The sequence below is a fragment of the Myotis daubentonii genome, chromosome 5 (genome assembly GCF_963259705.1).
Source record: "Myotis daubentonii chromosome 5, mMyoDau2.1, whole genome shotgun sequence".
In the NCBI taxonomy this organism is placed as follows: Eukaryota; Metazoa; Chordata; class Mammalia; order Chiroptera; family Vespertilionidae; genus Myotis; species Myotis daubentonii.
The window spans coordinates 2,525,605-2,661,945 of NC_081844.1; the positions used below are offsets into that span (position 1 = coordinate 2,525,605).

At 56.8% G+C, this 136,341-nt stretch overlaps 2 protein-coding genes, 2 long non-coding RNA genes, 1 other non-coding gene and 1 pseudogene across 5 annotated transcripts; 3 read left to right on the plus strand and 3 right to left on the minus strand.

The window, feature by feature from the left end:
• Nucleotides 1–12,273: 12,273 nt before the first annotated feature.
• On the plus strand, nucleotides 12,274–16,482 carry LOC132234451 (uncharacterized). The gene is made up of 2 exons (XM_059695426.1): nucleotides 12,274–12,591; nucleotides 12,775–16,482. Exons 1-2 carry the CDS (start codon nucleotides 12,274–12,276, stop codon nucleotides 16,366–16,368), a joined length of 3,912 nt encoding a protein of 1,303 aa, XP_059551409.1. The 3' UTR covers nucleotides 16,369–16,482.
• A 21,283-nt stretch (nucleotides 16,483–37,765) lies between these two features.
• On the plus strand, nucleotides 37,766–39,788 carry LOC132234558 (uncharacterized). Its single transcript, XR_009452898.1, has 2 exons — nucleotides 37,766–39,099; nucleotides 39,601–39,788. It is a non-coding gene; the product is annotated as an uncharacterized LOC132234558 (long non-coding RNA).
• Nucleotides 39,137–39,266, plus strand: LOC132236313 (small nucleolar RNA SNORA24). The gene has a single exon (XR_009453255.1). It is a non-coding gene; the product is annotated as a small nucleolar RNA SNORA24 (small nucleolar RNA).
• Nucleotides 39,789–40,549: 761 nt separating the features above from the next.
• Nucleotides 40,550–101,200, minus strand: PRSS12 (serine protease 12). The gene is made up of 13 exons (XM_059695564.1): nucleotides 100,610–101,200; nucleotides 89,177–89,315; nucleotides 84,513–84,685; nucleotides 80,811–80,967; nucleotides 71,545–71,723; nucleotides 69,531–69,672; nucleotides 64,922–65,118; nucleotides 63,401–63,542; nucleotides 55,593–55,798; nucleotides 52,648–52,726; nucleotides 51,957–52,079; nucleotides 43,006–43,286; nucleotides 40,550–42,407 (listed from the first exon to the last, which is right to left on the minus strand). The coding sequence occupies exons 1-13, from the start codon at nucleotides 101,076–101,078 to the stop codon at nucleotides 42,100–42,102; spliced, it is 2,595 nt and encodes an 864-aa protein (XP_059551547.1). The 5' UTR covers nucleotides 101,079–101,200; the 3' UTR covers nucleotides 40,550–42,099.
• Nucleotides 44,210–47,479, minus strand: LOC132234556 (uncharacterized). Its single transcript, XR_009452897.1, has 3 exons — nucleotides 47,386–47,479; nucleotides 44,345–44,427; nucleotides 44,210–44,311 (listed from the first exon to the last, which is right to left on the minus strand). It is a non-coding gene; the product is annotated as an uncharacterized LOC132234556 (long non-coding RNA).
• LOC132236280 (U7 small nuclear RNA) lies at nucleotides 53,164–53,230 on the minus strand (annotated as a pseudogene).
• Nucleotides 101,201–136,341: the final 35,141 nt, after the last annotated feature.

A 136,341-nucleotide genomic window follows, 5' to 3' on the forward strand; every position in this document is an offset into this window, starting at 1 on the left:
CCTCACACAGTAACCGGCCTCCACACACAGTAACCGGCCTCCTCACACAGTAACCGGCCTCCTCGCACAGTAACCGGCCTCCTCACACAGTAACCGCCCTCCTCACACAGTAACTGAACTCCTCACACAGTAACCGGCCTCCTCGCACAGTAACCGGCCTCCTCACACAGTAACCGCCCTCCTCACACAGTAACCGGCCTCCTCACACAGTAACCGGCCTCCACACACAGTAACCGGCCTCCTCACACAGTAACCGGCCTCCACACACAGTAACCGGCCTCCACACACAGTAACCGGCCTCCTCGCACAGTAACCGCCCTCCTCACACAGTAACCAACCTCCTCACACAGTAACCGGCCTCCACACACAGTAACCGGCCTCCACACACAGTAACCGGCCTGCACACACAGTAACCGGCCTCCTCGCACAGTAACCGGCCTCCTCACACAGTAACCGCCCTCCTCGCACAGTAACCTGCCTCCTCGCACAGTAACCGGCCTCCTCACACAGTAACCACCCTCCTCACACAGTAACCGGCCTCCTCACACAGTAACCGGCCTCCTCGCACAGTAACCAACCTCCTTGCACAGTAACCGGCCTCCTCACACAGTAACCTGCCTCCTCGCACAGTAACCGGCCTCCTCCAACAGTAACCGCCCTCCTCACACAGTAACCGGCCTCCTCACACAGTAACCGGCCACGTCACACAGTAACCGACCTACTTGCACAGTAACCGGCCTCCTCACACAGTAACCGGCCTCCTCACACAGTAACCAACCTCCTCACACAGTAACCAGCCTCCTCACACAGTAACCGGCCTCCACACACAGTAACCGGCCTCCACACACAGTAACCGGCCTCCACACACAGTAACCGCCTCCTCACACAGTAACCGGCCTCCACACACAGTAACCGGCCTCCTCACACAGTAACCGGCCTCCTCGCACAGTAACCGACCTCCTCACACAGTAACCGCCCTCCTCACACAGTAACCGGCCTCCTCACACAGTAACCGGCCTCCACACACAGTAACCGGCCTCCTCACACAGTAACCGGCCTCCACACACAGTAACCGGCCTCCAAACACAGTAACCGGCCTCCTCGCACTCTAACAGGCCTCCTCACACAGTAACCGCTCTCCTCACACAGTAACCGGCCTCCAAACACAGTAACCGGCCTCCTCGCACTCTAACAGGCCTCCTCACACAGTAACCACCCTCCTCACACAGTAACCGGCCTCCTCACACAGTAACCGGCCTCCTCGCACAGTAACCAACCTCCTTGCACAGTAACCGGCCTCCTCACACAGTAACCTGCCTCCTCGCACAGTAACCGGCCTCCTCCAACAGTAACCGCCCTCCTCACACAGTAACCGGCCTCCTCACACAGTAACCGGCCACGTCACACAGTAACCGACCTACTTGCACAGTAACCGGCCTCCTCACACAGTAACCGGCCTCCTCACACAGTAACCAACCTCCTCACACAGTAACCAGCCTCCTCACACAGTAACCGGCCTCCACACACAGTAACCGGCCTCCACACACAGTAACCGGCCTCCACACACAGTAACCGCCTCCTCACACAGTAACCGGCCTCCACACACAGTAACCGGCCTCCTCACACAGTAACCGGCCTCCTCGCACAGTAACCGACCTCCTCACACAGTAACCGCCCTCCTCACACAGTAACCGGCCTCCTCACACAGTAACCGGCCTCCACACACAGTAACCGGCCTCCTCACACAGTAACCGGCCTCCACACACAGTAACCGGCCTCCACACACAGTAACCGGCCTCCTCACGGAGTAACCGGCCTCCACACACAGTAACCGGCCTCCACACACAGTAACCGCCTCCTCACACAGTAACCGGCCTCCACACACAGTAACCGGCCTCCTCACACAGTAACCGGCCTCCTCGCACAGTAACCGGCCTCCTCACACAGTAACCGCCCTCCTCACACAGTAACCGGCCTCCTCACACAGTAACCGGCCTCCACACACAGTAACCGGCCTCCTCACACAGTAACCGGCCTCCACACACAGTAACCGGCCTCCACACACAGTAACCGGCCTCCTCGCACAGTAACCGCCCTCCTCACACAGTAACCAACCTCCTCACACAGTAACCGGCCTCCTCACACAGTAACCAGCCTCCTCATGGAGTAACCGGCCTCCTCAAACAGTAACCGCCCTCCTCACACAGTAACCGGTCTCCTCACACAGTAACCTGCCTCCTCGCACAGTAACCGGCCTCCTCACACATTAACCGGCCTCCTCGCACAGTAAGCGGCCTCCTCGCACATTAACCGGCCTCCTCGCACAGTAACCGGCCTCCTCGCACAGTAACCGGCCTCCTCACACATTAACCTGCCTCCTCGCACAGTAACCGGCCTCCTCACACATTAACCGGCCTCCTCGCAAAGTAACCGGCCTCCTCACACATTAACCGGCCTCCTCGCACAGTAAGCGGCCTCCTCGCACATTAACCGGCCTCCTCGCACAGTAACCGGCCTCCTCGCACAGTAACCTGCCTCCTCGCACAGTAACCGCCCTCCTCACACAGTAACCGGTCTCCTCACACAGTAACCTGCCTCCTCGCACAGTAACCGGCCTCCTCGCACAGTAACCGGCCTCCTCACACATTAACCGGCCTCCTCGCTAAGTAACCGGCCTCTTCACACATTAACCGGCCTCCTCGCACAGTAAGCGGCCTCCTCACACATTAACCGGCCTCCTCGCAAAGTAACCGGCCTCCTAACACATTAACCGGCCTCCTCGCACAGTAAGCGGCCTCCTCGCACATTAACCGGCCTCCTCGCACAGTAACCGGCCTCCTCGCACAGTAACCTGCCTCCTCGCACAGTAACCGGCCTCCTCACACATTAACCGGCCTCCTCGCACAGTAAGCGGCCTCCTCGCACATTAACCGGCCTCCTCGCACAGTAACCGGCCTCCACACACAGTAACCGGCCTCCTCGCACAGTAACCGGCCTCCTCGCACAGTAACCGTCCTCCTCACACAGTAACCGGCCTCCTCACGGAGTAACCGGCCTCCTCACGGAGTAACCGGCCTCCACACACAGTAACCGGCCTCCTCACACAGTAACCGGCCTCCTCACACAGTAACCGGCCTCCTCACACAGTAACCGGCCTCCTCACACAGTAACCAACCTCCTCACACAGTAACCGGCCTCCTCACACAGTAACCAACCTCCTCACACAGTAACCGGCCTCCTCACACAGTAACCAGCCTCCTCATGGAGTAACCGGCCTCCTCAAACAGTAACCGCCCTCCTCACACAGTAACCGGTCTCCTCACACAGTAACCTGCCTCCTCGCACAGTAACCGGCCTCCTCGCACAGTAACCGGCCTCCTCACACATTAACCGGCCTCCTCGCTAAGTAACCGGCCTCTTCACACATTAACCGGCCTCCTCGCACAGTAAGCGGCCTCCTCGCACATTAACCGGCCTCCTCGCACAGTAAGCGGCCTCCTCGCACAGTAACCTGCCTCCTCACACAGTAACCGGCCTCCTCGCACATTAACCGGCCTCCTCACACAGTAACCGGCCTCCTCACGGAGTAACCGGCCTCCTCACATAGTAACCGGCCTCCTCACACAGTAACCGGCCTCCTCACACAGTAACCTGCCTCCTCACACAGTAACCTGCCTCCTCACACAGTAACCTGCCTCCTCGCACAGTAACCTGCCTCCTCGCACAGTAACCGGCCTCCTCACACAGTAACCGCCCTCCTCGCACATTAACCGGCCTCCTCGCACAGTAACCGGCCTCCTCACACAGTAACCGGCCTCCTCACACAGTAACCGCCCTCCTCGCACATTAACCGGCCTCCTCGCACAGTAACCGGCCTCCTCACACAGTAACCGGCCTCCTCACGGAGTAACCGGCCTCCTCACACAGTAACCGGCCTCCTCACGGAGTAGCTCTGCAGCCTGAAATGCTCTCCGTTAACCACAGCGTTTCTCACCACCAGAGAAGACAGGGCCGACCCAGCTAGTGTCCCTCAGTGAAGAGGGACCAGGATGGAGGCCAGCCTCCCAGAATCGGGGGCACCTGCTCCGTGTGGAGCTGGGATGTTGCAGTCCTGGCCCCTCGGGTGGACGCAGGGTTTGTTTATTTCAAATATATTTTTATTGATTTCAGAGAGGAAGGGGGAGGGAGAGAGAGAGAGACATCCATGATGAGAGAGAATATTGATCGGCTGCCTCCTGCACGCCCCACACTGGGGATGGAGCCCGCAACCCGGGCCTGTGTCCTGACCGGGAATGGAACCCTGACCTCCTGGTTCCTACGTCGATGCTCAACCGCTGAGCCCCGCCGGCCGGGATGTTCGCAGGGGTTTTGGTTCTGGACTCAGGTTCGGGTGCAATCTGCTCCGAGCCCGAGACGTGTGGCACGGGGGCTGTGTCAGCCACGAGGGTGGGTGCGGCCTGCCTCGACCCGGAAACCCCCAGAGGCGAGAGTGGGCTGGGATGTACAGTCCTCCCCCCCAGGTGAAGGAGGGAGGCTCATTAATTTCTATTAATAGGAGGCCTTCTGCTGACCACCCCTCCAGCAGGGATCTGGCCAGCTCACGGATATGACAGATGGACTGGGAATTCTGCCAAAAGACTGGGTGCCAAGGGATGCCATCAAAATGGTGCCAGTTTCCCTGGTTACAGATTAACACCCAAATAAAAATCTTCACGTGGGGGGTCATTACAGAGACATGGTTCTTGGAAAATGCTTTTTTTTGCGCGATGGGGGGGGATCTTTTTTTAGGTTTGATTCTCATAAAGGACTCTGGTGCCAGCTACTGGAAGAAGGAAAAACAGAAGGGACAGAGCGAGGGCAGGCAGTACCCCTGCCCCCCCCATGGGTGAGTAGGGGGTGCTGTGCCACTCAGTGAGCAAGACCCCCGATGAGGACGCGGCGGCTGCTTAGACGGGCGGCTCTAAGAGCTACCGGACGCCCGCGCTGCGCGCACCAGGCGGCTTGCTGTGGTTTCCCAGCGGTGGCCCCTGTCTGGGCAGGAATAGAGGACAACAGGACTCCCTCCCGTTCTGAATCAGAACAAAGAAGTCAGCACCTCGTCAGGAAAGAAATGTCAGCGCGAAGACTGTGACCTGAATCCCAGGCGGGAACCGTACCAGCGGGGCATGGAAAACAGGGCCAGAGGTCCTTCTCTCACTGAGTCGCTCTGCAGCCGGGCGCGTGGCTGCGTAACAGCGGTCACCAGGGCATGAGGCTCTGAAGGGTTACGAGGCCACGGCCCCAGGCCACAGGCCAGTCCACGGCTGGCCGACCGACCCTTCTTCTTACTCTGCGAGCCTGTCTTCTGGGCCGCCTTTATAGTGCCAACGAAGACACGCCAGCAATAGCCCTGTGCGTAACTCGGCATTAGAGCACCAGGTCTGCCTGGTGGTGGTGGTGGCAGGCACTGTTATTATATCCAGGTAAATATAGACCCATTTTTTAAAATGCCAATTTGATATACAAAACTAAAGGTACAACATACTCAGAACTAAGTTTGAGCTATCTGGTATTCCAAATGATTTGAAAATTTTCAGAAACTGGTGGTTCAAGCCACGCTCCCCGGGGATGGAGAGGAGAGACGGAGCCCGGAGTCTCCCTGCTGACGGGCCAGGCGGTGGGGCCAGGGTTCCCACGGGGGTAGCAGCAGCCGCTGGCACGCAGGGCTCCAGGCGCAGAGGGCAGAATGCGGAGGGAGCCATCTCGAGAGAACACGTGGGACCCTCGGAAACTCACTGTCCCCGAGCCCCGCTGCTCCCTGGACTCCAGGTCTGGCTGGGGCAGCGGGCAGACCGCAGGCTCCCAGGGGGGCACAGCTCTCTCCGTGTTGGCCTGAGCGAGCCGGCAGACCGATGGGCGGGGACAGGCCGGAACCAGGCCGAGGAGACAGACGGACACGCAGCCACACCAGGTCAGGTCTCGCTCACCACCGGGAGCTCAGCATGGGCACCGCTCAGCCCAGTGCCAGGGACCACGCTTCGTGCAACGCCCCCCCCGCCCCTCCCCCCGCAGCCCATGAAATTACCAGCACGGGGCGCGGCTTCCGTCCGGGGCATTAAAGCACCACGTGGGCATTTAAAGGCAAGCTCGTGGCGGATGCAATCGAACCGTTTAAAGGTTGAGCCCACTAGACGCTCAGCACAGTGTCAGGTGCAGACGCAGATGCGGGACCCCTCGCAGCAGCGCTGCCGGCCCTGGGGCAGCGGATCCCCCTCCCCGCCCTCCCCCCATGAAGGCCAGGGTGCGCGCCCATTTCTGACCGTTTCCACGAGGAAGACGTCCTGCGTGAAGCCGGGAGCGTGCGAGGCTTCCTGTCCGTCCTGTCCGTCCTATCCGTCCTGTCCGTCCTGTCTGTCCTTGTCCGTCCTGTCTGTCCTGTCCGTCCTGTCCGTCCTCGGCGACCGTCCACACACCAGGTCCCGGCGTTGTTCCCGGCTCAGCACGCGCTGACCGGGCTGGTCGGTGTTTGTAGGAGCCTCACCAGGCCTCTCAGTGCCCCCCTCCCCCGAGATGTCAAAGTAAAGGATGCCCACAAGGAGGCTTCCGGAGCACAGACTGGCCGAGCGAGCTCTCTCCGAGCTTGGGGTGACTTCACAGAGCAGAACAGTAAACCGCCAGTGGTTTCCAGCCACCAGGCTGGTGATTCTAACATTTAATTCTGCGCCGTCACACACACACCACGCTTCCTAGGAAAACTCTTCCCGCGTGGGAGGTGTGTGCGTGGGGGGGGGGGGGTGGTGCTGAAGAGCGGCCCCTGGTCGATCTCGTGCTAAATGCATGTGCATTGTGCAGGTGGCAGGTGCTCGCTGAGGGCCGGCAGCGGGGCGCAGGGGTGCGCCTCAGAGTGGGTGACGTTTGCTGTAATAAACTGTAAAACAGAATGCGCTTCTCCCCCCCACCCCCACCCCCGCACCCCCCTACCCCTACCCCTGGGGAGCAGAGCCTTCCTGTCCAGCTACTGCCGAGACCACAACGCGGAGCTGTCCCGCTGCTGCACCGGCTCGGGCTGCCCCTGCCGGCCTGGCTGCGCCAAGAGCTGCGAAGGCCAGGTAGTGCCCGCGGGCACCGGGCCGGGCACCTTCCCAAAGCTTCCAGGAGCCACGGAAAGGCTGTTTAAGCGTGTGCCTCTCCACGGAGAGGATGGAACCCAGTCCGCTCCCTGTGCTGGCAGGTGGGTGATGAGAGAGAAGCAGCACCCGTCACCTGGGCCCGGCCTTCCTCCTCGCCGAGCCCTGAGCCCGCGGGGCCCACAGGAGGCCCACCCGGTCCCCACTTCCCCTTCCTGCATCAGCCAGGACTGAGTGTGTCTGTAGGTGCCAGACGCTGTTGGCCTGGACAATGTCTCCTTACTCTGATTCTAGAAAGCGTCCTACAGCCCAAGCAAGACAAGCCTCGCACTGTAGCATCAAATGCCAGAGGCCGGACCCCGTGAGAGATGCCGCCGGGATGCAAACCCACCAAAGTGCTTAGAAGGAGTCGTAAGTGACGGCGTGCGCGAGAGCAGGGTGGGAAAATGGTGAGCGAGCTTCGCCTGCGCCCGAGAACGGTAACTGCTACGGAAAAAAGGCTAATTTTCAAACAGAGTCTAGTGCGTTCACGTAAAAACTAGCTCCTCTGCAGGGCGGCGGTGGGTGCACTGAATTCTCTAGACCCGCGGGCAGCAAGGCCTGACCGAGTCCTCCCCGGGGAAGCGCTGGTCTGAGGGTGGAGGCGGACACTGGTTCTGCGGAAACCTGGGCCCGGAATGGGAGGGAAGGGTCGGCTCCGGACACACACGGGCATTTCAATGGGAACCACTTTTAAAAAACGTTCCTCAGCACGAAAGCTAGTCCATGAAACCTGGATGCCACCTGAGGTCATTTACACTTAAACTAGAGAAACGACATGTGATTAGACAGTTCGGAAGGAACCTGCAGAGTGGAGAGATGTACAACACAAAGCAAGCTAACATGTGGTTGGTACCCGATACTTGTGGCGATAGGTTCAACACAAGGCCGGGAAAACAAGCGGGCGGAGCCACGTCTATGGGATATTCCCGGCGTTGCTCTGGGGAGGGCATTTATGGGTCATAAACCAAATTAGATGAAGTACAAAGATGAGCCAGGCGCAGTTCCTAAAACACATGAACACTTACATTTCAAATGATCGTATGAGTAGCCAAGTATTCAAGAAAGAAAAGGATGCCATACGTATCGTCCTGGGCTTATATTTACTTAATTTTTAAAATGCGCACTCCCCATAAAAAATTCAGGTAGTAAGTAAATTCCCTGCCGCGGTTACGAAAGCTTTTATAAAATGTTATCAAAAGTATGATTAGGAAAAACATGTATGTGCAAGGCAAATCTATAGCCCGCACATTTTTATTGTTGTGTGTGAAACTGTTATCAATTACTCACTAATTAGAAAATAATTTTTAAGCTCCTTCTACTTATTATAAATTTTTCAAATTACATGATAGTTATGAATGAACTAGAGACCTGGTGCACGAAATTCGTGCTTGGGTAGGTCCCTAGGCCTGGCCAGAGATCAGGGCCGATCTGTGGGGTGACTGGCGGGGCTATGGGGGGCCCCCCACTGGCACCCACCTTGGCTGTCCTGACACCACCCACTCGCCGGCCCCGCCCCCCACCACCACCACCCCCAGTCACCTCCCTCTGCAGGGCCACTGGCAGAGCAATCAGAGGGACCCCTGCTGGCACCTGCCTTGGCTGGCCTGGGGCCTGAGAGCTGGGGCAGCTCCTGCATTGAGCGTCTGCCCCCTGGTGGTCAGGGTGCGTCATAGCGACTGGTCATTCTGCCATTGGGTCAATTTGCATATTAGGCTTTTATTATATAGGAATGTCTCTTAAAGTTGTATGTCCCCCAATAATGCACGAATTTTTAAACGAACAAGCTATTAGCAGACAGAATTGGCAGAAGGGTCAGCTTTGAAGACCCTTGGCTGTAAGAGTGAAATCAGAGGCATTTGGACAACAGGTGTGGGGTTGGGGGGGGGGGGGGAGACTGGGCCACCAGGCCTCCTCTGCCTTCCTTGCTGGAGGGAGGATGATGCCGGCCACCTAGGAGGCCTGGCCAGGGACCAACATGGTGAGGCCGGCCAGCAGTCACATACACCCGCATGTTTCCACCCGGGCATTTCTACTGACCAAAGAAAGACGACAAGAACAGAACACGGATACACTGATGTTTTAATGATGAGAGGTGCACTGAAGCTTCTGGAAGAGCTGCTCCGGGCATGGCTTTGCCCAGGAACACGGGGTCAGCCGACCAGCTCGGCCTTTCAGGTAAAGGCTGAGCACCGGCCTGTGTCAGAGAAGGAGAAGGAGGAGGAGCGCAGGCCGCCATGTCCTCGCTCACAGCGCCGGGCCGCCACCGGGAGCGGGAAGCCCGGGGAGGACGCCGGCCGCTCGTGTCCCGGCCGCGTGGAGGTTCTAGGACACGCACACTCGCCTGTCCTGTGCCCCCGCTGGCCGCGCGGCCTCTGAGTGACATCAGCACAGGAGAGGGGGAGACCGGTGATGTGGACCTGGCTGTGGATGGACTCCCTTCGCTGCTGGGCCCCTCGGGAGGAAGCGAGGGGCGTCCCCGTTCACCCCGTCCTGTTCCTGTCCTTCCCGCTGAACGGAAGCGGCTGGAAGCGTGGTTTTCCCTCTGAGTCTTTTGAAATTAAAAACACACCAACCTGGCGATGATTCCGACAGGAGCGCGGCCGTCACGGGTGCAGCAATTGAAAGGCGCACCGCCCGCCTCTCCGGGCGGTGCGGGGGGAGGAGTCTGACCGCCTGGCTCTGAAATCCCTCCGCGCCCGCCGTAGGGCCTGGCCTCCCCGGAGCTGTCGAGTCTCCGGACCGGCTGCGCGGTGGCCGGCGGCCGGCCGAGGGGTGGGGGCCTGGCGGCGACCGACCACAGGGGAGGTCATGGGGGCGGAAGGCCTCACCGCCTCGCTCTTTCCTCCCTTCCCCCGTGGTCAGCTCCCCGCTTGCCCGCGCTGAGGCCGAGGGTCCATGCGGCCCTCGGGGCCCAGTCGGGGGGGACCGAGGCCTGCGTGGGCCGACCGCCGGGCCCCATGTGGGGGGCCATCCTGCCTTGTGGCGAGTTCGAGCGGCAGCAGCAGGAGCCAGACAAGGACTGCGCCCTCCATCTTGCCTTGGGGTCTCCATCTTGGGACAGGACCATGTGCACCCTCCATCTTGCCTTGGGTCCTCCATTTTGGGATGGGGCCATGTGCTTCCTCACGGGAAGAAGCCGCTGCTAGCCACACCCAGGATTTCTCTGGATTAACCAATGGTGATCAAGGGAAGTGCACGCCATCACTATGACCACATCCTGTACCGACTCGCGCCTGGCCAATCAGCCGGGCCCACAGTGCCCTCTCCTGCCCCCACTCCACCCCCCTTTAAAACCCCCTGTCCCATCAGGCCTCGCTCTCTCTGCCACTGGACTTTCCGCTGTGTCGGTGGGTCTGGTGAACGGGGAGCGCAGGCCGGCTTGCATAATAAAGGACTCTTTGCTTTTGCATCGGACTGACTGGCTCCCTGGGGGTCTTGGGAACTTTGAAATCTGGGCACAACATTTTGGGGGCTCGTCCGGGATTCCCAGGACCATCGAGGGACCCGCAATCCGGAGAGTCTGACTGACCGCGGCAGGGGTAGGTGTGTTGTTTGTTTTGTTTGTTGTGTGTTTTGTTCAGTGTGAGCTCATTTCTGGAATCTGTAATTGCCTGAGAGGGTCTAGGTGGACGCACCCCAAAAGACCACAGGCGGGGGGGAGTTGGAAGACGTTCCGCCCCCCCAGGAGGGATGGATATGCCCCTCAGAGGGATGGATATGCCCCTCGCGGAAAGCAGGTCGCTCCTGCTAGCTAGTTTGGTATAAGGCCATTGTCTAGCGTTCGGGTTTGGCTTCCATGGAATTGGAAGCCTGTTTTGGTTCTGCTTCCATGGCGTTGGAAGACTGTATTTTCGGGCCCGTTTGTTGTTTGTGTTTGTGTCTTTTTGGTTTTATTTTGTGGACTCACTGGACGGACATTATGGGACAGACTCAAACTACCCCTTTAAGCATTATGGTCGATCATTTCAGAGAGGTAAGGGAAAGAGCCAGGGACCTCAGTGCAGAGGTTCGGAAAGACCGGTGGCAGACTTTTTGTTCCAGGGAGTGGCCAACTTTGGACGTTGGGTGGCCGCCGGAGGGGACTTTTGACCTCCCCACCATCCGCCGAGTCAGGGATGTCGTCTCCCGACTTAGGGGGGGACGTCCTGGTCAGCTTTCTTACATTGTTACTTGGCAGGACCTCGTGGAAGACCCGCCATCTTGGCTCAGGCCCTTCCTACCTCCACGTCCTCCCGGGCCGAAGCCCATTCTTGCTTTGCAGAGAACGGAAAAGGAGGAGAAAAGGAAGACTCTCACCCAGCCTTCGGCCCCTCCCCTCCCTATCCTGCAGGGGGGGACTGAAGAAGAACTAATCTTTCCTCCCCCATATAGCCCATGGAGGGACGATCCTTCCACGCCGGGAGTGGCTGGGGGCGGAGTTCCGGGAGTGGCTGGGGGCGGAGTTCCGGGAGTGGCTGGGGGCGGGGTTCTGGGAGTGGCTGGGGGCGGGGTTCTGGGAGTGGCTGGGGGCGGGGTTCTGGGAGTGGCTGGGGGCGGGGTTCCGGGAGTGGCCTCGGTAGGAGGCCCGCCTCTCACCCGGCAAAGGGCTCAGCGGGAACTGTCTGCTGCAGCACCTGACTCCACTATCAAGACCCTGCCCTTACGGGCCGCTGGACCCCCGGATGCGGATGGCAACCAACCGTATCATTATTGGCCTTTTTCAACATCCGATCTCTATAACTGGAAGGCACAAAACCCCAAGTTTTCTGAGAAACCAGGGGGACTTATTGACTTGCTAGATTCTGTTCTTTTCACCCATCAGCCCACATGGGACGACTGTCAGCAGCTTTTACAGGTTCTGTTCACGACGGAAGAGAGAGAAAGGATCCTCAATGAGGCCCGGAAAGTGGTTCCAGGCGTGGATGGAAACCCAACTGCCAACCAGGTCCAGATAGATGTCTCTTTTCCCTTAACTAGGCCTGAATGGGATTTCAACACGGCAGAAGGTAAGGAGAGGCTTTCGGTCTATCGTCAGACCCTAATGAGAGGTCTCAGAATGGCTGCTAGAAAGCCAACTAATTTGGCCAAGGTGGGGAATGTTCAGCAGGAAAGGGATGAGTCTCCAGCTGCCTTTTTAGAACGGATCATGGAGGCTTACCGTACCTACACCCCCATGAATCCAGAAGCTCCTGAAAACAAGGCAGCTGTGATCATAAGCTTTGTAAACCAGTCGGCCGCGGATATTAAAAGGAAACTACAAAAAGTAGATAGGTTGGGAGAGAAGAGTTTACAGGATTTACTGGCAGTGGCAGAGAAGGTGTACAATAACCGAGAGTCTCCAGAAGACAGGCAAGCTCGCGTCGTGGCTGCCTCTAGCAGTAGGCAAGCTCGGGACCTGGCTAGGGTCCTGCTGGCTACGACCATGGACTTCCCCAAGGAGCGAGACCGTCGCTTCCGACAGCTTGCAAGCAATAAAGGAAGAGGTAAGCAGACCACCCAAGAGGGGAGGCGGGGGCTACGGAAGAATCAATGTAAGTTTTGCATGGACATAGGGCACTGGGCTCGAGAGTGTCCGAAGAAGGCCGGTGAGAAGGGAGACAGGACTGACCGAGTCAAGGTCTTAGAGCTGGGTGAACTGAGTGATTAGGGGAGTCAGGGTTCGGACCCCCTCCCCGAGCCCAGGATAACTCTCAGAGTGGAGGGGACTCCTGTTAACTTCCTTGTTGACACCGGGGCACAACATTCGGTCCTCCGTACCCCGCAAGGAAAACTGGCGAATAAAAAGTCCTGGGTGCAAGGAGCAACTGGTATGAGCCAGTATTCATGGACTACCCGAAGGACAGTAGATTTAGGAACAGGCCAGGTATCCCACTCTTTCATGGTAATACCGGAATGCCCCTACCCACTATTAGGACGGGACCTACTGACCAAAATTGGAGCTCAAATAACTTTCAGACAAGGGGGGCCTCAGGTCACCGATGAGGAGGGCCGCCCCATTCAGGTCCTGACCATGAGGCTAGAGGATGAATATCGCCTCTACCAGAAGACTTCCCTGGTGGAGGGCAGTATGGACAAATGGCTACAAGAATTCCCAACAGCATGGGCAGAGACAGGAGGGGTGGGGCTGGCCGCCCACAGGGCCCCAGTCCTAGTAGAACTAAAACCAGGAGAAGGTCCGGTAAGAATCAAGCAGTACCCTATGCCTCAGGAGGCACGGAAGGGGATTCAGCCTCATATCAGGAGACTGAAGAGCTTGGGGGTGTTAGTTCCCTGCCAGTCTGCATGGAACACTCCCCTACTGCCGGTTAAAAAGCCCCAGACAAACGACTACAGGCCAGTACAGGACCTCCGAGAAGTAAATAAAAGAGTTATGGACATACACCCAACAGTCCCAAACCCGTACACTCTCTTGAGCTCCTTGGCACCCTCTAAAGTCTGGTACACGGTATTAGATCTGAAAGATGCCTTCTTCAGTCTACCCCTAGCACCTCAAAGTCAGTCCCTGTTCGCCTTTGAGTGGCATGACCCAGAGGAGGGCTTCAGTGGACAGCTGACTTGGACACGCCTACCCCAGGGGTTCAAAAACTCGCCCACCATCTTCGACGAGGCGCTGCACGAGGACCTGGGTGAGTACAGAAGGGAACGCCCCAACCTCACCCTCCTCCAGTACGTAGATGACATCTTGATTGCTGCAGACACAGCCAAGGACTGTGAGCGGGGGACCCAAGATCTATTGGCCACCCTGGGGGCCTTAGGGTACCGGGCATCCGCGAGGAAGGCTCAGTTATGTCGAGAAAGGGTGAGTTACCTGGGATACATCCTGGAGGGCGGGCAGCGGCGGTTATCGGATGCCAGGAAAGAGACTGTTTTGAAAATCCCTACTCCCACCTCCCGAAGAGAAGTAAGGGAATTCCTAGGATCGGCCGGCTACTGCTGCCTCTGGATACCGGGTTTTGCCGAAATCGCCAGGCCCCTATATGAAGCTACCAAAGAGGGAAAGGCGTTTGACTGGACTGAGAAAGATGAAGCTGCCTTTAGGCAGTTAAAGAAGGCCCTTCTAGGTGCCCCAGCCCTGGGCCTGCCAGATATTACAAAGCCCTTTCACCTCTTTGTGGATGAACACAAAGGGATAGCGAAAGGGGTCTTGACTCAAGCTTTAGGCCCCTGGAGCCGCCCAGTGGCTTATTTGTCCAAGAAGTTAGATCCTGTAGCTGCCGGCTGGCCACCATGCCTGAGAATTATCGCGGCAACAGCGCTCTTAGTCAAAGACGCTGACAAACTGACCCTGGGGCAGGAAATCTGGATTACAACCCCACATGCCATTGAGGGAGTCCTGAAGCAGCCTCCTGACAGATGGATGAGTAACGCTCGTATAACCCATTACCAGAGCCTCCTACTCAACCCTCCAAGAGTACGGTTCCACCCCAGTGCGGCCCTCAATCCCGCTACTTTGCTGCCCGACCCTGACTTAGATGCCCCACTACACGACTGTGCGGGAATCCTAGAGCAGGTGCATGGACTCCGGAAGGACTTGACCGACCAGCCCCTCCCTGATGCAGAGGCCACCTGGTTCACGGATGGGAGCAGCTTCGTGCGGGACGGGTGCAGGTACGCGGGTGCAGCGGTGGTCACTGAAACGGACACTGTGTGGGCGGAGGCCCTGCCCTCCGGGACGTCAGCCCAGCGAGCAGAACTCATCGCCCTTACTAAGGCACTGACGCTGGGGGCTGGAAAGCGGCTTAACGTTTACACAGACAGCCGTTATGCATTTGCTACAGCTCATGTCCACGGAGCAATCTATCAGGAGAGAGGGCTGCTGACGGCAGAGGGACGGACAATAAAAAATAAGCAAGAGATTCTCGATCTGCTTGCAGCCTTATGGCTTCCTGCCAAGTTAGCCATAATCCACTGCCAAGGGCACCAGAAAGCTGATGACCCGGTGGCAAGAGGTAACCAAAAGGCTGACCAGGCTGCGAAGGCAGTAGCCCTTACCTCGGTCCCTACCATGGCCTTACAACTCCCAGACCCAGGGGACCCAGTCTTACCAGACCAGCCCAAGTACTCCCAGGAAGAATTGCAACGCATCAGAAAGCTCCCCAGAGCCCATGAAATAAAGGGATGGTGGCATACACCAGAAGGGGAACTCATACTACCAGACCGGCTCGGGGACACGGTATTAGAACATATGCACCGGTCTACTCACCTGGGGACCCGGAAAATGAAGGACTTAATTCGACATGCTGGGATCAAGATTCACCAGCAGGATACCAAGATAGATCAGGTTGTATCTGCCTGCAAGACCTGTCAACTCACAAACACAAGAGCTGGATCAAATGAAAGAGGGACCAGGCTCAGAGGCACCAAACCGGGAGCACAATGGGAAGTCGACTTCACTGAAATTAAACCAGGGAAGTATGGTTATAAATATCTTTTAGTATTTGTAGATACCTTCTCTGGCTGGGTAGAGGCATACCCAACCAAGCATGAAACAGCTCAGACGGTGGCCAAGAAGCTGCTCGAAGACATCTTACCCAGGTATGGTTTTCCTGCTATGATAGGGTCCGACAACGGGCCAGCCTTTATTTCACAGGTAACACAGGTAGTAACCAGGGCTATTGGGGCAAATTGGAAATTACATTGTGCTTATAGACCCCAGAGTTCAGGTCAGGTAGAAAGAATGAACAGAACTCTAAAAGAGACCCTTACCAAATTAACCATGGAGACTGGTGGGGACTGGGTGGCTCTCCTACCATATGCCCTTTACCGGGTAAGGAACTCCCCTTACACCCTGGGCTTTACTCCCTATGAAATCATGTTTGGCAGGCCACCCCCTATCATTCCTAACCTTAAAGCTGACCTTCTCGCTGAATTTGAAAATCAAGAACTATCTCTTTCTTTGAGAGGGCTCCAGAAGGCACATGAGGACATTTGGCCACGCCTCCGCGCCATCTACGAAGCCAGCCCAACCCCAACTCCTCATCAGCACAGACCAGGAGATTGGGTCTACGTCAGAAGGCACCGCCGGGAGACCCTAGAACCACGTTGGAAAGGTCCCTACACTGTGGTGCTGACCACCCCCACCGCTCTCAAGGTAGATGGCATCGCGACCTGGGTCCACCACACTCACGTGCGGTCAGCGGATCCATCCATGACCCGGAAAGACTTCATCACCAAATGGAGCATCGATCGAGATCAATGCAACCCGCTCAAGCTCAAGCTACGGCGTGCTCGACCTGCCTGATGCCGGTAACATGACTTGCGATCACTCCTGTCACCAGGAGCCCCCACAATACTGTGTAATACACGTAGATAATGCCTGCATCTTCATGGACAAGGCTCCAAAGAGACAAGGACAATTTATGGGGTCACATGTTTAGTAGCAGAAGATTTGGCTGCCTAAAGCAGCCATGATGTTTCATTGTATTGATATGTTATATTAACCTTTGATTCTTTTGCAGGTTTCGAATGTATGTTGGCTGTCCTGGAAGGGAGCTGTGTGGGGTGGCCCCCAAAAGTAAAGGGTGTCTAGCTGGCAAGGGGGCAGGTGCCCAACTGGGCAGGAAAGGGTGCCCATCAGGTTTTGGACTCTGTTGAGAGACAGCTAACAGCTGGCAGCCTATATACTGCCTTGCAGGCCTGAGTCACCATGCCCATGTCAGGGGTAGTAAAGCTAAAAAAAAAAAAAAAAAAAAAAAAAAGAAGCCTGTTTAGAATAGAAGGTTAGGGGGATAGTTATGCATAGGTAGAAGGTTTTATGCCAACAGTTACTGTTTTGTTTTAAATCTATGAAAAGGAAGTAGCAAGGAAAGTCAGAAAATCTTAGAGTAGATCAGTATGTTCTTCTCCTTATGTAATTCCTCCAGAATCTGGCGATATGTGAAGGGATTTATTCCCTCCTGAGAAGGCACTTAAGCATTCTGTATTGCCAAAAGGATCCCAATTGTCTACAGCTGTTGTCTGAGCTCTCCGTTCAAGCTGGGTTTATGAAAAGCTGGTACCGTGGATCTGTCTCTTGCCCAGTGGCGTAAGCTGGGGCCTCTCTGTAGACGAAACCTGGACTCCCCAAGAGATGTGATCAATGCCGGGACCCCGCCAGCAGGCGAGGGGAACCCAAGGCAGTTGCTGGGCATGGAGGCCAGAGGGACATAGGCTATCAAGGAGACAGAACTGAACCTCACATCACCCTACTTGGCCCAGAGATAGCTGGTAGTCAACGACGGGTAAGATCCCACAGGGTGGGACGACCTAAGACAGGCACAGCTGGGGGCCAGTAGGAGAAAACTTGGGGTGCAACAAAGGTGGGGCACAGATCCTCACCCCCCCCAATGGTGCAGGGGCTTGAACACTCGCCCCTTCTGAGGAAGGTCTCCTGTCCCCGTGGCTGCTTCTTGCTTCCCATGCCCAGCCCAGACCAGGAACCAAATAACAGAAGAGACTTGGTCCAGCTGAAAATGGTGCCCAGAAAAACGGAGGTTTAGTTCAACAGACTCTAAATTTAAACCTAGCCTAACAAACAGGAATGCTTGAGCCTCTTCAAGGCAAATAATACTAAATCTTGATTTGTTTTTTTTATGATAACCATGGAGGAATTCTAAGAAGAAAGATCCTATTTCAATAGAAGTTATTAAATCTAAAATGGTTTCTTTCACTTCCACCGGACCATTTGTTAGCCTTATAGGGATAGTTCAGTTGATAGTTTTGGTGGAATAGAATTGCAGCCCGTCTCATGATTGAGCCGGAAGTTCCAAGACAAGGGGGGAATGAAAGGCGCACCGCCCGCCTCTCCGGGCGGTGCGGGGGGAGGAGTCTGACCGCCTGGCTCTGAAATCCCTCCGCGCCCGCCGTAGGGCCTGGCCTCCCCGGAGCTGTCGAGTCTCCGGACCGGCTGCGCGGTGGCCGGCGGCCGGCCGAGGGGTGGGGGCCTGGCGGCGACCGACCACAGGGGAGGTCATGGGGGCGGAAGGCCTCACCGCCTCGCTCTTTCCTCCCTTCCCCCGTGGTCAGCTCCCCGCTTGCCCGCGCTGAGGCCGAGGGTCCATGCGGCCCTCGGGGCCCAGTCGGGGGGGACCGGGGCCTGCGTGGGCCGACCGCCGGGCCCCATGTGGGGGGCCATCCTGCCTTGTGGCGAGTTCGAGCGGCAGCAGCAGGAGCCAGACAAGGACTGCGCCCTCCATCTTGCCTTGGGGTCTCCATCTTGGGACAGGACCATGTGCACCCTCCATCTTGCCTTGGGTCCTCCATTTTGGGATGGGGCCACGTGCTTCCTCACGGGAAGAAGCCGCTGCTAGCCACACCCAGGATTTCTCTGAATTAACCAATGGTGATCAAGGGAAGTGCACGCCATCACTATGACCACATCCTGTACCGACTCGCGCCTGGCCAATCAGCCGGGCCCACAGTGCCCTCTCCTGCCCCCACTCCACCCCCCTTTAAAACCCCCTGTCCCATCAGGCCTCGCTCTCTCTGCCACTGGACTTTCCGCTGTGTCGGTGGGTCTGGTGAACGGGGAGCGCAGGCCGGCTTGCATAATAAAGGACTCTTTGCTTTTGCATCGGACTGACTGGCTCCCTGGGGGTCTTGGGAACTTTGAAATCTGGGCACAACACAATAAGCTGTGATGGGAGGAGGGGCGTCTGGGCCCCGGGGTCGGGTGGGGGGGGGGCCTCGCCCAGGCGCTGTGTCGCGGGGGGGGGGGGGGGGGGCGGTCCGGGAGGCGGGAGGTGGCCACGCGGATCGGAAACGGACAGACGTGCGGGGGTCCCCAGGGAGACGTAGGGCGTTTGCCTTTCACGCTAACACTCGGTGAGACCAGGGGCTTCGGGTCCAGCAGCCGCAGGCGGCTCCGCGGGGCCCTGGGGGGAGAGACCCGCAGCGGGGCGCCCAGACCCGGAGGTGAGGCGCTTCCTCCCCAGACGCCGCGCTGCCCCACGGGCTCCGAGCTCTCCACGCGCTCGCTGGTCTCTTGTTAAAACTCTGGGAAAGGGGGTGGGAGTGAGACATTCAGCACGTTTCCCACCAACCTCTCTCCTCCGCCCCCTGCCCCCCCAGACATCAGACACTCCGCCCCCCCCCCCCTGGGTGCCCCCCGAGTTCTCCATCTGGAACACGTCTCCCCGACTTCAGTGGGTGCTGTTCAACACGCCAGCCGGCCAGGCCCTGGCTTTGATGACGCCATCGCGCCCTTTCCCAAGAGGGCGGCCCTGCCTGTTCCTGGAGGCGGTTCAGCCGAAGGCTCACCAGTGAGAGGCACCAGCTGCTCAGTTGTTCATGGGGAGGGGGTCCCTCATTTCAAACTGCACCCCACAGCTGAGCTCTGGCCCTCAGAGCTGAGTCCACTCGGCTCCCGCCTGCAACACTGCCGCTGCCTTCTTCCAGCCCACCCCAGGCTTCCCACAAGCACCCCCACGCATGCACCCCCACACACACTCCCATGCACACATGCATCCTCCACACATGCACTCCCCCCCACACACACCCATACACACATGCATCCCCCATGCACTCACTCCCCACGCATGCCCCACACACACCTACCTCCCATGCATGCACACAGCCCCATGCATGCACCCCCCACGCACACACATACTCCCATGCAAGCACACCCCACACACGCACACACACACACCCCAAATAGCCGGCAGGCGTGGGGAGGGCAGCGGATGCTAGTGGGGGATAGTCCTAGGAAAGGACTGTGTTGGTTTGAAATGTTTCCCTCCTCTCACTCACTACCTACGAGCAGACTCTAGCTCCTATGGCCCAGCCATGGGTCCCAGCGGTGAGGATGGAAACGCAAGACAGTGTGACACGACCCCTCCCCCCAAAGCCTGGGCCCCGCGGGAGCAAGCTCTGCCCTGCTGCCACTTCCCCACCCGGCGCTGCTGCTGGTTCTTGCCTTTCATGGTCCCCGGTTGGGCGTGTGTACGAGTTCTCTGGCCAGGCCTGTGTGGCTCAGTGGCTGACGTGGACCAGCCTGCCCAGGCCCAGGTTGCAGGCTGCATCCCCAGTGGGGAGTACAGGAGGCAGCCAATTGATGATTTTCATTATTGATATTTTTATTTTTTTAAATATGTTTTTATTGATTTCAGAGAGGAAGGGAGGGGGGAGAGAGAGAGAAACATCAATGATGAGAGAGAATCACTGATCGGCTGCCTCCTGCAGGCCCCACACTGGGGACCGAGACCACAACCTGGGCCTGTGCCCTCACCGGGAATTAAACCATGACCTCCTGGTTCCTAAGTCGACACTCAGCCCCGGAGCCACTGCGGCTGGGCTATCATCATTGATGCTTCTATATCTCTCTCTCTCTCTCCCTTCTTCTGTCTGAAATCAATAAAAACGTTTTTTTAAGGAGTTATTTGTATGGTCAGTGCTCTTAACAAAAGCCACAAAAGATTACTCACTTAGTCTTTAGTGCATGAAATTCTGTAACCTCCCCTTGCACCTTCTATCAGCCCTGCAGCTCTCTTAATCGTTGAGGTTTTATCGTTCCTCAGTCTCATCCCCAAACGTTACAAATACAAAGTGAACACACGCCTGAGGCTGGAACCAGCCGTATCGTCACCACCGACCACTGACTTTCGAGCGTCCTTAGAGGAAGAGGAATGAACTGAAAAGTGTAAGAATTTAGGAAAGACATTCGCTCCCCAGATCCAGGTCAGATACTCCATCTGCTCAGCGATCCCTTTCGGGGACGTCCGAGCAAACCTCACAGACTCCGCACTCGCAGCACAGGCCTCCGAGACCCTGTCAGGAGGAGTTTGTCCGCCCCGGCGCGTCGCACAGAAAACCGCGTTGGAATGAGGGGAACGGGAAACAGTCCCAAAGCTCGTGGGCCTGCGACGAGCCTCCCGGGAGTCCGGCTCCGCGGGCGGGCGGGTTATGCGGGATAAAGCGGGTGCGGGAGACGCTCTCTTTCCTTCGGTGCCTGGGGCGGGGGCCAGAGCTTGCTCTGACATGGCATGCGTGATGCACACAGCGGGCAGAGAGGAATGGCTTTCTTTCCTCCATTCGGTAAACCATCTTCTGGGCCTGAATGTTTCCCGCGTCGCCCGCTTTGCACAGAAGTGCCAGCTCGCCCGGCCATGCACGCGCAGGGTGTTGGCGTATCTTTTCAGAACTTAATTTGTGTCCCTCAAAGCGCAAAACAAGCAAACCAACGCAACTGCTAAAGGCACACAAAACACGCACGCACGGTCAAAACATGAAGTTTACTTCACTTTCAGATGAATAAACTGACAAACTTGAAGATTGCCATTTTAAAAAAACAATGAAAAGCCGTGAAAATACAATATTAACAAATCCCCACTCCCCCCTGTGATCAGCCTGATGCACATGTTGCTTCTCCGCAGTCAGTGGCAGGGTGTCCCCGGGACAGCTGGGGTGACCACGGGCACAGGGTGGCCCGCGGCCCAGGATCGGCCCCCTGATCCCCTCCGCGTAGCTCGCTCTTTCTCTGGGGGCTCAAAGCCCCGTCTGTCGATGGAAGAAGCCAAACGTAACCCTTGGTAACTGCCTTTCCCCTTTTATCAGCAGTTATTGCGACACTGGACTCTCCCGCCCCCCATGGTCTGCCCAGGGCAAGCTGCCCCCCCCTCCACTGGCTGGACCCCTCCTCCCTCCCTTCTCTCCGGGGACCACCCTGGCCTGCTTTGGGCCCTGGTAGAGTCAGCAGAAACCTGCGTTCAAGGACAGTGTGTGGCGCCACAGGCATAACCAACAGAGCTAGACACGAACCTGGAAATACAAGCGCCTGCTCCAACACGAGGAGGATGAGCAAGCGTGGGCATGAGGAAGGTGATGGAAACGCCTCATCCTTCGTGTGGGAGCCAAGGGCTCTGCTTCAAGCCGACAGGCCCAGGAACCCGGTGAGAGAAGCTGGGCTGTGGAAGTCACCCTCGCACCCGAACAGAAGTGGTGAGCGATAAACGGGACTCGAGCGCGGGACCAGAGAGAAACATTTGCATTTGTATTTCCAAGCGCATGTACTACTTTTTAATTTTTTTATTTTTATTGCTCTTAGGGAAGGACGAGAGGGAGAGAGAAACATTAATGGGAAAGAGAAGCACTGATGGTTGCTTCCTGTAGGCACCCTGACCAGGAATCAAACCTGAATCCTAGCCCTAGCCGGTGTGGCTCATGGATAGAGCGATGGCCTGAGGACTGAAGGGTCCCTGGTTCGATTCCGGTCAAGGACACATGCCTGGGTTGTGGACTCGATCCCCAGTAGGGGGCATGCAGGAGGCAGCCGATCCATGATTCTCTCTCATCGTTGATGTTTCTATCCCTCCCTCTCTGAAATCAATAAAAATATATTTTAAAAAAGCAAAACCCTAGGTATGTGCCCTGACCAGAAACTGAGCCCGCTGTCTTGTGGTGTTCGGGACGATGCTCCAACCCACTGAGCCACACCGACCAGGGTCATGTACCTACCACTCTTACAACCAACGCACCAACGGTAACCTATCCCTTACAACATATACGTCTGATGTTCATGACCGCCCGTGTCCAGCCTGGGGGGGGAGGTCACAGACAGAGATCTCAGCACCAGGTGACCTTAGCATCAGCAGCTGGACGTCAGCCGTGAGAGGAGCCGTGAGAGGACCCACCTGTTGCCGTGGGCAGCCTCCCCCAGAGCCTTCGTGCGCACTGCAGGGCGCTGGTGCTCCAAGTGTCGTCTGTGGGCCCTGGCGGCCCACGTCCCCTTCAGGGGGCTGCGAGGTCAAAACTATTTTGCATCCCTTTGTCACTGCGTTGACTTCCACTGACTTTGCAACAGCAATGAGGGGCCCACAGGAGCCTGAGTCAGCACTGCAGCCACGGGTTCCTCTCCAGCACGCTCAGGACCCAGTCAGCTCACCGGGGACACTGGTATTGAATTAAAGGCCTCGAGCACCGGGCCTGCTCACGTCCCCTGGCAGGCGTGGCGGACGGGACGCCCGCGCACTTCTGCACCTGCTGCCGTGGGCAGTCGCCTCGAGAAAAAGCCCTCAAGCAACTGTGTGGGTTGCAAATTGAACACGAGCAAGTGGCTTTATAGCTTTACAATTTGTACCCAATCGACTTAAACTAGAGCAAACCTGGCTGCTCCATGCGTGGGCCATCGTTTCTCCATGGAAGAGTGACTGGCAGAGAACCCTGGTCATTCGGACTTGAGCAACTGCCAGACATTTTTGGAAAATGAACCAAGTGCGCGTGTCACGTCGAGACAAACGTTTGGCAGTACTTGCTGCCAAAGGTAAAATGTGAGCGTTCGAGGGAAGATGAGAATCCTGCAGGACTCGCACCCGCTCCCGGCAGCCTAGCGCGGCCTCAGAGACACTGGGACACTGTCTCTGAGGAGATGGATCGACGGTGACACGTAGGACCCACTGGCACAGGATGAAATGTGTCAGCAGGGGGCACATCTGCATGGCCCAGTGGCCCGCATTCTCCGAAGGACCAGTGCAGGAGGCCACAAAATAACTGCACCGAGTACAGTCGCTCTAATGGGGAACGATCCACTCTTAGGGCGAGAGGAACTCACGGCTTTTAATAGAGCTGAGTATGAAAACGCCATTGCCACGGTTTCAGATTCCACGTGACAGACGCCCTCTAGGGAAATGCCACGTGTCACGGTTTCCTGTCGTATCCAAGGGAAACAGCCACGGCTTCCCAAAGGGCCACAGATAGACGCGTCCCTTCCCCAAATACGTATCTGTGTGCGGTCACATTTCCTTTATATACTTCAACAAAGACAACGCTTCGAAACAGACCGAGTGAAAAGTAGCTATCAGACGCCAGCTGTCTTCTGCTGAGCCACACGTTAATGAGACTGGCAAAAGGCAGCACGATGGCACTCTCCTCACTAATTTTGGTTTTGGAAAACATAGTTATTTTTCATTAAAAGTGCAGTATTATGCTGAGTTTGCTCCTATTACTTTTAAATCTCTTAATCTTTTTAATGCCTCGATTTGAATGTCTAATGCAGTGAGCACCGCACACGCCTGTAGGGCCCACATAACCCTTTAGTTTTTTGTGTGTTTTTTTAATATATTTTATTGATTTCTTACAGAGAGGAAGGGAGAGGGATAGAGAGTCAGAAACATCGATGAGAGAGAAACATCGACCAGCTGCCTGCTGCACACTCCACACCAGGGATGTGCCCACAACCAAGGTACATGCCCTTGACCAGAATTGAACCTGGGACCCTTGAGTCCGCAGGCCGACGCTCTATCCACTGAGCCAAACTGGTTAGGGCCCTCTCGTAACCCTTTTAAATGGAGGGCTCCTGGGATGGAGAGAGTGAGAGCCACGGCTCAGGAGATGCCAGTGACTTAAGTTCCAAGAGCCACGCTCCCACCGCAGGCAGCGGCACAGAACACAGGAAAGGGGCCTCTGGGGCCGCAGGGGTGTGGGTCTCTGACCTCACGGACTCTGACCATCGGGAGGAGGAGCCCAGAGGCCGCTCGGTTCGTCCGGTGGGGCGAGGATAGACCACGGCTGAGGCCCAGGTGCCTCCGTCTCCGTGACCAATCCTTCCCTCAGAGCCTTGAGCTGCACTTGAGGCCCTGGCCCCGCCCCCTCTGTCTGCAGCAGGTGGACTGGCACCCTTTTTTTTTTTTTTTTTTTTTTTTTTTTTTTTTTTACATATGTATCCATTTTATCCCCCCGCCCTAGACAGTCCCCTAGCCTCCCCTATCACGGACTGGCACCCTTGCCAACTCTCTCTGAGCCCCAGCTCCCACAGATGTGCACAGCGCTCACTCCTGCAATCTATTTGGCTCTTTGCTCAAATGTCATCTTCTTAAAAGTCCAACACCAACAACCTGACATGAAAATGCAGCCTTTCCCCCTGCCCTGCACTCCGGGTTCCTGTCGCCTGACCCATTTTTCACTGTATCCTATAACCTTATAACTAACTCCATAATCCGCTGATTCGTTACCTCTGTGGTCTCCTACGCAAATAAGCTCCTTCTGTTTTTAGTTTTTATTATTATTCTTTTTGTTGTTAATCCTCACCCGAGGATATTTTTTCCATTGATTTTTAGAGAGAGTGGAAGGGAGAGAAGGAGGGAGGGAAGGAGGGACAAAAGAGACACAGAGAGAGACAGACAGACAGACAGAAACATCAACAAGAGAAAGACACATCAATTGGTTGCTTCCGAACTCGACCAAGGCCAGGGATCAAACCCGAAACCCTTTAGTGCAGCGGTTCTCAACCTGTGGGTCGCGACCCCTTTGGCCGTCAAACGACCCTTTCACAGGGGTCGCCTAAGACCATCCTGCATATCAGATATTTACATGACGATTCATAACAGTAGCAACATTGCAGTTACAAAGTAGCAACGAAAATAATTGTATGGTTGGGCCACAACATGAGGAACTGTGTTTAAAGGGCCAGAAGGTTGAGAACCACTGCTTTAGTGTAAGAAACGACACTCTGGCCGAGCTAAAATTTGTGTTTTGTGTTTGTTTGCTTTTTGTCTTTCAACTTTAATAGATCATTTTGAAAGCTTTGGGAGAAGTAATTTTTAATTGAATTTATTGGGTTGAAATCGGTTAATAAAATTGCACAGGTTCCGGGTATACAAATCTTACATCATCTGTATATTGTATTGTGTGTTTGTCCGCCAAGTCGAGTCTCCTCCTCAAATACGCTTCTTGAACGCAGGTGTACTTGTCTGTTTCTCTCATCGATGTCCCCTCACATCGATGTGCCTCGTCTCTGACACATAACAGGTGCTCAGTAAATACTTGTGGAATGAGTGAACTGATTTAGCAATAAATAATGGGGAAGGAAAAAGGGCAAAGGATAAAAGTGTTAACATTGCATATTTTCTACACTTAAGTATCAGAAAAAGTGTAATTTTTTTAAATCAATAGATTTAATTAACAAAGATATATATTTCCTCAATCATGCAAAGACTTATAACTCTATCTTTCTTCTAAGTAACAAGAAACAAATGCAGACTTCAAATAATCATGAACTCTTAATAAAGAACTAAAATTAGTAAAATAATTGTAAATGTAAGACAAAACAATACACACACACAAAACCCCACCTGGCCTTTACTGAGAGCTCTCTACTTACGAGGAGATTCTTAGGAATTACCTAACAACAGCAGAGGGAGACATGCCAGCCTCCTTCCCAGACGGAGAAGCGGGCTGGGAAGACGGACGCCGCTCACCAGGCTCACAGGAAGCAAAGTCAAGTCTGAGATCAGAGCCCGAGTTCCATTCACCTTTTCCCCAAAACCCTCCTTCCTTCCAGGCGAGAAGGTGACTGAGCCAGTGGGCCTGTCCGCATGTTAATCACAGAATTTCTCGGGGCTTCGATTTGCTCCTCAGGCCAATGGAGATCATGACAGGGATCCTCACACAGCTGCCGGGAGGAGGAATGTGCCATGAATGCCCAGAGAGGTGCCCACTAAGCCCCAGCTGTTGTCATTATCATCACGTCCTTGCGGCATCGGACCTCCTTGTCCGTCGCTGCTCAGGGCCCTAAGGAACGACGAGTGTCCGCATTTCCTAGTTGCTTTCATCAAACTGACTGAATTTCAGGGATTTCTTTCAGGACTGTTGGGATTTCTTAAGGCACACTCTCCATTTACATAAATTACCATACAGATGGGAGCGTTTTAAATCAGAAGAATGTAAGAGTCACTTCTCTGGTCCTGCTGTAACAGGACAAACCATGGGTCCGGCCGCCTGTCACCACCTGAGCCAATTCGGCAGAGACAGGGTTGGATCCTATGTGAGCGTTTATTCCAGTCCTGCTGGCAGCAGGGGGAGCAGCAGGTCGCCCACAGACATCTGCTCTGCCCCCCCATATGCCAGCTGCTTATATTGGGAGAAGCACAAAAGACAGTAGGCAAAAGGGCAAAAGGGCAGTTTGCAGCTATGCAAAGGGGCTGGGTGGGCTGGGGAAATAGTCAGGGTGGGCCAGATGAGCAGCTACCAGGTGAGCAGGTGGAGATTTGCAAAGGCCTGTGGGTATGCAAAAGGGCTGGCGATTCTGGTTTCTGCAGCAAAGTTGGTCATCTTCCCACGATAACAGCTCCAAATGGGGAGGGTGGCTGCACCTCCAGGTGAGCCCCCAGGCCCAGAGGGCACCTCCCAGCCAGGTTAGAATGTGCCTCTTTAATCAGAACAATGCAGTCACGGCTAACAGGGCACGGTCCATATTTCTTACAATTCTAGCTGGTCCCCAGCATTCTATTTCTGCCCCCTTTTACCAATTCTACTTGGTTTTCTATGCATTTACGTGGGTAGAATTAAGAAATAACTACTCAGACACCTTACATACTAAATTGAAGTATTCTCATCTGCCATTCGAAGTCTTCTATTTTCGTTTTAAAGTAAGAGAATGTTATTTCTAGATGCAGCTCAAGCGTGTTTTTCAGAGAGGATCAAATAGAAATTGATCACTACAGTCCTTACTGTCTCATGGAGAATATAAACCTCTGAGCCCGAGATTCAAGGCACTGAAAATCTATTCCAATTATAAATATCGACTAACAGGAATCAGCTCCGAAGTTGGCCGTTAAATTTTCTCTGTGAAATGATTTCCATCATAAAATTTGAAATGTTTTCTCACAGGAGGGGAAAAACAAAAAACTCAATTTAAAACTTTGGCAAAGACAGAGGTAAAGATGTGCCCAAGGTCAAAAAGCATTCGTCATGCCCTAACCGGTTTGGCTCAGTGGATGGAGGGTCGGCCTGCGGACTCAAGGGTCCCAAGTTCGATTCCGGTCAAGGGCATGTACCTTGGTTGTGGGCACATCCCCAGTGGGGGGTGTGCAGGAGGCAGCTGATCGATGTTCCTCTCTCAGCGATGTTTCTAACTCTCTATCCCACTCCCTTCCTCTCTGTAAAAAATCAATAAAATATGTTTTAAAAAAAACACATTCATCATGTTTGCTTTAATCTACTCCCTTGCAGTTCATTTTTCCTTTTCAACAAAGAGTGTGATTTCCCAGAATTCTTTTTGACTTTCATCAGCCCACTTCCCCGCTGGGCAAGGCAACCCCTCACTGAGCTCGCACCGCACAGCCAGCACTGCGCCGGGGGAGATGCGGGCACTGACGCCCTTGTCCTGGGGTGGACTGGGCAGAAGTGTCACATTCCCCAGCAGAACCCGTGGACTGTGGCACACCCCACCTCAAAAGCAGCGACTCAGGGAGGACTAGGTAATACTTTCAACAATCAAGATTTAAAATAAAAGAAGTCGAAAGTATCAACCTAAATACCTCAGATCAGGGGGCGCGTTAAACCTCTAATTGGCTACTTCAGTGTTTTAAAAACCTACATGTCAAGTTCGCATGCGACAAAGGTGTGTGGTGTCCCGATTTTATTAGATTCCTTTCCAGGAGCCGAAGGTTTTCAATACTCAGGATGAATACTGGTCAGATGAAACCGGAGCCGAGATGTAGGCTGCTAGAACCATTATATATGCTGACCTTTTCAGGTTATTACCCACATGTTCATTTACAAAACATTCATGCACAATAATTAGTGAGTGTATTTAATTTTAAAACTTTAAGGTTTTAAACAGACCTAAATAATAGGGTAACATCGCCACCTAATGGCTTCATGAAAATTAGATGCTTCTAATTTTCATTCCATTTTTCTATATAAATATAAGCTTATATAATATAGATATTTATGCCCTAGCCGGTTTGGCTCAGTGGATAGAGCGTCGCCCTGCAGACTGAAGGGTCCCAGGTTTGATTCTGGTCAGGGCACATACCGGGGTTGTGGCTCCATCCCCAGTAGGGGGGCATGCAGGAGGCAGCCAATCCATGATTCTCTCTCATCATGGATGTTTCTATCTCTCTCTCCCTCTCCCTTCCTCTCTGAAATCAATAAAAATATAAAATAAATAAGTAACTTCATTTTTTAAAAATTAAAAATATATAGATATTTATAATCCTTATAGATGGTGGATCAGAGAAATTTTGGATCTGAGTATTAGAGTAAATCATAAAACATTTATATATTACACTGAGTGGCCAGATTATTATGACCACCCCATCAGTACAATGAAGTGAATTAGTTATGCAAATAATCCTATCTAATAAAAGAGAAACATGGTAATTGGTGTACGACCGCTACCCTTCCCATTGGCTAATCAGGGCGATATGCAAATTAACTGGCAGCCAAGATGGCGGTCGGCAGCCAGGCAGCTTGAAACTAACATGAGGCTTGCTTGCTTCAGTGACGGAGGAAACCAACGTTCCCCGCCTGCCTTGCCGGCCTCTGAGCCTGCAGTTTGAAACATTTTAACAAATATAGAAGCTAAAAAAAACCCAGAAACCAGCTTTCAGCGAGCTGGGATCTCAGAGCTGGAGTCAGAGCTGGAGTTATACATTGTTTCGATTACCTACTTTCAGCAGCGGAGGCCTAAGAGCTGGAGCCTCAGAGCTAAAGCTGGCCCAGAATTTTTAAAAAAAAGAAAGAAAGGAGTGGTTGGGAGCTTCCGTCACCCGCCAGCCTGAAAACAGCCCTCAGCCCCTCACCCAGGCTGGCCAGGCACCCCAGTGGGGACCCCCACCCTGAAGGGTGTGTGACCAGCTGCAAACAGCCATCATCCCCTCACCCAGGCTGGCCAGGCACCCCAGTGGGGACCCCCACCCTGATCCAGGACACCCTTCAGGGCAAACCAGCCAGCCCCACCCATGCACCAGGCCTCTACCCTATATAGCAAAAGGGTAATATGCCTCCCGGCACCGGGATCAGCATGACAGGGGGCAGCGCCCAAACCCCCTGATCGCCCTGCAGCTCTGTGTGTGACAGGGGGCGGGGCCACAACATCCCTATCCGCCCTGCTCTGTTTGTGACAGGGGAAGGTGCCCCAACCTCCTGATCAGCCCTGCTCTGTGCCTGATACGGGGAGCTCCCCAACCTCTGATCGCCCTGCGGCTCTGTGTGTGACAGGGTGTGGCGCCCCAACCCCCTGATCGGCCCTGCTCTGTGTGTGACAGGGTGCGGCGCCACAACCCCCCTCCCCCCCCCACGGGCCCTGCTCTGTGTGTGATGGGGTAGGGCCATAACCTCTCCATCGGTCCTGCCCTGAGTGTGACAGTGGCAGCGTCCCAACCCCCTGATCCGCCCTGCTCTGTGTGTGACAGGGGGCGGCGCCCCAACTCCTCTATCGGCCCTACTCTCTGAGTGACAGGGGGGAGCTCCTCAACCCCCTAATGGGCCCTGCTCTGTACATGACGGGGGGAGTGCCCCAACCCCCTGATCGACCCTGCTCCGTGCGTGACAGGGGGGAGCTCCCCAACCCCACTGATGGGCCCTGCTCTGTACGTGACGGGGCGGGGGGAGCTCCCCAACCCCTTGATCGACCCTGCTCCGTGCGTGGCAGGGGGTGGCGCCGCAACCTCCCCATCGACCCTGCCTTGAGTGTGACAGGGGGCGGTGCCCCAACCTCCCAATGGGCTCTACCCTGAGCGTGACTGGGGGTGGCATCACAACCTCCCGATCCGCCCTGCTCTGTGCATGACAGGGGGCGGCGCCCCAACACCCCAGTCGGCCCTGCTCTGAGCCCGACCAGGAGCTGCACCTAGGGATTGGGCCTGCCCTCTGCCACCCGGGAGCAGGCCTAAGCCAGCAGGGCATTATCTCCCGAGGGGTCCCAGACTGTGAGAGGGCACAGGCCGGGCTGAGGAACCTCCCCCTTCCCCCCGAGTGCACAAATTTTTGTGCACCGGGCCTCTAGTAATGATAATAAAACCTTGAGAGTATTTGCTTAGGAATTTTTCAATATTCAGTATTTTTGGAAGTGTCAATGAAGTACTGATGGGGTGGTCATAATAATCTGGCCAGTCAGTGTCTATTACAGAGGAAAACAAAGAAACACAAGTAAAGAGAATTTTAGCAAGTGATGATTAAATTTTCAAATTATTTTAATGTCTAGCATAAAAACATTAAATAATTTACAAATATCAGTTTGTAAATACTCTAAAACAGTAATAAGACATGCTGTTTTAATGTAATATATTGCTATATTAAGTATTAAATAAACAATCTTTTACATAAAGGTGTGCAAACCAAAACAAACAAAAAGGCCTCCATAGTAAATAGATTAAACCAAAGGTTCAGGATCACAAATCCTCTGAGAAGAAATAGAAAGTCAAGCTTTTGCCCAGCCAGTGTGGCTCAGTGGTTGAGCATCAACCTATGAACCAGGAGATCACAGTTCAATTCCCAGTCAGGGTACATGCCAGGTTGCTGGCTCTATCCCCAGTGGGGGGCGTGCAGGAGGCATCCAGTCAAGGATTCTCTCATATCATTGATGTTTCTCTCTCCCTTCTTCTCTGAAATCAATAAAAAAATATTTTTTAAAAAGTCAAGCTTTTGAGATGTTAAATATGTTTTAATATATATATCATATTATTGATAGTATTACAGATGTCTCTCATTTCTGCCCCCTTCACTCCTCTTCTCCCAGCCCCTACCCAACACCCCCAGGTCTTCACCACACTATTGCCTGTGTCCATGGGTTATGCGTATCTATAATAATAAAAGTGTAATATGCTAATTAGACCAGACAGCTGAATGACCTTGTGATGTCCTTCCAGATGAAGCTGGGGCTGTGAGAGCCGACCACCTTGCAGGAATTTCATGCATCGGGCCTCTAGTTGGTATGTAAGCTCTTTGGTTTATCTCTTCTCGCCCCCAACCCCACATCGAGGTGTGTCAGTCTGGTCCATGCCTCTGCTTCGGGTCTTATTTGGTTGGTCAGTTCATTTTGTTCATTAGATTCCACAGATAAGTGAGATCATGTGACATGTGTCTTGCTCAGTTTGGCTTATTTCACTCAGCGTGATATCTAATGAACTGAGAGGCCACCTCCCACCAACAAGCGCATTTTTCAGCCAAGCTGGGCCAACCCGGCCAGGTGACACGGAGAAGCCGGGCCAACCCTGTGCAGGTGACACGGAGAAGCTGGCCAACCCCCTTCAGGTGACACGGAGAAGCTGGCCAACCCCCCTCCAGGTGACACGGAGAAGGTGGCCAGCCCCGTCCAGGTGACACGGAGAAGGTGGCCAACCCCGTCCAGGTGACACGGAGAAGCCGGGCCAACCCCCTCCAGGTGACACGGAGAAGCCTGGCTAACCCCGTCCAGGTGACACGGAGAAGCCGGCCAACCCCGTCCAGGTGACACGGAGAAGCCGGCCAACCCCCTCCAGGTGACACGGAGAAGCTGGGCCAACCCCGTCCAGGTGACACGGAGAAGCCGGCCAACCCCGTCCAGGTGACACGGAGAAGCTGGGCCAACCCCCTCCAGGTGACACGGAGAAGCCGGGCCAACCCCGTCCAGGTGACACGGAGAAGCTTGGCCAACCCCGTCCAGGTGACACGGAGAAGCCTGGCTAACCCCGTCCAGGTGACACGGAGAAGCCTGGCTAACCCCCTCCAGGTGACACGGAGAAGCCTGGCTAACCCCGTCCAGGTGACACGGAGAAGCTGGCCAACCCCGTCCAGGTGACATGGAGAAGCTGGGCCAACCCCCTCCAGGTGACACGGAGAAGCCTGGCCAACCCCGTCCAGGTGACATGGAGAAGCCTGGCCAACCCCCTCCAGGTGACACGGAGAAGCCTGGCCAACCCCGTCCAGGTGACATGGAGAAGCCTGGCCAACCCTGTCCAGGTGACACGGAGAAGCTGGCCAACCCCATCCAGGTGACATGGAGAAGCTGGGCCAACCCCCTCCAGGTGACACGGAGAAGCCTGGCTAACCCCGTCCAGGTGACACGGAGAAGCCGGCCAACCCCGTCCAGGTGACATGGAGAAGCCTGGTCAACCCCCTCCAGGTGACACGGAGAAGCTGGCCAACGCCCTCCAGGTGACACGGAGAAGCTGGCCAACGCCCTCCAGGTGACACGGAGAAGGTGGCCAGCCCCCTCCAGGTGACACGGAGAAGCCGGCCAACCCCCTCCAGGTGACACGGAGAAGCCGGGCCAACCCCGTCCAGGTGACACGGAGAAGCTGGCCAACCCCCTCCAGGTGACACGGAGAAGCCGCCCAACCCCGTCCAGGTGACACGGAGCCATGGTAGAACAACCAAACAACCGGTCGCTATGATGTGCACTGACCACCAGGGGATCACAGGACGCCTGGGCAGCTCCACTCTATGCTAAACCACACAAGGCTCAGCATGACTCTGGCTAAACTGCTCAATGAACGTATCCGTTACGCGTGTTTAATGGAGGCACTGACTGTAGAGCCCCAGCTCCACATTTCCTCTGACCCTCTGTGACCTCGAATCCACGGATCTTACATTTCCACGTCCCCTGCTCCTCTCAGGAGTTACCACCCTCCTCACTGGGTTAGATTCCATGGCCGCTCCTCGGACCTCGTCCCTGCCCACAGCCCTTTCCCCGCTCACGCTGCTCACTCTCCTGGCAAACCCCAGCCTTCGTTCATTCCGCCTCTTCGCCGCCTGCACCCCGGCACCTGTGCGGCTGGGCTGGGTGTGCAGACAAGGCACAGTCCTGCTCCTTTTCAAACGGAAATGAATTCAAATTCATTACAAGACCCCACGCAGGCCCTGGCGTGGCCCAGGGACCCTACTGCCCTTCAATGCCCTCACATGCTCTCCTAACGCCACCCCCTGTTCTCTTCTTGGCATCCAGCACTCCCTCCGCCCTCACTTTGTCCATGAACTTGCTTTCTACTGCTCAGGCGGGGGGGGGGGGGGGGGGGGGCGGGGGGGGGGAGGCAGATTAATGGATGAGAGGACGAAAAAGGTCCCAGAACACAGCCTCCCCCGCCAGCATCTGGGCCCTAGACTGCCGCTTCGCAGGTAAACTGCTCACGGGTCCCAGGCCACTCCCACTGTGCGCCCAAGACCCGCCTCCCCAGCCCAGCCGGTCTCCCCACACCCACTCCACTGGGTCTCTCCCATCAGGACACAGATGTGCCTCATGTTCTCCGCTCATAAACAATCCATTCTTGATCCCACACCCCTCTCTGGAGACCGCCCCATCTCCAGTTCTCCCCGCCCCCATTCTCTCTGAAACGGCTCTTAAGACGCCCTACAAGCCCTGCCCTGCTGAACCCCAGGTCACGTCTCCACCCCCCTCACTGGCACCACGCACAGCGGTCACTCCCTCGGGTTTGAAACACGTCCTCCTGGCTTTCAGGACACACTCCCCTGCTTTCCTCCTGATCGCACTTAACCTCCTGTGCGGGTCCTGCTGGGTTTCCTCGCAGGTCAATGTCGACACCCCGAGGGCTCAGTCTTCAGTCCCATGTTCCGTCTCCAGGGGGCCCCTCGGTACGAGCGCGCCAAGTCATGGCTTTGCGTGCCGTGCAGTCGACAGCTCCATGTTTGTTTCTCCAGCCCAGAGCCCTCCCTCGTAGACAGGCTCACAGGCTGGACTCCCCGCCCAACGATCCCACGCGCACTGTTGTCTCAGCAGCGTCTCCAGCTCAGTGACCGGCCCTGTGCTCCGTGCCTGGGCCCAGCTGCGGCTCCACCAGCCAATGAGCAGAGGCCTTGCGGCCACCTTCCCATATCGCACCCCTGTCCTCATGTCCTACAGCCAATGCACCAGCAAATGCGTCAGCTCCATCCGAAACACACCCAGAACGGATCATGAGTTTCCTCCCCGGTACCGGTGAGCCCACCCATTCTCTTATCTGTGTTCTTTTTAAAAAAAATATTTTTATTGATTTCAGAGGGGAAGGGGGAGAGAGGGAGAAACATCAATGATGAGAGAGAATCATGGATCGGCTGCCTCCTGCACACACACCCCGCCCCCCCCCCCCCCCGCTGGGGACCGAGCCCACAACCCAGGCATGTGCCCTTGACTGGAATCGAACTTGGGACCCTTCAGTCCCCAGTGCAATACTCTACCCACTGAGCCACACCAGCCAGGGCTCTTACCTGCGTTCCTGCTCTAACCCCAGCCCACCCCTGCACTGGGGCTCCTCCCCACAGAGCTGTGGGACATGGAACCTCAGGTCCCACCTTGTCACTCCTCTACTCAAACTCCCCAGCGGCTGCCACGCTCGCTCCTAAAACCCTAAAGACCCTAAAAACCACACAAGGACCAAAGGCCTCAGTAGCCATTTCCTTTCTCGCGTCACTTCCTGCCTGCGCACTGCACTCCAGCCACCCTGGCCGCCTTTGCTCCTTGAGCGTGCCCAGCGTAGGAGTTACAGATGTGGGTAACAAGTCATCGCATTCACTGGCTTTAACAATACTCCTTGCGCTCTCCGCGGGTCCCAGAGCCGGCGGCTGAGCAGCCTCTCAGGCGCAGGTCTCCCCGGGCTGCCGCCAACGGGGGGCCCTGGTCCTCTCGGCCCCACGCCCAAGCTCACTTCCTGGGTGCTGCCGGGATGCAGTTCCCGTGGGCTGCTGGTCTGGCGGCCTCGGCTCCTCCCCGGCTGTCGGGAGAGGCCTCCCCAATAGAGCACCTGGCTTCATCAGAGCAATTCAATCCAGGAGGGAGGCGAGGATGGCTGCAGACACAAGTCAGAGTCCTTAGCAATGGCCCCCAGAGCGAGGGCTCATCCTGAGGCCCCTGGAGGGAAGGGGGAGGGCGGGGACGGGGCGGGACCACTGAGAGCCTTGGCAGCGGCAGGTGCGGCCCCTCGGGTACCAGCTGCTCAGAATATTCTCCCTCCAGGTCTCCTCGTTTCTCCCTCACCTTCTCCAAACTGCGATCTGATGGCAGCTCCTCGTGGCCTGGAACATTCCTAAAATCTCAACCCCTACCCCCAAACTTCCCGTCCCCCCTCCTCGCTCTTTTCCTCTGTGTCCTAGATGGCTGCACCATGTAGCTGACAATTCCTGGGCTGGGGCTCCGTTCCCATCCCCTTCCCTGGTCAGGGGCAGGTTAGCGTGGGCCAGAGACGTTCTGCATGAGACGGGCGGGGGAAGCCAGCGAGGGTGGGGGTGGGGGGCTCTGAGAGGGTGTGAGGTGCACCTGCAGGCCAAGCGCCTGTCCCTTCTGTGCCTGCCCGGCCGGCCGGCGGGTGTGGGGCCCCAGCCAGGTCTGCGCCTGCTTCAGCCGCGGCCTCTCCCCGGCCCACTTCAGAGCCTCTGGTCTGACGGGGACCAGCTCCGCCTGGTGCCTCCTCTGCTGTCAGGTGGGGCCTGGGGCCCAGGGAGAGATGAGAGCAGGTGCCAGGCCCCTGAGTATTCGGGTCACGCACAGCCGACCTATCACAGATCTCCTCTCCCAGGGGTTCTCCTCTCGCGGGATCCCAGTCCTGGTTCCATCTACTCCCGCCACTAAGAGACAAGCCCTGGCACAGACGATGTGGCTGTTCTGTGCACTGCTCTCGCCCTCGCTCCCAGAACAGGGCCTGTGTATAGCAGGAACGCATTAATCACGTATGGATGAGCCATTTTTTAAAACACAAGGCACGCGTGAGAAAAAGCCCTCAGGCCACTTCCTGCCTGTTTCCTCCTGAGAGATGTGCAGTTAATTCTGTTCCTCTGATCATCACCAGCGTCTCTATCCAAAAACACGGAAGGCCAGGGTGGGGCGGAGCAGGGTAGCTGAAGAGCAAGCATTCTGCACCGCGCTGCTCCAGTCCCGTGTCAAACGCAGAGCTGAACCCTGCCCGGTCTCACTATACCAGGTCTACAGCTCGCCTGGCGCGCGACATGTAAAATCCTTGAGCCAACCTTTATTTACAGTCAATTATTTTCCTGTTTATTTTACCACATTCTCTCTCCTGAGTATCCCAAGTCTCAAAGGCGGGGCTTCACAGTGGGAAAATCCATTAGCTTTGTTCCCAAACCCCACAAATTTATTGCTAGCTAAGCCACAAATTTCACACTCACCGTAGACAGGATCGGTCCCTAAAGCATGGCTCAACCTGAATCTAGAATTGGCTGCAAAGTTATGAATGCTTTTTTATTAGCTTTATTTTCAAAGTTTTACATTTACAGAAAAGTTGAAAAGCAAGCTCACAGAGGGAGACAGATCAGGGGTGGCGGGCGGGGGTGCGGGAGTCAAAAGGTACGAACTTCCGAGACCGTTGTAATTAACTAGTTATTAATGACAGGAAAGGCGCAAAGGGAAGGCCAAAGACGTGTTTCCCGGTCACGCGACCAGTTCAAAAACCAGTCGGTCCAGGGCTGGGATGTGCGCATGGCGACTACAGTTAACGCTACTGCATTCTGCGGATTTCAAAGTTGCTGAGAGAGTAGGTTTTAAAAGTCCTCTTCAAAGAAAAATATTGCAACTATGTGTGGGGCTGAGTTGAACTAGATTTGGTGTGATCATCTCACAACATATAAGATATCCATCACTACGTCTACACCTAAAACTAATAGAATGTCCCATGTCAAGTCTATCTCACCTGTTAGAAAGGAAGAAAACAGATGGAGGACCCGCAGGGTGGAGAAACGGGCACACGGAATACGGGGCCGACTCGCTCTCTGTGGTCGTGTTTCAGCTCCTTCACCCAGTGGATACGCCCATGAAAACACCTCCGGTCGTGTGTATGGCTTAGTGTGCAGGTAGTGCCATGGCTGCCTTTTCCTCCCCGACCCCCTAATCCATTTGTTGCCCTGACCCAGAGTCTCAGGTCATGACTAATTTGGAGAGGAGGGCTTTGGGGGTTAAGGTTGAAGGAGGTCATTGGGATGGACCCAATCCCATAGGGCTGCGGCCTTTACAGCGCAGGGAGCCCGGGTGCAGGGAGCACAGGTGCAGGGAGCCCGGGTGCAGGGAGCCCGGGTGCAGGGAGCCCGGGTGCGGGGAAGACGCGTGGAGACGCAGGGAGGGGCGCTATCTGCTGGCCGGAGAGAGGAAAGGGCGCCGGGGACACCATGACGTCAGACCCCGGAGTCCCGACAGGGGAAGAGGCATTCCCGCTCAAGCCCCGGTCCCGGGCAGTTCAGGCGGCCCGGCTAGAGGCTGGAGATAAAGCCCCGCTCGCCGGCGGCCCAGCTCAGGGCCGGGCCTCTGCGCTCACTCCTGACGGGGGCAGGGGGAGCCGGGGAGCGCTTTGTCCGCCAAAGGGACCCGACTTCCCGGAAACGGGTCCGCCGAGGCCCGGCCCACGGCAGCAGGGCTGCCCGAGAGGGTGCAGGGCAGCAGGAAGCGCACGTGCCCAGCGCCCGACCTGTCCCTGCGCGCCCGCAGCCCCGGAGATGCACCTGCACCGCCAACGCCGGGCGGCGGGGAGGGGGCCGCGGGGAGGCGCGGCGACGCCACGGGACGCACCTGCGGGACCGTCTGACCCCGCCCCCCCTACGCTGGTGACGTCAGGCCGAGCCGCCTGCAAACCCAAGAGCCCGGCCCCGCCCCCGAGCACCGCGCCCCTCTGTGGCCTAACCCACCCGAAGGTGAACTCGCGGGGACTCGCCAACCGGCCGCTTCTACGGTAACTACCCGGAAGGGGCTGGACTCAATCTCTCCACCCGTCAGCCGAGCGCCCCCCCGCGTCGGGATCTCCAGTTCTCGCGAGAACTTTTGGGCTGTCCCTGTGTGCGCATGCGTCCGACTCGGAAGCCTCGGGAGCTGCCCCGCTGCCAGGGGCGAGGGAAAAAGGCGAAGGGGGAGGAGCTTGGGCGGGACCTGCGCGCTCTCTCCCTCCCAGCCCCGCCCCTCGCGGCGTGTCCCGGAAGGGCGTCATCCGCCGTATAAGAGCGCGTGCGCAGGAGCGTGCGGCCTTTCCCCGCTGGGCAGCGCTGCGATTGGGTCCGTGAGCGGTCGTGATTCGTTCGCGGCCGTGTTCTGTGCGCTAAAGCGATGATTGGGACGGAGCCCCCGGGCCTCGCCAACATGCAGCCGACGCGAGGGCCTTGCGGCGGCAGGTCGAGGCCGGCAGCGGCAGCCCGCGGGCTGGGAGGCCCGGGCGGACTCTGGGCGCCTTAGGCCGCGCGGCCGCCACGTGCTGCTCTAGGTACCGAGGCCCAGGCGGCGCGCATGCGCCCTGCGCCCGGGCGAGTCCCGGACGGTCGGGTCCACGCGGCGCCCAGTGGCCGAGCGGGACGCCTGCGCCGGCGGGTGAGTAGCGTCGCTCGCGGCCCTGTCGCGGGCGGGCGGGCGGGGTCTCCATGTGTCTTTGGGACCTGTCTCTGTGGCAGTCTCCCTTCCTAGCCATGGAAGAGCATCCTCTTGTTTATTGGCAAAGCTGTCACCATTTAATTGGTATCAGATTCTGACTTGCACAAGTGACATTCTTCACGTCTGCAGCCCGGGGGGTGCGGGGTGACTGCGCGGAGATGTATTTTTCAAATGTTTCTGCGAGGTTGAACTAATGGGTGATGGAGAACGTCCGATACGGTACGTTCCTTTCCGTCCGTATTTCAGAGCTGGTCTTCCTGCGAAGGACCCGGGAGGCCGGAACTGGCCGTCCTGCGGGCGGTTTGTAACTCGGGAGGGTAATGAGCCGGCTGAGCGGGGGGGTGACCGAGCGCCCTGCTGCGGCCTCCGCCCTGTGAGTTGGGGGCGCAGACGGGATTTTTTAAAGCTGCTCTTCCCTTGCAGGGACGAGAAGGCCCTGACGCGGGTGAGGTCTCCGGGAGCCGCCTGCATGCCCAGGACAACGGGATTCGAGTCATCAGCTCCAGGATGGCTGGGAAATGATGTGATGGGAACAAAACGATGTTCTGGGAACTACAGGAAGTATTTTGCGTTCTGCCTGGAGGTTGGCAGATGAGTGCGTGTTTGTAAAGATTAAATAAAGTCCTGGTTCGTCTGGCTGGTCACTAGGTGGGAAGGTGCTTGCTGGTGCTGGTGCTGTCGGGAGAGCATTTGGGGAAGCGGATACAGGAGAACCGGGTCACCCCGGAGAGGTTCAAGTCCGAGGTGTTTGGGCAAGCGAGACAGCCATCTCCGGCAGTGATTAAAGAACACTGAACTTATTTAAGGAGAACGGGGATATTCAAAGGGAAGGGCTACACAGAAAGGGGGCCTTGGTGACGGGCTCAGGGGGTTAGCCCGGGTCGAGCTGCTGCTGCCCATTGCTCCCCTGGGTGGAGTCTCATGGGACCCATAGAATATTCATCAGCTTTCCAGGTGTGATCGCTGATGGGTAGGTGCCAGGGGGTCCTGAGGCAGCCGTGTACCACTTGTCAGGTTTTGCTTTTCTGGGCCTGGAGCTGAAACAACTGAGGCCTGGGTGTTATCTTCAGGGAGAAAAAGGTCAGGGTCCAAACCGTGTGACCAGTGATTTGCTAGGGGAGGGGAGGTTACCCTGAGGGCGAGTTTCTTGTTTTCCCAAGGTTTTTTAAAATAAATTTTCATTGATTGGCTGCCTCCTGCCCCAGGGATTGAGGGAACTGGCACGGGCCCTGGCGAAATTGAACCCTGACCTGGTTCATAGGACTAGGCTCAGCCACTGAGCACGCTGGCCAGGCACCTGGAGCTTTGTGCCCTGGTGAGTCTACTGGCCGTCATCCGTGCTCTGTTCATGTCTAACCGCCTCTAGGGGAGGAGTCACCACACAAATTAGGCAACTACACAAGGTGAAAGGCTGCACTTTATTTACACATTTGTATCGTAACAGAAGTCACAGTCAACAAATGAGAAAAGTGTATTTTGAACCAAAAGTTTGGGAGGTTGAAGGGAACTTTTTGCCACTTTTAAGTAAAAGTTCCCTTTAACCCCTAAAAGCTCAGGCTTTTGATAATGTTGCTCTACTTGATACAGCATTGCAGCTCTGCAATAAAGCAAAGCACCGTGAGGTTAGCACCAGTTACCGAGCTCAGGATTTGCAGACCAGGACACAGTCTGGCACAGGAGGGAGCGGTCCCTCCTCAGGGTCACTTAACCATTCTTGAGCCTAAAGTTTGCACTGACCTCTGCCTGTTTCTATGACTCTACTCCTGGGAGAGAGGAGAACGAGACGACCTGGGGTTTGGGAAGGACACGAGTATCCTGGGGGCATGCCTCCCGTCCTTGGGCAGAGACCCCACTGCCAGCAGGAATGTCCTGAAAGGTTACAGGGGCAGCTAGTCCTTAGCACTTCGGGAAATGAGCCCGAGGGAACTCCCCTTTGGGCAGGAGAACATGGGGGCACAACACCACTGTCTGGATTCCAGGCCCACCAGCTGTCTCGCTCCCAGGCCTGTTTCCTGACCAGCTTTTTGTAAGCAGTGCGGTGCCCCGGGCACACCGGTGGATGCGTTACATCGGATAAATAGCTTTAGAGCTCTCCCCACGCAGGCAGGGAGAGCACTGTTAGTGTTTATTAAACAGGGCCGTCAGGCTATCTACAGGTAAAGCTGCAGCAGACGGCCCTCAGGTCGTGGTGCAGGAAACAGAATGCTAAGGAAGAAACATGTTCACCAGTTATGTGACGTGGTTAAAGGTAACCAGAGTAGATGTGCTAACAAATCGGGTGGGTAAATTAGGGTGTGCATCCAACAACTTGACATTCTTTCCCGTGTTAGCGGGAATTCTTCCACATTTTCCTAGCTACATACAAGGTGGCTAGAACACTGGTGACTGCCATGTGCCTGGTACAGAGGCCTCGTTCATGAACGTGCCACAACAGCCTATCCAGCAGGTCCCTTCTCTCACCTGACAGAGATCACACGCATGAAGCTTTGTCAGCCTTTAGCTTAAACGTATGTAAACAGGAAACAAGGGTGCTCTTAGTGAGGTAATGAGTATTTTTTCCATCAAACATGGGCACTTAATATGAATCCATACGTCACTGGTTCAGTTATAAGTTCTCCAAATACAGGTAAAAACAGCGTATTGCATAGTCAGTATACACAGTAACACTCAGGATTCTGAGAAAAGGGTTCAATAAGGTTCAAATGAGAATACAGTCAGTCCCCAGTGGAACTAGCTTGGGACGCGACAATGCCAATTCAGGATAATCAGTACCACCTGGAGGTTCTACAGAAACGTTCACGCCACAGTCCTCCCGGGCAGCGGAGGGGACGCAGCCCTATCGGCACACCCGGGACCTCAGGCCCCATTGGTGGGACTCTGGCTGAGGACAACGCTGAGGTTGAAAGTTGCCAACACATTTTTTAAGTATTTCCTTGAGGGTTCCACCAATTACAGTTTGGTGACACTTTTTATCCAAGGTACAAAGGCTGAAACTTTGGTATAAACGCCGGGCGAACCCTTGGCCCCACAGCCATAGCCCCAGGAGGTCACCCCGTACACGGCCCAGCCGGCTCCCGGCCGCTCGCACACGAGGGGCCCGCCGCTGTCCCCCTGGCAGCTGTCCACGCGGCTGTGTCCATGGAGGCTCCCGGCGCAGAGCATCCTCCCCGTGAAGCGGCCCTGGTAGCGCTCCGCGCACCGCCTCCGGGGCAGCAAGGGCACGGCGGCCTGCTGCAGCGTCCTGGCGTAGGCTCGCCCTGCAAACCAGACGGCGGTTAGCCTCCCGCGCCCGTCCTGCAGGAGCTGCCCTGGGCCGTTTCAGGAACATGACCATCTTTCAAATAAAAGCCCTCCTGTGACGCGAGTGCTGTTTAAACGGCACCCGGGCCACCACCTGCCTTGTCATGCTGCCACTCGCACCTTCCTACCCTCCACTAACCCGCTTCTCAGCACCGAGTCTGGACGCCGAACTAGCAACACTGGGCTCGCTACAGACAGTGCCCCGAGAGCAGGTGTGCAGGCGTCGGCGCTGAACTGCGCATAGAAGGTGGGGGCCGCTCGGGCTGGTTTGGTGAGCACGTCCACTCTAAGGCCCATCTGCTGCACTGACGTGAGGACTGGTTACAAGCGACAATTACCCGTCAGCACGGGAGGTGACAATAACTCCTACACAGAAGCCGTATCCCATGTGGGACGGGCTTTAGTTCCACACCCAGGATGCGAACCCAAGGTCATGACCTCACCCAGCAGGACTTCCTAACAACTCGCCCGAATCGCTAAGATTTTACAACCGACCGCACGAGCAGCCACGGCCTGGTGACCCGGCCCACCGCCCGACCTGTCACTTCCCGTTACCTGTGTCTCCCCAGCCTGTGATGTGGCAGCCGGCGGCCGTCCGCTGTGGCCTCTCTCTCCAGAGCGGCAGGCAGGCGGGCAGGACGTGGCTGCTGAGCCTGGCGCACTGCCCGTCCGGCCCCTGCAGCCTGACCAGGGCGATGTCGTGGTCACTGCTGTCCGGCCGGTACGCCCCGTGGACGACAATCTGTTGGACTGCGATTTCTTCTTCAAACTCCTCGGGCACCAGCGTGTGGTAATCCCCGACCCGGACGGCGTAGCTCCGCGAGCTGTTCCCGTACCTGAGAGGCGGCGCTAGTCAGCGCGTCAGATGCTGAAAGGCGTCCTCGCCCGGGTGACGGCCCCTAGAGCTGCTGCGAGCCCGTGTCCCACGTCGCCCGCTCCCCTAGGTCCCCCCTTTCCTTCCATTGCTATGCCCCCACCGCTGTGGGACGCGAAAGCCATCCTTCCACCCCACGGGACCTCAGTCCCTTGACCCTGACCTCCCTCTCCCCAGGCTGCATCCCGTAATCCCTCCGTCCTTTTATCCACCAAACTCCAGCTCCACGGGCACCACGTGCTGGGCTGCGGAAGGGGAATGACACTGAGCAGCTCTCGGCTTCACTTCTTCCCGGAACAGGAAAGCGTCCGCTGGGTACCAGACCCGTCCGCGGGTGTGGACGTAGAGAAGCTGGCGTTCTCAGTGACCGCCTACCTGCACAGCAGACCCTCCCACTCGCTCCCGTCTACTCCTGGGAGCTAGACGCTGCCAAACATTCGAACAGGCTATGCAGGGCCCTGACCACCCCCCCGTGTGGGAAGCAATTTAACTGCCCAGCTGAAAACACTAGGCAACGCTACAGAGACGATGTAGCTATCAGCCACCTACCACAGACCTGTAACACCATTTCCTGTGCCTCCCTGAGGGTCTCCATCTCCAACCTTAATTCAGGGCCATCTTTAACACCCAGAGGCCTTTCACATGGTGCACCTGCAGAATATCACCTGCTGGGCTCCACTTCAAAGTGGAGGCAACATGGAGGGCTACTTCACATCCTGAGACTGTAAAAAGCCATCGTGGACAAGAATCGGATATCCAGATAATTCTCACTTAGCTCCCACTTTCTGTGTACTGATATTACTATTATAAAGATTCAGTATGCCTACTTAATGTACTCGGGTTTTAAAGTAATACCCCAAGTGATTTATTACTTTTCTAAGGAGAAAAACTGGGGTTGCACCCTTGAAAGTACTGCTCAAATGTTTCATGTATCTTTGGAATAGAATTTAAAAGCCATCACTGGCCAGTACAGCAGCCAGCAGCCACCTGTGTCTGTTGAGTCCAGTAGCCAGCAGCCACCTGTGTCTGTTGAGTAGCCAGAAGCCACATGTCTGTTAAGTACAGTAGCCACGTGTCTATTGAGTAGAGTAGCCAGTAGCCACCTGTGTCTGTTGAGTAGAGTAGCCAGCAGCCACCTGTGTCTGTTGAGTCCAGTAGCCATTAGCCACCTGTGTGTGTTGAGTCCAGTAGCCATCTGTGTGTGTGGAGTCCAGTAGCCACCTGTGTGTGTGGAGTCCAGTAGCCAGTAGCCACCTGTGTGTGTGGAGTCCAGTAGCCACCTGTGTGTGTTGAGTCCAGTAGCCAGTAGCCACCTGTGTGTGTTGAGTCCAGTAGCCAGTAGCCACCTGTGTGTGTTGAGTCCAGCAGCCACCTGTGTGTGTTGAGTCCAGTAGCCAGTAGCCACCTGTGTGTGTTGAGTCCAGTAGCCACCTGTGTGTGTGGAGTCCAGTAGCCAGTAGCCACCTGTGTGTGTTGAGTCCAGTAGCCACCTGTGTGTGTTGAGTCCAGTAGCCAGTAGCCACCTGTGTGTGTTGAGTCCAGTAGCCACCTGTGTGTGTTGAGTCCAGTAGCCAGTAGCCACCTGTGTGTGTTGAGTCCAGTAGCCAGTAGCCACCTGTGTGTGTTGAGTCCAGTAGCCACCTGTGTGTGTTGACTCCAGTAGCCAGCAGCCACCTGTGTGTGTTGAGTCCAGCAGCCACCTGTGTGTGTTGAGTCCAGTAGCCAGTAGCCACCTGTGTGTGTTGAGTCCAGTAGCCACCTGTGTGTGTTGAGTCCAGCAGCCACCTGTGTCTGTTGAGCACAGTAGCCAGCAGCCACCTGTGTCTGTTGAGCACAGCAGCCAGCAGCCACCTGTGTCTGTTGAGTCCAGCAGCCACCTATGTCTGTTGAGCACAGTAGCCAGCAGCCACCTGTGTCTGTTGAGCACAGCAGCCAGCAGCCACCTGTGTGTGTTGAGTCCAGCAGCCACTTGTGTGTGTTGAGCACAGTAGTCAGCAGCCACCTGTGTCTGTTGAGCACAGTAGCCAGCAGCCACCTGTGTGTGTTGAGTCCAGTAGCCACCTGTGTGTGTGGAGTCCAGTAGCCAGTAGCCACCTGTGTGTGTTGAGTCCAGTAGCCAGTAGCCACCTGTGTGTGTTGAGTCCAGCAGCCACCTGTGTGTGTTGAGTCCAGTAGCCAGTAGCCACCTGTGTGTGTTGAGTCCAGTAGCCAGTAGCCACCTGTGTGTGTTGAGTCCAGTAGCCAGTAGCCACCTGTGTGTGTTGAGTCCAGTAGCCAGTAGCCACCTGTGTGTGTTGAGTCCAGTAGCCACCTGTGTGTGTTGAGTCCAGTAGCCAGTAGCCAGCTGTGTGTGTTGAGTCCAGTAGCCACCTGTGTGTGTTGAGTCCAGCAGCCACCTGTGTGTGTTGAGCACAGTAGTCAGCAGCCACCTGTGTCTGTTGAGCACAGCAGCCAGCAGCCACCTGTGTGTGTTGAGCACAGTAGTCAGCAGCCACCTGTGTCTGTTGAGCACAGTAGCCAGCAGCCACCTGTGTGTGTTGAGTCCAGTAGCCACCTGTGTGTGTGGAGTCCAGTAGCCAGTAGCCACCTGTGTGTGTTGAGTCCAGTAGCCACCTGTGTGTGTTGAGTCCAGTAGCCAGTAGCCACCTGTGTGTGTTGAGTCCAGCAGCCACCTGTGTGTGTTGAGTCCAGTAGCCAGTAGCCACCTGTGTGTGTTGAGTCCAGTAGCCAGTAGCCACCTGTGTGTGTTGAGTCCAGTAGCCAGTAGCCACCTGTGTGTGTTGAGTCCAGTAGCCAGTAGCCACCTGTGTGTGTTGAGTCCAGTAGCCAGTAGCCACCTGTGTGTGTTGAGTCCAGTAGCCAATAGCCACCTGTGTGTGTTGAGTCCAGTAGCCACCTGTGTGTGTTGAGTCCAGTAGCCAGCAGCCACCTGTGTGTGTTGAGTCCAGCAGCCACCTGTGTGTGTTGAGTCCAGTAGCCACCTGTGTGTGTTGAGTCCAGTAGCCAGCAGCCACCTGTGTGTGTTGAGTCCAGCAGCCACCTGTGTGTGTTGAGTCCAGTAGCCACCTGTGTGTGTTGAGTCCAGTAGCCAGTAGCCACCTGTGTGTGTTGAGTCCAGTAGCCAGTAGCCACCTGTGTGTGTTGAGTCCAGTAGCCAGCAGCCACCTGTGTGTGTTGAGTCCAGCAGCCACCTGTGTGTGTTGAGTCCAGCAGCCACCTGTGTGTGTTGAGTCCAGTAGCCAGCAGCCACCTGTGTGTGTTGAGCACAGTAGCCAGCAGCCACCTGTGTGTGTTGAGTCCAGCAGCCACCTGTGTGTGTTGAGCACAGTAGCCAGCAGCCACCTGTGTGTGTTGAGTCCAGCAGCCACCTGTGTCTGTTGAGCACAGCAGCCAGCAGCCACCTGTGTGTGTTGAGCACAGTAGCCAGCAGCCACCTGTGTCTGTTGAGCACAGTAGCCAGCAGCCACCTGTGTCTGTTGAGCACAGCAGCCAGCAGCCACCTGTGTCTGTTGAGTCCAGTAGCCAGCAGCCACCTGTGTGTGTTGAGTCCAGTAGCCAGTAGCCACCTGTGTCTGTTGAGTCCAGTAGCCAGTAGCCACCTGTGTGTGTTGAGCACAGTAGCCAGCAGCCACCTGTGTGTGTTGAGTCCAGTAGCCAGTAGCCACCTGTGTGTGTTGAGTCCAGCAGCCAGCAGCCACCTGTGTGTGTTGAGTCCAGTAGCCAGCAGCCACCTGTGTGTGTTGAGTCCAGTATCCAGTAGCCACCTGTGTGTGTTGAGTCCAGTAGCCAGCAGCCACCTGTGTGTGTTAAGTCCAGTAGCCAGTAGCCACCTGTGTGTGTTGAGTCCAGTAGCCAGCAGCCACCTGTGTGTGTTGAGTCCAGTATCCAGTAGCCACCTGTGTGTGTTGAGTCCAGCAGCCAGCAGCCACCTGTGTCTGTTGAGTCCAGTAGCCAGTAGCCACCTGTGTGTGTTGAGTCCAGTAGCCAGCAGCCACCTGTGTGTGTTAAGTCCAGTAGCCAGTAGCCACCTGTGTGTGTTGAGTACAGTAGCCAGTAGCCACCTGTGTCTGCGGGAGAACTTGAGATGTGGTTAGCCTGAATGGATACATGCTAAAAATATAAAGAGACTCAGGACTTTAAATATTTAGTAGAGAAAAGGGGTGCTATATATAATGTTTCTATGGATAATAGGAAAATTAAATATCTCAATTTGTATATTATATTTTGCAATGGTAATGTTTGGATATACTGAGTTAAAGTGTATTATTAACATTAATTTCACCTATTTTTTTATCTTTTAATGTGGCTACTAGAAAATAAATGTAACGCTACATGTATGACTTGTATTTGTGGCTCATTATATTCCTAGTAGACAGCACTGGCCTAGAGAAAGAAGTTGGCATAAACTAGGCATCCATTTATGATATATCTTTACCGCAGTCTCCTAGGGTGCTTATAACTTAAGCTGGACTCACAAGACATTCCCTTCACATGTCAACACTTTCTGTCCTTTAAGATCATTACATCTGTCCCAGCCAGTCCGTGGAAGGCGCTGATGCGTAGCTGCACTAGGCCTTGCATCTGAACTGGCCGCAGAAGTCAGTCCCCACGATCTGGACATGGGCCGCAGCAGGACCCCGCTGCTCAGGGGGGGTCATGACTGGAATGCGGTGAAGCCCTCACCTCACGCCTGGACCGCGGCAACAGCCCCCCACACGCCGTCCTCTTCGTGCTCTGACCTGAGCGTCATCGCAAGTGTAACCTGAAATGCACCCTCCACGCTGCGGCCCGAGCGACGTCTCCCGCAGACAGAGCAACTGCCCTTCTGACGACCCTTCGCGGGGTCCCCGCGGCCGACCTGCTGCAGGTCAGGCCCTTAAATGATCACCCACCGCCCCAGAAAGGCCTGCCCACCCCTCATCCAGCCGGGACCTGTGCCGGCTCAGCTGCTTACACAGGAGCCTCACTGCTCAGTGGGTGGGGCGTGGTGCGTGCATGGAGAGGAGAGGTCGCAGGCTCCATCCCCAGCGGGGGGCGTGCAGGAGGCAGCCGTCCATGATTCTCTCATTGATGTTTCTCTCCCTTCCTCCATCTCTAACATCAATAAAAACATTTTAAAAAATTTTTAAAAAGGGCCTCACAGCCTCCTCTTCATCCAAACCATTTGCAATAGCAACCCCCCCCCCCCCCCCCCCCGCCATCCTCCTGAGGCCAACACAGACTTGGTCGCTCAGGTCTCACGTCAAGAACACACAGCAGCCCAGCCGCCCGGGACGGCCAGGCCTCTGCGCACTCCCGGCAGCAGGCCCTTCGCCTTTAGCCCGGCTTCTCGGACTTGCTAAGAGGTGACAGGCCCTCGGGTCAGGGCCAGGCCTGCTCGCTCGCTGTGCTGACCACTCGAGGGACCCGTGGCCGAGGGCCCCGTGCGACTGGACGTGCACAGCTCACTGTGGGCCCAGGCTTTGCAAGGAAACAGACCGAGGGACCCTCAGCGATGGCCGTTGCTGGAAGGCCTTCAACTGCCCCTCAAATGAAACGGAGGGAACCCCCAAACATGCGGCAGGAGAAGCCGGCAGCTCAGCAAACCCAGCCCCACCCGCTCTGAGAGCCCAGGTGACCCCCAACAGCAGCAGGGGCGAGAGGGAGCAGAGCCGGTCACGCCGGGGCGGCCACATCTGTGCTCGCCCCTCCGTCTCCTCCAAGGCCAGGCTTCCAGCGGCCCATGCGCGGCCACGACGGGCTCTGCTGTCCGATGGACCCAAAGGCTGACACGCGGCTGTGTGAGCGGCTCCGTGGCTTAGAGCAGCGGTTCTCAACCTTCTGGCCCTTTAAATACAGTTCCTCATGTGGTGACCCAACCATAACATTATTTTCATTGCTGCTTCATCACTGTCATGTTGCTGCTGTTATGAATCGTCATGTAAATATCTGATAGGCAGGTTGGTCTTAGGCGACCCCTGCAAAAGGGTCGTTCGACCGCCAAAGGGGTCGCGACCCACAGGTTGAGAACCGCTGGTTTAGAGAGAAGTGGCCTGTGTAGCGGGACCCATCACACCCGTGGAGTGAGGACCCACCACCCACGTGAGCGAGGACTGCCGCCCGTGCCGAGCGGGGACCCATCACACAGGCCGAGCGGGGACCCACTGCACACTGGGGACCCGCCGCACACGCAGAGGCCAGTTCAGCCAGGGAGACGCCGCTGACTGACGAGGGGGCAGAGCTAACGTCTAAAGAACCCGAATTAAATCACCTCTAAAGAGCCCAAAAGGCCACCCTTGGAACCGAGTGCTCGGTCCCCCCTGCAGTCTCTGCAATCCCAGGGGGAACCTGTCCCCTCGGGCCTCTTTCAGAGCTTCTGATGGTTAAAGGGGGGCTGTGTCACCCCAAGTCCCCGAGCCCAGGAGGACGCCATCTGCAGCTCGTTCTGGTCCCTGGACGCTGTCCCGTGCCTTTAGGAAGCTCACTGCACTGGAGATGTGAGTCTCAGCCTCCGTGGCGGGGAAGGCCAGGGACCGAGGCCCACGGATAAGGCGGTCCATTTGCAAAACAGCCCCTCCCTGCTCGCAGTCAGGGCGGCACAGTGTCGGCAGCCACCAGCGGCCCCGCCCGCATCCGCCCCTGCTCCCTCAGCGGTGCACCCTCCGGGCACGCGGGGGAGACACTCGAGTGACCGGAGGCAGCGGGTCCGGGTGTGACGTGCACTGCCCGCTGCCCGCCAAGAGCGCAGCATCTCAGACGGACCCACCGCCTGGCAGCCGAGCCCCGTCGCCACGCAGCAGCCATGTAGGAGCCTCCACGCCACGCCGAGTAATAGACAAACACAGGAGAGATCACTGGTTTCAGCAACAATAGGAGTGGGCAGGCCTGGGGCCGTCCTGCCGTGCAAACAGACAAACCCGGACGCGTGCTACAGAGACCTCCCAGGAACCCGAGTCAGATCAAAGTCTTCAACCTCGAGGGGAACTTGGGGGCGATGTCCCCACTTTTGTGCTTCAGCCTTGAACCCCAAGTCTGTCACTCCTCGCAGAGACTCAGCGGGAGGGTCAGAGTGAAGCGCTGAAGCGTTTGCTGACTCCGCCCTCAGCTTCTCTGATCCCCAGCGCCACCCCCTCCTCCACTCAGAGCAAGACCGCCGGATCCCCCATCCACTAATGATCTTCTCCGAGTCCTCTTCTCGAACCCGACCCCAGCCAGCCAGCGCCGTCTGAGCTGCTCAGCGTATGAAAGCCTCCCACGTGCAGTCACTGCTCCTAGCCGTGACCCGTCCGGCCCTCACTGCGCGGCTGAGGACCAGGCTCCGCGAGGCAAACCCCCACCCAGTTCAGCAGTGACAAGAGAGCACCCAACAGAAGAGCAGGCAAAGGACAGAAACAAAGAGTCATCAGGCAAACGGGTGTTTTAAAATCCCAAACCCCGGGGAAGGCGGAATTAGAATCCCAAACCCCGGGGAAGGCGGAATTAGAATCCCAAACCCCGGGGAAGGCGGAATTAGAAATGTTGATGGCGTCACGTGGAGGCGGGTGAGGAGCGGCCACGTCCCTGTGCCATCACCGGCACCGGCACCTCCAGCCTTGACTCCACGGAGCCGGGGCGCAGCAGGAGACCTCTCGAGGGAAAGACGCCCCGGCCCAGGACCGGCCAGCCTGCCGCGTGTCCCGGTGAAACGGGCAGGGCGTCCACCGCAGCCCCGCGTGCCCACGGAAGCCACCCCGCCAGCCACAGCAGGGTGACACGGCAACTGCGTTTGTCTCACGCAGGAGCTGAATCCGCTGCAGCAAGCAGTCCCCACGGATGGATGTGGGCCCAGAGGAGGCCACAGCACAGCTCGTGGGAACACAGACATCGAAGGTTTGCTTGGGGGAACTTCTTCACATGGCGCCCAGTTTAAAGGGTGGTTAGGGGCACTTTCAAACGCACAGGATGAGGAGCGCATAGTGGGACTCCACCCCCATCACCTGCTTCAGTCATTCCCAGCACGTGCCAAGTTCAGGCTGGGAAATGGCCATGAGCGGGACCCGAAGCCGGGACAGGGGGGTCGGGCTGGGACCCCGAGCAGGGAAGGGGGTCGGACTGGGACCCCGAGCAGGGACGGGGGGGAAGGGGGGCGGGCTGGGACCCCGAGCAGGGACGGGGGGGGGAGGCCAACGGGCTGCAGAGCAGACCCCCCTGAGCACTGGGACCCCACTCCCTGACTTCCTGTGTGTCTGGGGGGGGGGGGGTGCCTCTGAACTGGGAGACCTCAGCCGGAACGGAAATGTGTGACAGGAGGAAGTGATCAGGATGCCACCTGACTCTCCAGAAGGTACAAACAGAGAAACTAAAACACACACCGGACCCAAAGGACCAGAACCGAGCCGGCCCCTCCCCCGCCTTCCTCACCACATATCCAGGGGTCTCCGACCGCTCTCAGGCAGCCTGTCACCTCCGCCATGTTCTCGGGAAGCTCTGCCGTGGCTGCCTCCCCGACACCATCTTCTGTCCCCGGAGTCTAGGCTTCGCTCTAACCCCAGGGCAGCAGGGGGCTCCCCGCGGGCCCTCGCTCCTGTGCCCCTCCCTCGCTCCATGGAGCCGCGGTGCTGGGGGAGGAGGGGCGGAGGGCGGGAGCCACGCTGGGCCGTCTGGGGGGACGTACCTCTTGAAGCAGTGTGCGGCCGTCAGCACCCAGCAGCTGCTCAGCAGGGTGGCCCCGCAGAGGAGCCGGCCGTCCCCGCGGGGGGACCTGAGGCGCAGCGACACCTGCCAGGGCCAGCCGCCCCTGCAAGAAAGCAGGCGGCCATCACGGTCCGGAGAGGCAGGGGCGCGTCCTTAGGACAGAGGGCGGGCTTGGGGGCATCGAAGGGCCCCATGAAAAATCCCCCTGCCGTGGGAACGGCGCCCCCCGCCCTGCCGACGGGCACCTTGGCACCCCCTTCCAGAAGCTGGCCCCTCCTCTGGGCCTTGGGATGAGACGTGCTCCCCTCCTCACACCCACCGCCCCCAAGCAGCCTGAAGAGCATCCGCTGGGCACAGAGCTGGTTTTCCCTTAGCAAATCCAGCAGCGAAGTAATGGGTGGACAGGAGGCAATTCCAGAGGAGCAGGCGCTGAGCTCCGTGAATTCTGCATCCGCAGCGGCGCCCCCAGGTCTGGGGGGGGGGGGGGGGGGAGCCGGTTTCTGCCGCGAGCGCTCAGCAGCCCAGAAGCAGGACTGCGACGTGAGAACCCGCACAGGCCCGGAGGCTGGGCGTGGCCGGGGGGATGGGAAAACACCACGAGGCCATCACGCCCCCAGTTTGTACCCGAGTGCATCCCAGCCCTCTGCCCTGGAGTCCGCCCGAGCCTGTACCTTAGAGAGTTCTTCCCGCCAACGATGCGCTTCTGCCGACGGTGCAGCGGTCGGAGCCCACAGCCGGACGGGACGGGCGCTGGTTGGAAAGGGGAGGAATTACTCTCAGGCCGAGGCGGGAACAGCCACACAGCCCCGCTGCTCCTGCCGATTCAAATGCCTCCTTCCTCCTCAAACCACAGGCTGCTTTCCCACGGGAGCCAGCTGCCTGTCACCCCTGAGGCAGCGCCACTCACAGCAGGCGGGGCACTGGGCTTCCCTGTCCAGATGTGACCCGTCAGCACCCACACCTCCTCCTCCGCTGGCCAGAGGCTGTTAGGGCTTCGGGAACGTTAACCAAAGGCCGCAGTGGTCTCGTCACTTGCTTCTCACACACAGCCCTCTGCCAACCCCCTGTGCACATGCCACCCTCAGAGGGCATCTGGCCCAAAGGCACACCGACTCCCACATTCACATATCAAAAGGGCTTACTGCGCCCCTTCAGGTGGCAAACTCTATTTACTTATTTTATTTTATTAGGGCCTTCCAATAAAAACCAGAAGACCTGCTAGACAAATTCAAGAAGAGCTAGCTGTAAGCACTTTTTAAATGATTTTAAAAAAATATTTTTATTGATTTCAGAGAAGAAGGGAGAGGGAGAGAGAGATAGACACATCAATGATGAGAGAGAATCATTGATTGGCTGCCTCCTGCACGCCCCCCCCCACCCCCCTCTGGGGATGGAGCCTACAACCCAGGCACGTGCCCTGACTGGGAATTGAACTGCGACCTCCTGGTTCCTAGGTTGACGCTCAACTACTGAGCCACTCTGGCTGGGCTGGCAAACTGTATGTCATCACACTTCCAAGATAACAACCTTTACAGCAAGAGCATGAACAAAAGAGCCAAATTAAAAATATATAAGTGGTGTGCAAAAGCAGATGGAATCTCAGGTGTGGCTAATGTTTCCATGTTTCAGAAGGTAGAACTGATAGGCGAGCATTCTGCTCTCTGGGGAAGGGCATGTGTAGAAAGGGTAGGAGAGACTGACTGTCTATCTGGGTGAGGACCTGGAGCCCTGGCAGCACCAATGGCTGCCTGGTGACCAGCAGAGGGCGGCCCAGCAGGAAGTCAGCACTAGCCTGTCCTATGGAGGAGGTCCCGCCAGGTCCCCAGAGGGCTGAGTGCCCCGTGAGCTCCTGAGCACGCCAGGTCCTCACCGCAGGGCGCCAGGCCGCTCACTGGCTCTGCCCACTGTGAGGCCGGGGAGAACAGACGTTGCAGGAACCCCCGAGCCAGGCCTGTGGGGTGCTGCCAAGCGGGGACGAGGTAATGCTGAGCCGGTGGGGCTGGCGTTGACCTCGTTCTGGGCGGAGCACCAGCTTGCAAGGAAGGAAAGTCTATCGAGGGCCACAAAGTCCACCGTTACAACGATTAACAGGCAAAACGAAGCTCATTTATAAAAGGATCCCCTCGGATGACCAACGGCTGAAGTCTGAATCACCTTCTAGCAGTCGGTCACCAGGTCTCGAGCCTCAACACGGAAGCAACAGGTGAGTGAGCCAGACTCTACAATCTGGGGATCTGAGATAAAAACCTTTTTATCTGACGGACAGTAGCACTGGGACCTTGGAAATGTATCGAAATAAACGTTGCCGCAACCCTAGCAAGGCCTGTCCTGGCTGGTATGGCTCAGTAGTTAGAGCATCAGCCCATGGACCACGGGCCCAGGTTCAATTCCAGCCAAGGGCACGTACCTGGATCGCAGGCTCAATCCTGGCCCCAGGTCTGGGCACGTGCGGGAGGCAACCAATCAATGTCTCTCTCTCCCTTCCACTCTCTCTAAAAATCAATGGGGAAATATCCTTGGGTGAAGATTAACTCTAAGAAGCATTAAATAAATTTAATGATTTATTGAATCATTAAATAATTCAATGCATAAATCATGGAGAAATCTGTCATACTTTAAAATTGGTTTACGTAGGAATATAGTAAAACATTTTACAATTACTGGGTTTTTGTGTTTGTCTTTTGCTTAAGGAATAACTGAAAGGATGTTCTATTAGTTATATTCGACTTGTGACTGGAGGTTGGATTACTGAAGGGAGTTTAATAAAATGAGCTGTAACCAATACCTAGGAAGAACTGGCTTGCCGGCTCGTATTTGTCACGGACATAAATGCATGTGTCCCCGAGCACAGAGGGTTGTAAATGTTTCTCTACTTTCGAAAGCCCCTCAGAGAGCGACGAACCACACGAACAGGACCCAGCGCGTTCACTGTCTGCTCCCGGGGCGCTATGAAAAGACGTTAGCGGAGAACGTCCAGGTGTTGATGCACCCGCTTTGCAGAAAATCCAACAGGTCACGACCGTGACCTTAGTCCACGCCAATAAAGGGTGACTGTTCTTTCCATGAAACAGGGCCAGTTTCCTCCGAAACAGCTGGTGCCCCGCTCGCTCCCTCACCCCGTGTGCGCCGTAAGGGTGGCCTCCGTTCGGAAGCGTGGCAGTGAACGGGCTGACGCAGTACTTGTTTCATAGTTATACTCCGAGCTTTCAAGAACCCTTCGATTTAAGCACAACACACGGTGCCTGTCCCCTATGAAAAGACTCCTTTTCCTGACATTTTTAATTTCACAAATAAAACCTACAAAAAATAATGTCTTCCTCTATTTAAGAAACGATCCCTGTTGTTTTAAATATCAGGGTGCGTAGCAGTGCCTTCCTGGCGTTCCTCTTCGGATTTTCATTTCCTTTTAGGAAGTGAAGGTCAGCTCGGGCTTTGGGACACCACCGACTGGGAGGGTCGCTGCCTGCGGCTGGGGCAGGAGCGGCCCCTGGCTCCCCGATGGCCCCCACGTCCCCAGCAGCACGGGGCGGCGGGCATTCCCGGGTGTGGGGTTCGGCTATGGGGGTACTGCTCCCAGGCACGGCTGGGGAGGTGCAGGGGCCAGAAGGGGCCTTACCTTTATCTCCGCCACCCGGCGCTTTCTTGCCAAAATAATCACAAATGACGCCCGCGTCTTCGCCGTGGCGGCAGTTGTGCCGGCCGATCTCCTGCTTGAGGCAGTCGGCCAGGGCCCGCTCGCCGCCCGTGCACGCCACGTTGTCCAGGTGGATGGGCCCCTGTCCTTCCCCGAAGTACGCCATGGCCCGCGCCCTGGCGGGGCCCCTGCAAGACAGCACCGGGCCTGAGGGCTCCCGCCCGGGGCCCGTGCACCGCTGGCCGGCCGTCCCTGTGGATGGCCGCGGTGGACGAGCCGAGGGAACAGCCCCTCTCGCTGTGTCACCGGGTCCCTCCGCCCGAAGGTGTCCTGCTTAGTGGGGCACGGGGTCGGCGCCACTCTAGTCCGGAAGTGACCGTCCGGGAGCTGACTGCTGCCGTGCCCTTCCTCATCCCCTTGCTTATCCGCTCCCGGCACCGAAGCCACTGCCTGTCTTCGGAGCTCAGTGACGCCCCCGTGGCAGCCCTTACAGTGACCTTCGGGGGCTTTTAAAATGCAGCCAAACCCATCACCGGCCTGGGCCGGGCTGGCTATGAAGTGGAGGGCTGTCTCACCCCCACGCTGTGCACGCGGAACTAACACAAAATCACACTGAATGCAAACTGTAAATGAAAAAAACTAAAATTAGCAAAACCCGAGCCACACCTGACCGCACGGAAGGAGAGCCGTGGCTGGGGCCAGGCCTGGGGAGGGTCTCTACGTCCCCGTGACTTAGGGGGATGACCGAGGCCAGTGCCGCTGCTGCCGGGGTGTCGCTGGCTCCGTGCCTGTGCCCGCGGCCCACGGCTTCCCGCCCAGCTGAATCTGGAAATCAAGCCCCTCCCTGCTCCCCACACCAAGAAACAAGATTATATGAGGACAGCTTTCATGTACAGATGCGTCTCTCCTGTGTCTTCCCATTAGGGTTGTCATGGATCATTGATTAGGTCTTCTACCTGCAGTACAGACCTAGTTTTTTTTTTCACATTGGTCTCAATGATTGCCACGTGTATTCCTGGATTTTTGTTTGTTTTTGTACCTTCTATAAAGGAGATTTTTTTCTTTTTCTTTTCTACCTAGCCTATAGGAACACTAATGCTTTTGAAAATATTTATAATTTATAATTTACATTAATGAACATGAGTTCTACTGTCTTTCCAGTTGATTCTCTTGGGTTTTCTAGGTGGACAATCATCCTATATAATAAAAGCCTAATACACGAAGTGTCCAATCATTCAGTCGTCCGTTCAACCAATCGAAGTGTAATATGCTAATGATATGCTAAGGCTGCTCAACTGCTCGCTATGATGTGCACTGACCACCAGGGGGCAGATGCTCCAACTGGCAGGTTAGCTTGCTGCTGGGGTCCAGCCAATCGGGACTGAGTTAGATGGGCCGGACACACCCTGGAGTCTTCCCACAGTCCCTCTCTGGCCCTGATCATGCACCTGTGGGGTCCCTCAGCCTGGTCTGTGCCCTCTTGCAATCCGGGACCCCCTCGGGGGATGTTGGAAAGCTGTTTTCGGCCTAATCCCGCAGGCCAGGCCAAGGGACCCCACTGGTGCACGAATTTGTGCACCAGGCCTCTAGCATCCTATATAATAAAAGGGTAATATGCAAATAGAATGGCAGAACAACTGAACAACCAATAAAGCATAATATGCTAATGATATGCTAAGGCTACCCAACTGCTCGCTATGTATGATGTGCACTGACCACCAGGGGGCAGATGCTCCGACTGGTAGGTTAGCTTGCTGCTGGGGTCCAGCCAATTGGGACGGAGCGAGATGGGCTGGACACACGCTAGAGCCCTCCCACGGTCCCTCCCCGGCCTGATCGTGCACCGGTGGGGTCCCTCAGCCTGGCCTGTGCCCTCTCGCAGTCTGGGACCCCTTGGGGAATGTTGGATAGTTTCAGCTCAATCCCGCAGGCCACTCCCCTTGGGAGGGTGCCAGATGCAGGGCTCATGGCTGGTGAGCGCTGCTGCAGCGTGAGCCTCTCCTGATCAGGACTAATTGGACGTGAGCCCGCAGCAGGCACAGTGGGGCCATGATGAGCGAGGACAGCAGGTAGGAGCTGCAGGCGGTGTTGGACTGGGTTTTGGCCCGATCCCTGCAGGCCACCCAGAGGGACCCCACCTGGGCACAAATTCATGCACCGGGCCTCTAGTTATTTATATTACAGTTCTGAAGTCCTTTTCAGTTCTGATACTTCAATTCTACTTTTAAAAATATGAACAAGAGAGAGGAGTGGGGGGAGATAAAAATATCAATGAGAGCCCTAGCTGATTTGACTTGGTGGATAGAGCGTTGGCCTGGAGACTGAAGGGTCCCAGGCTCGATTTGGATCAAAAGCATATATCTCCGTTGCAGGCTCCATCCCTGGTCCTGGTCACAGAGCTGTGCAGGAGGCAACCAATCAATGTCTCTCTCACATTGATGTGTCTCTCTCTTGTCTCTCCCTCTCCCTTCCCCTCACTAAAAATCAGTGGAAAAATACCCTTGGGTGAGGATTTAAAAAAAAGAAAATATCAATGAGAGAAACACTGATTGGCTGCCTCCTGCATCCCCCTATTGGGGATTGAGCCTGCAACCTGGGCATGTGCCCTGACCCAGAATCGAACTGCGACCTCCTGATGCATGGTGGACGCTCAGCCACTGAGCCACGCCGGCTGGGCCGGTACCTCACTTACTGGTGATGAGCGGGACTTCCTGAGTCATGGCCACTGTAGCAGGCACCCTTGTTTTGTTCCTATTTGATGCGTGTTCATGACATAAAATTAAGGTGGTTTTACTTTATTCTCAGGTTCCTAAGAAATATAATTATTACTGATTTTTAATAACTTTTCAACATTAAGATGATTAGATTTATTTTTATTTATAGACAACTCAAGCACATTAACTGAACACCTCAGCTCTAAGCACTCGTATTTTTCAGAAGATTCCAGCTGTTTGTGCTAAGTTGCTCTTTTACGCTGTTGGGTTGAACTTGCTAATATTTTGTGTAGAATTTCTTATGCAAATCCATGAGACTGGGTTATGGTTTCTTTTATCTATGTGCACTTTGTCTTGAAAGCAAGTCATAGTAGCCTTATAAACTGGATGGAAATATTTGTCTGTTTCTGTTCATTTTTTTCATTTTTATTTCTTGGTCTGCAACCATTTCCGGGACTCAGGCACCCTCTGTCTTGAAGACAGTCAACTCTCCAGTAGCGGATCAGAGTCATGTCTCCCAGGGAAAGTCATCCATGTGGTTCCTATCTGCTGCTTCAACTTTGATAATTATATTTTTGTTGAAAATGTAGCTTCCGAGGTAACTGTCCATATCGTGTACATTTCCAGATGTCTTCGCTAAAAGTAGTTCACAGTACCTGTGATTGTTAGTCTTTCTGTGTATCTGGGTTTATTTCCCTTTTCTCATCTCCACTGTTTACTGTGTCTCCTCCCTTCTCAGTCAGAATCGTGAGAAACTATTGCTTAGTAACCTTTTTTAAAAATTAAACTAAAAAAGAGAGAAAAAAAACTAATTGTTGATGTGGATGAGTAATGTGCAGCAATTTGAAATTCCAATAGGCATAACTTGAAATTGAACAATTAACAGCAGGCAGAAACTAGTATCAAAGATGATTCTCAAGCTTTTGAGGAGTGAGGATGAGTGGAGGTAGAAAGTATATAACAGGGTGCTAAACGTCTTGATATTTTTCAGGAAGCAGAAGGTACAGATAATAATTTTTGAAATGGGTAAGAAAACATGGCAGTATGTTTGCTAAAAATTTAGAGAACTTCTAGTATAACAGTAAGAATGCTGAACTTCGGTACATTAGAGAAAAAAAAATAGGAAATTGGATTGCCTGCAAATAAAAAGGCAGAAGGGTACAGAGATACAGTAATGCATGGCATTAGCATAAATGTGGCAAGTAAAACTAAATAGGTAGCAAATGAAGTTAGGACTCACTCAATAAAACAAAAGGGTAATTGGTTAATAATTTATCAATCAACTTACAGACTAAAAAGAATGCAGCAGCCCTAACCAGTTTGGCTCAGTGGATAGAGCGTTGGCCTGAGGACTGAAGGGTCCCAGGTTCAATTCCAGTCAAGGGCATGTACCTTGGTTGTGGGCACATCCCCAGTTGGGGGTGTGCTGGAGGCAGCTGATCGATGTTTCTCTCTCATCGATGTTTCTAACTCTCTATCCCTCTCCCTTCCTCTCTGTAAAAAATCAATAAAATATATTTTGAAAAAAAGAATGCAGCATTCAATAAGCAGGAATTAGAGAACATTTTTACTAATAAAAGTGCATGATTAAATGAAGACATTCTCAATGATACAGTGAAATCGAATACATTTTTCTTTGACTTTTTATTTATTTTAAATATATTTTTATTGATTTCAGAGAGGAAGAGAGAGGGGGAGATGGAAACATCAATGATGAGAGAACCATGGATCGGCTGTCTCCTGCACGCCCCACACAGGGATCGAGCTCACAACCCGGGCATGTGCCCTGCCCGGCTGACGTCTGTTTAATAAGTAAGGACTGTGTCATCTGTAGCAAAGAGAGGAGAGACTCCACCCCCCACACCCCCAGTCGGGGTGGCAGTGACGCATAGAGGGAACTTCAAGGAGACAGGAGGCTCTAACATTCACCCTTAACCTGGGTGTCAGGGCTTAGCGGGAATCGATATTCAGATCCTCAAATTCATGCTCAGTCTCCCTAAAAGCTGGTCTTGCTGAAATCAAGACGAACTTCTCTTTCAAAAAGTCCCTTCTCCCCCTCACAAGAGAAAGGCATACCTTTCACCGTCCAGAATCCTACCGTAGCACGTTCCTCCAAGACTTGAGCCTCTAACGTGGCCAAACAGTTCAGAATAGATGATGCAATGGTCCCTTCCTTACTACAAGCACCACAAAGCCAATCCACAGGTCTAATTAAGTGGGGGCTTGAGTCAACTCTTACCTCCTATGTTTAATAATTATTTGTTGTTTTAATCAGTTGTGCACTAGAAATTTAAAAATCCAGAGAGGAACCTGTTAGAAGAATTTGATTTCTCTTTCGTGCACTGTGTGTGTGTGTGTGTGTGTGTGTGTGTGTGTAAGTACACACACATTTTTTAAAGCATAATGAATTCTGTGGGGAAAGCAATTTAAATGACAATTTCAAGGAGAAAAACAAGCTATGTAAAATTTGTGAAGGGCAAAGAAGAGCTCGCTCGTGTATTTTTAAACTCAGTGACAGAATGTCACTCCCTGTGATATTTATATTTCATTGGATGTGATTAAAGAGGGATGTGACCGCTCTATTTTTAAATGTCATGCACAAATACGCCAGGCCTGACACCCTTTGCAGCTACTGAGGTGTGAGATGCAATTAGATATACTTTTTTTCTTTTTGCAAGACAAACAGCTCTCCTCCTGCAGGAAGACATGCACGCACACGGCCTGGGAGCACGCACACGGCCTGGGAGCACGCACACGGCCTGGGAGCACGCACACGGTCTGGGAGCACGCACACGGCCTGGGAGCATACACACGGTCTGGGAGCACACACACGGCCTGGGAACACGCACCTACACTGGATGCACTTGATGTTAGGTCTCTGCCTCAACAGCAAAGGCCCACAGATTCTAAGTTGTGTGAAGGGAGACGGCGCGAATAATCGTGCAGTTCCGGAAGAATGCTGCATGGAGGCCTGTGCTAAGGGCCTGGCAGGAAGTTCAAAGGGGATGGTCGTCCTTCTGCCTCGGGCTGTTTAGTCCACCTTGGCGCGTGAGCGGACGTCAGCACCTCCCTCTCAGCCTCGAGACCGTGTGCCCTGTGCTGGGCCTCCAGACATCACGTGACCCCTCAGGGAATAAGGCGCTGGCTTGCTGGTGACTGTCAGCGCGTCGAGGTGAGGTACCACCACCTTTCCTGGTCCATCACTTCGGTTCTGTCTCTCCCATGAAGGAAGTGCATTTTAATGCTATTTGGACTCTCAGTGCTTCCCAGGACCCACCCTCCACTAGCACAGAGCTGGCTCGGGACCGGCCTCGGGACTTCTTACCAAGAAGGCCCACGCCTTGGAAGCTGTAAGGCTTTCTTGATTGGTGTCTACAAACGGAGACTTTTAACAATTCAAACACAGGGAGACGACCCCTGCTCTGGTCACAACCCGGTCACCATTCTGTGCGTGTTCTCCCAGGAAACCCCACTTCCTAGTGGGAAGGCATTAAAACGCTCAAGTGCATTCACAGAGCAAATACCTAAATGATTCTCATTTAAATACTATTTGATGGGAAAGTGTGGATTATGCACTAGAAGGTGATTATTCAATTTGTTATATAGGAACATTAAATTACTCTTTTACTTACTAAGGGACTTTATTAAAAAAACAATTACAAAGTAAAATATTCTTTCAATGCTTTTCCTGATCATTGTTACAGGAACACTATGGGAAATTGCTGCAGACGTTCACTAGTGTTCATTAATCTGGACTATTTCTCACTTCAGTTCACCATTAGCGTTGAACGTAGAATGGACTAAGTCAGTGGTTCTCAATCTTGGCTGCACATTAGAAACACCTGGGAATCTTTTTAAAACCCTGATTTCTGGGCCTCATCCTCCGGAAATTCTGTTTCTTTGTTACTAATGTTGTGGCTCCACCCCATCACAAAGAAACAGAATTTCCGGAGGGTGAGGCCCAGAAATCAGGATTTTAAGAAGATTCCCAGGTGATTCTGATGTGCAGCCCAGGGTGAGAACCACTGGACTAAGTGATGGTAAGTAAAAAGCAATGACAAACGGAGATGGACGTGAAAATGCATGATGGGTGTGCACGGGGACTTCTTCCTTCCTTAACTGTGACTCCAACACATGTGAGGATCAAACCTGGCCTTTCCCTGCATAGTTCAAACGTACTATGAGATTTCCTGGATCGTGTCTACAGAAAAACTGAAGTATGGCCCTAGCCAGTGTGGCTCAGTGGTTGGGCATCATCCTGCCGGCTGGTGAGGGCCGTGTGATCACTGGGGCTGGGGCTGAGCGGATCCTGGGAGCCTGGGAGCCCGTGGACGCTCCCGCACACGCACACAGCCCCTGCGCTCAGGAGAGCTGGGCGCCAGCGTGGGCCATCGAGGCAGTGAACGTGTGCACAGAGACAGCACAGGGAAGGCAAAGACAAAGGCAGCTGGAGACGGCCCAGGCTGGCCACCTGCAAGCCCAGGAGCCGGACGAAGGCCTTAGTCCAGAAGCACAGGGCTCGCTGTCCATGCGTTTACAGAGCGTCACTGCCCCGTACACTGAGAGCCACTCACTGTCACTAACTCCACAGCCTCTCACAGCGACCGCACGAGACAGACACCACGCAGGATGGGCTGCTTAGCCCCTGCTGGCAGAGCAGTATATGGAGTCGAGTTATTACACAACTAGAGGCCCAGTGCACGAAATTTGTGCACAGGTAGGGCCTCTAGTGGCTGCCGGCTGCCAGCTGGGGCCTCCCTTCGTTCTGCGCTGCCCCCTGGTGGTCAGCACACATTGAACTCCCAGCCGGTTGGTTGAACTCCCAAGGAGACACTTTGCATATTAGGCTTTTATATATAGAAAGAGATTTGTTATTAAATAAAAGCTACATGTGTATGTGACATATTGTATGTCTCTTGTGAGAAGACAGAAAATTTTAAACACTCTACTTAGTATTCTTTACAATTCGGAATGAGATCATGTAAATTAATTTTCAAGAAATAACTCGCTGGAACGAGGCTTTAAAGACTCAGAAGTGTCCCTGAAGTACCCAGCCGAGTAACCAGGCTCCCTTACCTGTAGCCGAGCTGCCGGCAGGTCACAGCCGCGTCCCGGTCAGTCCAGCCATCGTCACAGATGGTTCCCCACTGGCCCTGGAGGAAAACCTCCACGCGCCCCTCTCTCTCATTTTCTCCGTCCACCAGCCTGATGGGAAAACCTAGGGCATGACCCGAAAGTATTAGGAAACCAAACATGCAATGGAACAGACGCAGGAGACTTCCCCAAACGTAACTTGTTCTCTTTTTTAAAAAAAATGTATTTCTGTATTGATTTCAGAGAGGGAGAGAGAAGGAGAGAGAGACAGAAACATCAATGATGAGAGAGAATCATTGATCGGCTGCCTCCTGCACACCCCCCACTGGGGAGCAAGCCGCAACCCAGGCATGTGCCCTTGGCCGGAATCGAACCTGGGACCCTTCAGTCTGCAGGCTGATGCCCTATCCACTGAGCCGCTGGGCAATGGAGAGAGAGAAGGGACAACAAAAACTCTCCCCTTCGGCCTGATCTTTTGAAGCTGGGAGGCCACTGCTCAGTGCTGCAGTCCCAGCACCTGGAACGGCCAGCAGGGGGAGGGCAGGCACCAGCTGCTGGGGAAGGAGGGAGGGAGGGGGGGGAGACTGTAAAGGTGAGGCTCAGTGGTTGAGTGCCAACCTAGGAACCAGGAGGTCACGGTTTGATTCCTGGTCTGGGTACACGCCCGGGTTGCGGGCTCGATCCCCAGTGTGAGGAGGCAGCTGAACCAGGCTTCTCTCTCATCATTGATGCTTCTATCTAACCCTTCCTCTCTGAAATCAATATAAATATATATATATTTAAAAAATAAAATAATAAAATAAAGTCGCGCCTGATTTTATTGCCACTGACTCCCACTAGTGAATAGCAGGACACTCACTTGGAGCTGTGTTATTTCGTTCCTGTTCTCTCTCTCACCTGGAACAGCCACGCTAAGACCTTCCGGGCATAAACAGACACGCGGGCGGGCGGCTGAGAGAGTGCCCAGCCTGGGAGACAGCAGCCCCCGTGCGCAGGAGGGAGCGAGCGGGGAACAGAGGAAAGAGACACCTGGAGCATGGGCTCTGAGGGCGCAGGAGGGCGCCGCGCCGCCCCTGCCAGACCGGAGGGGCAGGGGGCCCAGGATGGCACCGTCAGGTCCAACGAGGCAAAGCCGTGCACCTTGACCACCTACGTGCCCAGCACGGTGAGCCGGGGAGCACAGTCCTGCGTTTTACAGCATGAAGCTCCAGCTCCCCGTCTCAGGGCAGGAGGACGCCCCGGGGCCGGCGCAGCCACGGGTAAGAGTGAGCAGCGCTGGTCATCAGCGCTCTGTGACCCGGCAGGAGAGGGCGCGTTTAGGAGGAGACTTGGCCCTGGGCAAAGGAACGTAACTGAGGAGCGGACATTTACAGTGTTGGTGGGAAGACTCAGAAGACTGAAATGGAAATGACTGACCGTGAGACATGCAGGAGACAGTGAAAGGCTCAGACGAGGACCGTCCCCTGCGCCTGGGACAGACAGCGGCAGCGGCTGTGTCCTCACCCAGAGACGGCCGGTGTCCCTCGCCGCGCGGGGCACAGGCCACGCCCACGTCCTCGCGGTGGCTGCAGTCGTGGCGCCCCCACGGGGGCCGGGAGCACTGCAGGAGGCTGGTCTCCTGCCCGGAGCAGCTGACCTCGTCCAGCCAGATGGGCCCGGTGCTCTCCCCGAAGGGGCTGGCGGGGGCCTGCTTGCCGTACCTGCACAGCGAGACAGACACACGTGGGGGGCTTCGCCTGTCCCCGCCCCCCCCCACGGGAAGCCAGCAGCCGGCCAGGTGTCCTGACCAGAGGACACGGCTCCTGACAACTCCGCACAGAGCACTGTCCGCGCCTCACACGTGCCACCCTCGTGCGGGCGCTGGCTGGCGCGGTGCAGCTAACGGGCCACCACCTTTCCCCCTGCCCGTTCTTGGGTTTGGTCTGCCCTTTAACCCGCCAGCTGAGAGAACGCGGACCAAGAGCTAACCCTCGGGTTCCTGGCCAGGCAGAGCACTGGGCCCGGAGCCGAGACCGCCGGCCCCACGTGGGCCTCTGACCAGCCTCTGAGCTCCTGGGTCCCACCAGCTTTGCCGGCCCCTCTGGTCTCCTCTCCCCGAGAAGGAAAAGTGGGAGCAGCTCAGCGACTCCCCAGCTCCGTGCCCATCAACATCAGGGCACTGGCCACGTTCCCTGAGGGCACAGGAACTTGATCTTTTAAGCTTTTATGGAGGACACTTGCGTCCCAGCTGACTGTACCTGCGACCCTGCACCGCTGAGACCTGACGCTCCAATAGCCGCTCCGGCACTGGCACCGGCAACTAGCTCCGCCTGCGCTCAGGCGCCTCCCGCAGCGCTTCCTCTCGCTCTGCAAAGCGCCAGCCGCCGGAAGTCACCCGCTGAAGCTGGCCAAGTGCTCCCGGCCCCGAGTCCATGTGATTAAACTCCCTCGCACAGGGACGGCCCTGAGTCCGTGTGATTAAACTCACTCGCACAGGGACGGCCCTGAGTCCGTGTGATTAAACTCACTCGCACAGGCACGGCCCTGAGTCCGTGTGATTAAACTCACTCGCACAGGGACGGCCCTGAGCCCGTGTGATTGAACTCACTCGCACAGGCACGGCCCTGAGTCCGTGTGATTAAACTCACTCGCACAGGCACGGCCCTGAGTCTGTGTGATTAAACTCACTCGCACAGGCACGGCCCTGAGTCCGTGTGATTAAACTCCCTCGCACAGGCACGGCCCTGAGTCCATGTGATTGAACTCACTCGCACAGGGACGGCCCTGAGTCCGTGTGATTAAACTCCCTCGCACAGGCACGGCCCTGAGTCCATGTGATTAAACTCACTCGGACAGGGACGGCCCTGAGTCCGTGTGATTAAACTCACTCGCACAGGGACGGCCCTGAGTCCGTGTGATTAAACTCACTCGCACAGGGACGGCCCCGAGTCCGTGTGATTAAACTCACTCGGACAGGGACGGCCCCGAGTCCGTGTGATTAAACTCACTCGGACAGGGACGGCCCTGAGTCCGTGTGATTAAACTCACTCGGACAGGGACGGCCCTGAGTCCGTGTGATTAAACTCACTCGGACAGGGACGGCCCTGAGTCCGTGTGATTGAACTCACTCGCACGGGCACGGCCCTGAGTCCGTGTGATTAAACTCACTCTCACAGGCACGGCCCTGAGTCCGTGTGATTAAACTCACTCGCACAGGGACGGCCCTGAGTCCGTGTGATTAAACTCACTCGCACAGGCACGGCCCTGAGTCCGTGTGATTAAACTCACTCGCACAGGCACGGCCCTGAGTCCATGTGATTAAACTCACTCGCACAGGGACGGCCCTGAGTCCGTGTGATTAAACTCACTCGGACAGGGACGGCCCTGAGTCCGTGTGATTAAACTCAACTCGCACAGGCACGGCCCTGAGTCCATGTGATTAAACTCACTCGCACAGGCACGGCCCTGAGTCCATGTGATTAAACTCACTTGCACAGGCACGGCCCTGAGTCCGTGTGATTAAACTCCCTCGCACAGGGACGGCCCTGAGTCCGTGTGATTAAACTCACTCGCACAGGCACGGCCCTGAGTCCATGTGATTAAACTCACTCGCACAGGGACGGCCCTGAGTCCGTGTGATTAAACTCACTCGGACAGGGACGGCCCTGAGTCCGTGTGATTAAACTCACTCGGACAGGGACGGCCCTGAGTCCGTGTGATTAAACTCACTCGCACAGGGACGGCCCTGAGTCCGTGTGATTAAACTCACTCGCACAGGCACGGCCCTGAGTCCGTGTGATTAAACTCACTCGCACAGGGACGGCCCTGAGTCCGTGTGATTAAACTCACTCGCACAGGCACGGCCCTGAGTCCGTGTGATTAAACTCACTCGGACAGGGACGGCCCTGAGTCCGTGTGATTGAACTCACTCGCACGGGCACGGCCCTGAGTCCGTGTGATTAAACTCACTCGCACAGGCACGGCCCTGAGTCCGTGTGATTAAACTCACTCGCACAGGGATGGCCCTGAGTCCGTGTGATTAAACTCACTCGCACAGGGACGGCCCTGAGTCCGTGTGATTAAACTCACTCGCACAGGGACGGCCCTGAGTCCGTGTGATTGAACTCACTCGCACGGGCACGTGGGCATTCTGTACCGAGAACACGAAGACACTTCTCCGTGTGGCACGAGTCGCCCTCAGCCTCTCCCTGTGCACTCAGCCATCGCATGTGCTTAACAGGAACAGCAACGAACAAACTAAAAAATGAAACTCTCAGTGACTCATCTAAGACCTCCTAATGGGCCGACTCGTCAAGGCTGGGCTAGGAAAGAAATGGGCCTAAGTCTCGTCTCACTGTCACTGCCCACAGACACCGCCCTCCCACCAGGTGCGCCCACCCGATCACCCGGTCCACAGCAGCCACACCACAGGCCCGTGTACACAGAGAAGCCCGGCCCAACGCTGCTCAGACCCTGACCAGTATTTCCTTCCAACGATTCCCAGGCAAACTGCAGGACGCAGAGCACACACGCCAATTCCAACAGTCATCCAGAACTTTCACAAATGCCAGTGAGAACATTTTAGAACGCTGTAGGTGCAAAACCCAAAAACCAAAACAACCTAAATGGATTTGTGAAACAAAATAAATAAAGTAAGGGGAGCCCCAGCTGGTTTTGCCCCATGGATAGAGTGTCGGCCTGCAGACTAAAAGGTCTGGGGTTTGATTCCGGTCAAGGGCACACGCCCATGTTGTGGGCTCGATCCCCAGTGGGGGGGGGGGGGGTGCAGGAGGCAGCGGATCAATGATTCTCATCATTGATGTTTCTACCTCTTCCTCTCTCCCTCTCTGAAATCAATAAGAATATATTTTTTAAGGAAATATGGAGAAAAAAATCAGTGTCACTTGTTTACCCTAATAAAGAAAAATATAAAATAGCAAATAGAAGTTTTTATGAATCTTTCTAAATCTATGAAAATGACAGATAGCCCTCAGTCTAACAAATCACCCTGGAGATGAAATGACATTTATTAAGTACTCTCATTCGTTAAATATGATTATTTATTTGGCTGGTATGTCATGCCTCTTGACCTAATAACTACAGCCATCATGCCCACAAAAATATTGGGCAACAACATGTATTGATAGTATGATGGCAGTATTTATAACAGAAAAGACTAACCTAAATGTTAAACAAATCATGGCATACGCATGCAGTGGAAACTATGCTGTCACTAAAAATTATGACTATGTAGTAAAATAATGGTGAAAACGTGGATGGAAAAAGCCCATGCCCGCTGCTAGGACGATTATAAAGTTACACATGCAAGTTATGCTGATGACTTGTAGCTGCACTGATATAGGAGTGGGAACATTATGGGCACTTTTGATTTTCTTCTTCAAACTTGCTAGTATTTTACATTACTTTCACAAATTAAAAAAATACGTATCCACCGTGGCCATGCCTGGCCTGAATGAAAGTATATTTTAAGTTTAATGCTTATTTGCAGTTAGCTCTGTCCTGAGCTGCAGTGAAACGATTTCGCCAGATTTCAGCACGACCGACGGGAACCTGGACAAGAGGACAGACGGGCCCATGAGCCCAGTGAGGCGCCGTCTGCGGGACTCCCGCCTCCTGCCCTGGAGTGCATTGTGGCGGGGGCACCAAGCATGTCGCCCAAGTGTGACACCAGCTTTCACAGGGAGGTCGAGGGTCAGCTCCCAAGGCCACCTCATGACAAGGAGGCTGTTTTCTCGATGAACGTGGGCCCTGTCCTCGCATTCTGAGAAAGGGAGGCAGTGACGTCAGAGCTGGCGGCATCCGCGCAGGGGGCGCAGGTGACACCGGGCACCCACAGCGCACGGCCGACTCGAACAGACACCACGGGACAGGAAGCCACCGCCTCTAAGCCACCATCCCAGGAAAGGCCGCGCAGGGAGGTGGGGGAGACCAACAGCAAGACACGGCTATTTGTCAGCAGGGAAAATGTCCCTGTCTCTATTTCCTGCTGCAGGGACAGGCCCGGGGGGCAGGCCGGGGGGAGAACGTGCATTCCTGGGGCGGGAGTCACGAGCAAGGACTTCAATCGGCTTACACAGACGCGGCCGCGGGGACACGCGTCACCGGGCCTCACCTGAACCCCAGCTGCCGGCACGCCACGTGCGTGTTCAGCTCCGTCCAGCCGTCGTCACAGACCGTCCCCCACTGGCCCCTGTGGTACACCTCCAGGCGGCCCTCGTGGCTGTCCTTCCCCCCTGCGAGTCTGAGGACGCCGTCTGTGAGGAGAAGGAGACACACACATGAGCAAACAATTCTCAGAAAAGAGCAAAACGACGTCTCATGTCACTAGAAGCATCGCCAGGGGCAGGTCTCCCTGACTCCAGGCCCCGAGGCCGCTGGGTGTCTCCAAGCACGACACACGCATCCCTGTCGTCCCTGCTCATCTGCGCTCTCGCTCTGAGCAGGAAACATGCTGATGTAATTCCGTGGTAGCTGTTCAGGTTTCTCTGAATTAAATATTTGGGAAATGCCTGAGGCTTCAACTGCCTGAGGTCTGAGCAGTATTTGTCACGTAAACTTCAAAAGTAAGAAAACTAGTAACTTGGAAATAGTTCACAACTTTAGCTGCAAGGGGAGAAATTAAAACATGGAGCCCGGACATGACTGCGGCCGGAGAGGAGGCTCCCGGTGGTGCACTGGCTGCCGCAGGCGCCGGGGGCCTCAGGCCTGGCACAGGGCGCGCCTCCGGGCGCCTCCTCATCACCCAGATTTGAATTTGAACCTTATAAACTCAACGAGTGTTAATTCCCAGAGAACCCTGCAACTACGTTCTAAGCAGATTCACAACACGATAAATGTATCCCCAGAAAGTAGACTGAAAAGCCATTGCCACCCAAAATAATCCAAATACTGTCCCAAATGGAACATACAAATAATCTTGGGCAAAAGTCACACTTTTCATGAATCTCGGATCTTTTAAAGCACAAGCATGTCTCTTAGAAGGACCTAGTGTAACACTACAGTCCGCCCAGCGCTGCGGCCTCGCGGCCACACCACAGGCTGGCCGCGCGGACAGGCAGGCGCCCCGGCTCGGCCTCGGCCGAATGCTGTGCTCCTACTGTGCTCAGTAAACGTGTTGTTCTGCTGATGAAAACAACAGTGTGCACAGACCTTGGTAATGAAAAACTGTAACTTCAGCACTTCGTAGGCCCTAAGGTTTTTTTAAAGTTTCTTTTAAACACAGTTTAAAACCCCACATTTTCGAACTTTTTACTATAGACACAGTGGCTCTGTGATGACCTGCCTTCCCTTGGTGTGCACATCCCTCTTCTGCCCCCAGACGTGTAAGTGCGTGTGTGCGTGCGTGTGTGTGTGCATGTGTGTGTGTGCGTGTATACACGCCTCAGCCCTCCAGCACGCCCTTCTCTGGCACGTGGTGTGGCGGACGCAGCGCTGTGGTCTGGCGCGGTCTGACAGTGGAGCACACCACGGTGGCCCTGGTTGCTTTGACGGTGCTGGCTCAGGACCCCACCATGCAGTTCCACCAGCTGCAAGCACATTCTGAGAGTCGATACAGGTTCAGAGAGGAATGGACTAGAGGTCTGATACCCAAAATGCGACGTTCACCACTGCACGCGACTTTCATTATTGGGGACAACTAGTATATAAGGAAACAAAGTCATATTTTGCAACAAAATCATATATTCTGACCTAGCTTTACAGGACTGAATACCCTTTATTTTTTAAATATGTTTTTATTGATTTTTAGAGAGAGAGGAAGGAATTGGGAGAGATAAAAACATCGATGAGAAACATCATCGATCGGCTGCCTCCCGCACGCCCCCCACTGGGGATCAAGCCCACAACCCAGGCCTGTGCCCTGACTGGGAATCGAACTGGTGACCTCTGGGTTCATGGGTTGATACTCAGCCACTGAGCCACGCCAGCCGGGCAGCACTGTATACTCTCCCAGTGAAAACTCAGCAATGTCTATAGGTAAGGGGATAGCGTTTTAGCAGACCATTTCTGTTAGGTTTTGTTGGGCGTGTTTACTTTTATGCTCAGTTAGTAAGACTACCTACACTGAGACAAAGCAAGGAGCAGCCCACAGGAGCTGGGCCGGAGCTGCCGGGGCCGGGGAAGCCTACCCGTCAGAGGGGTGCAGGACACCCCGGCGTCCTCTCCGTGGCCACAGTTGTGCTCGCCCCAGGAGCCCTTCGGACACTCCTCGATGGCCAGCTCGTTGCCGGTGCAGCGCACCTCGTCCAGCAGCACCGGGCCGGACCCCGCCCCGAAGTAGGCCCGCGTCCAGGCTCTGGCGACGCCACTGGCAGGACAAGAAGTGCGTTAGACACGGAGGGTCTGACGTCCTGCGGCTCCTGGTGGAAGTTTAACGGGATGAGCCCACACTCCCTCGTCAGCGCTCCGCAGTCGCCCACGCCCTTCCGCACCGTGGTCGCTGCGCTTTACGTTCTTGGCCGTGACAAGTGCTCCCAAGGCCCTGGCCGTGCACAACAGCCTCTCCTTTCAGAGGACGGCACCTGGGTGTTGGCGCGCAGGCCGTCCTCCCGGAGGACGACGCCCGCTTGCTTATTTGTTGTAAAATACACGTAACATAAACCTACCATTTCGAGCGTTTTTAAGTGTGCACTTCAGTGGCATTAACACATGCACACTGTGCAAGGTCACACCATTGTCTGCAGACCCTGCCAGCATCCCGCGCGGACTCCCACCATCTCCGAGCAGCAGGGCTGGCCAGCGGCCCTGGGGGAAGTGCCATGGCCCCTCCTCCCGCTGACCCAGGCTGGGCGCGGCTGCAGTCCTGACACTATCGGGGCCCTCAGCGGCCAAAGGAGAGGGAACTGCGAGGAGGAGGAGGAGGAGCCTGGGCCCAGGACTGCGGATTTGGACCCGGACCCGCCCTAGCGGTGCCCCTGGTCCCTTCCTGAGAGAGAAAGAAGCTGGTTGCAGCCACTGCTGCTTTCAGCTCTTACAGCCAAACGCCTTTCTAAGGGAAACACCGCCTCACGCGGATCACTGTGCTAACTGTGCGTCTCCCCGGAGTGCCGCGGCACCGGGACCGCTCCGCGCCGGCCAGGCCTGCCGTCAGCACCAGGTGCGGCCAGGACACTGCACGCCCAGCTCCCCTCGGCCTCTCACTCCCAGACCAGAGCATCTCACTGCTGTTTACTGTTTAATGACGCTGCACCCACCCCATTATTTTAGCTGCCCTTTTCCCATAACATTACAACTACCTTGAGAATTTACAACCAAATAGATTGAAAAAAAGCGCGCTAGTTACAATACCCCAGGAATGGTGAAGTCTCGCAGAGTAAATTTATGGTTAAAGAGGAACCTGTTTGACTCATTGCACTAGATACTATGGAAGTTTCTCGTAAGAGAACACGTCTGAAGTAATGTGAAAGTAAACCCTTTAGATGCCAGGAAAGCCAATTACTGCTTCCGCCCACCCGGCCTGGGTGCCCTGCAGATGGCGCCGCAGGGGAAGGAAGGAATTCACAGGAGGCGACGGAGGAAACCCTGACAAAAGGAGCAGCAGGTGGAGGAGGGTGTTTGGGCGGAGGTAACATTTTACAGCTTAGAGTCCGACACTGACCGCTAGCTGACATCTGTCACACAGTGAACACCGAGAGTCCGACACTGACCGCAGGCTGACCTCTGTCACACAGTGAACACCGAGAGTCCGACACTGACCGCAGGCTGACGTCTGTCACACAGTGAACACCGAGAGTCCACCCCAGCAAAGGTTAAAGGTGAGCATCTACCGCTAACTGGGCAGATTTCCAAGAGAAAAAGGGCATTTTCCTAACACAAGTGATACTGTCAAAGCAACCGGATGTGGTGAGCAGATGTGTCTGCTTTGCTAAGGGACAGTGACAGACGGGACGCCATCTCTAGTCTCCTGGACAGAAGCCACGAGCGCTCGGTTAACGGGGCTTTGAAAGCCATGTGTTTGGTGGCTGCGATGTGGGTCTGAGTGCCACAGAAGAGAGCCACGGACAACACAGGGCCACGCTCACCGACCGGCCGAAGCCGACGCTCCGGGCTGAGGCTGCAGAGCAAAGGCCGATGTGGGGACGGGCCTTCCGGTGCAAGGCTGGGCTCTGCTGGGCTCCCCCCGCCACTTACAAAACTTTCCAGGCCCAAGAGGCTTCTTTTAAACACAGGGTGAGTAAACAAATAACTAAATAAATAAACACGGAGGAGGCCCGCTCCTTCGCACGACTGTGAGGATGACCTGAAGCAGGGCCTCAGCCGCCTGGTCCCGCCCGACGGGCACGTGAGCAGCGCCCCCTGCAGTTGGTGAGGGACACGCCTCCGGCTGAGCAAAGCGCCCACAATCCACTGGGCACCGCGCTCAGCAAACATCACAGTTTCCCTTCTCCCCGCTCCGCCAAGGCTGCGCTGGGCAAGTGGCAAGGAGGGAGAATCCACCAAAACCCCAGCACGTCCGGGTTCACGTGGTAAATGCTTTTCCTCATCTGTGTGGTTTAAAGCGACTTTACAACAGCACGTCTGTGCAGTCACTGCAGCCTCTGAGGCGCGGGACAGGGCGGCGTTTTATTCTCATCAGACGGGGCGGGGCCTGGGTGACCAGGGCGGACACGCCAGCTGCTCCCGCACGCACAGTGTTTCACAGAAGCCGCTGCCGTGGACACACAAAACTCAGGAAGCATGCATGTCCCCAGGAAGGTGCTTCTATACCAAAATGCCCTGCAATAGTGTCCATAAGGCTGTGGGGGAGTTACAGGGTTTTAAGAGTCAGAGTGGAAGAGCTCTCCCTTCCACAAGGAAACCTGCTCACGGCCACCACGCTACAGGGGCAGCGGGCCTGTGACCCCCGCTGAACACCACCCCCTCGCCTCCTCCCCTGGTTGTGAGCTGCTCCCAGAACCCGGGGCGCGAGTAATTGGACGGCGTGGTTTCCATGTGCCGTGCCCATGCGAGGCTGGGTCGGAGGACGGGGCGCCTGAGGCCCGCTCCTTCCTGCGGGAGGGCCCAGGGGGCAGAGAGGGCGAAAGGCGGCCGGGGAGCAGCGCACAGCCCGCTGCTCTGTGCTGGAGCGAGTGCTCGTCCACCTTCTATCAATGGCTGGGGAAACTCAAACAGAGACCTGATTCGTGGTGTGTGAAAATCACGTGAAATCCACACTCCACCGCGGGGACGCAAAGCTTTGCTGGAACAAGCCCAGGCACAGCTCCTGGGCTCTGGGAGCTTGCACCCACAGAGGCACGGCGCCGGCGGCAAAGCCCAGGACTATGTGGCCCTTTCCAGGCCAGCCTGCTGCCTGTCCCCAGGGAAAGGACTAACGCTGCAGACCTGCAGCCGGCTCAGAGCACACTGAAGGCAGGGGCGGGGCAGGGGCGGGGCAGGGCGGAGGGGCGAGGCTGATGGAGGCCGATGGGCCAGGGGAGGCCAGACAGGAGAGCTCGGGAAAGGAGGTGAGCAGCCTGTGGGCCCCGGCCCTGGGACGGTGCTAGGAGAGGGAAGGATGCATGAAAACATTTTCAATGGGCACAGTCCACCGAGCCAGGATTCGGAGCTCTAAGAACACCAGGGGCCAATCTGGGAGGATATAGCATCTGATCCCAACCTCAACAGCAACAACAATAAATTCCAGAAGGTTCACAGACCCACGTGTGGGAAGAAAGAAAGGAGGAGGGGAGGAGCAGGGAGGGAGGACAAAGAGAAGGCAGCAGGCAGGTTAAGAAGTGCCTAGAATAAAAACACTTCCCATAACCTTGGGAGTAAGACCTCCTGAACAATATTAGAAACCCAGAAGTCGGAAAACTAAAAGTAAAACTAAGAGTTAAATTGAACCGCATACAGATTTAAACTTCTGTAGAGCAGACTGTTGAAACACAGTGTATGTGGGGTACTCTGTCCTAATCAGAATCAAAAGGCAAACTGACCATCTGGAAGAAATATTTCAACTATGTAACAGCAACCAAAGGGGAAAAAAACAAACTCCTAGAAATTAATGTTGTGATGAAAGACAAAATAACTGATACACCCCAAAAATGGGGCAATGGGGAAGATCAAGCTGTTCCCACAAAAAGCAATGTCCATGGCCACTGGCCATGTGGGGAAACGCACAACCTTACAGTGGCCAGATTAAAGCAATAGTAATGCACTCTTCCCTCTTCCATTTTTAGAGTTTAAAGACTCATATCATCTTCACACAAGATATGGCTAAAAGGTTACAAACTCAATTCTTTTTATCATCAAGCAAAAATAACAAACCCAACCCAGAATCACCCATTGGCTGAGAGTGACTCAAGCCAGGCTGGGCAGAGCACAACGACTGGGCAGAGCACCTGGGATACACTGTGTTCAACAGGCGGGCAGGGCACCTGGGATACACTATATTCAACAGGCGGGCAGAGCACCGGGATACAGTGTATTCAACAGGCGGGCAGAGGACCTGGGATACACTGTATTCAACAGGCAGGCAGAGCACCGGGATACACTGTGTTCAACAGTCTGCACAGAGGACCTGGGATACACTGTGTTCAACAGGCGGGCAGGGCACCTGGGATACACTATATTCAACAGGCGGGCAGAGCACCGGGATACAGTGTATTCAACAGGCGGGCAGAGCACCTGGGATACACTGTATTCAACAGGCGGGCAGGGCACCTGGGATACACTATATTCAACAGGCGGGCAGAGCACCGGGATACAGTGTATTCAACAGGCGGGCAGAGCACCTGGGATACACTGTATTCAACAGGCGGGCAGAGCACCTGGGATACACTGTGTTCAACAGGTGGGCAGAGCACCTGGGATACACTGTGTTCAACAGTCCTGAGCTGTGCTGTTCAGGGTTCTGAAAGGCATAGAAAGGCCTTCATGTTCCTGCACGAAAGGAGCTCTAGGGAAGGTTCCCCTGGAGCTTCCCGTGCGCAGATGCTTTCCCAGGTTCCGTCTGCTAACATCTGGCTGCCTCCCTTCCTCTCCCTCCTTGTTCTCCGAGCGCGGGGTTAATCAGACCTCAGTATCTTGAGCGCACAGTAATTCCTCTGGTATCCAGGAAGCTTGCCAGCCAGCAAACTCCACAGACACCATGGGAAGAGCAGGGTCCACAAAGGCAGCATCTCGCAGGGAAACCGCAGCCCCCTCCGCGGCAGGCATGGCGTCGTCTCCCTCGGGGCGGCAACAGACCCACCAGGACTGAGATGCAATTTGCTCACGAACAAACCATAAATGTGGACAAGCATCTGCTGCCTGCTTACCACCAAGTGCCATTGAAAACAACTCACCTGAGGAAAGCACTGAGCCGTTAGAGGAGCAAACACGTTCTAGACAAGGGCGGTTGCAGGCGCTGTTTCAATGCAAGTTTGTGAGAGGAACTGTAAACGGCAGCTCAGGCTGGTGGGTGCCGCCAGGCCCGCGGGCGACCTTTGCTGCCGTGTATATTTGGAGACATTTTCCCTTTGAATCATCTCCCGGACACGAGTCCTCACACAGAAGACAGCAATGAGCTAATGCTTAGGCTGTAAGCACGTGCCGACACGTGAGAAAGAACCCCCACACGTGCTCAGCATGAAGAGAGTTGTCTTGTGGTTCTGTCTGTATGTTCTTTCTATGTGCAGGCTGCTGGCAACATGGTCTTTGTATAAGAGCTGTTGATGTGAGTGAAAAAAATCTTTGCCCTTTTAGAATCACTTCTATAACTGTAAATACAATTAATATTCACAGTGTGTCATTTAAATTTTCTATTCATTTTTCTGAGCAAAAAAAAAAAGGCCTGCCTTTTTCTCCACAGAAATATATTAGTGATTTTTAAAAATGCCTTATAGCTTAAATTTAGATTAATCCATACTGTAACTGGTAATGCTAAATATGCTATTACTTACTATACCCTCGAAATCCTTACCACTTTTGACAAAGACAGGTTTCTCAGTAACTCACGTGAAAACCAATTAGCACGCCACTGGCCACGTGACTGATAGCAGTGACTACACACATTAACCAGAGTGTTTTAAAATGGCAACTTCATAGACACCTAACTAAATAGAAGTTCTGGATAAAGGAATGGTGGCGGATAAGCTCACCACCAAAAGGTCAGTCTGCTTTGAATGTTTAATAACATCCTCCAACGATAACAGTCCCTAGACTGCCCTCCACTGCCAAAGCGTGTCGCGTGCTTGCTACGTGCGCTAACGCGTCAGGCACTGAACCCCCCACGTGAGATGCGTCACAGAGGGGCCGCTGCCGCTGAGCGGTATCCTGCAACCCCCCGTCCCCGGCGGGCCCACCGCAGCCCACACCCAGCCCGCGCTACCCTGACTCCACGCCTACAATGTGAGGGAAACTGGTCCTGAAACTGACACCCACTCAGAGCAGTTCCAAAACCTAGTGTGAAGCCCGGCCCGTGCGGCTCAGTGATGGAGCGTCTACCTATGAACCAGGAGGCCATGGCTCGACTCCCAGGCAGCGCACATGCCCGGGCTGCGGGCTCGATCCCTGGGTCCCCAGTGCGGGGCGCGCAGGAGGCCGCCGTTCAGTGATTCTCATCTGCCGGGAGCCGGTCCATCCTTGCTGTTTCAAGGGACCTGGCATATATGGCATACTGTTCTTAATATGTTTGCTCACCTTCTTGGCACTATGTGTTTTAACCAAGGTCACCTCTCCGAGAAAGGTTGAATCCCCAGGTAGGGATTTTCCCCTGAAGTTAGGGAGGGAATAAGACCCCTCAACTAAGTGCCAGGCGGGTAATTAATCACTTTAACTACGAACAATCATGCTTAAGCTACATAATCTTTACTCCCTGGAATGGAGATAAGAAACGCCCTAACCTTTGTAATAGAGATTGATAGGATTGAATCAACTGGTATAAATACAGATGTAACAAGACAGCGAGAGACAGAATTTAGATGAAGATCCGAGAGACAGAATTCAGAAGACAGAACCTACGCGGAACCTGGAGATGGAGGAGCTTCACTGGAGAGAACATGGCAAGGGATCCTGGACTGAACCTGACTGCAGAGGTTGGCAAGAGAGCCTGACTAGAACCTGGTGATTGAACCTGGCTGGAGAACCTAGCAAGAGAACATGGAAGCAGAACCTCTCTGGAGATCCAGACCAGAACTTGGCTGGAGATCCGGGCTAGAGATCCTGGCTAGGCTGCTGATCAACTGAACGCTGTCTCCGTGTCATTCCTTCTTCGCCGACTCTGTCCACACCTTTGGGGACCCCTGGACCTGCTGGGGCCAGACCCCGGCACTCATCACTGATGTTTCTATTTCTCCCTCTCCCTTCCTCTCGGAAATCAATGGAAATACATTTTTTAAGGCTAGTCTTAAACATGTAAGGATGAGTAAGTTTTCTCAGGAAGAGCTAGTTGGCCTCACTCCTGACCCATCCAAAGACAGTGACCACAACGACCTCACGGTGCCCACCACATGCGACCGTCAGTCCTGCAGACACAGGCTTGGTCTCGCCTGTGCCAGTCCACACGTGGACTGGGGAACGGCACCGAGGCCCCGGGTCAGCGGGTCAGCGGGGCGGGGACGGTGGGGAAGTGTCGTTCCAGGCGGCCCGAGCTGCGCCTGCGTCCTGGCGGGAGGCGGGAGGCGGGAGGTGAGCATGTCACCTGGGGGACGATCCTTCAGCCAGAGGCTCCGTTTAGGGGACTGACACTGACCCAGGAGGTGGGCGCTCTGCAGCACACGAGGCTGGTCCCTCCCACAGTCCCTGTCACTGTCACAGAGGGCTCTGCCTGGGAGAGAGACCTCAGGGACCGTGCAGCGGGACGAGGGGGCTGCCGACCTGCCACGGTGTCAGGCACCGCCAGGAATGGTCACTTGCGATAAGGGTCAGCTGGCCACGCAGCACAATGTCCTCATTCTAAGAGATGCACAGGGGAGTATTTAGAGGTAAACTGTCTATATTTTACTTTAAAATACTTCAATATAAACATAGAGTTTTTCAAAGGAGGCGGGTGATTTACAAAAACAACTGCCAAAGACAAACGAGTGGAGACAGTTCACATTCCAAAGACGACCACCGCCAGGGACGGTCCCTGACAGCCGTGCGGACAGAGATGCCCCCACAGGGCTCAGTGACAAGCCCCAAGGTCAGGGAAAATGCCAAATATTAAAAGCCCCCTAACAGAATGTCAGAGACACCTCGGCTCGCTGTGCCTACATCCAGAACCACTGGAGGGGGGCTGGCGGACCTGGGGCGCAGCACCGTGTCCCGGGCAGTCCCCCCACTCCACGCCATGCGGCAGGGAGCACGGACTGCCACGCTCTCCACGGCACACCTGCACTGCCCGCCCATGGGGGCCATCTCCTTGGCACACCAAGCAACACTGTTTGTTCTACACACCCCAACAAATAAGGAAGCAGAGGTCAAAAGTGGGGAGAAGCTGGATGCTGCGGTGTCATCATGTGACTGACAGGTCTCTATGACTGACAGGTCTCTGTGATTGACAGGTCTCTGTGACTGACAGGTCTCTGTGGCTGCCAGGTCTCTGTGGCTGCCAGGTCTCTGTGGCTGACAGGTCTCTGTGACTGCCAGGTCTCTGTGACTGACAGGTCTCTGTGACTGCCAGGTCTCTGTGGCTGACAGGTCTCTGTGACTGCCAGGTCTCTGTGACTGACAGGTCTCTGTGGCTGACAGGTCTCTGTGGCTGACAGGTCTCTGTGACTGACAGGTCTCTGTGGCTGACAGGTCTCTGTGACTGCCAGGTCTCTGTGGCTGACAGGTCTCTGTGACTGACAGGTCTCTGTGGCTGCCAGGTCTCTGTGGCTGCCAGGTCTCTGTGGCTGGCAGGTCTCTGTGACTGACAGGTCTCTGTGGCTGACAGGTCTCTGTGACTGACAGGTCTCTGTGGCTGCCAGGTCTCTGTGGCTGACAGGTCTCTGTGGCTGACAGGTCTCTGTGGCTGACAGGTCTCTGTGACTGACAGGTCTCTGTGGCTGACAGGTCTCTGTGACTGCCAGGTCTCTGTGGCTGACAGGTCTCTGTGACTGACAGGTCTCTGGCTGACAGGTCTCTGTGACTGACAGGTCTCTGTGGCTGACAGGTCTCTGTGGCTGACAGGTCTCTGTGGCTGACAGGTCTCTGTGGCTGACAGGTCTCTGTGACTGACAGGTCTCTGTGGCTGACAGGTCTCTGTGGCTGCCAGGAGCAACGCAAAGCTGCTATGAGAAGCAGTGCAAGGCTCAGCTTCCCTGGGTATAAAATCCTCGGAGCTCCGACAGGACAGAGGGGACCGCGGGGCACACGTCCCCGCTGGGGAGCCGCAGGCTTCAGGAAGCGCAAAGCTGGCATTTCCCACTCACTAAGGACGCGCAGTTTGAACGCACAGCACCTGGCGACGGGCAGGAAATCCCAGGTTCAAACGGTAAAGCGAAAGGGAACAAGGACGAGGAGAACCAACCTGAGGCCCAGCTGCCTGCAGATGACTTCCGCGTCGGCGTCGTCCCACTGGTCGTCGCAGACGGTCCCCCACTGGCCGGCGTGGTAGAGCTCCACGCGGCCCTCGTGCGCGCTGCTCCCGCCTGCGAGGCGCAGGACGGGGGAGGCGGGGCCTGCGCCTGGGAAATCAGAGACAGTGACACCCCATGACACAGGGCGGCGGATGAGGGCTCCCCAGTTCTTCCCCAGCCCCCACAGGGAAGGGGTGTTCACTCAGGCACGTCCGTGATGCGGCTCTCACTCATCCACTTCGCGCTCATCTCAGCCAGTGGGCGCGCTCCACACTGAATTCGCTCACACAAGCCGCTCCTAAGAGGAAGCCGTCCGTCCCCACGCATCTGTCCCAGCGGCCTGGCCTCGGGAACCAGGGGGACCCGCCCGCCCCTGCGGGGAGCACGCTGGGTGTGCCTGGCAGTGCCGTGGGGACAGACTGTTCTCCCAACGCCTGGGCATTCCCGACCTGTAACCACCATGAAGGGCACTCAGTCTGCAGCAGCCTGTTTGAGCACAGACGTACATGAACATCCGCAGAAACCAAGGCCAAGTGGGCGCCTGACACTCATGCCACGGTGGTGGGTGTCTCGGGCAGGAGCCGGTTCAGAGTCCCATCCTGTGCCTGGAAGCACGGTCCTCCCTCCGATTCCTCGGTAGCCCGTGCCCCGAGCTGGCCCCTCGCTCTCAAGTTCCCTCCGCTCCTGCCTCTGTCAGGATGGCCACCCTGCCCTCCTCCCATCCCCGAACTCCTGACGCTAGCCCGGCCTCGGGCCTGCACGCCGGCGGCTCCTTCTGTGGGAGTGATGGCCCCACAGGCCGTCACAGGTGCCCCCTCTCCGCCGTCCTCCACTCCGAACGTCCTCCTGGGAGCCTCCCTGGGACCTCCCCACTGGCTGCCCCCGTCTCCCTCGGGCCGCCTTCCCCTAAGTGCGTGATGGGATGGTCACACGCCACGTGGGGTGCAGCACAGAGTGCCTCTCTGTCCCGGCGCCCAGGCACCCAGCACCCAGGGGCCGGAGCACAGGTGCGCGCAGGCCGGAGAGGCGCCTGCTTGTGCCAGGGGGTGCCCGGGTGCCCTGGTCCTGGGCAGCCCTCACCTCCAGGCGCTTCCTGCCAAGGTCGTCAGGAAGGCTGTACTGGGGGGGGGGGGGAGAAGCCTGGCTGAGGGCAGCGGGGGGGGGGGGGGGCGGTTGGGGGGGGGCAGAGTGGGGAGAGTGCTGGACTTCCGAGCCGCAGAACGCGCCTGGGACACAGCAGGCGGCTGCCGTTTCTGGAATGAAGGCTGTGATGTGGTAAAAGGGTCAGAACAGCTGGGTCCCTATTAGGGGGCTTAGTGGCACCTCCTGCTGAATGCTACCCCTTGAGCCACAGGAGACACGCTGGCTGGCCCGGAGGCTCTCAGCCGGCACCTGGACGTGTGTGCGCGTTTGCAGCACCAGCCCAGCTCGGGGCAGGCTCGGCCCACGCGCTCGGCACACACTCGTGTCCGCTGCATGCGCGTATGCAGGTCGCGGGCTCGTATTTGCAAAAGAATAAAGACAGGCTGAGTAAGCATGGCTGTTCCCAGCATCGTGTATTGCTCCCATCATTAACTGATGGCCCAATTATGGTAGGAAACAAATTTGCATAAGTCATGTGTATTTTGCCTTTCCAGGGCTTGGAAAATACAGAAAAATAATTTTAAAATGTGTAAGTTTCGCCATAACCAGTTTGGCTCAGTGGATAGAGCGTCGAACTGCGGACTCAAGGGTCCCAGGTTCGATTCTGGTCAAGGGCATGTACCTTGGTTGCGGGCACGTCCCCAGTGGCCGGTGTGCAGGAGGCAGCTGATCAATGTTTCTCTCTCATCGATGTTTCTAACTCTCTATGCCTCTCCCTTCCTCTGTAAAAAATCAATAAAATATATATATATATTTTTTTAAAGTGTAAGTTTCTTAAGTTATTGCATTCTCCCCTGCCTCCCCTCCCCTTTGCACATAGGTAAGCTTAGAGAATAGAGAAAAACAAAATATTCTCAGAGGAAATTTAAAATCTCCTACAGCCCAGGACCATTATGGCACACTACCTTGCATTTTTAATGCCGTGTTTTATTTGAAAGCATGTGGTTTTTCTGGTTGTATGAGTAACTGTAAAACAGAGAAAAGCTGGAGGACAAAAGGAAGTCAACATCCCACATCCTCCCCACAAACACACAACATCGCTGGAGAGAGAACTTCCGGGAGGCAGCTGGGTCCTGCTGGACTTGCGGACAAGTAACTCCCAGAGGCTCTCACGGAGGCGGCTGCTCCCGGGCCAGTGCCCGCACAGCGGCCCCCACACGCGCTGGGACAGCGGCAGGTCCCAGAGGACGAGGCCCAAATGTCACCTCCCAACTGCAAACGCGCACGGAAAGTCTGCCGCGGGCGCGGAGGCGAAGTCCGTGTTCACGGGTCCGAGCGATTTGCTTTCGTACTCCCGTGTCCTTTACCATAAGAGCCTCTTTTTCTCATTCTCACTTCCAATTTGTCTCAACTTCCTGTGCCATATGTGGTGATAAGTGACCTCAACTCTGTCTTTGCAACCAGGGTTTAAACAAGCGGACTGCTTACAGAGAGCAGAGAGAACTTTTTTAAGAAGTAGAGAAATATCCTGAAAGAGAGATTGTTTCTCTCTTTATTGTTTCTAAGACTTCACTTCCTCTCTACTTGAAAATGTAACATCGTATCCGTCCCGGTGAGCACAGAACACAAGCAATAATGCAGGAAAGCGCAGTGCTCCGTGGAGCCCCATCCGCCCGTGCTCGAGGCAGCCGTGCAAACACATGCTCGGCCAAGGGCAGCCTCCCCACAGGTGGGGACGGGAAGGGAAGGGAAATACCAGACAGCCGCTGGGCAGACCAGACCCTGCACCGTTCGCCCGCAGGAAAGGGCTGCAGGGCGGACAGCGCACCGCCTGGCCCCCGCCCCAGCTTCGGGCCTCCGGCCAGCTCACCGGGAGGCCCCTAACCCGGGCCTCTGTCATTCTGGGGTGGGAGCTTGCCTTCCCCCTGACACCTGCACTCACACAGGCCCGCTGCCCTGGGGCCTCCGAGGACACTGAAAAAGGGGTTCTGTGAGGTGCGGTGGCCCTGGGTTGCCCATTAAAACACACGTTGGTCCCCGGAAACACACCAGCCTTTGTGACGGCAGCTGCTCCCTCCTCTACGTCCGTCCCTACGAGCACAGGCCTTGTGGGCTGAACCCATTCTGCCGGTCGCCTCGTGCCCGGTACCTGGTGCTTAACGAAGGCCGTACCCACGGGGGAAGTCATCCTGCAAAACCCACAGGGGACACGGGCGCATGACCCCCTCTCGCCCGCCGTGAGCACAGCTGTGGCTGCTGCAGGTTCCCTTTGGCCTCCGGCTGACTTTCTATCACGCATCCATCATGATTTCCCATCAACAAAGCAAGCGTGTCCTGCACGGCACATACTGTTTCCGTCAGCGAATCAGGGAAAATAGAAAACACGCTGAGTGTGCGGCCGAAAGGCGTGCACAGGAGACACACTCCCAGGGAAGGCTAACCAGGACCGAGCAGGGTGATGCCGGCTCAGGTCTGGACTCACTCTCACGGGAAGTGGCGTAACAGAGACAGCCATCCCCTGGAACCAGGCTGACAACACCATGGAAGGAAACACGGATGAACCCCTTTACCGTGGGACACGCTGCACCTGACGGCGGCCGCCCCCGGACACGCCCCGCCCCGCCAGGCGTCCCTGGCGCACAGCGGGAGGCTCTCCTCGTCTCCGCGGCAGCGGACGCCGCTCCAGTGAACGGGGATGCGGCCCAGCCCGGACAGCGGGGTGTGCTCTGCGACTCCCTTTCTCCTGGAAGTACAACGATCGACGTTAGGTTTAGCAAAGCGGGGTGCACTTTTGTCACATCATTTGGATTTTTAAAAATGGAAGAAACCCAGAAAGATGGATGTGGAAGAGAAAGGAAAACACGTGGGTTACACAAGTTTCAAGGAAATGACAACCCGGGTGGGTTACCCATGGCCATCTTCTCAGTCAGTCTTGAAGCCACGGTATGCATGTGGCTTTAACGTCTATCGCAGGTTTTAGAAGAAAATGGGCAGATACACCCACATAAAGAGGGACCGGGGCTGTGGGAGGAGCGGGTCATGCACGTGAGACCTGGAGCCCAGTCGGACTCAGCTCAGATCACTCTTAGCTGGGCCTGCACACCCCCGGCCTTTGGACGTGAACAGATCACTCTTAGCTGGGCCTGCACACCCCCGGCCTTCGGATGTGAACAGATCACTCTTAGCTGGGCCTGCACACCCCCGGCCTTCGGACGTGAACAGATCACTCTTAGCTGGGCCTGCACACCCCCGGCCTTCGGACGTGAACAGATCACTCTTAGCTGGGCCTGCACACCCCCGGCCTTTGGACGTGAACAGATCACTCTTAGCTGGGCCTGCACACCCCCGGCCTTCGGACGTGAACAGATCACTCTTAGCTGGGCCTGCACACCCCCGGCCTTCGGACGTGAACAGATCACTCTTAGCTGGGCCTGCACACCCCCGGCCTTCGGACGTGAACAGATCACTCTTAGCTGGGCCTGCACACCCCCGGCCTTCGGACGTGACAGATCACTCTTAGCTGGGCCTGCACACCCCCGGCCTTCGGACGTGAACAGATCACTCTTAGCTGGGCCTGCACACCCCCGGCCTTCGGACGTGACAGATCACTCTTAGCTGGACCTGCACACCCCCGGCCTTCGGACGTGAACAGATCACTCTTAGCTGGGCCTGCACACCCCCGGTCTTCGGACGTGAACAGATCACTCTTAGCTGGGCCTGCACACCCCCGGTCTTCGGACGTGAACAGATCACTCTTAGCTGGGCCTGCACACTCCCGGCCTTCGGACGTGACAGGTCACTCTTAGCTGGGCCTGCACACGCTCTGCCTTCAGATGAGGAAAAGGAGAAGCTGGAGCCTGAAGAGTCTTTCTCACTCCAGCACTTCAGCCCAGCATTTCAAAATGATTACCACCACTGTATCTAAGCAAGATGTACCGAGAGGCAATCCATTCACATTTAAAACCTTCTATACAGTATATGCCAGCACGCCTTTTACCAATTAGTAAGTTAATAACATGCAGATAAGCTCTGCGTTTAGCACAGCTAATGGTCATACTTTTATATGTACAGATGGATGTTGCATTTAAAATAGAGGAGACGGTTGTCTGATTAACATGGCACTCTCTCTGCCTGTCTCCACGCAGCAGCTTCCGGCCATGCAGCAGTACATGCCGGGAGCACGTCTGCATCATGACTGTCCTGCCGGCAAGGAGTCTGGGCTCCACTCGCCCTCCCGGGCGCTGTTCACAGCGGGCACTGTGAGCCCGAGTGTGCGTCTGCAGAACGGAGGCCAGCCACCCTTCCGTCCGGCAGCGGATAGGTCGCTCACAGAGTCCATGGCCCCTCCGGCGCTCCTGCCTCCCCAGGTCAGAGCCTCAGGGGACAGGGTTCCTCCCTGGTTCTCAGGGAACCAAAGCACAGGGAGATGTGCCCGTAGGAAGACGCGGACAGCGCCACCGATGCTCACACCTTCAGGCTCTCCTAGGAGACGCTCAAGTCAACATTCTTTGAGACAGAACCCTCATTGATAAAATCAGAATTACCACTCCTACCAGCACACGCTTACAGGCCCCAGCTTCCGCCTCTCCTCCTGATTCAGACCAACGCTCACGTTTAAAATCAGCAAGTAACTAGGTACATTAACCCTACTTGCTGCTCTAATAAAAAATCTCAACAAAACTTGCCTTCAAGGTTTGTCTCTCCTGAATACTCACGCCTCACCCTCCTCATGGGAAGCAGGAGGAAGCTGGCAAAATCTCACTGGTTTCACTGGGGCTGACGAATCTTTTCATTGGTATCATCCTATTAGAGACTAGAGGCCCGACGCACGGAATCCGTGCAAGAGTGGGCCTTCCTTCCCCCGGCTGCCGGCACCGGCTTCCCTCTGGCACCCGGGACCCAGGCTTCCTTTGCAGCCCCAGCTTTGTCCAGAAGGTCGTCTGGAAGGACATCTGGAAGGCTGTCCGGTCTAATTAGCATATTATGCTTTTATTATTATAGATTATCACTCACTGATTATTAATGCAAAATATTTCTAAATTGCAAACCTTTCTTTCAGTCTTTTAGACCTGCAGTTTTCTTAAAATATATATATAACCTATATAATAAAAGCCTAATATGCTAAGTGTCCAGTCGACCAGTCAGCTATTCAACCAATCAAAGTGTAATATGCTAATGATATGCTAAGGCCACTGAACTGCTCTCTATGATGTGCACTGACCACCAGGAGGCAGACCCTCCAACTGGTAGGTCAGCTTGCTGCTGGGGTCCGGCTGATCAGGACTGAGCAAGATGGGCCAGACACACCTTGTAGCCCTCCCGCGGTCCCTCCCCGGCTGGCCAACCTCCTGTGTCCCTCCCCAGTCCTGATCATGCACCAGTGGGGTCCCTTGGCCTGGCCTGCGCCCTCTCGCAATCCAGGACCCCTTGGGGCAGTGGTTCTCAACCTGTGGGTTGTGACGCCTTTGGCGGTCAAACGACCCTTTCACAGGAGTCACCTAAGACCATCCTGCATATCAGATATTTACACTACAATTCATAACAGTAGCAACATTACAGTTATGAAGTAGCAACGAAAATAATTTTATGGTTGGGTCACAACATGAGAAACTGTATTTAAAGGGCCAGAAGGTTGAGAACCACTGCCTTGGGGGATGTTGGAGAGCCAGTTTTGGCCCAATCTCTCAGACCAGGCCGAGGGACCCCACTGGTGCACGAATTCATGCACCAGACCGCTAGAGAGAGAGAGAGTGCGTGTGTGTGTGTGTGTGTGTGTGTGTATATATATATATATATATATATATATATATATATATATATATATATATATTTTATAGACTTCAGAGAGGAAGGAGGGGCAGAGAGAGAGAGAAACACCAATGCTGAGAGAGAATCATGGATTGGCTGCCTCCTGCACTCCCCTACTGGGGATTGAGCCCGCAACCCGGGCATGTGCCCTGCTGGGGAATTGACCTGTGACCTCCTGGTTCAACCACTGAGCCACACTGGCAGGCTAGAAGATGCTTTGTAAAGATCTCTGGTCAAAAAGGCCAAGAAAAACATATGGCATGTGACCTTAGAAAACAGAAATCAGACACAAAAACAGAACAATAGGAATAACAACAAAAATAAAACTTTTGCTCCAAAATGGAGGGGAGGGGCGCTGGGTGCTGGGCCACTTTAGTGAGGTCCCAGGGCTGCAGGGAGCGGGCAGCTCCTTGGGGGGCCCACGTCACCCGACCATCAGGGACGAGAGCACAGGTGAAGGTCACCTCTTTCTCACACAGCATGGAGCTTGGGGGCTGAAGGGAGTTCAGAGCAAGTGGCAGCAATCAGGGCGACCCGCCTCTGAGGTATTCCCGTTCTTAGAACCCAAGTCCTCGCTTCCTAGGACTAAACAACTATCTGCTGAAAGAGAAAGACCAAGAGGCGCTTTCACTCCTGACCAAGGAACAGGCCCAGGCGTGGCCAGCAGGGGCGTGCTTTGGCCAGCGGGGGAGTGCCGTGGCCAGTGGGGGAGTGCCGTGGCCAGCGGGGAGTGATGTGACCAGCGGGGGAGTGCCGTGGCCAGTGGGGGAGTGCCGTGGCCAGCAGGGAGTGATATGGCCAGAGGGGGAGTGCTGTGGCCAGCAGGGGAGTGCCGTGGCCAGCGGGGAGTGATGTGGCCAGTGGGGGAGTGCCGTGGCCAGTGGGGGAGTGCCGTGGCCAGCGGGGAGTGATGTGGCCAGCAGGGAAGTGCCGTGGCCAGTGGGGGAGTGCCGTGGCTAGCGGGAAAGTGCCGTGGCCAGCGGGGAGTGATGTGGCCAGTGGGGGAGTGCCGTGGCCAGCGGGAAAGTGCCGTGGCCAGCAGGAAAGTGCCGTGGCCAGTGGGGAGTGATGTGGCCAGCGGGAAGTGCCATGGCCAGCGGGGGAGTGCCGTGGCCAGCGGGGGAGTGCCGTGGCCAGTGGGGAGTGATGTGGCCAGCGGGGAGTGCCGTGGCCAGCGGGGAGTGATGTGGCCAGCGGGGGAGTGCCATGGCCAGCGGGGGAGTGCCGTGGCCAGCCGGGAGCGCCGTGGCCAGCGGGGAGTGCCGTGGGCACACAGAGTGAGGGCAAGAGCTCACTCCCTCCCGGCCCTTCTCAGCAACTCTGCTGAGCAGAGTGGGATGAGGAAGGAGGACGAACCTTCCCACAAGACCATGGTGCCCACTCGCTCCCGGTCATGTGCCCAGCCCGGGCGAGGTCGCGGACTCACCCCAGCTGCAGCTGGTGACAGACGACCGCAGCGTCCGCGTCGTCCCAGTGGCTGCTGCAGACTGCGCCCCACGCGCCGTTGGCGTACACCTCCACTGTGCCTTCCACCCGGTCGGCGCCGCCACGAAGCCGGACGGCCCCTGCAGCGGGAAGAATCCCAGCCCTTCGATGCAGTGACCGTGTGGGCGCCCGGCGTCCCCCCTCAGCATCCCTCTTCTCCGCGGCCACGGGGACCGGCCCCCACGGCTCAAGCTTCTGCCCTTACAGGAGGCTTAGCGGGGGTGGGTGGGTTTTAGTTTTGTTTTGTGTTGGTAATTACCATCCGCATGTCAGTGCTAATTATACGGAGCTTTTCTCTGGGCAAACAGAAGTCCAGTTGGAACTCCGAAAGGGGAGAAGTTCTCATCACTCGCAGTCCCCTCCTGCCTTCCCGTGCGCCCTGAGCCATGAACCCAGTGCCCTGCCCGGCCTCCGCTCCTGGGCGGGGCGCAGCCCATCTCCCCGCCTCCTCCTCCACCAGAAGGAGGAAGGGCTTTTCCCCCTTCAGTCTCAGGCAGCTCGACCTAAAGATCATGCAGTCATCCCCAAGCCCTGTGTGGGGGACAGTGGCCACTGTCGGCCTCAGGGGCCGTCGCCGGGTGGGGTGGCTGGTGTGCTCCCCCCCAGAGCACCCCACTCTGCTGCTCTAGAGGCCACAGTTTGCCTCACACTCTTCCGTCTTTAAAGGAGCGGAAATGTCAGTGCGTTTCATCCATTCAGTGTGGGCCCAGCGAGGCCTGTACTTGTCTTGGCGTTGGTCTGGGGGACGGCAGGTGCTCAGGAGAGCAACTGGGGCATGGACATGAGAATCGCACTCAGACAACCGCGGGAATTTCACCAAGTCCTGTGACAAGCCTCCTAGACAGGCCTTCCTTTCAAAGTTAAGGAAATGAAGAGATTAAATCCCACCCACAACCGGGGCATGTTTTGCATATGTCCAAGTTATTATGTGTGGATTTTAAATGATTTTCCAAAAACATCAGATTCACCAACGACCCATTCATCCCACTTGCTGCAGCCTCGTCACCAACCATCACTGCCTCCCACCAGCATCCCTGAGCATGGAACGAAGAGTCACGTCCAGTTCCTCCCGATAACACGCTCACCCCACGCACACAGAAGGCGGTGATCCATGGAGACGAGCATCGCGGCCATGCCTGACTGTGGGGCCCTGGGCCGGTCCACCTGGCGGGTAACCTGCCACAGTCACACGCCAATCCCAGTTCAGGCTGAGCAGGGGGGCCCTCCCTGCGTGTGAGCTGTCTGGAGAGCTTTGCTGAGCTGCAATGTGTTTTCATCACACAATCTCGCCTACAAAGACCCACACAGGCCATGGCAGCACGCACACCACGCATGCCAGCAGCTTATTTCATTCCAAGGACTCCATTTGCTCACCTCACGCAGACAAGTGAGAGAGATATTTAACCTATTATCTCTGCTAACCCAACACACCTCCACTGAATGACGCATGTCAAGGCCGGAAGGAAGGTCTGGTTGTGACAACAAACTGGAACTCTTACGCAGGTGAGATAACCACAGTGCACGGTAAACCAGCACCCAGATCGCCACGCGGCTGGCAGGAGAAAGGGTGCACGCAGCTGGCAGGAGAAAGGGTGCATGCAGCTGGCAGGAGAAAGGGTGCACGCAGCTGGCAGGAGAAAGGGTGCATGCGGCTGGCAGGAGAAAGGGTGCATGAAGCTGGCAGGAGAAAGGGTGCACGCGGCTGGCACGAGAAAGGGTGCATGCGTGCCACCTTAGGGTCAGGGCAGCCGGGGGCAGGAAGGAGGACTGCATCACATGTATGGCCGCCACGCAGGGGTCTAAGGCAGAGGAGCGCTGCCAGCCTCCAGCCATCTCATCCCCGCGCTTCTCAGTGGCTGCGCAGGTGCCGAGAGCCGGGCCCGCGCTGAGCTGCACCTGCTGAGGACGGGACACCTGCAGCCTCACCCGCCTCCCTTCAACCAAGGATCATAGTGCGACAGTTCTGCAATGCACCTGCTGTCTGACTAACACACTCTCCTTCAGAACCCACCCAGTGTCAAACCCCCAGGACCACACCCCTGCATCACACCCCCAGTGTCACACTCCCAGCCACACCCCCAGCGCCACACCCCAGCGCCACACCCCAGTGCCACACCCCCAGGACCACACCCCAGGACAACACCCCCAGGACCACACCCCCAGCGCCACACCCCCAGGACCACACCCCCAGGGCCACACCCCCAGCGCCACACCCCCAGCGCCACATCCTCAGCGCCACATCCCAATGCACATGTGCCCTGCACAGTTCACCCTTTCCTCGTGCGTGGCCACGGCAATTTCTAACATATTCTGAGAGATCTACCTGGGACTCAGAGGATTCCTTAATGGTATGTAATTCCATGAGGTTCCCAATTCTTCTAACAATTTTTTGAAAGAGTTTTTTTTTTTTTAATCAATGTAGCCCTGGCCTGATTAAAAGCCAGGTTGATTGAAGCACCTTCCCATACAACAAAAAGATTGTGGGTTCAATTCCCAAGTCAGGACCCAGACCTCGGTTGCAGGTTTGACCCCCAGCCTGAGCATGTGTGGGAGGCAACCAATCATTGGCCCTCTCTCTCTCTATCCATCTATGTGTATAAAAGCCTAAGGAGCCTTCCGACTCTGATAGCTATGACATGCAATGACCACCAGGGGGCAAACGCTCAACGCACAGGCATGGAAACATGGAACAGACTGATGACTATCAGAAGGAAGGGGGAGGGGAGAAAGATAGTAAAGATCTTATAGGCATACTAGAGGCCTGGTGCACGAACGCACCGGTGGGGTCCCTCAGTCTGGCCTGAGGGGATTGGACCGAACCTGGCAGTCTGACATCCCCCAAGGAGTCCCGGATTGCAGGAGGGTGCAGGCCAGGCTGAGGGACCCTAGCAGTGCACGAATCTGTGCACTGGGCCTCTAGCGTGCGTGCGTGTGTGTGTGTGTGTGTGTGTGTATTTATTTTCCTCTCTCTTTTTCTAAAATCAATAAAAAAAATATCTTTGAGTGAGGATTAACAACAAAATAAGTATAATGATATGCTCCAAAATGGTAAAGTGTGAACACACCATTTAAACTATCTGTATTTAAGGTAGGTGGTAGTTTTTTATTTGTTTTTGGTTTCCCTTTGTCCTCGCTTCATTTATTCTCTTAAAATGGCTGAGGTGATTGTCACCTTCACATAAGAAACAGTCAAACCTGTGAAAAATGAGTGTGAGTTTATTTGAGCCAAACTGTCAACAACTGGCAGGAAGCAGACTCTCAAGGGATTGAGATAATGCTCTGGAGAATGGTGGCTTTTCACCTTGTTTGATACATTGCAATCTGAATAGATGTAAGTGGGTCACATGACATCCATTGGTGATAGATTAGGGAGGCAGGAGGAAGCAAAGGGGGGAACCTCTGGGATTGGATAGAGAGTAAAATGATAGACACCTGCTTCTTTTACACAGGTGGGTGCAGGGTAGTTAACAGTCAGCAATCAACTCACTAGCAATGAGGGGCTCTGTGGCCTCTGCAGAGGGGTGCCTGTGCTTTGAGGGGCCCGGAAAAAGGGCAATGACTTTGACCTTCCAATGCTATGCTATGTGATGGCAGGTGCACAAAGGCCATAGGCAGGCTCCGTTAAGGTCGAGATTGACCTTTGTCAGGAAGATTCCGGCCCAGAACGTGACTACCCACCATAAACTGCTTTTACTTTAAAAAAACGTTTTCGTTTCAGACCCTCCTTTGAAGTTACTTTAGTTCTGAGTTTGCAGGCCTCCCCCGAGTCGTCAGGTTAGCGTGTGGCCCCTTTCCCCCCACGTGATGGAGGCCCTCAACACCGTCATTCATCTCCCTCAGCCGACTGTGGAGGACCCAGTCACCGAGCAGCTATGGAGCCCTGGGCACTGCCCCCTGGAGCCCCTGCGCCTGCTCCTGGCTCCAAACTCCGCGAAGAGCCTGCGATGCCACAAGCACCTGCTCCTGCTGCGGGTATCAGCCACCCCACACCTCACGCCATGCCCGCGCGCTCACCATGCTGCGTGAAGTATGACCGCAACCCGCCAGCTCCCCGGGAACCATCGGCCGGCAGGAGCGGAGAAGCCAGTGTGTGCTGGACACCCCGGAGCAGGCTGCCTGGCTCTCCGCGCCTGAGACTGGTCCTCCAGGGGGCGCTGCTGTGCCCTGTGAGCTGCACAGCTGTCAGGAGCACGTGTCTGCACGAATCTGTAAGTGCACAACCACCAGGTAAAGGGGACGTACCCTTCGCTCCCTGGAAATAATGGGAAACGATAAAGCACCCAGCAGGATCACGCCTGGTGAACTCCCTTCCGTTGCTCTCCTACTAACAACAAAATCCTCAATAAATTCTAGCCCAGCCGTGGGCAAACTACGGCCCGCGGGCCGGATCCGGCCCGCTTGAAATGAATATAACTAAAAAAAAAAAAAAAAAAAAGACCGTACCCTTTTATGCAATGATGTTTACTTTGAATTTATATTAGTTCACACAAACACTCCATCCATGCTTTGGTTCCGGCCCTCCGGTCCAGTTTAAGAACCCATTGTGGCCCTCGAGTCAAAAAGTTTGCCCACCCCTGCTCTAGACCAATAGCTTTTGTTTGGCCAATGTTGCTCAATTGTCACCATCTCTGATTATCAGAACTCGAGCCCTGCTCGCTCCCGCAGCTGCGCACCGGCCGCGCTCCCAGCCTCAGCCCAGGCCTCTGGACCACACCCAGCGAGCCAGGCCTGCACTGCCTTACGTCTCTCGAGGGCACTGGGTAGAACTCTTCTCTTCTTTAAAATGTGCACCGATAATAATTTAAAATCTGAAGTCTCAAGCGGGGGTTGTGGGTCAACAGTAAGAGGCACAGTCAACACACAGACCCAACCAGGGAGAGCAGAAGCTGGACCATGAAGCTCCGCGCGATGGCAAGAGCCTGAGCTCATGGGAGGAGCCGGTGCAAAGGCCACAGGCCGTGCGCCGTGCCAGTCGGCTGGTGGTGCAGCCGCTGAGGTGACACACGTCCAGGTCCCAGGATGCTCGGAATTCTGCTACCTTCACTGTCTGCCAGACGTGGAATTCACTGTCCTTCACCGTTATTTTCCTTCCATGGGGATTTATCTCCAGGCTTATAGAGCAAAGGGCACATAAACGCTTCACGTTACAGAATGTGCTTTACGGGCAAGTTGGCTGAAGAACGGGAATTCCCTGAACAGAAGGGCACTGCAGGGGGCTCCCTTTACCGCGGCCCCCCTCCATCGACGCAGGTGGCCTAGAGAGGAGCAGGGCCAGAACAATGCCCCTCGCGGGCTCACGGGGTGTCAGTTCTTCAGGCTACAGTGACGGCTTGAATACCGTCCCCCCAAAGCTGCCCACGTCCTGGCACTGGGACCTCCGAGCGAACATGACCTCATCTGGAAGCAAGGTCTTCGCAGGTGGTCATTTACGATGAGGTCACCGGGATGGGCTCTGACCCGGTGTGACTGAGGTCTGCAGGAAGGGGACACACACAGGGGAGAGCGCCCTCTGACACTGGAGCCAGGGGATGGGGGGGAAGAGTCCAGCACAGGGCCTACCGGGGCCATGGGAAGCCTGGCTCGGCAGCCACCTTTGTCCTGGGCTCCGAGTGTCCAGAACTGTGAACCAGAACGTTCCTGTTGGGTAAGCCACTCAGTTTGTGGGGCTCAGTACAGCAGCCCAAGCACCCAGCCGTCATGATACCCCCTCCTGGGCAATCCACCCCTCACCCTCCAGATTCCGGGGGCCTGCAAGAACCAGGAGGAGAGAAACCACAGGCAGCCGTCCTGCTCCCCGGATCCAGCTCCCTCCAAAGTCAGCCGGAGGGAAAGACGTGCCTAAGTAGTGACCTTCTTAAGATGCGCTTACAGAACAGCACTGACTCCCTGGAAGAGGAAGCAAAAAGCGGCAAAAACAAAGACCCATCTCCATACTGTTTTCTGAATAGAATTAATAATAAATATCTTTAGTCTTTTAAAATCACAGTTTGACAAATGAGTAAAAGGAATTTGACATTATCACACATTATCCTTTCTCATCTATCACTGAACTTCACAGAGGCACAAAATAATTAATTTTAGGCATTTTCATTGTCCTGATGGAATCAGAGAAAATGCTGGTGACATCAAGCTATTATGCCGATCCTTGATAAAAGCATATGTCAAACTGAAAGTGATATAGAAATTTCAGTTTATGGGCTATTAAGAAAACACCTATTACATGTTAAACAATTTAATACGCATATTTGACAAATGAATTAAACATAAACTATGTCTTATACCAAAAGCAACACTGGGAAAATATGCTAAATGGTCATTTCCTATATTAATTATGAAATATACAAAAAATTCATATTGCCTAAGAACTGAATCGGGGGGCTGTTAGCTGGATTTTTCAAGTTCGGTCGGGGAGGCGAGGTTAGTTTTGATCTTGTTTTTTCCTACAGCCCACCGGACAGTACTAAGGTAGAATTTTTGTCTATGATTAAATTTCCCCATAACTGAAACCTGTTTAGGCATGGCGAAACAGATTTATTATAATCACGCCTCATCAAAATGAAATAAAATTACTTTTAGCACACGGAGCAGTCCCGAGCCGAGACCCCACTGGCCTGCATCTGCCTCCATCAGGTCCCATCGATAATTCATTCTAACTGCCATGCATTATTCATGCAGGTGCCGTCAGTACGGAGAGAAGTCGGAAGTGCTCTAGCTCAGAATGAGAATGCATACTCTGCATAGCAATTCTACCCGCTTACACTGGCTTATTAGAAGCTTATAAATCTTATCACTTATTCTTCGGCTTAAAACATTATACAGTATTATGCAAAAGAAGGAGATTCTCCACATTGTTCAGTTAGGTTATACTCACAACAGATGCATGCGCCACCCTCGCAGAAAATTTCACAAACTGCGTGTCTGAACTGCTCACACATGAGCAAATGGCATGAGTGTCACCATTCTACTGTCCGTCACTGGGTGATGACATCATACTCTCCTGTCTCCCAGAGGAGCTGTCACAGGAAAGGTAACGGAAATGCTCAGGGTCCCGCTGACACTCGGCCAGCCTGTGGGTGTCCGCAACCAGAGGACCGGCGGTTTCTCAGTCAGCCCTGCAGGTTCTGCTCCCACTGTGAACGCGGCAAACACTCAGTGACTCTATCCTTGCCGTGTTACAAGAGTCAGCAGTCGCCACTCTGTGATCCTCACTAAAAGCGTGGAGGCCGAGTGTCCATGCGTGGCTTGTAGGAGGAAAAACTCGCATTACCTAGTGCTTTGCATACAATAATTCTTATTGGTACTGTGCTAATTTGAGGAGGAGGGGGAGGAAGATACTACTCTAGAAGAGTAAGATGCCAAAGAGGCTACACACTTCCTGGCTTTCAAGCGTACATTTCTATGACACATGACCTGTACAGTACATCCTGTGCTCACCACCCAAAGTCAGATCACCTTCCATCCCCATATATTTGGCCCCCTTTACCCTTTACCTCCTCCCCCACCCCCTTCCCTCTTGTAACCCCCATAACTACTGTCTGTCTATGAGTTTCCATTTTATAGCCCTCGTATGAGTGAAATCATCTGGTTCTTATCTTTCTCTGACTTATTTCACTTAGCATGATATTTTCAAGGTCCATCCATGTTGCTGCAAATGGCAGTATTTCACCTTTTTTTTTTTTTTTATAGCTGAGTAGTGTTGCATTGTATATATGAACCACATCTTCTTTACCCAATCATCTATCTCAGGGCACTTAGGTTGTTTCCATGTCTTGGCCACCGTGAATAATGTTGCGATGAACATAGGAGGGAATATATATTTGCAAATAGACGTTTTTGAGTTTTCCAGGTAGATATCCAGAAGAGGGATTGCGGGATCATATGCTAATTCCATTCTTAATTTTATGAGGAACCAGCATACTGTTTTCCACGGTGGTTGTACCAGTTGACATTCCCACCAGCAGTGAATGAGGGTTCCTTTCCTCCACACCCTCTCCAGCTCTTGTTAGTGCTTGTCTTGTTGGTGATGGCTGCTCTAACAGGTGTGAGGTGGTATCACTGTAGCTTCGATTTGCATTTTCCTAATAGCCAGTGAGGTTGAGCGTCTTGTCATACACTGTTGGCCATCTGTGTCTTCTTGAGGGAGCTGGCTGTTAGGTCCTCTGCCCATGTTTTAATGGGCTTGCGTGCTGAGCTGTATGAGTTCTTTACGATGAGAGCACTATGAGGTGCTGAGCTGTCTCACCCTCAGGCATCGGCCGCCTCCAGCCGGGATCCACGTGCGCTGTCATGGGGAGGACCCCCTGCCGCAGTGAAGCGAGCTGCCGCCTGCCATGGCGGGAGAGGAGAGTGACTTCCCTTCCTTGTGGGGGCCTCACTGCTGTTGGCTCCCCCTGTAGACATGTGCACACACCTGGCTCCCGCTACGAACCGCACCCTGTGAACCAGGCTGCTGTCACCTCACACCAGTCAAGTGGACACTGCGGTGCTGCTGTCTAGCCCACACAGCCAACATGCCTGACCCTCACCCAGCAGGCCACAGAATGGGGGACCCTATTGGCCCCCTGACCACCACTGTGCGTGTATTCAGGGGGCTCTGATGCCTCCGGCCGGGGTTTCCCTGAATGTAATGGGCGGGGGGTGGGAGGGTTCTTCAGCATCTACAGCACCTTGACTGAGTGGGTCCAGGGATCACGCAATTGGGGCCGCTGAAGGCAAGAGCCCAGGTCTGTGTGTCATCACAGGCCCCGGTGCCTCCCAGGCCAGGCTCACGGTGAGAGCTGCTCCTGGGGCTGCTGCGGATCTCCGTTCCCCCGGGGACCCTTGAGTACTAACTGGCAAGCTTCCCTCGACCAGGGCCCAGGCATCACCTTTCTCCTTCTCAGACATTCCTGCCCCAGGAGCGCCCGGCCCTGCCCAGCTCACCTGGGATCCCTGCTGCCCCTTCAGCGAGGCCTCAGCCAGCTCTCCGCCCCCCGGCCGCTTCCTCTTCCCGCTGACGCCACTGGAGCCGTGGCTCTGCCTCCAGCTCACTTCTTAGAGGTGGGATCTCATTACTACAAATTTCTTTCCTTTTGTCCTAGTTGTTTTTTGTAAAAAAGGAAAGGAAGACAATCCTGGATATTTGTAAATCATAAGAGGCTAGAAATCTTATAGCCTGGACCGAACACAGTTCCCTTCCTCCTTCCTTTCGTTCCAGTTAATCCTGAGGCCTTCAGGCCACACGGCTGTGCTGCATGATTATGTAACGGGAGGGGGAGAGCAAAGTGGCCGGGGGCAGAGGTGCTCCCGGGTAATGCTGCCATGAGGACTCCATGCGGAAACCGACATCAGCACGCTCTGCCCGCGCCCGCACAGCGCGGATGCCCGTCCGCACAGCTGTTCCCACGGGCCAGGCCGCCTTCCCCCGCTGGTGCTCAGCGCTATGAAGGCCTCCGAGTGAACCTACCACCAGCCGCTCCTCTCCGGAACGGCACAAAGCCCGGGGGTTAAGAGAGGGTCCCAGCACTGCGCAGCCCCTGCAGAGCCCGCAGACACCAAGGTTTCTAACGCACAATCCATACTCTTCCCGCCACCCGCGCGCTCAGCTCACTCCTAAGCGAAGGCAGGACCAAGAAAGCCACAGGGCTCTGGATCGCCCGTCGTTTGCAAGGTATGAGTTATGCCCAATCAGTAAGCGAATGGGAAATGACAGAATGAGTTACAAGACCGAGTGTGAAAGCAATGAAACGAGCGCACAGCCAGCCGGTGGCTTTCCTGGTGTGGGGTGTGGGGGGCGGGTGGGGGCATCTACCTCCCACCTGGGTGGTTTCTTTTGTCTCCGTGTCCGTCCCTTGACCCCACGGCTCGGGGTTCTGTCTGGTGGGATTCACCGTGGGCGTAAGGCGTCGCAGGCTGTGCTGCTGTCACCACCTCGAGCGGGCAGCCCACGGACCAGCAGCTCCCTCAGGTGGGACGTAAAGGCAGAGAGAGCAACAGAGCCCTGCGGTGCCCAGCTCTGAGTTCCTGCGTTTCTGCCTTCCTCTCCCTGCACATACGCCAAGGACCGTAACAGCAGCGGGAAATGAAAAGCAGGCGCTGTGCGCTGTTCGTTACACACGAGCTTTCACTACGAACAGCCTCTCTCGGGAGACGATGGGACAGTGCGAGGGCTCGGCTCAACACGGCCTCAGATGTTTCACAGCCACATTGGCATTCTGTCCACGGAGCACGCGCAGCGATGACTTCATCCTGTGGGTGAAGGATAACGGTCTCCCCTGCCTCTCAGTCTCCTTTCGGTCAGAGCTGATGCAATCGGAGGCGCAGATAAACGACCACTCCGGAGAGGACGGCACTGAGCGCTCACCTCCACCAAGCACCCCGCCCACAGCTCGCGTGGAGAGCGGCCTTCCTTCTTTCCTTTTTTTTTGAAGGAAAATTTAAAGTTTGAAGGACATACGTTTTTTCTTCCCAGCTACAGGAGGAGGGGAGGAGGAGGGGGAGGAGCAGGAGGGAGGGGAGGGAGGGGAGGAGGAGGAGGAGGAGGAGGAGGAGGAGGAGGAGGAGGAGGAGGAGGAGGAGGCTCTCATAGGAAACAAAATCCCAAGCTCAAAACGAAGCAGTCTGCTAAGGCAGGTGATTCACCTTCACTAGATCTATCCAGGTGACGCCTTCATGACCACAAAACTAGAAGTCTCACCGCCTTTCCTCACCAGCGCCCCGACCCCGCCAGCACGCACAGCGAGCAGAGCGTCCCTGTCCCTGACGCTGCCCTGGACTCAGCAAGCGGCTTCTCCCTGAGCCCGCGCTGTCCCCCCCCTTTTCCTTCACTCACTGATGATCTTGACCACACTCCGCCCCAGACGCGGGCATCGTTTTCACAAGTTATATTTTGGCCCAGAAATGGCGTCATGCTTTTCCAAATAGAGGTCAATGTTTGAAGTAAGGCTAAAGCTCTACATGTTTTCAAATAGGGGTCTGGGGAGGGGGAAAGGTTATAGATTAGCATATTAGATTTAATATTTCCCTTTCTGAAACAAGTAGTTAAAAACCTGCCACTTTTGCGTAAATATTGTAACACCTTTAAGGCAAACTGACCTAGATAAAGCGCGCGCGCGTACACACACACACACACACACACACACACACACACACACACACGCCAGACAGAAACAAGACCACATCCAGGCACCCGAGCGCAGCCCTGGCTGAGGAGCCAGCGCCCTGACGCCCGCACAGCGCACCTTGCAAAGTTAACACCAAGGCACCGGCACGTGGCTGGGAATTCGGAGCGGCCACCGGCCCTCTGGGCCACGCCGGCCGCCACCCCACGCCCTCTCCCTCTTCTCCCGGCGCCCGCCTCTCCCAGCGCCCCGGTCCCCGCGCCCCGGCCGCTCACCGTGTCCGCAGTCGCAGTGGCCCCAGTCCCCGCGGCCACGCGCGTTCCGGTAGAAGCACCAGGGGCGGCCCGCGCCGTCGGGGCTCCGGCAGAAGTTGTGGCGCTGCCCTCGCAGGGGAGCCCAGTCCGCCGGGGGCAATCGCTCCAGGAGCGGCGGCACGTCCGCCCAGCGCAGGCACGGGGCGCCGGAGTCCGTCACGTTGGCCCAGGGCCCCCCCGCAGGGCAGCCCCCAGGGGGCGTCGGGGGCGCGTGCGGCGCGTGGAGGGCCGGCGGGCGCTGCGCGCGGGGCGCTGGTCCGGGGTGCGGGGCGTGCGCCCGCGGGGTGGGAAGGGGGTAAGGAAACGGGTGGCCCGCCGGGGGCCGGTGGCGATGGCGGTAGTGGAGGGGGTAAAAGGGGACTGGGTCAGAGCCGACCACGGCGGGGAGCGCCCCTAACATCAGCGCCACCACGAAGCGGGCGGGCGTCATGGTGCCGGAGCGGCGGAGCTGGGCCCGGGCCCCTGCCCCTGCCCCGGGCTCCGCGGGTCCTGAAGGCGGGAGGGGAGGGCGGGGCTCCGCGTCCCCGCAGCCCCCCACCCGCGCCCGCCGCCCCTCCCCCCGGAGCCTTCCTTCCCCGGCGCCTGCCGCTCGGGCGCTGAGGCTGGAGCTCCGCGGGCGCCGCGGCGGAGAGGACCGGCCGGCGGACGGGAGCGCGGGGAGCCGCGGAGCCGCAACGCCGCCCCCTGGCTGCGGGCGCCGACTCCGAGGGGCCGGCCCGGCCGCCCAGACCCGCCGCGGCCGCGGACACCGCCCGCCGGGACCTCGCCGCGCCCGGCGGCCCCGGCCTGCCGCCCTCCGTCCTGACCCTGCGCGCGCCCCACCAGCCGGTCTCTGCGAGAAACGCGCGTTTGGGTCCGGTCCTCCCCCGACAAGTCCCGGGCTGCAGCCGTGGAGCCGAGGAGGAGGGCGAAGCCGCTGCCCTGCGCCGCGCTGCCCGGCGGGCGCTTCCTGCCGCGGACACGGTGCTGAGCTGCCCACGCTCGCCCGCCCCGTCAACACTCGCTGGGAGTCAATCCGCACCACCGGCCCGGGGCGGGGGGCGGGGGGGCCCGCGCGTCCACTTCCCGCCGCCCCCTCTCCCCGGTCGGCAGCACCGCTGTGCGGTTATGCTGGGCGCAGCGAGGGCTCCGACCACCGCTTCCCTCTCTAACCTGAGACTTCCCTGGCCCGCACCCGACCCAGCAGCCCGCCTCCCACACCTGCCCTTCCCGGGGCCAGGCCAGAGCCGGGCCTGAGAGCAGGGGCTGGTGGCTGCCGGGGGCTCGCCCTCCCTTCCCCGGAGCCGCCTCCGCGAACAGCTGGCTCCGAGTTTGACCACCACTGGAGCTGGCTGCCTGGCGCTCCCCTGGCGGCTGTCCTGGCTCAGCCCTGGGAAGGCATGTCCTCCCGCCAGGCCCGCGCAGGGTGGGGAGACACCCCTGCGCAGTGAGCCGGCAGGACACCTAGCTCAGCTGTTTATCCTTAAAACCTAGGTTTCCCGTGGGAAACGCATGAACACCCTGCACCTAGTTCAAGCCACCCAGCTCAGCTCACCCTCTGCACAGAACCTCAGGTCGAGGATTTGTTCTAGGAGGAGGGTGGGCAGCGTTATGGCACAGACCCTGGATGTGACAGGTGACAGTTCCAATGGGAGTCACACCTCCTCCCTGCCTCTCCTCCTCTGCCCCTCACTGCAGGCCCAGGGCAGGCTTGGCCGTCCTGGCTGGCAGAGCCCCTGCCCTCCCCTCACCCCCCCCCAGTGGCTCCCACCCCCTGCTCCCTCCCCTCCTGGGGCAGCAAGCAGGCCCAGCCCCACAACTCTGCGAGCTGAAGAGGGGAATGGAACCTGAGGGGGGCTGGAGGTCCTGGGGCTACTCCACTGAACGGGCTGCCCACAGAGCAGGGCATCTGGATCTCATCCCTTACGCCCGGAACCCCTTTCTCAGAAAACAGAGCGGCGGTGGTGGAAGGGGCGTGAGCTCAGGGCGCTCAGTGTGGGCTCTGTCCTCTCCTGGGGCGCAGACCTGCTGTGTGCTCATCGCCCCTCCTCTGCCAGCATCCCTCCGGCTCCTCAGTCGGCCTTGCTGCTGCCCACCTGGAGTGTAGGGTGTCCCGTCCCACGCACCTCTGCCAGGCCCCTGTGTGTTGCAGGGGTGTGGGGTGCAGGGAGAAATCCTCTCCTGCCCCTGCTCCCGCCTCCACTAGGCTCTGCCCAGCACACTCCCCTCAGGTTCCCACACCCTCTAAGTCAAAGAGTAGGGGAAGCGACTCCATCTCCTTAGAGCTGTGAGAAGCCCACTGCCCCAGCCCCTCCTAGCAACCAGGGAGGTTGCCACCACCACCCGGAGTGACCGGGGTGGGGAGGACGGGGCGGGGGAGGCCCCGCGATCCCTCTGTCCCCTCTGCCAGCGGATTCCATCAGGCACCCCTGTGGCTCCAGGGCTCACCCAGCCTCTCCGCCTGAGACCCAGGGCAGCAGGCAGGTGGGTGTCTGGGCGTGGACGTGGGCACCATGCACCAGCCTCGCTGTCTCTCCCGAGGCGACTGTGCGCCGTAAGAAACGTTGGCGTGGTGGTGGTTTGGGGATCAGCTCACTTCACATACATATGGGCTCAACAGCTCTTGTGTAGTACGGCTTGGAAATATAACTGAGAGCGTATTTTTTTATGGAATTCCAAAAACCAACATATAAAATAACTTCGGGGAAAGGTCCATTTGCAGTTTGGGTGCTGCCTGCATCTGAGAAAGCGCAGAGCTTTTAAACACGTGGCATAACAGCAGGTCGGCTGTACAATCCCAGGCAGCCACACCAAGGGCTGGCTTAGGGGCTGTGGGAGGCGACAGGTTACAAGACATGACCCGGACATGAGAGGCAGGAGCACAATTAAGAGGACACAGAATACTTGGTTGAAAGTTCAGTAAGTAAGAGGTCCAGCAAGTAGCAGCGAACTGCTGGACGAACGGCAGTGACTCAGAGGCAGAGGCCGCCTGTGCGCAGGAGGTCACTTCATGCCCCTGCCTTACATGGCCACCGTCTTCTTTGGCCATGAAGACGTCCGAGGCCTGTGACAGCAACACCGCCCTGCGTGAGGCCATCCATATACATAAAAGCCTAAGTGACCGGCAGCTATGACGCTCATCACAGGAGCTGCCCCCTGGGGGTCAGTGCACTCCCACAGTGGGAGCGCCACTCAGCTGACCAATGGGCGTTAGGTGCCGGGCTCATAGCTGGTGAGCGTAGCTGTGGCAGCGCGAGCCTCTCCCGCCTCCGCAGCTCTCCGCACCTCTGCGTGGATGGTGCCCGGCCCGGGCTCGGGCTCCTCCCTGGCCACCTGCAGCTTCACGCACTACTACATCCCTCGGGGGATGTCGGACTGCCAGTTTAGGCCCGATCCCACCAGGCCTGAGGGGACTGGGCTGAAACTGGCAGTCTGACATCCCCCGAGGGGTCCTGGATTGCGAGAGGGTGCAAGCCAGGCTGAGGGATCCCACCGGTGCACGAATCATGCACCCGACCTATAGTCTACATATAATAATAAAAGCATAATACGCAGATTAGACCAGACAGCCCAACGTCCTGCTGGACAAAGCTGCCGTGGCTGTGAGGGCCGAGGGCAGGCAGCCACAGCGGCCAGCAGCAGGGTGATGGGGGCTGCGCCTTCCCCTGACCAGCCCAGTCGCCTCCGCAGAGGGAGGCTCCCCTGGGGAGTGGGCCAAAGCCTAAGCCATCAGTAGGACATCTCCTGAGGGCTTTCAGTCTGTGAGAGGGGGCAGGCTGGGCTGAGGGACCCCCAACCCCCAGTGCATGAGTTTTCATGCCCTGGGACTCTAGTATATATAAAAGCCTAAGCAACCCGTCGACCGGCAGCTATGATGGATACTGACCACCAGGGGGCAGACACTCAATGCAGGAGCTGCTCCCTGGTGATCAGTGCGCTCCCACGGTGGGAGCGCCGCTCAGCTGACCAACGGGCGCCAGGCTCATGGCTCCCAGTCCCAGCATCAGGACTGACTGGGTGAGAGCCCGCGGCCACTTCTCTGACACCACGCAATGACGAGCAGTGGCTGCACAGTCAGGAGCACGCCGGTATCGCCCTAAGACGGGCGTGGAGACCACAGCCGAGTGGCAGCGAGCCTACCAAGCGGCAGCGGCAGGCGCAACGGAGCCGGGACGAGCGGGACGGTGCAGTGTTCGGCCCAGGCTCAGGCTCCTCCCGGGCGACCTGCTGCTTCGTGCACTACTTCATGCTCTGCAGGACTGACGCGGACAGTGGGCTGGAGCCCAACGAGCTGGTGGGTAAGGCTGGGCTGCGGTGGCGTGGCGGTCACTGATCCCCCAGGCCAGGCTGAGGGACCCCACTGGTGCACGAATCTGTGCCCTGGGCCCCTAGTATCCTATAACCACGGACAGGGCTGCTGACCTTGCATATGGTGTCCAAGAGCAACAGACAGCTTCTGCTGCCTCATCGTACCCATATGCTCCCGAGAACCACTTGATCTCTACTTGGCTCATTGTTTAACATTGAATTTGATAAAACTCTTTTTTAAAAATATAGCCCTGACCAAACGGCTCAGTGGACAGAGCATCGGCCTGCGGACTGAAGGGTCCCAGGTTCGATGCCGGTCAAGGGCATGTACCTCGGTTGCAGGCACATCCCCCGTAGGGGGTGTGCAGGAGGCAGCTGATCGATGTTTCTCTCTCATCGATGTTTCTAACTCTCTATCTCTCTCCCTTCCTCTCTGTAAAAAATCAATAAAATATATTTTAAAAATAATAATAAAAATATATATATTTTTATGATTTCAGGGAGGAAGGGAGAGGGAGAGAGATAGAAACATCAATAATGAGAGAGAATCATGGATCAACTGCCTCCTGCATGCCCCCCACTAGGGATAGAGCACACAACCGGGCATGTGCCCTTGGCATGTGCCAGGATCCTTCAGTTGGCAGGCCGACGCTCTATCCACTGAGCCAACCCAGCCAGGGCAATAAAACTCTTTTAGTATTGATAATGTTCTTAAAAATTCCTCTAACCTTGATATAATCCCTATATGGGAATTAATTCTACAGATTCATCTCCAGGGTCACGCAAATTACACATGCTAATAGATGAGGAAGATCAATATAGACGTAGGTTTAGCTGTAGACATCACACACAGAAAGCTATTTCCGCCTTGGCACACACTGGCGCTCAGCCTGGCTCAGCGCGCCTCCCGTGGGTCTGGCAGTCCCCCTCCTTCCAGGGCCACGGCCGCAGTCACCCTGCCTGAGAGGCCTCTGAGGGCGGCACTGACGTCACGCACGTCAACTGTGGACGCGGTACCAGTAAATGCCAACCGGGTGCGGTACAAGAGCCTCTGCGCCGGCCTGGACTCTCAGCCCCTCACACGCAGTCGCCTTGTGAAAGCACCTGGAGGAAGCAGGAAATGTCCTGATTCTGCCCCCCCCCCCCCATATCCTGTCTCCTACTGCCTCTCCTAATTTCCTCTGAGACCAGGACAGTGGGGAGCCAGCCCGGCTCCCATCATGTGGACGCCTGACCTCTCGCTCCCTCCCAACGACTCTGTCCATGAATGTTAATGGACACTAACGAGTATTTGGATTAAAACACTTTTCCTAGGAACGTGCCGAATGTGAGGAGTGGTTTTCAAACCCCAGGGTTGCAAGTGGGTGTGGCCACAGGTCAAAGACTAACCATTGAAGAAAGGTGGGGGATCTCAGTTTCACTGCTGAGGACTCAGAGCCTCGACTTCCTGTCCACTGAGGAATCCTTCCAGACTTCCTGACACGGGACTGCTGCTATTCCTTGAAAACTGTTGGTGGGGCAGTTCCTCCTTGGGAGCCAGCACACCCCTCTCTATAAGCCCCAAGTTGTTGGGCAGTCTTCCCTCCCGCCAGCCAGAGGGTGCCTCCAGGCAGAACCCACCGCATCCAGCTGGGTTGATTTGGTATCAAGTTTGAATCCAGACCTGGGTTCAAATCCCTACTAAATTATTGATTAGCTCTAAACCTAAAACTGCTCTTAAAAAAGCCTTAATTTATCCCTGGCTGGTTTGGCTCAGTGGATAGAGCTCCGGCCTGCGGACTGAAGGGTCCCAGGTTCGATTCCTTGGTTGTGGGCACATTCCCAGTTGCGGGTGTGCAGGAGGCAGCTGATTGATGTTTCTCTCTCATCAATGTTTCTGACTCTCTATCCCTCTCCCTTCCTCTCTCTAAAAAAAAAAAATCAATAAAATATATTTATTAAAAAAAAGCCTTAATATAAACAAAAATGGCAGCCAATAAACAGTCATTGAAAAATGAGATCTTCAAATAAAATGCAAACCAGCTTTTTAAAATGTTTTCTAATATAGTGTCTACAAGAGAATTCACAAGCTAGCAGCCAGCAAGATGGTCATGCCACCCAGGCATACTTTATTTGGTGCAGAATCATTTTAAAAATTGAAGTTCAGCCCTAACTGGTTTGGCTCAGTGGATAGAGCGTTGACCTGAGGACTGAAAGGTCTTGAGTTCGATTCCAGTCAAGGGCATGTACCTTGGTTGTGGGCACATCCCCAGTAAGAGGTGTGCAGGAGGCGGCTGATCGATGTTTCTCTCTCATCGATGTTTCTAACTCTCTATCCCTCTCCCTTCCTCTCTGTAAAATATCAATAAAATATATTTTAAAAAATTGAAGCTCATTATTTAAAAACAGCAGCTCATTAATAAAGTTTCCATGTAACACGGGGTCAGCTGTGAGCAATGGTGTCTTCATTTTTCTCACAATTGCATCTCCTACTCTACATCCCAAGCAGGCTCAGTCTTGTTCTTTGGTTGCAAGAAAGCAATAGATTCTATCGATGAATTCAGGTGTCCAGACACCTAGTTGCCTGATAAAACCTCATGTGTCAACCATCTGGAGTTAGCATTTCAGCAGGGACAAAGAATGCGTGCAATGGCCAAGGGGATTGTGGGACTGCAGGCATCCCTGTGCTGGCCTCACGGGAGCAGGAATTTGGACAAGGAGATGCCTCCTGAGGCTGTACCACTTGCAAGGCTGTCGGTGACCCGGCTGAAGCGAGACATAAAACAGGACAAAAACACGGGCCACTCTGGTGCGATGACAAGCCTCTTCAGTTACATTGTATTCACCATCTGTCACATGAACAACTCCCAGCATTTTGCAATGCAACAGAGTTTCTTGTCCAAGGAATTACGCTACACGTAGTACTGTTATTGTCCTCGATACACTAACCCAGACAAAAGCCCCGGGGCGCCCAAAGGCTTCTCTTTATGTCTAGCACTGCTACGACTGGAAACCGCATTTTCTGATAGCGCTGAAATCAGAAAGCATTTTTCTCCTGCCACTGTCATAAAGCAGTGACACTGTGAAGGACACATGGCCTCACTGCAGGATTAAAGATAGATGCCGTCTGAAACAGAGACTCCTTGGCAGCATGTTCCGCTGAGCTGTAACAAAACAACCGAGGGCATTGAAAACATGAGGTCGCTCTGGGCCAGGGGCGGGCAAACTGTCTGACTCGAGGGCCACCGTGGGTTCTTACACTGGACCGGAGGCCGGGACAAAGCATGGATGGAGTGTCTGTGTGAACTGATATAAATTCAAAGTAAACATCATTCCATAAAAGGGTACGGTCTTTTTTTTCAATAGTTTTATTCATTTCAAACGGGCTGGATCTGGCCCACGGCTGCTCCAGACTCTCTGTTTTGGGAGGCTAGACACCTCCATCCCCTGTCAAACAGGCTCCCCGTGCGACTGAAGCCCTCTGCCACCGAGGCCAGCCAGTCAGCAAGAAAACCATACTCCCACACAGGGTCAGCTTTGTTGGAGCTCAAGCTAAGTTTAGGCAGCTTTGCGGAGCCTGAAATAAATCGTATTAACTAGCAAGCTTTTGTTCCGGGAAAGGATGCCTGCGGGGGCAAGGTACATGTCTTGCGGAATGCTTGTCTCTAGAAATATTACAGGTAAATTATTTCAAAGACTCGACAATGACTCTGAATGGCATTAGCCTTTGGAAATTAGCTCAACGGGGCCTAGAATGACTAAAGAGAAGGAATAAATCCGCTAAGAAACAGGGCTCTTGAAGAGTTTGCAGTGTTTAAACACTGAAAAGCAACACAAACACCTGAACGATACCATCAGTTTTAAGAAGGTAATTGTTTGATGCCATGATTTCATGTCTGATTGTGATACATAATAGTCTTTGAAAGCTACACCCTTATTCCTTCAGGTCTGTCCGCCTGTTGAACCGCAGCTCAGGTTCAAAGCTCACTTTAGCAGCGTCACCTTCACAGGCTGACAGGAAGAAAGGCGGCTGAAGAGTCCAAGTAAGGGGCCTGACATCTTAGATTAAATAACAGGAGGTAACGTTAATTGAACACTTAGGTTCAAGTTCCCGCACTTTCACATTTTCAACTGTTCGTGTAACACATATTTATTAATCCTTCCCAAGTCCTGTAATATGCGCATTACCATCCCATTGAAAGAAAAGAAAACTGGGGTTCGGAAAGTTACGTCAGCGTGCCTAAATCCGCACAGGTGGTGCGTGTATGACGGGTGAGATCCTCGCCCACTGCACTACACAACAAAACAAGCTTTCTCTTCAACCGGATTATCCTCATCATCTTCAGCACTACATGTGGGTGCCGACACTCAGGGGACCGTTTCACTATGGCAAAGACCCTAGTAGACCCCCTCGATTCCCCCACAAAGCCCCACAGAGCTGCAGACCAGAGTCCGGCTCTGGGAGCGCAGCCACACAGCACACAACTCGGAAAGTCGCCTTGGGGGCTGGCCCTCGGGTCCAGCGCCGGAGCTTATGGGCAGGTGTCACTCGGGCACCCACTGGCACAGATCTGCTGCTGAAACCCGGGGACCGAATGGCGATACAGCTGAGGAGAGGCCCGCGCCTGCCGCGAGCTGCCGCCTCCCGGGCTGAGATCTCACCACACGGCCGAGGTCCAATCTGGCCATCACCACGCAGGCCCCGGGGACAAAACGGCCGGGTTCAAACCATCTCAGCAGCTTAGTCCTGATGGGACGGAACCCTCTCAGCCTCCTAGACTGCTGGGAGAGGTAAGGGGATGACTCTCTGCTGAGAAGGGAAGGGGAGGTGGAAGGGTGGGCGAGTTGAGTTTGCGACTCGGCTTGATGCAGCCACAGCGTCCACACCAGGCAGACTCCGGCCCGGCACAGGCGCCGGGGAGGCGTTAGGCTCTGCTCCCAGGTCGGTGCTGAAGAGCGAGCATAACCCCCTCCCGCCAAGCGACATGCCAGTCCGGGCCCCCAGGTGTCACAGAAAGAGGGCAGGCACTCCGTGCTTCTTTGTTCAGAAGGGAAGAGCAGAGGCTGCTCGTCTCTGAATTCCTGAAGTGCTCACCTAGACGTCCACGTGAGCCCCTAACTGCTAAGAGGCCAAAGGCATGAGGAGATCCCCTTTCCTCGTCCTCGGGACAGTGCGCCAGGGCACCAGGGCACCAGGGCGCCAGGGCAGTACGTGGCTGCACGCGTTCTTCCCTCCGTTCCCGGCCTCCTGGGCCATCGCTGGACTGTCGCCTGGGTCCTGCGGCTTCTGGCGGCTGGCGTTCCTGCCGGGAGAAGGCCGGTTACAGTCAGTGGCCCCGACAAGCTGAGCTCCGCGTCCCTCTCCGCATCAGTGAAGTGCTCTGTGCACCGCCTGTGGCATCGAGGAAGGGACACGCACTGCCTGGGGCAGCACACAGCCTGGCAGCCGCGGGCACGGAGGCCAATCCCACTCAGCCTTCCCAGCTCAGCCCCGGCCAGCTCCTCTGGGCTGCGTGCAGGGGACAGAGCCACTCGAGAGGGGGTGGGGGTGCAGTGGGTGACGACGCTGCGCGGGCTGCTGCCGGGACCCCACCGATGGGTGGGTTGGTCCCACCGTCCCTCCGCAGCAGCTCAGCGTCCGTGCAGCATCACCAGAGGCTGACAGTCCTGCTCCCAAGCCCGTGTCGCGAAGCAGGTTCACAAGCCGGGCGCGCGGCCCTGCCAGGAAAAGAGGTTACGAACCCGAGAACAGGGCCGCCTTAGAAACACCTCGCCTAAGGCGTCTGCGGGGCCCTGGGGTCCAGTAAGTGACGTGAGGTTAATTCACACCCCAGCTTCTCGCCCTGACAGGTTTGGCTCCGTGGACAGAGCGGCGGCCTGCAGACTGAAGGGTCCCAGGTGCGATTCAGGTCAAGGGCATGTACCTTGGTAGCGGGCAGTAGTGGGTGTGCAGGAGGCAGCTGATCGATGTTTCTCTCATCGATGTTTCTAACTCTCTACCCTCTCCCTTCCTCTCTGTAAAAAATCAATAAAATACATTTTTTTAAAAAAACCAGTTTCTTTGTGGACGTGAACTCTGCCTTTTAAAACATGGGCAGGCAGAGGAATTTAGAGCAAATCAGTGCTCCCGATCGGAAACACCGATGAAAGGTTACCGCTAAGGACTACATGAGGCACGGGCGCGCCGGTCCCCAGGCAGCAGTGGGACGGTCTTTCACTTTATTGCAGATACAGAGCACTTAGCCGCTGAGTTGTGTCTGCTGTGTTGCTTTTAATGACGAGACCAGTGGCATCACCTCCATTGTCCTCTGGACTCAAATGCCAACTGTGACAAGTGCAGCCTGGGGTCTGGGCGGACCACTCCCCGCCGCCCCCCCCCCCATGCAGCAGTGCGGGGTGCCCTCTCCTTGGTAAAGTGAGGCCTGCGGCCACGGGGTGCCCCCGGGGTTTGGCTCTGGTCCCGTGGCTCTCGCCCCGAGCTGCCCTCTTCTCTCCACACCCACAGAGACTGACATGGACGAAGGGCCCCGGCTCCTCCTGGAGGTCCTCCCGGTCACAGCGTCCCTCCACATTCTCCTCGCCGTGAAAGGCCACTGTGTGCGCGTGGCCGCCCTGCGGACGCCTCCGACTTTTTGTCCTTTGTTCACTTGCTCTGGCCACACTGTCTTATTGTCCTGCTGACTGCGTCCCTCGTGTATCAAGGTCACTGCTGGTTCAGGCCTCTGGATGTGCTGCTCCTCTGGTCGGTGTCTCCCCCACGGGTCTTCCCACGCTGTGTCTTCCCAGGGCCGGCCCCTCATCTCTCAGACCCCAGACAGGCCTCTCCATGTCCTACCTGAAGCCCTCCCCCGCGCCCCTCTCTCTCCCATAGGCACGTCCCCTCCTCCCTGACCTGCCACTGCCTGGAATGGCCGGCCTCCTGCTCTGCCCGCTGGAGGGCGCAGCGGAAGGCCAGGCCAGGAGGCAGGCATCTCCCGTGCTGCCCCCACGGCCCCCACGGGCTCAGTGCTCAGAACAAAGGAGGCGTCCAGTCCGTCCTCACCCTCCGCCCGCCTCTCTAAACCTCGCCAAGTGCCCGAGGCCCCTTTCCTCCCTGCAAGTGTCCTGCCGGAGGGCCTGCCCACAGTGCTGATGGGCACAATGGCCCACGTTTCTAAAAGGACTACACTGCCAGCAGCGTGTCCCCGCTCACCCTTCCCTCCCCCCGCTCACCCCACGCTTGTTACCAGTCAACTGTGACTCAAACGAGTGCCCTTGATGTGGGTTAGAGCCCAGGCAGCTCCAGAGGCTGTGTGGGGGGGACAGCACCCTTAGGCCTCAGCGCAGACTCAGCTCGGGACCTCGAGGGCCCCCGCCTGGTCCAGGGGAGTCCAGCTGCCCAGGACCGTGCAGAACCCCAACTAGGCCCAGGCCGGGCTCAGCTGCTGGCAGGGAGCTCACAGGAGCAGGTGAGCTGCAGAAAGCCCCGAGGCGGAATTCCCCCCTCACTCCTGTCTTCTCTAGAAGCCGCCACCTGAGCTGGGCCCAGGGCCCGGTGCCGGGGTTCGTACCGCAGCTCCTCCCCACTGTCCCTCACGGCCAGCACTTCCTGTGGACAGGACAGGCCTTAGAGTCCAAGTGGCTCATGAATGCATTCCTTTGTGCCCGGGGCCGCCAGCACTCCTGACTCCGTCCTTCACGCTAGCATCACCTTGGTGTGTCGCCCAGAGGAGCAGTGAGAGGTGGAGGCGGCAGCAGGCCGAGACGTGCCCTGGACAGCAGCCCGGCAGAGCTCTCGGCCTCTCTCCTGGGGTGGCGGCAGCTCAGGGCCCAGAACCGGCCCAAGCCTCGCGAGCGAGCATGTCCTCTGGGAAATGAAGTGCCCCTCCAGGCCTTTGCTTCCTGGTCGTTTCTAACCGCCTGGTCTCTGGTGCCCCCCCCCCCCCACACCCTGCGCAGCTTCCTGGCCTGGGATTGTCCCAACTGTCTTCCCCTCCCCCCTTTCCTCTCCTCTCCTCTTTCATGTACATCTCCACCGTCTTTTAAATCCCTTTTGAAATCTGTTGCTTGCGTAATGGACGTGCCAGCTCTGAAGCTTCCCCTCGGGAGTGGGCTGACGGGAAAGGAGATGAAAGGCGCAGGTCTGTTTCCCATGGTCCTCTGTGGGCGGCGGGGGGGGGGGGGGGGAGAAAGCAGCCCAGGAGCTCCCCACCTCCAGGTCCCTCCTCGCCCTGAGGGGCTAGATCTGTAACTAACTGTCTAAAGCCATTTAGCTGCTAAAGACTGTCTGCCTTTTATTTCTGTTCTACTCTAGTATCATCATTACTAACACTGATCATAATAAAGAGAAATAATGAATGTGCCTACATTCTTTAACCTTCTTTAATGTTGAATCCAGCCATAACTTTTAGCTTTCATTAAAGTACAGGGGTATGAAATATCAACACTAAGAAAAACACTCTTTTAGTCAGGCATTCTCTAAGATTGTTTATTTCAATATCACTTTGAACACAAACTTAAAATGAAATGTGCAATTCAGCTTCTTGAGTGGAACAAACCCCTCTGCGGTGTGACTGGCAGACTTGCGTGTGCGTGTGCGTGTGCGTGTGTGTGTGCGTGGCCTGGAAGACAGCGGCCTGGTCACTGCGCCGAGCCGGCTCCTACCTGGCGAGGCTGAATCTGTGTAGTAAAGGGGCGCGGGAGGCTCTCGGAGCCACGGGGTGTGCGCACAGAGGGTGCTGAGCGGAAGCCACGGGTGTGCGCACGGAGGGTGCTGAGCGGAAGCCACGGGTGTGCGCACGGAGGGTGCTGAGCGGAAGCCACGGGTGTGCGCACGGAGGGTGCTGAGCGGAAGCCAGGGGTGTGCGCACGGAGGGTGCTGAGTGGAAGCCACGGGTGTGCGCACGGAGGGTGCTGAGCAGAAGCCACGGGTGTGCGCACGGAGGGTGCTGAGCGGAAGCCACGGGTGTGCGCACGGAGGGTGCTGAGCGGAAGCCACGGGTGTGCGCACGGAGCGTGCTGAGCGGAAGCCACGGGATGTGGGCACGGATGGTGCTGAGCGGAAGCCACGGGTGTGCGCACAGAGGGTGCTGAGCGGAAGCCACGGGATGAGGGCACGGATGGTGCTGAGCGGAAGCCACGGGTGTGCGCACGGAGGGTGCTGAGCGGAAGCCACGGGTGTGCGCACGGAGGGTGCTGAGCGGAAGCCACGGGTGTGCGCACAGAGTGCTGAGCGGAAGCCACGGGATGTGGGCACGGAGGGTGCTGAGCGGAAGCCACGGGTGTGCGCACAGAGTGCTGAGCGGAAGCCACGGGATGTGGGCACGGAGGGTGCTGAGCGGAAGCCACGGGTGTGCGCACAGAGTGCTGAGCGGAAGCCACGGGATGTGGGCACGGAGGGTGCTGAGCGGAAGCCACGGGTGTGCGCACAGAGTGCTGAGCGGAAGCCACGGGATGTGGGCACGGAGGGTGCTGAGCGGAAGCCACGGGTGTGCGCACGGAGGGTGCTGAGCGGAAGCCACGGGATGTGGGCACGGATGGTGCTGAGCGGAAGCCAGGAGTGTGCGCACGGAGGGTGCTGAGCGGAAGCCAGGGGTGTGCGTACAGAGTGCTGAGCGGAAGCCAGGGGTGTGCGCACGGAGGGTGCTGAGCGGAAGCCAGGGGTGTGCGCACGGAGGGTGCTGAGCGGAAGCCAGGGGTGTGCGCACGGAGGGTGCTGAGCGGAAGCCACGGGTGTGCGTACAGAGTGCTGAGCGGAAGCCAGGGGTGTGCGCACGGAGGGTGCTGAGCGGAAGCCAGGGGTGTGCGCACGGAGGGTGCTGAGCGGAAGCCACGGGTGTGCGCACGGAGGGTGCTGAGCGGAAGCCAGGGGTGTGCGCACGGAGGGTGCTGAGCGGAAGCCACGGGTGTGCGCACGGAGGGTGCTGAGCGGAAGCCAGGGGTGTGCGCACGGAGGGTGCTGAGCGGAAGCCACGGGTGTGCGCACGGAGGGTGCTGAGCGGAAGCCACGGGTGTGCGCACGGAGCGTGCTGAGCGGAAGCCACGGGATGTGGGCACGGATGGTGCTGAGCGGAAGCCACGGGTGTGCGCACAGAGGGTGCTGAGCGGAAGCCACGGGATGAGGGCACGGATGGTGCTGAGCGGAAGCCACGGGTGTGCGCACGGAGGGTGCTGAGCGGAAGCCACGGGTGTGCGCACGGAGGGTGCTGAGCGGAAGCAACGGGTGTGCGCACAGAGTGCTGAGCGGAAGCCACGGGATGTGGGCACGGAGGGTGCTGAGCGGAAGCCACGGGTGTGCGCACAGAGTGCTGAGCGGAAGCCACGGGATGTGGGCACGGAGGGTGCTGAGCGGAAGCCACGGGATGTGGGCACGGAGGGTGCTGAGCGGAAGCCACGGGATGTGGGCACGGATGGTGCTGAGCGGAAGCCAGGAGTGTGCGCACGGAGGGTGCTGAGCGGAAGCCAGGGGTGTGCCCACGGAGGGTGCTGAGCGGAAGCCACGGGTGTGCGCACAGAGGGTGCTGAGCGGAAGCCAGGGGTGTGCCCACGGAGGGTGCTGAGCGGAAGCCAGGGGTGTGCGTACAGAGTGCTGAGCGGAAGCCAGGGGTGTGCGCACAGAGGGTGCTGAGCGGAAGCCACGGGGTGTGCGCACAGAGTGCTGAGCGGAAGCCAGGGGTGTGTGCACAGAGTGCTGAGCGGAAGCCAGGGGTGTGCACACAGAGGGTGCTGAGCGGAAGCCAGGGGTGTGCGCACAGGGGGTGCTGAGCGGAAGCCACGGGTGTGCGCACGGAGGGTGCTGAGCGGAAGCCACGGGTGTGCGCACGGAGCGTGCTGAGCGGAAGCCACGGGATGTGGGCACGGATGGTGCTGAGCGGAAGCCACGGGTGTGCGCACAGAGGGTGCTGAGCGGAAGCCACGGGATGAGGGCACGGATGGTGCTGAGCGGAAGCCACGGGTGTGCGCACGGAGGGTGCTGAGCGGAAGCCACGGGTGTGCGCACGGAGGGTGCTGAGCGGAAGCCACGGGTGTGCGCACAGAGTGCTGAGCGGAAGCCACGGGATGTGGGCACGGAGGGTGCTGAGCGGAAGCCACGGGTGTGCGCACAGAGTGCTGAGCGGAAGCCACGGGATGTGGGCACGGAGGGTGCTGAGCGGAAGCCACGGGATGTGGGCACGGAGGGTGCTGAGCGGAAGCCACGGGATGTGGGCACGGATGGTGCTGAGCGGAAGCCAGGAGTGTGCGCACGGAGGGTGCTGAGCGGAAGCCAGGGGTGTGCCCACGGAGGGTGCTGAGCGGAAGCCACGGGTGTGCGCACAGAGGGTGCTGAGCGGAAGCCAGGGGTGTGCCCACGGAGGGTGCTGAGCGGAAGCCAGGGGTGTGCGTACAGAGTGCTGAGCGGAAGCCAGGGGTGTGCGCACAGAGGGTGCTGAGCGGAAGCCACGGGGTGTGCACACAGAGTGCTGAGCGGAAGCCAGGGGTGTGTGCACAGAGTGCTGAGCGGAAGCCAGGGGTGTGCACACAGAGGGTGCTGAGCGGAAGCCAGGGGTGTGCGCACAGGGGGTGCTGAGCGGAAGCCAGGGGTGTGGGCACGGAGGGTGCTGAGCGGAAGCCAGGGGTGTGCGCACAGGGGGTGCTGAGCGGAAGCCACGGGTGTGCGCACGGAGGGTGCTGAGCGGAAGCCACGGGTGTGCGCACAGGGGGTGCTGAGCGGAAGCCACGGGGTGTGCACACAGAGGGTGCTGAGCGGAAGCCACGGGTGTGCGCACAGAGGGTGCTGAGCGGAAGCCACGGGTGTGCGCACAGAGGGTGCTGAGCGGAAGCCAGGGGTGTGCGCACAGGGGGTGCTGAGCGGAAGCCACGGGGTGTGCACACAGAGGGTGCTGAGCGGAAGCCACGGGTGTGCGTACAGAGTGCTGAGCGGAAGCCAGGGGTGTGCGCACGGAGGGTGCTGAGCGGAAGCCAGGGGTGTGCGCACGGAGGGTGCTGAGCGGAAGCCACGGGTGTGCGCACGGAGGGTGCTGAGCGGAAGCCACGGGTGTGCGCACGGAGGGTGCTGAGCGGAAGCCACGGGTGTGCGCACGGAGGGTGCTGAGCGGAAGCCACGGGTGTGCGCACGGAGCGTGCTGAGCGGAAGCCACGGAATGTGGGCACGGATGGTGCTGAGCGGAAGCCACGGGTGTGCGCACAGAGGGTGCTGAGCGGAAGCCACGGGATGAGGGCACGGAGGGTGCTGAGCGGAAGCCACGGGTGTGCGCACGGAGGGTGCTGAGCGGAAGCCACGGGTGTGCGCACGGAGGGTGCTGAGCGGAAGCCACGGGTGTGCGCACAGAGTGCTGAGCGGAAGCCACGGGATGTGGGCACGGAGGGTGCTGAGCGGAAGCCACGGGTGTGCGCACAGAGTGCTGAGCGGAAGCCACGGGATGTGGGCACGGAGGGTGCTGAGCAGAAGCCACGGGTGTGCGCACAGAGTGCTGAGCGGAAGCCACGGGATGTGGGCACGGAGGGTGCTGAGCGGAAGCCACGGGTGTGCGCACAGAGTGCTGAGCGGAAGCCACGGGATGTGGGCACGGAGGGTGCTGAGCGGAAGCCACGGGATGTGGGCACGGAGGGTGCTGAGCGGAAGCCACGGGTGTGCGCACGGAGGGTGCTGAGCGGAAGCCACGGGTGTGCGCACAGAGTGCTGAGCGGAAGCCACGGGTGTGCGCACAGAGTGCTGAGCGGAAGCCACGGGATGTGGGCACGGAGGGTGCTGAGCGGAAGCCACGGGATGTGGGCACGGAGGGTGCTGAGCGGAAGCCACGGGATGTGGGCACGGATGGTGCTGAGCGGAAGCCAGGAGTGTGCGCACGGAGGGTGCTGAGCGGAAGCCAGGGGTGTGCCCACGGAGGGTGCTGAGCGGAAGCCACGGGTGTGCGCACAGAGGGTGCTGAGCGGAAGCCAGGGGTGTGCCCACGGAGGGTGCTGAGCGGAAGCCAGGGGTGTGCGTACAGAGTGCTGAGCGGAAGCCAGGGGTGTGCGCACAGAGGGTGCTGAGCGGAAGCCACGGGGTGTGCGCACAGAGTGCTGAGCGGAAGCCAGGGGTGTGTGCACAGAGTGCTGAGCGGAAGCCAGGGGTGTGCACACAGAGGGTGCTGAGCGGAAGCCAGGGGTGTGCGCACAGGGGGTGCTGAGCGGAAGCCACGGGTGTGCGCACGGAGGGTGCTGAGCGGAAGCCACGGGTGTGCGCACGGAGCGTGCTGAGCGGAAGCCACGGGATGTGGGCACGGATGGTGCTGAGCGGAAGCCACGGGTGTGCGCACAGAGGGTGCTGAGCGGAAGCCACGGGATGAGGGCACGGATGGTGCTGAGCGGAAGCCACGGGTGTGCGCACGGAGGGTGCTGAGCGGAAGCCACGGGTGTGCGCACGGAGGGTGCTGAGCGGAAGCCACGGGTGTGCGCACAGAGTGCTGAGCGGAAGCCACGGGATGTGGGCACGGAGGGTGCTGAGCGGAAGCCACGGGTGTGCGCACAGAGTGCTGAGCGGAAGCCACGGGATGTGGGCACGGAGGGTGCTGAGCGGAAGCCACGGGATGTGGGCACGGAGGGTGCTGAGCGGAAGCCACGGGATGTGGGCACGGATGGTGCTGAGCGGAAGCCAGGAGTGTGCGCACGGAGGGTGCTGAGCGGAAGCCAGGGGTGTGCCCACGGAGGGTGCTGAGCGGAAGCCACGGGTGTGCGCACAGAGGGTGCTGAGCGGAAGCCAGGGGTGTGCCCACGGAGGGTGCTGAGCGGAAGCCAGGGGTGTGCGTACAGAGTGCTGAGCGGAAGCCAGGGGTGTGCGCACAGAGGGTGCTGAGCGGAAGCCACGGGGTGTGCACACAGAGTGCTGAGCGGAAGCCAGGGGTGTGTGCACAGAGTGCTGAGCGGAAGCCAGGGGTGTGCACACAGAGGGTGCTGAGCGGAAGCCAGGGGTGTGCGCACAGGGGGTGCTGAGCGGAAGCCAGGGGTGTGGGCACGGAGGGTGCTGAGCGGAAGCCAGGGGTGTGCGCACAGGGGGTGCTGAGCGGAAGCCACGGGTGTGCGCACGGAGGGTGCTGAGCGGAAGCCACGGGTGTGCGCACAGGGGGTGCTGAGCGGAAGCCACGGGGTGTGCACACAGAGGGTGCTGAGCGGAAGCCACGGGTGTGCGCACAGAGGGTGCTGAGCGGAAGCCACGGGTGTGCGCACAGAGGGTGCTGAGCGGAAGCCAGGGGTGTGCGCACAGGGGGTGCTGAGCGCAAGCCACGGGGTGTGCACACAAAGGGTGCTGAGCGGAAGCCACGGGTGTGCGTACAGAGTGCTGAGCGGAAGCCAGGGGTGTGCGCACGGAGGGTGCTGAGCGGAAGCCAGGGGTGTGCGCACGGAGGGTGCTGAGCGGAAGCCACGGGTGTGCGCACGGAGGGTGCTGAGCGGAAGCCACGGGTGTGCGCACGGAGGGTGCTGAGCGGAAGCCACGGGTGTGCGCACGGAGGGTGCTGAGCGGAAGCCACGGGTGTGCGCACGGAGCGTGCTGAGCGGAAGCCACGGAATGTGGGCACGGATGGTGCTGAGCGGAAGCCACGGGTGTGCGCACAGAGGGTGCTGAGCGGAAGCCACGGGATGAGGGCACGGAGGGTGCTGAGCGGAAGCCACGGGTGTGCGCACGGAGGGTGCTGAGCGGAAGCCACGGGTGTGCGCACGGAGGGTGCTGAGCGGAAGCCACGGGTGTGCGCACAGAGTGCTGAGCGGAAGCCACGGGATGTGGGCACGGAGGGTGCTGAGCGGAAGCCACGGGTGTGCGCACAGAGTGCTGAGCGGAAGCCACGGGATGTGGGCACGGAGGGTGCTGAGCAGAAGCCACGGGTGTGCGCACAGAGTGCTGAGCGGAAGCCACGGGATGTGGGCACGGAGGGTGCTGAGCGGAAGCCACGGGTGTGCGCACAGAGTGCTGAGCGGAAGCCACGGGATGTGGGCACGGAGGGTGCTGAGCAGAAGCCACGGGATGTGGGCACGGATGGTGCTGAGCGGAAGCCAGGAGTGTGCGCACGGAGGGTGCTGAGCGGAAGCCAGGGGTGTGCCCACGGAGGGTGCTGAGCGGAAGCCACGGGTGTGCGCACAGAGGGTGCTGAGCGGAAGCCAGGGGTGTGCCCACGGAGGGTGCTGAGCGGAAGCCAGGGGTGTGCGTACAGAGTGCTGAGCGGAAGCCAGGGGTGTGCGCACAGAGGGTGCTGAGCGGAAGCCACGGGGTGTGCACACAGAGTGCTGAGCGGAAGCCAGGGGTGTGTGCACAGAGTGCTGAGCGGAAGCCAGGGGTGTGCACACAGAGGGTGCTGAGCGGAAGCCAGGGGTGTGCACACAGAGGGTGCTGAGCGGAAGCCACGGGATGAGGGCACGGATGGTGCTGAGCGGAAGCCACGGGTGTGCGCACGGAGGGTGCTGAGCGGAAGCCACGGGTGTGCGCACGGAGGGTGCTGAGCGGAAGCCACGGGTGTGCGCACAGAGTGCTGAGCGGAAGCCACGGGATGTGGGCACGGAGGGTGCTGAGCGGAAGCCACGGGTGTGCGCACAGAGTGCTGAGCGGAAGCCACGGGATGTGGGCACGGAGGGTGCTGAGCGGAAGCCACGGGATGTGGGCACGGAGGGTGCTGAGCGGAAGCCACGGGATGTGGGCACGGATGGTGCTGAGCGGAAGCCAGGAGTGTGCGCACGGAGGGTGCTGAGCGGAAGCCAGGGGTGTGCCCACGGAGGGTGCTGAGCGGAAGCCACGGGTGTGCGCACAGAGGGTGCTGAGCGGAAGCCAGGGGTGTGCCCACGGAGGGTGCTGAGCGGAAGCCAGGGGTGTGCGTACAGAGTGCTGAGCGGAAGCCAGGGGTGTGCGCACAGAGGGTGCTGAGCGGAAGCCACGGGGTGTGCACACAGAGTGCTGAGCGGAAGCCAGGGGTGTGTGCACAGAGTGCTGAGCGGAAGCCAGGGGTGTGCACACAGAGGGTGCTGAGCGGAAGCCAGGGGTGTGCGCACAGGGGGTGCTGAGCGGAAGCCAGGGGTGTGGGCACGGAGGGTGCTGAGCGGAAGCCAGGGGTGTGCGCACAGGGGGTGCTGAGCGGAAGCCACGGGTGTGCGCACGGAGGGTGCTGAGCGGAAGCCACGGGTGTGCGCACAGGGGGTGCTGAGCGGAAGCCACGGGGTGTGCACACAGAGGGTGCTGAGCGGAAGCCACGGGTGTGCGCACAGAGGGTGCTGAGCGGAAGCCACGGGTGTGCGCACAGAGGGTGCTGAGCGGAAGCCAGGGGTGTGCGCACAGGGGGTGCTGAGCGGAAGCCACGGGGTGTGCACACAGAGGGTGCTGAGCGGAAGCCACGGGTGTGCGTACAGAGTGCTGAGCGGAAGCCAGGGGTGTGCGCACGGAGGGTGCTGAGCGGAAGCCAGGGGTGTGCGCACGGAGGGTGCTGAGCGGAAGCCACGGGTGTGCGCACGGAGGGTGCTGAGCGGAAGCCACGGGTGTGCGCACGGAGGGTGCTGAGCGGAAGCCACGGGTGTGCGCACGGAGGGTGCTGAGCGGAAGCCACGGGTGTGCGCACGGAGCGTGCTGAGCGGAAGCCACGGAATGTGGGCACGGATGGTGCTGAGCGGAAGCCACGGGTGTGCGCACAGAGGGTGCTGAGCGGAAGCCACGGGATGAGGGCACGGAGGGTGCTGAGCGGAAGCCACGGGTGTGCGCACGGAGGGTGCTGAGCGGAAGCCACGGGTGTGCGCACGGAGGGTGCTGAGCGGAAGCCACGGGTGTGCGCACAGAGTGCTGAGCGGAAGCCACGGGATGTGGGCACGGAGGGTGCTGAGCGGAAGCCACGGGTGTGCGCACAGAGTGCTGAGCGGAAGCCACGGGATGTGGGCACGGAGGGTGCTGAGCAGAAGCCACGGGTGTGCGCACAGAGTGCTGAGCGGAAGCCACGGGATGTGGGCACGGAGGGTGCTGAGCGGAAGCCACGGGTGTGCGCACAGAGTGCTGAGCGGAAGCCACGGGATGTGGGCACGGAGGGTGCTGAGCGGAAGCCACGGGATGTGGGCACGGAGGGTGCTGAGCGGAAGCCACGGGTGTGCGCACGGAGGGTGCTGAGCGGAAGCCACGGGTGTGCGCACAGAGTGCTGAGCGGAAGCCACGGGTGTGCGCACAGAGTGCTGAGCGGAAGCCACGGGATGTGGGCACGGAGGGTGCTGAGCGGAAGCCACGGGATGTGGGCACGGAGGGTGCTGAGCGGAAGCCACGGGATGTGGGCACGGATGGTGCTGAGCGGAAGCCAGGAGTGTGCGCACGGAGGGTGCTGAGCGGAAGCCAGGGGTGTGCCCACGGAGGGTGCTGAGCGGAAGCCACGGGTGTGCGCACAGAGGGTGCTGAGCGGAAGCCAGGGGTGTGCCCACGGAGGGTGCTGAGCGGAAGCCAGGGGTGTGCGTACAGAGTGCTGAGCGGAAGCCAGGGGTGTGCGCACAGAGGGTGCTGAGCGGAAGCCACGGGGTGTGCGCACAGAGTGCTGAGCGGAAGCCAGGGGTGTGTGCACAGAGTGCTGAGCGGAAGCCAGGGGTGTGCACACAGAGGGTGCTGAGCGGAAGCCAGGGGTGTGCGCACAGGGGGTGCTGAGCGGAAGCCACGGGTGTGCGCACGGAGGGTGCTGAGCGGAAGCCACGGGTGTGCGCACGGAGCGTGCTGAGCGGAAGCCACGGGATGTGGGCACGGATGGTGCTGAGCGGAAGCCACGGGTGTGCGCACAGAGGGTGCTGAGCGGAAGCCACGGGATGAGGGCACGGATGGTGCTGAGCGGAAGCCACGGGTGTGCGCACGGAGGGTGCTGAGCGGAAGCCACGGGTGTGCGCACGGAGGGTGCTGAGCGGAAGCCACGGGTGTGCGCACAGAGTGCTGAGCGGAAGCCACGGGATGTGGGCACGGAGGGTGCTGAGCGGAAGCCACGGGTGTGCGCACAGAGTGCTGAGCGGAAGCCACGGGATGTGGGCACGGAGGGTGCTGAGCGGAAGCCACGGGATGTGGGCACGGAGGGTGCTGAGCGGAAGCCACGGGATGTGGGCACGGATGGTGCTGAGCGGAAGCCAGGAGTGTGCGCACGGAGGGTGCTGAGCGGAAGCCAGGGGTGTGCCCACGGAGGGTGCTGAGCGGAAGCCACGGGTGTGCGCACAGAGGGTGCTGAGCGGAAGCCAGGGGTGTGCCCACGGAGGGTGCTGAGCGGAAGCCAGGGGTGTGCGTACAGAGTGCTGAGCGGAAGCCAGGGGTGTGCGCACAGAGGGTGCTGAGCGGAAGCCACGGGGTGTGCACACAGAGTGCTGAGCGGAAGCCAGGGGTGTGTGCACAGAGTGCTGAGCGGAAGCCAGGGGTGTGCACACAGAGGGTGCTGAGCGGAAGCCAGGGGTGTGCGCACAGGGGGTGCTGAGCGGAAGCCAGGGGTGTGGGCACGGAGGGTGCTGAGCGGAAGCCAGGGGTGTGCGCACAGGGGGTGCTGAGCGGAAGCCACGGGTGTGCGCACGGAGGGTGCTGAGCGGAAGCCACGGGTGTGCGCACAGGGGGTGCTGAGCGGAAGCCACGGGGTGTGCACACAGAGGGTGCTGAGCGGAAGCCACGGGTGTGCGCACAGAGGGTGCTGAGCGGAAGCCACGGGTGTGCGCACAGAGGGTGCTGAGCGGAAGCCAGGGGTGTGCGCACAGGGGGTGCTGAGCGCAAGCCACGGGGTGTGCACACAAAGGGTGCTGAGCGGAAGCCACGGGTGTGCGTACAGAGTGCTGAGCGGAAGCCAGGGGTGTGCGCACGGAGGGTGCTGAGCGGAAGCCAGGGGTGTGCGCACGGAGGGTGCTGAGCGGAAGCCACGGGTGTGCGCACGGAGGGTGCTGAGCGGAAGCCACGGGTGTGCGCACGGAGGGTGCTGAGCGGAAGCCACGGGTGTGCGCACGGAGGGTGCTGAGCGGAAGCCACGGGTGTGCGCACGGAGCGTGCTGAGCGGAAGCCACGGAATGTGGGCACGGATGGTGCTGAGCGGAAGCCACGGGTGTGCGCACAGAGGGTGCTGAGCGGAAGCCACGGGATGAGGGCACGGAGGGTGCTGAGCGGAAGCCACGGGTGTGCGCACGGAGGGTGCTGAGCGGAAGCCACGGGTGTGCGCACGGAGGGTGCTGAGCGGAAGCCACGGGTGTGCGCACAGAGTGCTGAGCGGAAGCCACGGGATGTGGGCACGGAGGGTGCTGAGCGGAAGCCACGGGTGTGCGCACAGAGTGCTGAGCGGAAGCCACGGGATGTGGGCACGGAGGGTGCTGAGCAGAAGCCACGGGTGTGCGCACAGAGTGCTGAGCGGAAGCCACGGGATGTGGGCACGGAGGGTGCTGAGCGGAAGCCACGGGTGTGCGCACAGAGTGCTGAGCGGAAGCCACGGGATGTGGGCACGGAGGGTGCTGAGCGGAAGCCACGGGATGTGGGCACGGATGGTGCTGAGCGGAAGGCAGGAGTGTGCGCACGGAGGGTGCTGAGCGGAAGCCAGGGGTGTGCCCACGGAGGGTGCTGAGCGGAAGCCACGGGTGTGCGCACAGAGGGTGCTGAGCGGAAGCCAGGGGTGTGCCCACGGAGGGTGCTGAGCGGAAGCCAGGGGTGTGCGTACAGAGTGCTGAGCGGAAGCCAGGGGTGTGCGCACAGAGGGTGCTGAGCGGAAGCCACGGGGTGTGCGCACAGAGTGCTGAGCGGAAGCCAGGGGTGTGCGCACAGAGTGCTGAGCGGAAGCCAGGGGTGTGCACACAGAGGGTGCTGAGCGGAAGCCAGGGGTGTGCGCACAGGGGGTGCTGAGCGGAAGCCAGGGGTGTGGGCACGGAGGGTGCTGAGCGGAAGCCAGGGGTGTGCGCACAGGGGGTGCTGAGCGGAAGCCACGGGGTGTGCACACGGAGGGTGCTGAGCGGAAGCCACGGGTGTGCGCACAGGGGGTGCTGAGCGGAAGCCACGGGGTGTGCACACAGAGGGTGCTGAGCGGAAGCCACGGGTGTGCGCACAGAGGGTGCTGAGCGGAAGCCAGGGGTGTGCGCACAGGGGGTGCTGAGCGGAAGCCACGGGGTGTGCACACAGAGGGTGCTGAGCGGAAGCCACGGGTGTGCGCACAGAGTGCTGAGCGGAAGCCACGGGATGTGGGCACGGAGGGTGCTGAGCGGAAGCCACGGGTGTGCGCACAGAGTGCTGAGCGGAAGCCACGGGATGTGGGCACGGAGGGTGCTGAGCGGAAGCCACGGGTGTGCGCACAGAGTGCTGAGCGGAAGCCACGGGATGTGGGCACGGAGGGTGCTGAGCGGAAGCCACGGGTGTGCGCACGGAGGGTGCTGAGCGGAAGCCACGGGATGTGGGCACGGATGGTGCTGAGCGGAAGCCAGGAGTGTGCGCACGGAGGGTGCTGAGCGGAAGCCAGGGGTGTGCGTACAGAGTGCTGAGCGGAAGCCAGGGGTGTGCGCACGGAGGGTGCTGAGGGGAAGCCAGGGGTGTGCGCACGGAGGGTGCTGAGCGGAAGCCAGGGGTGTGCGCACGGAGGGTGCTGAGCGGAAGCCACGGGTGTGCGTACAGAGTGCTGAGCGGAAGCCAGGGGTGTGCGCACGGAGGGTGCTGAGCGGAAGCCAGGGGTGTGCGCACGGAGGGTGCTGAGCGGAAGCCACGGGTGTGCGCACGGAGGGTGCTGAGCGGAAGCCAGGGGTGTGCGCACGGAGGGTGCTGAGCGGAAGCCACGGGTGTGCGCACGGAGGGTGCTGAGCGGAAGCCAGGGGTGTGCGCACGGAGGGTGCTGAGCGGAAGCCACGGGTGTGCGCACGGAGGGTGCTGAGCGGAAGCCACGGGTGTGCGCACGGAGCGTGCTGAGCGGAAGCCACGGGATGTGGGCACGGATGGTGCTGAGCGGAAGCCACGGGTGTGCGCACAGAGGGTGCTGAGCGGAAGCCACGGGATGAGGGCACGGATGGTGCTGAGCGGAAGCCACGGGTGTGCGCACGGAGGGTGCTGAGCGGAAGCCACGGGTGTGCGCACGGAGGGTGCTGAGCGGAAGCAACGGGTGTGCGCACAGAGTGCTGAGCGGAAGCCACGGGATGTGGGCACGGAGGGTGCTGAGCGGAAGCCACGGGTGTGCGCACAGAGTGCTGAGCGGAAGCCACGGGATGTGGGCACGGAGGGTGCTGAGCGGAAGCCACGGGATGTGGGCACGGAGGGTGCTGAGCGGAAGCCACGGGATGTGGGCACGGATGGTGCTGAGCGGAAGCCAGGAGTGTGCGCACGGAGGGTGCTGAGCGGAAGCCAGGGGTGTGCCCACGGAGGGTGCTGAGCGGAAGCCACGGGTGTGCGCACAGAGGGTGCTGAGCGGAAGCCAGGGGTGTGCCCACGGAGGGTGCTGAGCGGAAGCCAGGGGTGTGCGTACAGAGTGCTGAGCGGAAGCCAGGGGTGTGCGCACAGAGGGTGCTGAGCGGAAGCCACGGGGTGTGCGCACAGAGTGCTGAGCGGAAGCCAGGGGTGTGTGCACAGAGTGCTGAGCGGAAGCCAGGGGTGTGCACACAGAGGGTGCTGAGCGGAAGCCAGGGGTGTGCGCACAGGGGGTGCTGAGCGGAAGCCACGGGTGTGCGCACGGAGGGTGCTGAGCGGAAGCCACGGGTGTGCGCACGGAGCGTGCTGAGCGGAAGCCACGGGTGTGCGCACGGAGGGTGCTGAGCGGAAGCCACGGGTGTGCGCACAGGGGGTGCTGAGCGGAAGCCACGGGGTGTGCACACAGAGGGTGCTGAGCGGAAGCCACGGGTGTGCGCACAGAGGGTGCTGAGCGGAAGCCACGGGTGTGCGCACAGAGGGTGCTGAGCGGAAGCCAGGGGTGTGCGCACAGGGGGTGCTGAGCGCAAGCCACGGGGTGTGCACACAAAGGGTGCTGAGCGGAAGCCACGGGTGTGCGTACAGAGTGCTGAGCGGAAGCCAGGGGTGTGCGCACGGAGGGTGCTGAGCGGAAGCCAGGGGTGTGCGCACGGAGGGTGCTGAGCGGAAGCCACGGGTGTGCGCACGGAGGGTGCTGAGCGGAAGCCACGGGTGTGCGCACGGAGGGTGCTGAGCGGAAGCCACGGGTGTGCGCACGGAGGGTGCTGAGCGGAAGCCACGGGTGTGCGCACGGAGCGTGCTGAGCGGAAGCCACGGAATGTGGGCACGGATGGTGCTGAGCGGAAGCCACGGGTGTGCGCACAGAGGGTGCTGAGCGGAAGCCACGGGATGAGGGCACGGAGGGTGCTGAGCGGAAGCCACGGGTGTGCGCACGGAGGGTGCTGAGCGGAAGCCACGGGTGTGCGCACGGAGGGTGCTGAGCGGAAGCCACGGGTGTGCGCACAGAGTGCTGAGCGGAAGCCACGGGATGTGGGCACGGAGGGTGCTGAGCGGAAGCCACGGGTGTGCGCACAGAGTGCTGAGCGGAAGCCACGGGATGTGGGCACGGAGGGTGCTGAGCAGAAGCCACGGGTGTGCGCACAGAGTGCTGAGCGGAAGCCACGGGATGTGGGCACGGAGGGTGCTGAGCGGAAGCCACGGGTGTGCGCACAGAGTGCTGAGCGGAAGCCACGGGATGTGGGCACGGAGGGTGCTGAGCGGAAGCCACGGGATGTGGGCACGGATGGTGCTGAGCGGAAGGCAGGAGTGTGCGCACGGAGGGTGCTGAGCGGAAGCCAGGGGTGTGCCCACGGAGGGTGCTGAGCGGAAGCCACGGGTGTGCGCACAGAGGGTGCTGAGCGGAAGCCAGGGGTGTGCCCACGGAGGGTGCTGAGCGGAAGCCAGGGGTGTGCGTACAGAGTGCTGAGCGGAAGCCAGGGGTGTGCGCACAGAGGGTGCTGAGCGGAAGCCACGGGGTGTGCGCACAGAGTGCTGAGCGGAAGCCAGGGGTGTGCGCACAGAGTGCTGAGCGGAAGCCAGGGGTGTGCACACAGAGGGTGCTGAGCGGAAGCCAGGGGTGTGCGCACAGGGGGTGCTGAGCGGAAGCCAGGGGTGTGGGCACGGAGGGTGCTGAGCGGAAGCCAGGGGTGTGCGCACAGGGGGTGCTGAGCGGAAGCCACGGGGTGTGCACACGGAGGGTGCTGAGCGGAAGCCACGGGTGTGCGCACAGGGGGTGCTGAGCGGAAGCCACGGGGTGTGCACACAGAGGGTGCTGAGCGGAAGCCACGGGTGTGCGCACAGAGGGTGCTGAGCGGAAGCCAGGGGTGTGCGCACAGGGGGTGCTGAGCGGAAGCCACGGGGTGTGCACACAGAGGGTGCTGAGCGGAAGCCACGGGTGTGCGCACAGAGAGCTGAGCGAGGGCTGGTGCTGTGCTCTGCGCAGCGGGAGAGGCAGGAGCTCAGTGAGCGCCAGCGGGAGCTCATGCCGCCCGTGAGGAGAGGGAGCCGCTGTTTTCTCACAAATGCTGATGAAGACACACAGCAGGTTCCAGGGGAGAAGGCGCCGCACACTGACCCGTGGCTGAAAGGCTGCCACGGGACAATCACAGTCGCACCACGGACTGACTCCTGCGACGGGAAAAGAATTCACATGTGCTCTTCCACTTCACCAACGCTGAAGCTCTCGCAGGCGGACATTTTACATGAAGATGCTGAGGTTGGGGGTGCCGTGTGCAGCAGCCTGTGGGCAGGGCGGAGGGCATGAGATTTCTCCTCACTTTCAGACACACATGCGCGGGGCTCTCCAACTCACCAGCGAAAACCAACCCAGAGCGAACGTGAGCGCCCTGACGCTTAGAGAACCTAGCCAAGCCGGCGGCTTTCAGAGCTGAGCTTCATCTGCTTCCTCTGGTGATGAAACAGCACTGACCTTGTGAGCCCCTCAGAGAAAGAGGCATGCGTGGGAGGAAACATGCAAAGCACGGCCGCCCTGTGGATGTTGTTCTGCTAGACGCACCGTCTCTCTCGGGCGGCAACAGCACTGCTCAGGGCTGACATGTTCTTGTTCAAATATATCCGAGTCCATTTAAGGCTCCAAAATGTGCTATGTGGCACGGAAATAGAGCAACAGTTGTTAGCACCGCACTCGAGGCCCTCGCAGTGTCTGCGGACAGAATGTGGGCGCAGGGGCAGGCGCCTGAACAGAGGGCTGCCTTCCCCAGCCGAGGGGTCGGTGGGAGACGTCTGCAACGGATGCCTCAGTCCCATCACTGCAGTCACGCTGCAGCTTCAAGAAAGGGGCCCCTGGGCTCGGCCGCTGCCTGAGCGGCTCCGCTCCCACCCAGCCCAGGGCCCTGCCTGTGCTCTGCTGGAGTGGAGCGCATTCCTGCGGCGACCTGCTCGCCTCCTCGCTCACTGGACGCTCACGGGACGGTGAGCCAGCGGGAGCAGGGCTGTCTGGTCCCTCTGTGTGTGCCTAGGGCCTCGACAGTGCCCAGGAACAAGCAGGCACTGACATTTTCACGTTTTAAACACACACCTAGAACGGAGCTTCTCAACCTCAGCACTAAGGACATTTGGGCCAGATAATTCTTCATGGGGGGAGGGGACTGTGCTGTACATGGCAGCCCCTATAACAGCCTCCCTGACATCCACTCACTAGATGCCAGGCCCAATCCACCCACCCAAAAATCTCCAGATACTGTTAAATGTCCCCGGGGGGGGGGGGGCAAAAGCACCTCCAGCTGAAAACCATGACCTAGAAGAATGCACACATAAGCGTAGATAAAACATGATGTGCCGGCTGGCGGGGCTCAGTGGTTGAGCATCAATCTATGAACCTGGACGTCAGGGTTCGATTCCTGGCCAGGGCACATGCCCAGGTTGCAGGCTCGATCCTCAGTGGGGGGTGTGCAGGAGGCAGCCCGTCGATGATTCTCTCTCATCATTGATGTTTCTATCTCTCTCTCCCTCTCCCTTCCTCCCTGAAATCAATAGAAATATATAACTTTAAAAACATGATGCTTTTATTAATTTACTGTCACACACGGCTTGACGCTCTGAGAAATGTGTCATTGGGTGATTTCATCGCTGTGGGAACAGGAGAGTGCACTTGGACCTAGACGTCTAGCCTACTGCACACCTGGGCTGCCTGGCATGCCACCAGCGTAGGAGCGGTCTGCCACGGACCGAACCACCATGTGGCGCATGACTGTCTTTTCACAAATGACTCTGAATAGGTAACAAGTGCTCAAAGTACAAAATCAGAAAGGGTAAAGATGAAGTACAAGGTGAGTCTCTCCCTCTCCCTGCTCCCAGCAGCTCTCACTGGAGGAAAGGCGCTTGGGTGCACTCACCACCAATGGGGAGTGTGCACCGGCAGAACTTGCTCGTGGACAATGCAGCGACAGCCACCAACCGTGGAACGTGCATAACCACGGTGCTACGGCCCGAGAGGCTCTGTAGGCCCGGAGGCCGCTGCTGACACAGTAACCCCAACACTGATGGATTATGGCTTAGCCTCTGGGAGGGGCTGAGTCCTGAGGGGAGAGCCCCCAGCAATGAAATCAGTGCTCTTGTAAGAGCCACCACACCCTACACCCACCCCCGCACCCCTCGCCCCTCCCACCAGGTGAGGACACTGTGCTGGTGCCTGACCCCAGGCTTCCAGCCTCCTGACTAGAAGAACAAACTCTGCTGTTAGGCCCCCCAGTCCACGGGGTTTGCTCAGCAGCCCCAAAGGACTACGACACGTGCTCTTACTCTTGGGGATTTCAAAACATAGAGAACTTCTCAAGGTCCCTGGGGACAGAGAACATGGGCAATGGAAACACTCCACTCCACTGATTCACACACAAGCAGCAATTCCCTCATTCATTAAAGATTGCATTGTCCCCCAAGAAACAGCAAAGGGATGGACACAATCCTCTACTCTTTCCCCAAGCCACTCTTGACAGATGCTCGGCTGAACAGCCAGCAACAGTGAGACGCAGCAGAAACAAAATGCTCTATGCTCACCAAAGGATCGTCAGCCCCTAAGGAAAAAGGTCTGTGCGGTAGGTGTCCGTTATGCCTCACAAGTCCCTCCTGCTCAGGCCTCTCATCATACCGTGTGGGAGGGGTTGTACAGAGGACGTCTCCCCACAAGTGGCTCACGGTGGAGGGTGAGAGGAGTTTCAACGGGGACTCAGAATGAATTAAATGGTCCAAATGCAGAGAGGAGAGAGATAATTAGAGAGATGTGAAACGGTTGGCCAGCGTGGACGTCTCTGATATCTCTTCAGAGACGGCCTTTATGTTCTTTTTATTCCCAAAACAAATCAAACGATGAACCACATCCACAGAAGGCATTTCCCAATCATACAAGTGGCCCTACAGGCAACCAGAGTGAAAGGAATCAACGCTTTCACATCAGTCCCCACCCACACTTTTCTTACTGAGCGGAGCTGCCAAAGAGATCCCAGAGCAGCCGTCCCACCTCGACCCTCGGAAGACATGACACGTGTACGGTCAGCCCAGTGACAACTTCCACACGCTGTCTACAGTTTTCACCTTAAATGTATATGAAACAAGAGGCCCTCGGCCTAGCCCGTGCCCTCTAGCCACCCAGGACCCCTCGGGGGATGTTGGATAGCTGGTTTCGGCCGATCCCCGCAGGCCCGATCCAGACAAGAGGGAGCCTGATCCTGTGCGTTGAGCATCTGTCCCCTGGTGGTCAGTGCACGTCACAGCGACTGGTCGTTCGGTTGACCGGTCACTTAGGCTTTTATATATGAGGTATTACTGTGTGTGTGTGTGTGTGTGTGTGTGTGTGCAGAGGTGTGGCAGTCCAGCCACAGGACAGAAAGCTGAGAAAGTAAAGTTACCTGAACAATTAAGACCTGCTTCCTCTAACACAGGACAGTCATCTACCTTCAAGATCCCAAAGTTTAGGGGAAGAAATTAACATTGCTCTCTTAATGTTACTCTTTATATCTGGATTCATGTCTTTTATGCTTAAACGCAATTATTAAATTAGACAAAATTTATTTTATAGATATCATCGTGTCTGAAAATATTTTCTCTTCTCCTTAAGCTATGTATTTTATTATTTTAATTGTTATTTTAAAGTAGGACTCCTTAAAGTGTTATATATTTTTGGAATGTAATCAATTACAACCAAACTATGATCGGGGCAGGATGACTGACAATTTTGGGGTGGTTTGTTACGCAGCAATAGTCGACAGACACAAAGTCATTCATTGCTGTGCTACTTCCTCTAATAGGAAAGTGGGAGCAACCTAGGTACTGGTGAGAGGTGACGTTCATTAGAACACGTCTCCTTGGAGGAATGCTTCACGGCCCTGAAGCTGTTCCTGGGAAGTTAGCGCAGAATCATGCCGACCAGAGAGGGTGGCATCACTGGATCCCATGGTAGTGGTATTTGCAATCCGGGGGGTAGCGGGGAAACCAGTCTGTTTTCCATAGCAGCTGCACCACTGAACCACCAGCTGTGTAACAGGGTTCAAACTTCTCCACATCCTCACCAACATTTTTGTTTGCTTGTTTTTCTAATAATGACCATCCTAATGGCTGTGAAGGGGTATCTCACTATGGGTTTGATTTGCATTTCCTGATAATTAATGCTGTTGAGCATCTTTTCATGTGCCTGTCGGCCATCTGTATGTCTTCTCTGGAAAAATGTCTACTCAGATCCCCTGCCCAGTTTTTGACTGGATTGTTTGCTTTTTGCTATTGCGTTACATGAATTCTTTACATATTTTGGATACCAGTCCCTTATCAGATATATGGCTTGCAAATATTTTCTCCTATTTGGTAGGTTGCCTTTCATTTTGTTGATGATTTCCATTTTTGTGCAGAGCTTTTTAGTTTCATAGTCTTACTTATTTTTTAAAAAATTAACTTATTTATTTAATATATTTTTATTGGTTTCAGAGAGGAAGGGAGAGGGAGAGATAGAAAATCAATGAGAGAGAATCATTGATTGGCTGCCTCCTGCACGCCCCACACTGGAGATTGAGTCCGCCCTGATCGGAATCAAACTGTGACCTCCTGATTGATAGGTCGACGCTCAACCACTGAGCCATGTCAGCCAGGCCATAGTCCTACTTAATTATTCTCACTTTTGTTGCTTTTGTTTTTTGTGTCAGACTCATTAAAAAAAAAAAAATCATCGCCAAGACCCAAGTCCAGAAGTTTATTGCCTATGTTTTCTTCTAGGAGTTTTATGATTCAGGTTTTATGTTCAAGTCTTTAACCCATTTTGAATTAATTAGTGTGTATGGTGTAAGATAGTGGTCCAGTTTCATTCTTTTGCACGAGGCTGTCAAATTTTCCCAGCACCATATATTGAAATGTCCTCCCCCCATTGTATATTCTTGGCTCCTTTGTCTTAAGTGAATTGACCATGTATGCATGGATTTATTTCTGGGCTCTCTATTCTGTTTGATAGATGTCTGCTTTTATGTCAGTACCATAATGTTTAATTACTATAGCTTTGTAACAAAGTTTGAAATTATGGAGTGTGATGCCTCCAGCTTTGTTCTTTTTTCTCAAGATTGCTTTAGCTATTTGGGTTTTTGTGTGGTACTATACAAATTTTAGGATTTTTGTTCTATTTCTTTGAAAAGAATACCATTGAAATTTTGACAGGGATTGCATTAGAATCTATAGATTGCTTTGGGTGTCATGGATATTTTAACAATATTGATTCCTCCAATCCATGGACATGGAATAACTTTTCATTTATTTGTCTTATCTAATTTCTTTCATTAATGTCTTGTAAGTTGCAACATACATGTCTTTCACTTCCTTGGTTAGGTTTATTATTAAGTACTAGAGGCCCGGTGCACAAAAATTTGTGCACTCGGGGCGGGGGGTGGGGGGGCGCGGGGGGGTCCCTCAGCCCGGCCTGTGCCCTCTCGCAGTCTGGGACCCCTCGGGAGATAACGACCTGCTGGCTTAGGCCTGCTCCCGGGTGGCAGAGGGCAGGCCCAATCCCTAGGTGCAGCCCCTGGTTGGGCTCAGAGCAGGGCTGATTGGGGAGTTGGGGCACTGCCCCCTGTCATGCACAGAGCAGGGCGGATTGGGAGGTTGCCATGCCACCCTTAGTCACGCTCAGGTTAGGGCCGATTGGGGGGTTGGGGCACCGCCCCCTATCACACTCAAGGCAGGGTCGATGGGGAGGTTGCGGCGCCACCCCGTCACGCACAGAGCAGGGCCCATCAGGGGGTTGGGGAGCTCCCCCGTCACGCACAGAGCAGGGCCGATCAGGGGGGTGAGGAGCTCCCCCCTGTCACTCACAGAGTAGGGCCAATTGGGGAGTTGGGGCATCGCCCCTTGTCACACACAGAGCAGGGCTGATCAGGGGGTTGGGGCATCGCCACTCTCACACTCAGGGCAGGGCCGATGGGGAGGTTATGGCTCTACACCGTCACACACAGAACAGGGCCAATTAGGGGGTTGGGGCGCCGCACCCTGTCACACACAGAGCCGCAGGGCAATCATGGGGTTGGGGAGCTCCCCCTATCAGGCACACAGCAGGGCTGATCAGGGGGTTGGGGCGCCTTCCCCTGTCAAGAACAGAGCAGGGCGGATAGGGAGGTTGTGGCCCCGCCCCCAGTCACACACAGAGCCACAGGGCGATCAGGGGGTTTGGGCACTGCCCCCTGTCACACTGATCCCGGTGCCGGGAGGCCTCTCAGCTCCGCTGATCCCGGTGCTGGGAGGCATATTACCCTTTTACTATATAGGATAGAGGGCTGGTGCATGGGTGGGGGCTGGCTGGTTTGCCCTGAAGGGTGTCCTGGATCAGGGTAGGGGTCCCCACTGGGGTGCCTGGCCAGCCTGGGTGAGGGGATGATGGCTGTTTGCAGCTGGTCACACACCCTTCAGGGTGAGGGTCCCCACTGGGGTGCCTGGCCAGTCTGGGTGAGGGGCTAAGGGCTGTTTTCAGGCTGGCGGGTGAAGGAAGCTCCCAACCGCTCCTTTTTTTCTTTTTTCTTTTTTAATTCTGGGCCAGCTTTAGCTTTGAGGCTTGGCTCCAGCTCTTAGACCTCCGCTGCTGAAAGCAGGTTTCTGGCCTTTGTTTACCTTCTGTATTTGAAACAATGTTGTGATCCTGCTGGCTGAAGCCCCACAGACTAAAGCAGGTTTCTGGGGTTTTGTTTAGCTTCTATATTTGTAACATAGTTGCTTAGAGTTGCAGCTCAGAGGCCGGCAGCAGCAGGCGGGGAACGTTGGAGTCCTCCGTCACTGAAGCAAGCAAGCTTCATATTCGCTTTAAGCTGCCTGGCTGCCGGCCGCCATCTTGGCTGGCAGTTAATTTGCATATTGCCCTGATTAGCCAATGGGAAGGGTAGCGGTCGTATGTTAATTACCATGTTTCTCTTTCATTAGATAGGATTTTATTATTTTTCATGCAATTTTAAATGGGATTGTTTTCTTTATTTCTCTGATGGTTCGATTTTAGTGTATAGAAACACATTAGATCACTGAGTATTGACTTTGTATCCTTCAACTTTACTAAATTCATTTGTTAGTTTTAACAGTTTTGATTGAGTCTTTAGGGTTTTCTATATACAACATAATGCAAATAGTAAGTTTTACTTCTTTTCATTTCAGATGTCTTTTGTTTCTTTGTCTTGCCTACCTGTTCTGGCTACGTTGAATTAAAATGGTGAGAGTAGGCATCCTTTTCTTATTCTAAATCTTAGAGGAAAAGCTTTCAGCTGTAGACCTTTGAGTACGGTGTTAGATGTGGGCTTGTCATAGATGACCTTTATTATGTTGAGCTACATTCCTTCTTTACCCACATTGTTGAAAGTTGTTTTCTATCATAAATGGATGTTGAATTTTGTCAAATGCTTTTTCTTTATCTATTAGGATGACCATATCGTTTTTATCCTTCATTTGTTTATGTGGTGCACCACACGGACTGGTGTGTGGATGTTGAAGCATCCTCGCATCCCTTGGTGACAGGGATAAATTGTCACTTGATCATGATGTGTGATCCTTTTGATGTATTATTGAATTTGGTTTGCTAATCTTTTGTTGAAGATTTTTGCATCTATGTTCACCAGGAATATTGGCCTATAATTTTCTTGTGTTGTCCTTGTCTGGTTTGATATGAGGATCCTGGCCTCATACAATGAATTTGGAGGAGTTCCCTCCTAGTCTATTATTTGGGAAGGTTTGAAAAGATTTATATTAATTCCTCTTCATACATTGGTAAAATTCACTAGTGAGGCTGTCTGGTTCCGGAATTCTGTTTGTGGGGACTTTTTTTGTTTGTTTGTTTTTATTACTAATTCAATCTCCTTACTAATAATCATCTTGCTCAGATTTCCTATCTCATCATGATTCATTCTTGGTAGGTTGTAAGTTTCAAGGAATTTATTTCTTCTGGGTTATTGAATTTATTGGTGTGTAATTTCTCACAGTAGTTTCATACTCCTTTCTATTTTTGTAGCATCAGTTTTGTGGTATCAGCTCACTGTCATTTCTCATCTTCCTTGAGTTCTCTCTTTGTTCTTTTTGAATATTAAGCAGA

Excerpts from the sequence above, each read along its gene's own strand:
- PRSS12 (XM_059695564.1), bottom strand. The coding sequence starts at position 101,078 with ATGACGCCCGCCCGCTTCGTGGTGGCGCTGATGTTAGGGGCGCTCCCC. Across the intron at positions 55,799-63,400 it reads TGCCGGCAGCTCGGCTACAG|GGGCCCCGCCAGGGCGCGGG; the intron begins GTAAGGGAGCCT and ends GCTGTCTTGCAG. Across the intron at positions 52,080-52,647 it reads GGCGGGAAGAACTCTCTAAG|GGGCGGCTGGCCCTGGCAGG; the intron begins GTACAGGCTCGG and ends GCTTTCTTGCAG.
- LOC132234451 (XM_059695426.1), top strand. The coding sequence starts at position 12,274 with ATGGAGGCTTACCGTACCTACACCCCCATGAATCCAGAAGCTCCTGAA. Across the intron at positions 12,592-12,774 it reads ACCGTCGCTTCCGACAGCTT|GGGAGTCAGGGTTCGGACCC; the intron begins GCAAGCAATAAA and ends CTGAGTGATTAG.